The sequence below is a fragment of the Pezoporus wallicus genome, unplaced genomic scaffold, assembly GCF_028554395.1.
Source record: "Pezoporus wallicus isolate ANWC-B61680 ecotype Strahan unplaced genomic scaffold, APGP_CSIRO_Pwel_v1 contig_14259, whole genome shotgun sequence".
NCBI classification, from domain to species: Eukaryota; Metazoa; Chordata; class Aves; order Psittaciformes; family Psittacidae; genus Pezoporus; species Pezoporus wallicus.
In genome coordinates, this window is record NW_026642610.1 from 1 (window position 1) to 123,576 (window position 123,576).

The window sequence follows — 123,576 nt, forward strand, 5'->3', positions numbered from 1 at the left end:
CGCCAGTGACGTCAGACGCGGCCGTGACGTCGTGCGCAGCCGCGGAGCGCGGCCGCCGTCCGTGCCCGGGAGTCCTGGTCGCGCGCTCGCGGCCTCCCCCCGCCCGCCGCCGGTGAGTCACGTGGTGCCGCGACCCCCCGCGCCCGGTGCAGCCGCGCCCTCCCCACCTCGCGGGCCCCATCCCCGCCCCGGTCCCCGCGGCCCCGCCCCGCACCGGAGGGGCCGCAGCCCCGGCACCGGCCCGGGCCCGCCCGCGGGAGAGGGCTCAGACCCCGCTGCTCCCGGGCCGGAGCCTGCCCCTGCCCCCGCCGCGGCCGCCCCTCCCCGACCCCCGCCTCACGGCCCTTCCCGCTCCGCTCCCGCACTCCGGGCGAGGCCGCGGCCCCCTTGTGCTGGGGCGGCGGAAGCGCGGATCGACCCCCGGGAGCAGCCGGTAACCCCGCTCTGCGCGCCCCGGCGGCCGCGCTCCCGGCTTGGCCGAGCGGGGGGAGAGCGTTCGGCCGCGCCTCGCCTCGCCTCGGGAGTCCCTGATCCCACAGCGCGGGGCGCGGATCCAGGCTCCCTGCGCCTGGTTTCGGTCACAGCCCCCGCCTCTCCGCCCCCCGCCGCCCCCCGGTCCGTGAGGGTGGATCCTCTCCTGTCCGCGGTGCAGGAGCGGGCCGGGGCCGGGCGCTGCCGGTTCTTTGGGTGTCACAGGCGCTGGGCGCCTATGTCGGGGCCAGGCAGCGGCTCTGCTCCAGCTCAGTCCTTTGCCTTCCGGCCTCCTGAGGTGCGAGCTGGAGCTGGGGAGGGTGGAAACGGGGTCCTGCTTTAGAGACCCGCTGAGGCTGATCCCAGCATCGCCGTGGTTCCATCACCGCGGTGGCGGTCCCAGGGGCGCAGGGCTGGGCTTGTTCCTGGGGAACGGGACCTTGTTCTGCCCTGCTCGCTCTGCAGAACGGGGCTAATCCCGGGTAAGCAGCGGGAGGCGGGCGGGCAGCTGCTGCCGGGCTGGGGGTGTGCACCCAGGGGTGGCAGCGCTCCACTGTGCCTGCAGGACGATGCTGGGTCCCTGTGACCCGGTCCCACCCTCCCCGCAGAGCAGGAGCGTGGTGCCCGGTGCTGAGCACGCTCCTCCTGGCTTAAACACAGCAAAGTGCCACCAGATCACCCCTCTGGGGCAGGGTCTGCTTTGCCTCTGTCCAGAGGCAGAACCCCCCTCTGGCTCCTCACGTCTGGGTCCTATGGCCACAGGGATCCCCCTGCAGCAGAGCGGGGCTGAACGGAGCCGTTTTCATCCCTGGTATCAGACAGGCTTGGGGGCCAGTGGGGGCCAGAGGGTTTGAGAACATTGCTGTGCTCTCTGCTGGGTTTTAGTGTGCAACCTCGGTGTGGGTGGGAGCTCGTTGTGCCACGACAGTGGGAACAGAGGGAGAACAGGGGTCCCTGCTCATCGGCAGCCCTGTTCTGGGGCTCAGCCCCCCCTGCAACCGGCTCCTCCCCTCGTTCCAGAGGGGCAACAGGTAGAGCACATCCTGCCCAGGGGTGATCCAGCATCTGCCCTAGTGAAACCAGAGCAGGAGCAGGTAGAGCACATCCTGCCCCTGTGTGATCCTGGATCTGCCCCAGTGAAACCAGAGCAGGAGCAGGTAGAGCACATCCTGCCCCTGCGTGATCCTGGATCTGCCCCAGTGAAAGCAGAGTGGGAACAGGTAGAGCACATCCTGCCTCTGAGTGCTCCTGGATCTGCCCCAGTGAAACCAGAGCAGGAACAGGTAGAGCACATCCTGCCCCTGTGTGATCCTGGATCTGCCCTGTCTGGGAGGTGCCTCGCGGGGCAGGACCTGTTCGTGCTGGGCAGGGTTCCGGAGCTGCCTCCTCCCCGTGCCCTGCCCCGGGCGGTGGTGGCAGCGTGCTCCGGGGGAGGCCGGCGATGGGATGGGTGTGAAGCCTCTCTGGGGGCAGGAGCCTGGGGAGGAGGCCCCGGCAGCGGGTGCGGTGAGGACGGCAGTGCTGGGAGCTGGTTCCACGCGTTCGCCCAGCCCAGCCGGGCTCCGGGTCCTGGTGCCTGGGGCCGAGCCTCGCAGTGCTCGGGTGGGTGGGGAGGTGTTGAGGGGAGCGGGGCGGGAAGGACGGCAGGAGGGAGGGAGCATCAAGTGCTGGAAGGAGAGGGAGCTGGAGTGGGACCTCACAGGGCCTCAACCAGAGCAGAGGAGACGGGCGGGAAGAGGTGGGAGGCAGCAGCGTTCCTACCTGCAGCCATCCCCAGCGAAGGAATCCGTAATTTCCTCTCCAGAAATGGAGAGGGGAGATGGGAGCAGCCCTTGGTGCGAGTGCAGGGAAACCCTCGGGATGGGGCAGCGCTCTGGGGGTGGCTGAGAGGAGCTGGGAAGATGCTTTGAAAAGGGGGTGCTAGGATTGGAAAACCCGGTGGAATTCTCGAGGGAGAGCAAAGAGGGAGTCACCGGTGGCACAGGGCTTGCCTGGGGCAGGGAGGAGCGGGGCTGAGCCGAGGGCGGGTCTGGAGGGGCCGGGAAGGAGGAGTCGTGGGACTGGAAGCAGCAAAGCCAGAGGAGTTGGGGGCAGGAGCGGAGCCGCGTGTGCCCCAGGGATGTGGGATGAGCTGAGGGTGCCTCCAGCAGGGAGCCTGTGAGTGCCCTTGTGGATGGGGACAGTGACAGAGAGAGGAGGGGTTTGAGGCGGGCAGGGGGTTGGAGGGGCCGGTGGCTGCGGCTTGTCTGGGGCTGCAGGAGGGGACAGATCCGGGGGGCTCGGGGGGTTGTGTTGTTGCTCTTGCACACCGGGGTGGGCATGGGGCAGCCGTGGTGAGGAGCTCCATGTCCAAGGAGAAGAGACAAATGCTGAGCCCATGGCAGGGGTCTGGGCACACTGCCCCATCCCTGGCAGTGTTCAAGGCCAGGTTGGACACTGGCGCTTGGAGCAAGCTGGTCCAGTGGAAGGGGTCCCTGCCCGTGGACAGGGGTTGGAGCTGGATGGGCTTTAAGGTCTCCCCAGCACAAACCAGGCTGGGATTCTGTGATCTCTGGAGGAGGGATGTCCCAGGGAAACTCCTCCAGCTTGGCAGTACCTGTTTGAGTTCGAGGTGTGGCTGTTTCATGGTGAAGCCTGTCGGAGGGCAGGGTGCTCTCGCAGCAGAGCAGCACTTTGCTCCTGCTAAAGCCATTAGCAGTGATCTCATCCCCAAACTTCCGAGTAACCGGCCCCTGGAATCACGGCGCTGGCTCCGGCCTCCAGCACTTCCCTGCGGGTCGGCAGCACAGTTTTGTCCCCAGCTCCTGTGTGTTTGTGCTGGGCTCTGACCCCAGCCCAGTGCTGTGTGTGGGGCAGAGCTGCTGCTTCTGCCGGGGCCAGCACCGGCTCTCTCTGCTGTCACACGTGGGGGGTGCCGGAGCCTCCCCGGCCCATCGACACAGGGGCAGGGAGGCGTGGGGTGAGCTGAGGGCCGGGCTGAGCCGTCCCAGGAGAGAGCTCCCGGAGGCAGGGCCGCGGTGGGAGCGGCTTCGTTATTCAGCCTGTGTCAGGCGCCCTGTTCTGAGCCCGAACCGATCCCTGTAAGGTGTCCGTGTCGTTAAATGTGCCTTTAATCCGGGGCCGCAGCCCTCGGCCCTCACGAGCGTTTGGTCAGCAGGAGGTGTTCTCCTGTGCACCCCGAGAGAAGGGCTGAGAGGCAGAGGAGGAGAGGACTGGAAGGAGGAAGCACAGGGGTGTTCAGTGCGAGGGGAGGCAGCAGCGTGGGGAAGGGGTCCCAACTCTCCAAACCCCTCCTGTGCTGTGGGACCCGTGTCTGTCCCGTCCCCGGGCTGCGCTCGGCTCCCGGTGTCCGGTGCCTCCCGCTCCCATCTCCAGAGGGTTCGGTTTGCTGGAATTCTGGGGTGTTCCCTCCTGCATCCTCATGAGCAGCCGAGGGTGGCACCTTCCCACCGGCACCCTCAAACAGTTGGGGCTGTGCAGTGGGAGCCCAGCGCTGCCTCATCCGGAGCCACAAGGGCTTCCTCTGGCCCAGGGACCCGAGGTTTTTCCATGGGCCCCTCCCATGTCCTGCCCCCCGGGGAAGGAGACGGAGCTCCCGGCTGTCCCCCGCGCTCCTGAGCCCCTTGGCCCCAGGGGCTGGGCGTTCTCCAGCGTTGGACTCAGCTGTGGCTGCAGGAAGGTGTTGGGCAAGAGGCTGTGGTGTCCTGGGCTGGGCTGGGTGCTGGAGCTTTGGGGCTGGGAAGGGCTGGGCCAGGCTCGGGGCTGATCACAGCCGCTCTGGCTCTGCCCATGCAGGATGGGGCCGCGGTGCCGGGGCCAGGCTTGGGGCTGACGGGCGCCCGCCCACGGGCTTCGATCCTGCACCTTGCACTGTGCGCCTGCTTCGTGCCCAGGGCAGCTCCTGCTCTCCGGTGAGCAGTGTGACCTGCTCTGTCTCTGCTCTGGCTAACCGGGCTCTGTCTCTGTTCCAGGTGAGCTGTGCTGCCGGATGTCGAGGTTGAGTGATTTTATGTTGGGTTTTTAGAAGACGAATGGATTAATGAAGAATTTTAGTGAAGGAAGGGGAGGAAAACATGGAGCGGTTTGGAACAAACTGAGACCTACGCAGGCCATGGGTGAGACAGACCCATCCAACACCATTCTCCCCATCGGCTGTCTTCTGGGGCTGTGAAAGCTCTCTGCAGACCTCCTGCTGACCTGCCCCGTGCTGCTTGGAAATGGTGCCTGCAGAAAGGATTTCATGAGGTTCCTGTGGATCCCCGAGCACCAAGCGGCCGCTGAGCCCACAGAGAGGCCTGGGGGGTCCGGAGGCAGGAGCGAGTAGGAGGAGGACAGAGCGCGGGCTCCGTGGCACGGCCCCCCTCGCCAGGGCAGGATTTAGAGCTCAGCCTCGCGCCAGCTGCTCCTGGCTCTGCGGCCAAGGCACAAAGAAGGAAAATTAAACGTGCACGGCGGGGGGACCAGGGAGAGCCCCCGGGAGCGCTGCGGAGGGGGCAGCCGGGACCCCCCCGCACCGCCGCGGCTCAACGCGGATTAAAAAGGAGAAGTGGCTTCCTTGGGGCTCGGCTGCTCCGCACGGAGCTTCCCGGGACTTGCTCCTGCCCAGCGCCACTGCTGGGAGCTGCTCCTCGGCCCCGAGCACTGGAGGAGCCTCTTCCCCGTGGAGCCTGGCTGCTGCCCAGGGCACTGAGGACCTGCTCTTCCCAGGCTGCTGCTGGAGCGAGGGACGCTCCTGAGGACTCGGTTCCTGCCCCAGCGACTGCTCTAACCCCACATCCAGGGCTCCGGCCCCACATTTTGATGGTTTTACCCCCCCTGTGCTGTGCCCGTGAGCCCCCGCGGGGCAGAGCCTAGCACCGGCTCCTGCCCAGCCTCGTGCCCTGGGACCGCCGGGGGTGTCCGGGCTGCTCCGGCCGCGCTCCGCTGGGAGCACGCGGGGGCTGGGGGCCGGTCTGCCCCGTCCCCCTGCCCTTCTCGCTTGGCGCTGACCCGCGGGGCCTGGGCTATGCTGCGGGGCGGACCCCCCACCACAGCTCCACCATGCCAGCAGCTTCTGGAAAGAGATTCAAACCCAGCAAGTACGTCCCGGTCTCGGCTGCTGCCATCTTCCTAGTGGGAGCCACCACCCTCTTCTTTGCCTTCACGTGAGTCCCATGGCTCTGCCTGGGAGCGGGGAGGGCGAGGGCAGATCTGGGGCTGGAGCAGGTGCTGTGCTCCGGACGCTGGAGGGTGGGTGATGAAGCAGTCCTCCAGCCCGTGGAGCGGTTCAGCCATGGCTGGGCCCGTGTCCCTTGGCTTTCCGGTGGGGTGAGGCAGAGGAAGCGGCGCATGGTGGATCCAGCTCCTTTGGCTCCAGCTCCTGGCAGCTGCTCCCATGCAGTGCTGGGCTGTGCAGTGCTGGGCTGTGCAGGGCTGGGCTGTGCAGGGCTGGGCTGTTCTGTGCTGGGCTGTGCAGTGCAGTGCTGGGTGTTGCACAGCGCAGGGCTCAATGGTAGCTCTCGCGCATGAGCCAGGCTGGGGATTAGTCCATGACCTGCAGGTGGAAGTGGCAGCGATGCTTCTCCCTCTGGAGCCCAGGGCTCTGCGGGGCCGGGGCGAGCTCCCTGTTATTTATAGAGTTTCGTAACTGCTGTGTGAGCCACAAATGGAAGCTGAAGCAGAAGTTCTGTGACCCCTGCGTGGCCCTCGCTGCTGCCAGCCTGGCCCCAGGGAAGCGGGGGTCTGAGGGCCGTCACTGGGGCCTTGGGTCCAGGGTGTGAAATGGTTCCGGTTGCTGGAGTGGGCTGGACTGTGCCATAGGGATTTCCCTGGGCAGGGAATGGGCTCAGGCTGCTGCTCACGTTAACACTTTCCCTTCCTGGGTGACCAATGGCTTGGTGACACCAATAGGGACACTGGGAGCTGGGTCTGGGGTCGCGGCAGGGGGAGGTGGCAGAGCTGTGCTGGGGCTGAGCCGCAGTACTGGGCAGGAATGCCGGAGGACAGCAGAAGGGACTGGCTACTGACCCTGCAGCATGGTCCTGGGGTCGGGTCAGGTCTGAGGGGGTGTCGTGGGGGCCAGCACTTTGGTCTAGGGATCAGAGGTGTTTCTGTGCTCACACCTTGGAGGTGGCTGTGTGTGAAGGGGTTGTTGGGCACTCGGGAGGTCTGGGGTGCAGCAGCTCCAGCTCCAGGCTTGGGAGGAGGAGGCAGAGGAGCCTCTTGAGCTCCCTCCAGCAGGTCCCTGCCCTTGCCTCTGCTGTGCCTCTTGAGCATCCCTCATCTCCCCATGCCTCATCATCTCCCCATGCCTCTTATTATTATCTCCCCATGCCTCTTATTATTATCTCCCCATGCCTCATCATCTCGCCATGCCTCCCTCATCTCGCCATGCCTCCCTCATCTCGCCATGCCTCCCTCATCTCGCCATGCCTCCCTCATCTCGCCATGCCTCCCTCATCTCGCCATGCCTCCCTCATCTCGCCATGCCTCCATCATCTCCCCATGCCTCCAACATCTCCCCATGCCTCATCATCTCCCCATGCCTCATCTCCCCATGCCTCCCTCATCTCCCCATGCCTCCCTCATCTCCCCATCCCTCATCATCTCCCCATCCCTCATCATCTCCCCATGCCTCCATCATCTCCCCATGCCTCCATCATCTCCCCATCCCTCATCATCTCCCCATCCCTCATCATCTCCCCATCCCTCATCATCTCCCCATGCCTCCGTCGTCTCCTCATGCCTCCATCGTCTCCCCATGCCTCATCATCTCCCCATGCCTCATCATCTCCCCATGCCTCATCATCTCCCCATGCCTCCATCATCTCCCCATGCCTCCCTCATCTCCCCATGCCTCCCTCATCTCCCCATGCTCCATCATCTCCCCATGCCTCATCATCTCCCCATCCCCCATCTCCCAATGCCTCCATCTCTCCCCATGCCTCATCATCTCCCAATGCCTCCATCATCTCCCCATGCCTCATCATCTCCCCATCCCTCATCATCTCCCCATGCCTCCATCATCTCCCCATTCATCATCATCTCCCCATCCATCATCTCCACATGCCTCCATCATCTCCCCATGCCTCATCTCCCCATGCCTCCATCATTTCCCCACCCCTCATCTCCCCATGCCTCCATCATCTCCCCATGCCTCCGTCATCTCCCCATGCCTCCGTCATCTCCCCATGCCTCCGTCATCTCCCCATGCCTCTGTCATCTCCCCATGCCTCCATCATCTGCCGTCCTTCCTGTCCCAGCACTGCAGAGGGGTGGCCGCAGTCCCCATGGGTGCTGGGGGTGCCTGGGGCTGCCGGGCAGCAGGAAGGTCACCGGCTCCAGCGCCTGGCAACAACCAGGCAATAAAGGAGTAATCCGAGGCCTGAAGGACGGAGCGGAGTGGGGCCGAGTCCCCTGTGGGGCGGGGGCAGCTGCTGGTGTCGCTCAGAGCAGAGCCCCACGAGCCCCGGTGCTGCCAGCTCCAGCCTCGGCTTCCGCTGCCCCGGGAGCACAGGGGGGGCCTGGCTCTGTGCTGTGCTTGGGGGGCACAGCGGGGCGGCCCCTGCTGGGCTGGGGGCCGCAGCAGCTCAGCACGAGGTGCTGCTGGGATCAGGTGTGTTGGAGCAGCAGCAGTGGGCAGGGGCTCTGCAGTCACAGGTCAGTGGATGTGGTTTAACCTGCTTCAAGCCAGCGCGTCAGGGCCTCGAGCAGAGCAGCTGAGCGCCCGCACCCCGGTTACTCGGCCGGGAGGGAATTGTGCTGCTCCTGGGTTACAGTTCCCTTGGGCAGTTCCTGCTGGATGAAGGGCCGTGGGGAGTCAGTGAGGTGTTCCGGGGGTCACTGGGCCCCTTCCCTCTCAGGCAAGCAGCCTGTGCTGCCGTGCCCCTGCAGCGCTTGCCGTGTGCCGAGCGGGGGCTCGCTGCCAGCATCACACCCAGCTCCAGCTCTGGGAAGTGGGATGGGAGCTGTGCTCTGGGACACGTCCTGTGGGCCTCGTCATGAGCAGAGCAGCTGGGGCGCAGCGCAGTCCTCCACAGGCCCCACTTGTGTTACCTGCAGTGTGCCTGCCTTTGGCCCATCCCCATGGCCCAGGCTCCGTGCATCTGAGCCGGGAACTCCCTGGAATTGATGCGTTCATTTGGGATGGCTGCAGCGAGGTGAGGCTGAGGCACTGGAGGGAGTAGGCAATAGGAGCCAGGCTCAGAGAGCTGGGCTGGGTCAGCCTGGAGAAGAGAAGGCTCCTGAAGGGGAGACCTGAGAGCAGCTCCAGTGCCTGAAGGGGCTGCAGGAAAGCTGGAGAGGGGCTTGGGACAAGGGCCTGTAGGGACAGGACAAGGGGAATGGCTTTAACCTGCCCAAGGGGAGACTGAGCTGAGCTCTTAGGGAGAAGCTCTTCCCTGGGAGGGTGCTGAGGCGCTGGCACAGGGTACCCAGAGAAGCTGTGGCTGCCCCATCCCTGGCAGTGTTCAAGGCCAGGTTGGACACAGGGGCTTGGAGCAAGCTGCTCCAGTGGAAGGGGTTGGGATTGGAGCTGGAGGAGCTTTAAGGTCCCTTCCACCCAAACTGCTCCAGGACTCCATGCCCTGCCCTCCCTGGGGGTCTCTGACTCTCTGGGGTCTCAGACAGGGGCTGCTCTAGGACTGAAATTGTCCTTTGGGGTCAGTTTGTCCATTTCTCTATCTCCCCCCGGCCTGTCCTTGTCCCTGCTCCTTGTGCGCTAAGAGCTCAGCCTCTCCTTCCCTCTGGAAGCAGGGAACACCTCCAAGCAGCTCCCTCAGCCACCCTTTTCCTTCCGTCTGCCTCCAGTCTTGCTTGTGGCTACGCTCATGGCTTTGGGGCTGTGTCAGCGCCTGCACTCAGGTGAATCTGCCCATAAAGCAATGAGCCCGACTTTCCCTCCTGTCCCTGCCCTGGGCAGGCGGCAAGGGACCGTCTCCTGTCTGGGAGGGCAGCTCCAGCTCCACAGGAGGAGAGGACGGGGATGGAGCCAGGTCCTGGGGACAGGCGCAGGAGCCCCTGCAGTGGTGGTGCCTCTGGTATCTGGTGGCAGGAAGGGGTCCCGGGGGGCAGCAGGACCCTGGCACCCAGGGCCCGTCCAGGGTCCAGCCGTGACTCAGGGTGCCGGAGGCTCCCTGGGTTCTCTGATGTGGTGCCAGGGACGAGGCTGTTGGGCGCTGCTGCCATGGGCGTGAGGAGCGGCCGTGGAGCAGCCTCCCTCCTGCTCCTGCTCTGCGGAGCCCGAGCCCGTGCTCCTGATGCTGTAGCAGCGCCCGCAGCCTCTGCCCCTGTCTGGGAACGGGAAAGGCAGGAGTGCGTCGGTGCCGCTGCTGATGGGATCCCTCAGGAGCATCTGGGGGTGCCGGTACTGTTGGGTGCCAGTGGTGAGGTCTCAGTAACATTGGGTTGTTGGGGTCCTGCTTCCTTCCCGTGCGTGGTGGGGCCCCTGGCTCTGCTTGTGACAGGGGAGTGCTCCAGGTGAGGCCACCCTCATGAGCTGCACGTCCCGGGGGACAGTTGGGCTTGCAGCAGCCCATCGGGCCCTAGCTCAGCACGCAGCCGGCGTGTTCAGGGCCAGGCTGGCTCCATGCAGAGCAGCCGGTGAGACCTGATGGGCCAGGGGCTGTGAGGTGGCCCCGAGGCACCGGCTCCCCAGCAGGTCTCAGTTCTGAAGGGTGATGTTGAACCTCATCACCTCCGGTCTGGCAGGTTGGCTCAGGAGGAACCGGGGCCCTGCTTCAGGGCTTGGAGGCTGGGACTGGTGGATGTGCTGCAGAGAGCCCCCTGCTCCATCTGCAGCTGAACACAGCCCCGGAGCAGGGCTGAGCTGGCAGGTTCTGTGTCCCTTAACTGTGTCCTGTGTAAGGCTCTGGCACTGCCCCATGTGGGGAGCCTGGCACTGCCCCGTGCAGGGCTCTGGCACTGCCCCGTGCGGGGAGCCTGGCACTGCCTGCGCAGGGCTCTGGCACTGCCCCGTGCGGGGAGCCTGGCACTGCCCCGTGCAGGGCTCTGGCACTGCCCCGTGCGGGGAGCCTGGCACTGCCCCATGCACAGACGCTGGTATTCGGTCTCCCTGGCTCCCCTCCATCCTGTTCTGGCAAAGGTTTGGGCTGGAGTTTCCCCATCTCGAGACAGGAGCTCCTTGTGGGTTATTTCTGGAAGGACGCTTCCTGCCCCTGGGGCTCTCTGAGCCCCTGCCCCAGTTCTTGCCCCAGCGTCTCCCCTGGCACCGTCAGCTCATCTGCGGAGCAGGGAGTGGAGCAGGGAGGCTCCTCTGGAGCTGGGTGCTTGGCTCTGCCCTGCCTCGGGGCGCAGGGACGCTGTGAGTGGCCACCTCCCCTTTAGCACTGTGTGTGTTCCGTTCCCAGGGCATCAGAGCAGAGGTGCCCCTCCAAAAGGGCTGTGGTGCCATGAGGTTGGAGAGGAGCCCTGCTGGGTCAGGACAGCAGCAGTGATGGAGAGAGATGGGGCTATAGAGTCCCTGGATGTCCCTACAGGCCCTTGTCCCAAGCCCCTCTCCAGCTTTCCTGCAGCCCCTTCAGGCACTGGAGCTGCTCTCAGGTTTCCCCTTCAGGAGCCTTCTCTTCTCCAGGCTGCCCCAGCCCAGCTCTCTCAGCCTGGCTCCAGAGCAGAGCTGCTCCAGCCCTTGCAGCAGCTCCGTGGCCTCCTCTGGCCTCGCTCCACATCCCTCTGGTGCTGCTGCCCCAGGGCTGGACCAGGACTGCAGCGAGGGGATCCCCGAGCTCCTGCGCACGCTCTGGGGTGAGCCCCGCACACAAGGGTTCTGCCAGGGCTGAGGTGGGTGCCGGGGCAGCAGCTCGGTGCTGGCGGCTGGGACGAGCCCTGTTCCTGGGAAGGGATGGGGAAGCGGCTCCCATGGCAGTGCCGGGCCGGGTGGGCTTGCTGTGGTCAGTGCCTGCTTCCCTTGCTCAGCGCTTTGCAATGTCCTGTGCATCCTGTGCCGCTCCAGTGCAGCTCCCGAGGGGTTCGGGGCACAGGCTGGAAATGGCTCCCCCTTGCCAGCCCATCCCAGCTCACTGCGGGACCCGCGGTGGGAGATGCAGGGCAGGTTGTGATGGAGCCGCTCCAGCCCCAGGGCGAGCCCTCCCAGACCTGTCCCACACGGGCAGAGGTGCCCAGCGGGGCGCTGGGGGCTCCTCAGCACAGGGGCAGCGGGGATGGGTGCAGGAGAGGGCTGGGGGTGGCGGTTGGAGGCAGGGCAGGAGCAGCAGCAGCAGCAGCAGCCTTGTGCCGGGGCCGGCTGCGTTCTGCTGAGTCTAGAGGTTTCTCCTCCCTCCCCGCTCGGGCCCTGCCTTGGCCTTGGTGGGCAGGGCCCGGTGCTGGGTGCAGGGATGGGCCGGGGCATGGACCTGTGCCTGGGTGCACCTCGTGCTCCTCACCCTGCTCTGCTGCCAGGGCGGTGCCGGGGGGGGAGCCCTGCCCCTGCTGCTGGCCCTGGTGCAGGGGGTGAGCGCTGCTCCCCCTGCCCGGCCCTGTCTCACCTCCTGCTTGACCCCTGCCCAGAGGCAGCCCTTGGCCCAGCACCGTCCCCGTCCCCTCATGTGTGGGAGCGAACCCCTCTGCCCTCGGTCATTGCCCTGCCAGCCCTGGACTGGGCTGAACTGGGGCAGAGCCCTGGAACAAGGGTTCATTCCCAGCTCGAGCCTTACCGGGGCTGCTAGGGCAAGGGCCGGGGCTGTCCCAGTGGTGGGACCGGTCCCGTGATGGTGATGGGATCTGTCCCCAGCCTGGCCGCTGTTGCTGGAGGAGGGGCCGGGGCCAGCGCCTGCCCCTTCACCTCTGCGTGCCGGGGCTGGGGGATGGCAGCGCGGGCACCATCTGTCACCCCCGCGCCGCCGCGCTCGGCTCCCGCTGCCTGTGCCGGGACAGCTGCTGCCCCAGATCTGCGGGATTAGGCCCAAAGCAGCTTAGGGCATTACGGCAGCGATCCCCTCGCTGCTCGCGGGGCCGCGGCTGCGGTGCACGGGGTGAGCGGGGGCTTCGCTGCCTGGAGATTGAGCAGAGCCCTTCCCACAGCCCCAGTGCGCTCCCCAGGGCTGGGCTGAGCTGCGTCAGGGGGGCCTGGGTGCAGCTGTGGCTTAGGAGTGGAGGGCACCGGGTGAGAGCAGAGTTCACAGAATCCCAGCCTGGTTTGGGGTGGAAGGGACCTCTAAGCTCCTCCAGCTCCAGCCCCTCCCATGGGCAGGAACCCCTTCCACTGGAGCAGCTCGCTCCAAGCCCCTGTGTCCAACCTGGCCTTGAGCACTGCCAGGGATGGGGCAGCCACAGCTTCTCTGGGCACCCTGTGCCAGCGCCTCAGCACCCTCCCAGGGAAGAGCTTCTGCCTAAGAGCTCATCTCAGTCTCCCCTCTGGCAGGTTAAAGCCATTCCCCTTGGCCTGTCCCTGCAGGCCCTTGTCCCAAGCCCCTCTCCGGGTTTCCTGCACCCCCTTTAGGCACTGGAGCTGCTCTCAGGTCTCCCCTTAAGGAGCTTTCTCTCTCAAGTTGATGGCAGTTGATTGCAAGGAACCTCTACAGGTGCCTGCCTGGGTGGGAGCCTGGAAACATGGACCAGGAGAGGGGAACAGGGATTTCCTGGCCATGGTGGGAATGGCTCACATGGACGGCTGTGGGGCCTGGAGGGTGGTGATGTGGGGAGTGCTCCATGCGACAGGGCGTGGGTGTCTCACTGCTGCTGTGCCCGCAGGTGCCCAGGGCTCAGCCTCAACGTGTCCCCAGTCATTCCCATCTACAATGCTGTCGTCTTCCTCTTTGTGCTGGCCAACTTCAGCATGGCCACCTTCATGGACCCTGGCATATTCCCGCGAGGTGAGTCTGTCTCTGCTGGGGCAGTGCCTTGGGCAGAGCTGCCTCCTGCCCTCCCTCCGAGGGAAGGACATTCCCTGACCCCAAAGGGCTCGAGGGAAGGCCTCCGTGCCCTGCCACGTGGTGACGCTGGGGTCAGCACCAGCCTGTAGGACTTGGGTGGAAGCAGTGGAAACGCTGGCATCGGGTGCCTGGGGCTCAGGGGGTGTCATGGCTGCGGGAGCTGGGGAGCCACCACCTCTGGTTGTGTTTGGGGGTCCCTGTGCCCTGACGCGTGGCTGCGCTGCTGCTCCCCTCAGCTGAGGAGGACGAGGACAAGGAGGACGACTTCCGTGCCCCGCTCTACAAGACAGTGGAGATCAAGGGCATCCAGGTGCGCATGAAGTGGTGCGCGACCTGCCGCTTCTACCGCCCACCGCGCTGCTCCCACTGCAGCGTCTGCGACAACTGCGTGGAGGTGAGGAGCCGTCGGGCGCTGCCGCGGGCTCTGCCGGCACCTGGAGCTGAGCCCTCACCTCCTCCTCCTGCTCCCACCACAGGAGTTCGACCATCACTGCCCCTGGGTCAACAACTGCATCGGGCGGCGCAATTACCGCTACTTCTTCCTGTTCCTGCTGTCGCTCACCACGCACATCATGGGTGTGTTTGGCTTCGGGCTGCTCTACGTGCTCTACCAGGTGGAGGAGCTCTCCGGTGTGCGCATGGCTGTCACGTATCCTTTGTGCGCTGGGGGTGGGGTGGGGGGGGGGGGGGGGGGGGGGGCCGGGGGTGGGGTGCTGCGGCTCTTCCTTAGCTGCCCGCGCACAGGATGGTGGTGATGTGCGTGGCCGGACTCTTCTTCATTCCTGTCGCTGGCCTGACCGGCTTCCACGTGGTGCTCGTGGCAAGGGGCCGCACCACCAACGAGCAGGTACAGCTGTGGGGGGGCTGCAGGGGTTGGGATTAGGTTGTTCCTCGGTTCACTGCACTCTGCTCCTGGGTTACGCTGCGCTCTGCTCCTGGGTTACGCTGCGCTCTGCTCCCCGGTTACGCTGCGCTCTGCTCCCGGGTTACGCTGCGCTCTGCTCCCCGGTTACGCTGCGCTCTGCTCCCGGGTTACGCTGCGCTCTGCTCCCCGGTTACGCTGCGCTCTGCTCCCGGGTTACGCTGCGCTCTGCTCCTGGGTTACGCTGCGCTCTGCTCCCCGGTTACGCTGCGCTCTGCTCCCGGGTTACGCTGCGCTCTGCTCCCCGGTTACGCTGCGCTCTGCTCCCGGGTTACGCTGCGCTCTGCTCCCCGGTTACGCTGCGCTCTGCTCCCCGGTTACGCTGCGCTCTGCTCCTTGGTTACGCTGCAGTCTGTTCCTCGGTTACACTGCTCTCTTATCCTTGGTTACACTATGCTCTACTCCTCGGTTACACTAAACTCTGCTCCTCGGTTACACTGCTCTCTTATCCTTGGTTACACTGCACTCTGCTCCTCACCCTGTAGGTTACGGGCAAGTTCCGTGGTGGTGTCAACCCCTTCACCAACGGTTGCTGTAAGAACGTGAGCCGGGTCCTCTGCAGCTCCCCAGCCCCCAGGTGAGCCCGGCCCTGCCCCAGCCCTGCTCCATCCCTGCCTTAGCCCTGCCCTGACCTTCCTCCCGCCCCCTTCCCAGGTACCTTGGGCGGCTGAGGGCCGAGCAGACGGTGCTGGTGAGACCCCCCTTCCTGCGCCCCGGGGTGTCAGACGGTCAGATCACGGTCAAGATCATGGACAATGGTATCCAGTCAGAGCTGAAGAGGACGAAGGTGAGGAGGGTGGGGAACAGCACTCCCTGCGCTGGGGCCCTCTGCGGAGCCCAGGGGTGCGAGCCTGCATCCGTGAGTAAAGAACCGAGTGAGCCTTGTCACGTCCCCGTCCTCCTCCGTGTTGTCCTGGTCTGTGTCCCCACGGGACAGAAGCTGTGTTCCACCCATGCGGCAGCAGCCACATGAGGCTTTGCCCCCTCCGTTGCCCTTCCCCACCCTGTTCCCCCCAGCAGTGTTCTCTGGTGGTTCCGCTCAGCACTTGCAGCACTCGAGGCACCTCCAAGCACCAGTGGCAGCGGGAGCCCCCGTAGCGCTGCTGCCCACTCACTCCCTGTCTGCAAGGGGAGGGCTGAGGCCTCGGCCCCCCCCTGACCCCCTCTGCGCTTTGTCTCTGCAGTCCAAAGGAAGCCTGGAGGTGACCGAGAGCCAGTCTGCTGACGCCGAGCCGCCACCCCCCCCTAAGCCAGACCTCAGCCGCTACACGGGCCTGAGGACACACTTAACCCTGGCCACCACCGAGGGTAAGGAAGGTGTCAGAGTCCCGGGCAGCCCCTGAGAGAGAGCCCACGGCTGCACCAGGCAGAGCAGGAGCCAGGGCCGTAGGTGGACCAGGCTGCAGGGCAGCCCCGACGCGCCGCCGCACTGTGGGCAGGACGTGCCCGTGCCCCCGGGCTGCTGGATGTGGCCCCTCATGCCTGGAGAAGCCACGGGATGCGAGCGGCCGCAGCGGTGCCGTGCGGGAGCATCACTGGGATGGAGGAGGCACAGGAGGGTCAGGCCTGGCTTGGTGGCAGAGCGCGTGTGGCAGCCTGAGACTTGCTGTGACCACTGCTGCTGCTGCGAGGGCTTGGTGAGAGGTGGGATGTTGAGGGCAGAGCTCGGGAGCGGCTGCTTCCTGCAGCTCTCCCTGTCCCCATCTGGCCCTGCTGCCTGGAGAACGGCTGTAGCCAATGGGGCAACAGGCCCAGGCACCCATGGGGCCCAGAGGTCACCCGGCCCGGGAAGGTGCCAGCCCCAAACCCCTTGTTATGGGGACACGTTCTCCATCGCACTCCGTTCCTCTTGCCCCATTGCCCCTCTCCTCCTGCCCATCCCTTCTCTGCTTCCACCCCTGGTCTGTGTGCCCCAGGCTCAGAGCCGGTTCTTGGGGAGGGCTGGGAAGGCCCCGCACGTGTTCCCTGTGAGTCTGAGCATCCTCCTCTTGCTCTCCTGCAGACAGTAGCTTGCTAGGCAAGGACAGCCCCCCGACCCCCACCATGTACAAGTACCGACCCGGCTATAGCAGCAGCAGCAGCTCAGCAGCCTTGCCCCACTCCACCAGTGCCAAGGTAAGGGGAGACCCGGCCCCTGGGGCTGCCACCACGCTCCAGGCTGGGGGGCTCGGGGTGGGCACCAGCAGCTCCGCAGGGGCCCCTGTGTGGTGATGGCTGCGTCTGTGTCCTGCAGCTGAGCCGAGTGAACAGCCTGAAGGAGCCCAACTCCATCGGCGAGAGCGGCCACAAGCCCAGCTACCGCTCGGAACCCAGCCTGGAGCCCGAGAGCTTCCGCTCGCCTACCTTCAGCAAGAGCTTCCACTTCGACCCCCTCTCCAGCGGCTCCCGCTCCTCCAGCCTCAAGTCAGCGCAGGGCACGGGCTTCGAACTGGGCCACCTCCAGTCCATCCGCTCCGAGGGCACCACCTCCACCTCCTACAAGAGCCTGGTGAATCAGACGCGCAACGGCAGCCTCTCGTACGACAGCCTCCTCACGCCCTCCGACAGCCCTGACTTCGAGTCAGTGCAGGCGGGCCCGGAGCCGGAGGCACCGGTGGGATACACGTCGCCCTTCCTGTCAGCTCGCATCGCGCAGCAGCGAGAGACCGACCTGCACGGCCGCTTCGGCGGCACCGCGCCGCCCCGCGAGCCCTCGCCCGTGCGCTATGACAATCTGTCCCGCCACATCGTGGCCTCCATCCAGGAGCGGGAGAAGCTGCTGCAGCAGCCGCCGGCCACGGGCCGGGAGGACGACACGGGGCCAGTGGCCGCCGGGGTGCAGTCGCCGCTGCGCTCCAGCAGCTCCTTGGACGATTCCAAGCGCTCGCCCCTGGGCAAGAACCCGCTCCCGCGCCCGGCCCTGCCGCGCTTCGGCAAGCCCGAGCCCCCCGGCGCGCTGCGGGCGCGCTCCCTGGGCTCCCCCGAGCAGCCCCGAGCCCCCCACCTCGGCAAGTCCGTGTCCTACAGCAGCCAAAAACCAGCCCCTCAGGCCGGCGTCCCCGAGGCGGAGGAGGTGGCCTTGCAGCCCTTGCTGCCACCCAAGTGAGTACCGAGCCGTGCACACAGCGCTCAGCGGGACCTTTGCCCTGGGGGGAAGCTGGGGACCACCGCATCTTCCCCCTTTCCCCTGCCTGGGTTGTGTCCCCCTCCCTGCCTGGCGTGGCCCCTCCCACTGCATCAGCACCCGGGCAGTGACGAGCCCCTCATGGGGAGCGATGCTGCACGCAATGGAGGGAAATCTTCCTCCTCCTCCAGAACAGAGCTTGTGCCCACCTGGGACCTCCCCCCAGCCTCCTGGGGAGCTGGAGACATGCTGGGGGGCTGGAGGTGCTGGGGGAGGGCTGTGGCTGCGCTGGGTTCTGGGGCCCTCCCATTGGTGCACACGCTTGTCCTTACCCCCACCCCATCCCGTGGTGCCCGCTCCCTCCTCCTCCTCCTCACCCCGTGTCCTCCATCCTCCCCCACAGGGACGAGGTGCAGATGCGAGGAGCCCACAGCAAATCCAACGGGCAGCCAAAGAGCCTGGGCCCGGTGCCTGCGGGCGCGGGGCCGGTGCCGCTCAGCAGCCCCACGCGTGGAGGTGTCAAGAAGGTCTCTGGCGTGGGGGGCACCACCTATGAGATCTCGGTGTGAGCCGGCACTGCTCAGCCCGTCCTGCGGGCACTGGGGCTCGTCCCGCACCTGGACGCTGCAGGCACCGGGGGCACCGGCTCCACTGCTCTTCCCACCCCCGCCGGGGCTCGTGCAATGGCCTCATGCCGCGGGAACGGAGTTTTTAAAGCAGAACACTTTTTTTTATGATTATTGTTACGGATTCTATTTTTTTTCTCTTTCTGAGTTTCGGGGTGTGTGTACATAGAAATATCTATATCTATAAATATAAATATTCAAAAAAGAAGCAGAAATTATATTATCTTACCCAGAGAGAGGAAGAACAACTCGTTCCCTGTGCAGGGCCAGGGCTCCGGCCCCGGAGCAGGGATGTGGGGCTGCTGCCGCCTCCTGTGCCGATGCTGGAGCTGCGGGGCTGCAGACACTCGGACATGCTCCTCCCCGGCTCTTCGCCTGTGAAGCGCCAGCCCCGGGGCTGTGAGGAGGAGGAAGGGTCGAGGGGCAGTCCCGGCCCCAGTGCACGGACAGGGGCTGGTGCAGCTGCAGACCCCACTGCAGCTCCTGCTCTGTGTGCCCAGGTTTGTGTGGTCGGGGCGGTCTGTGCCGTGGGGCTGGCGGGACTCTCCTGTCACACGCGGGTTTGTGACCGCTAGGTGCATCCCTGAAGCAATATTTCCTCATCACATGCCAAAACCCACCCGCAGCCAAGGAGCCCGCGCTCCCCCCACGCCGAGCCCACGCACTTGAGGCACTACGGGACTCCTCGCCGCAATACCTGCCCCGTGGCCGCGCGGGGCCAGGCCATTGGTTTTTATCGATTACCCATTTTAAAAACGAGGAATAAAAGGCTATTTAATGATGCAGCCGAGTGTGTGATTTGTTCAGCGTTCCTCGAGGGGCCCGTCCCGTGGGATCTCAGCATCCCCCCCCCATCGCCGTGCAGGGCCCACGTGGAGCTGAGCCCTGCTCCTCCTCGGGCTTTTTATGGGCAGACCCCCCCCCCCCCCCCCCCCGAAGGTGAGTGTTCCCAGCGCGAGGGGGGCGGCTTTGGGGAAGGTGTCACAGGAGCAGGTGAGGTTCAGGGTCCTGCACAGGGCGTCGGGGAGAGGACAGGAGAACCTTGGCATCGCTGTGTGGCTGCTGCTGGAGCTCCCACTGCCCACGGCAGCAGCATCGGCTGCTCCACCAGTGGCTGCTTCCACACGGGGTCACTCCTGCCCTGGGCAGCAAGGGGCAGCGGGCACAGAGCCCCTTGGTGCAGAGCGGCCACCAAAGCCAACGTAGGAGCCCCCCTTGCCCCTGCTTCAGCAGGATACGGGCTCAGAGCTGGAGCAGGGGCTCAGCCAGGATCCTTGTGCTGGGGCAGTGCCGATCCCGTGTGGCCCCTGGGCTCCTCGGTCTCGGCTCCTCGCCCCGCACTGACAGCCGAGGGTTGCAGCAGCCACGGCCACCAGCCCCTCAGAGCAGACACTTTAATTAAAAGGTGACTAAAAAAGAGAGGCCCCGATGCCCTGGGTTCTTTGGGTATAAAAGGCCGAGGCCGCAGCCCCGGCACCAGCAGAGTCCGTGTCCCCTGGTCCCGCAGGCTGGGGCTGTCCTCTCTGCCAGGGGGGTCAGGCCGCCCCGAGCGCTGCGGGAGGGATGAGTCCTCCCAGCTCAGCTGGGGCCCTTCCTGGCGGCCAGGGCTCCGTGGCCTCACCGCAAGCTTCCGCTGGCCTGGGAGCTGCCCACGCTCGGGTGCTCCGGGCTATGCCGGTTCTGCAGAGGAAGGACAGACAGGGTCCGGTGAGGCCTCCCACTCCACAGCAGTGCCCCAGGGAACGGCCCCTGCGACGGCCACAGGGGGACCCTGCCCCAGCTTCCCCCCCCCACCTTCTTTTTCTTCTTCTCTTTCTTCTTCCTCTTCCGCTCAGGGTCCTCCTCTTTTTTCTTCTTCTTCTTCTTGTGGTCGGAGTCTGAGGGGGTTTCTGGAGAAACAAGATGGGGGTGAGCGGGCGCCCCCGGGCTGACGCAATGGGGAAGGGGTGGCTGTGCCCGCAGCCCCGTACCTGGGGGAACGGGATCCTGCGTGCGGCTTTGCTTGTGCTTGTGCTTGTTCTTCTTCTTGGGTGGCTGGATGTGCATGAGCCGGCACTGCTCGGGCAGCTGCGGGACAGACGGGGCGGGTTAGGCCAGGCCGGGCCCCTCCGGCCCCAGCGGCCGCCCCCGGCTCCGGGCCCCGTGCTCACCGGGCCGGCGTGGAGGCGGAACCCCGTGAGCATGGTGCTGGTGAGGGGGGTAAAGGAGCTGCCGCAGATCGGGGGCTTCTCGATGAGGGAGCGGAGGCTGCTGTTGTCGTGCGAGCCGGGCAGGTCGATCATGCCGGGCAGGTCGGGCAGGAAGTTGCTGAGCTTCTCTTTCACCTTCTTGCCGCAGAACTTGTTGTAGGCGTGCTCCAGGTTGTAGTGCGTGATCAGGTTCGTGCTGCCCGTCAGCTCCGTCGTGCCTGCGCCGGCGCCGCAGAAGGGGATGGGGAAGGTGCTGCCCCCGCCCCCCCCCGGCCCGGCCCGGCCCCGCTCCCCCCCCCCCGGCCCCGGGACCGCGGCCCCGCAAGGCCCCACTTCCCCACCCGGGCAGAACCGCTTGATCTGGCCCCATCGTCTGTTCCTCTCTCCCTTTCCCAGTCACGGTGGAGCAGCACATTGGGAACATTTTCATGTTCAGCAAGGTAGCAAATGCCATCCTCTTCTTCCGCCTCGACATCCGGATGGGTCTGCTCTACCTCACACTCTGCATCGGTGAGACCTGCTGGGGGGGGGGGGTGTCCATAGTATGGGGGCAGCAGTGGTGCCCCCAGGTCCTCAGCACCCACTGTTCCTGCTTGTCCTCCACACCACCCTGCTGGAAGGGCTGGAGCGAGCTCTTGCTGCGGGTCTGGCTTGTGCCTTTCAATGTAGGGGAAGGCTGCAGGTGTCAGGAGCCCCGTGGACAAGGGGGGCCTCAGGAAGCACCTTGATAGGGAAGGGAAGTACCTGACCCACAGCTTGCTCTGCCTTGGCTCCCCAGGCTGCTCTGGGGAGGGAGGAACCTCATCCCAAACCCTGCCTGGCCCTTCCAGGCACTGCGGGGGGCTCAGGGCTCTGTCGTTGCAGTGTTCCTGATGACCTGCAAGCCCCCGCTCTACATGGGCCCCGAGTACATCAAGTATTTCAGTGACAAGACCATAGATGTGAGTATCCCCTCCCCATGGTGCAGGGGGCTCTGCCTGCCCCTTCCACACTGAGTACTGTGTCCCTGTGGTAGGAGGAGCTGGACCGGGACAAGCGGGTGACCTGGATCGTCGAGTTCTTTGCCAACTGGTCCAGCGAGTGCCAGTCATTCGCCCCCATCTTTGCCGACCTCTCTCTTAAGTGCGTGGTGCCTGTGTGGCCCCAACGAGTGGTGGGGCCAGGGCTCTTGTGACACTCACAGGGCACTCACAGCCGCGTGTCCCAATCCTCCCTAGGTACAACTGCTCGGGGCTGCACTTTGGGAAGGTGGATGTCGGCCGGTACACGGACGTCAGCACCAGGTATGGGTGGCAGGGCAAGTGCTGGGGCAGAGTCCCTGGGAGCCCCCCACCTGCCTGAGGGTCACTGTTGGCCTCTCCCTGCCACAGGTACAAGGTCAGCACCTCGCCCCTCACCAAGCAGCTGCCCACCCTCATCCTCTTCCAGGGCGGGACAGAGACCATGCGCCGGCCTCAGATAGACAAGAAGGGCCGGGCCGTGTCCTGGACCTTCTCTGAGGTGGGTGGGATGTGCCTCAGGCTCTCACCTCTGGGACAGGATGGGGCTTGGCCACCCTTGAGGGGGGCAGGGAGGTCCTGGGGGTGCCAGCGCTGCCTCTCGGCCACAGGAGAATGTGATCCGGGAGTTCAACCTCAATGAGCTCTACCAGAAGGCCAAGAAGCAGGCGAAGCCGCGGGAGGAGGAGCCCCCCGGGGGGCAGGCACCCACCGGGCACCCCGATGGTGAGGCCAAAAAAGACAAGTAGAGGCTGCACTGTGCTGTCACCCATCGCCTCCTCATGTCACCCTGGTGGCACCAGCCCCGGCGTTGGGCCTGCAGGAAGCTCCCGGGTGGGCCCGGGGCGAGCAGGGCCCAGCGCGGACGGAACCACTGAGCCTGCGCGGGGGGTGGGAGGTTGGGCACCGAGGTTTCGGTAAGAGCGAGCGGCTCCTGCGGGACGTGAGCGGGGGGGGGGGGTGGTCCGAGGCCCGGTTCCCATTTCCCGATTCCCAGACCCGCGGGGCGCCGTTCGGCCCCGACCGCCCCTTCCCGCTACCCCCCCCCCCCCCCCCCCCCCGAGGGGGCTCGGCCGAGTGGCGCAGGCCGGCGTGGTGCCCGCGGTCCCGGCACGTGGTCAGCGCGGCGCGGCAGGTAGGAGGCGGCGGGGCCGCTGCGGGACCCGGGACCCCCCTTCTGCCCACGGGACTTTTTCCCGCTCCCCCCCGGTCCCGGGTCCTCTCCCGCCCACACCTACCCCGTTCTCGCGGCGGCAGCCCCGGGGCCCTCCTTCCCTCCCGCTCCCCCAAAGTGGGGTCCTTGGCCCCCCCCCCTTCTCACCCTCACACAGGGGCGGGTTACCGGGGATCCCCTCTCTGCGTCCCGTGTCAGGGTCCCGGTGGGGATCCCCCTCTACCCCAGTGGTAGGTCCCTGCTCCCCCCCACCTTCCGCACCTCCCGTGGAAGGCTCCTCGGGACCCCGGGTACCCCCGGTTGCCCGGCCACATGGCGCCGCGCTTTCCCTAGGATGGCTCCCCGCGGGAGGAAGCGCGGGGCCCAGCAGCCGGCGGTGGCCGAGGCACCGGAGCAAGCGGATGCCCCGCGAAAGCGGGGGCGCGGCCAGGGCGAGGGCAGCCCGGGGGGCACCGGTCCCCGCGTCGTCATCGAGCACTGGTGAGCCGGGCCGCGGGGGAGGGTACATGGGTGCCCTCCCGGGTTCTGACCCCCGTGTCCCCCCCCAGCAAGAGCTGACGTGTGTTCGGGCGCAACGCGGCGGCGGTAAGCGCGGCCCTGCGCGGGGCCGTGGCACACCTCGCCGTGGACATCAACCCCCGGCAGCCGCGGAGAAACAGCTTCGAGGTGTCCCTGGTGAAGGAGGACGGCAGCAGTGAGTGCCGGGAACAGGAGGGCTGCCGCGGGGCGGGGGGGGCGGTCCCGGCACCCCTGACCTGTCCCCTCGTTTCCCCAGCCGTGGAGCTGTGGAGTGGCATTGGGAAGGGGCCTCCCCGCAAGCTGAAGTTCCCCCAACCGGAGGACGTGGTGGAAGCCCTGAAAAGCAGCTTAGCATAAAGATGGCGGCTGGGTGAGTGACCACAGGGACAGGACAGCACAGGGATGGCAACGAGGATCACACGCAGCTCCCTCTCCCCGCAGCCAAGCTGGGACCAGTACCCGCGGCAGAGCGTCCATGAAGAGGCGAGACCAAGTGGGGGGCAACTGCCAGCCCCAGTCCTGTCTCCGATGCTGCAGCTCTGCCGTGAGCAGCCACTGCTGGACCCCCCGGCTTCCCCCGCATCCCCCTGCCTACCCCCTTTTCTCCCCTGCGTCCCTCTTTTTCCCCCTGTATCCCGCTTTGTCTTCCTGCATCCCTCTTTTCCCCTTCTCATTCCCCAATAAAGCCCCACAGCTGCTCTGCCAGCTCTGATGCTTTATTTCAGTACCACAAGGCCAGGGGTGAGGGCAGCAGCTGTCCTCCCTAGGTGAGAACATCCACCTCCTCATCAGACTCGGACGAGGGGCAGGGCCAGATGCAGACAGTGCCTGGGGGCAGGCACAGCTCCAGCGTCCCCACATCCACCTCTTCCTCCTCAGGGTCACCCATGGGGTCCTCCGGTGGCACTAGCCTGCAGCCCTGCTGGGGTGCAGCGCACCCCTGGCACTGCTTCTTCCAGGCTGCCTGTGTGCAGCGCCTGTCCACCTGCCCCACTGCACCCGCACCCAGGGTGGGCTGGGGGTCCATCACCCCCCCATCGCCCGTGGCCATGGTGCTGGGGGGCTGCCTCTCCTGCACCACCTCCCAGCACCCCCCACTCTTCACCTTCCGCAGCTTCACCCGCTGCACGGGGCTGCGGTGCATGGGCTCTGGAGAGTGCAGGGGGGGTGTACCAGCACTCTCTTGTGGGGAGACACAGGTGCTCCCATGGGGATTATCTGTACCACCGGGCGCAGCGCTACTGCCTGCCACCGGCAGGGAGCAGTGCCGGGTGGAGCGCAGGCAGGAGCGGTTGAGCTGCCGCTGGGGTCCCGGCCTCACCAGGCGTCCCCCCTGGAGCTGCAGCGACTCGAGCTCGGTGACCTGGAGGCGGCGTGCGGCCGCCAACACCTCTTGCACCTCCTCCCATGTGGCGTCCAGCTCGGCGGTGTAGAGGAAGCGCACCAGCTTGCGCAGCACCCTGATCTTCAGCCCCCCCAGCTCCAGCACCACCCTGCCGCCCCGGGGAGGCAGCTCCCGGCCCAGCTGCTCCATGAAGAAGGGGCTGCAGACGGAGAGGACGCAGCAATGGGCCACCACTGCCTCGCCTGTGAAGGAACAGCGGCTGTCACTGCCTTGCAGCCCACCCTGCTCTCCCTGATCCTCCTGGGGGGGTTCCCAGGACCCTGCCGGCAGTACCCCAATGACCACGGTGCCTCCATGGGCCGCGCTGTCCGCTCACCTTCAGCCTGCAGGACTACGTCACAGAAGACATCGGCGCGCTGCTGCTGCTGGTGGAGCTGCTGGAAGGCCGTGCGGAGCAGGCGGGTGCTGCGGTAGAGCAGCCTCGGGGCAGCTGACGGAGAGCCCATGGGTGCCCTGCGGGGATGGGCACAGGGATCAGCACCCACCTCCCCTGCTGGGACCTGCAGCGGGGTGCGGGAGCGGGGCGCGGGACCCGGTGCACCCCGCGCAGTGCCCCCCTCGGCCGCCAGAGGGCGCCGGACGCGCCCAGTTTGGGGTCAGGCCGGGAGGGTTTGGAGCCCGGAACCAGGCTCCGGCCTGAGGCGCCGCCGCAGGACCCAGGAAACCCCCAGCTCGCGCCGGGAGGGCGCCTCCCGCCGCGTACCTGCCCGCGGGGGTGGGAACTGCCGCTACGACCGGGGCCGGGCCGGACCGGGACCAAAACCGGGCGGACGCGGCCGCGACCCCTCCTCCGCCTCCTCACAGCACCCACGTGCCTCGCGCCCGCAGCCTCGCCCAGCAACAGCCGCCGCCATTGGCTCACCCCGCCCGCCCGTCGCGCCCTGCTGGCCAATGGCGGCGCGGAGGGGCTCAGGCGGGAAGGGCTGAGCAAGGCGGGGCCCCGCCATGGCGGTGCGGGCGTGGGGCCTGCCCGGTTCGGAGCCTGCGGCCGGGACCTCCCCCGGGGACTTCGCTAAAGGCAGCCGCGGGCCGGGTGCGCGGGGAGCACGGGGCGGCCGAGCCGTGGTGCGGGGCAGAGCTCCGCTGCTCCGGGCACCGTCAGCGCAGCGCGGGGCTCCCGGGCTCGGGGCCGTGCGGTGGTGTTTGACCGCGGGTGTGAAGCGGCGGCTCCGCGGCCCTGCCCGGCCCGCGTGCGGGCCGTGCTGCCCGCCTGGCTTGGGAGCGTTCTGTCGTGGTACAGCGCGTCCACTGTGGAACCCTCTGCATCAGTCACTGCATGCCCAGGGACAGCGATTCCAGCAGTCCCATTGCCTGCGGCTGTCGGCGGTTCCTGCAAACAACCAGCGCGAGCGGAGGCCTCGGGGGCTGCAGCAGGACAGGAGTGTGCAGTGGCACCGTGGATCATGACCCTACGAAGTGCTCAAACACGGTCTCAGCCCCTGAGGTTTCCGCGTGTCCCAGATGTGTTTTCTCCCATTTGACGTCTGAGGGTGCTTTTTTGGGTGCTTTTTTTTGTTTTCCTCTTGTTTTGTTGTGCGCAGAATGGATGCAAACTGAGAAAGAAGCGAGCCCGATGATGGGTCTGGGCCAGCAGCTGCTGAAGTTAGTGGCAGCCTTTCTGCTGACCTCTGGTGGCTTGGAGCCCAGCTGTAAATACCAAGGGGTACAGCAAAATCAGTAATTTGGTATCAAAGTGCTATCATATGCTCATAAAAATAGAAGAAAAGGAGCTGTTTCCTCCCCCAGCCCCTCCATGTTCTGGAATTACAAACTGCCACTTGGAGAGCTCGAGCTCCTCAGGAGCAGATGGATCAGACACTGAAAAAGCACCCTGCGGTCCCATCCCTGTGGTCCCATCCCTGGGAAGCTTCAGCTGCAGAGACCTCCTCAAGCCCACAGAAGAGTCACAACTGGCTCTAGGACATGGTGAGCATCCGGGCTCCCCCACTGCTGCGAAACACTTTGCGTGGTGCCTCAGCCACAGCAGGGGAGGGAACAGGGAGTTAATATCTTGAGCGGGGACCAGAAGTGAAGCTGGGAGGAACAGCCGTTCCCTCCAGCCCAGGCTGAGGTGCCCGGTGCCTGCCAGCCTGCTGCAAAGGGCTGAGCACCGGTTGGCAGGAGGCCTGGCAGCAGAGGCCAAGGTGCTCACCTCGCTCCAGCTGTGGAGGAAGGAGCCGCATTTGCTTGTCCACCCCACGGAGGATGCCAAAGCACGGCTGAACTCTTTCTCCCCTTTGTATCCTCTTTCCTCTCCCGTGGCCACCCCAGAGGCAGGGGTGATAAAATGGTGAGTGACCCAGGTCTGTCCCTGTCCTTGGACATGCTCAGGGCCAGCGGCAGTTCCTATCTGCAGGAGGAGCAGAGCGCCGGTTGCTGCCAGGCACCCCCTTGGATCACAGGGGTCTGGAGGCCCTGTGGGCTCTCGAGCAGGCAGATGACAGGAGGGGTGAGGCCTCTGCTCCAGAGGCACTGGTTACACTCACCCAGTGCAAAACAGGTCCCTGAAAGGGCAGAGGCACCCTCACCATGCCACCTCCCAGCCTATGGGAAGTGCTTGTCAGGTGGAACATGGCGGATACTCCTCTGCCTCATGGGTCCTCTGTGGATCCCAAAGTCCTCCAGAGGTGGCCCTGCAGCCTGAATTCACCCATGGCAGCCCAGTGTGTCCTGGGAGAGAGTCACCTTTTGTCCCACTGACCCTCTCTTTACACACCAGGGCCGGTGTTTGCAGCCAGGATTTGAGGGCTGAGGCTGAGGATTTGAGGTGCCTGTGGCTCTTGCTGCTGTGTAATGCTGATTCTTTCTGTCTACCCCCAGGTGCTCGGAGCTGGTGACCCGAGGCTCAGGCAGTCCTTTGTCCTTGGCTGGTGGCTGGGCAGAGCCATGGGTGACTCAGTGACCGGGAATGTCAGGCAGGGTTTATCCCCTGGTGGGATTCCCTGGGGAGGGGAAGAGATCTCAGGCTGGAGGTGTGCTGGTTTTCCAGGCTGCCTCTGCAGTTGGTAGCAAGAGGCCTCCCCACAGGACAAGTCACATCTTCCCTGTGCCTCCCGAGCCAAGTCCACGGATCCTGAGTTGATTTCTGTGAGAAAGGAAATTACCTTGGGTCTCGCAGCTGTGATGGTCTCCCAGCAATGTCCCCTTTTGCTTTTGTTGCTACATTGCAGGGCAGGAGCTGCCTCTCTTCCCATTCTTGGGAGGTACCTTGTGCTTTGCTGCCACAGAAGGGAAGGATGGAGGCAGGAGCCCATGGCTGGGAAAGGCTCTGAGGGCAGATGGAGGCAGGAGACGTGGAGCTGCTCCAGGAGGAGCTCAGGGCAGGCTGTGGACTTGCTTTACTGCCCTGTGCCTGCTCCAGGCTCCCCTCCTCCCTCCCCACTGCTGTCTGACATGAGTTGTTCCATCCCCCGGTGCCGCACTTCCACTCGTACAGGGGGAAGACAACAACCTGTTGGGATTCCCATAGGAAAGGGGCTGCGGAAGTGCCTCGTTATCCTGATTTAGAACAATGCAGCCACCCCTGTGATGGGCCTGAGGCTGCAGGCTCCCCTCCCTCCTCCCCTCTTCACCAGAGAGCACCGAGCTCTCCTGTAAACAGTCTTGCTGTGTCCCAGTGGCTCTGCCCCCGTGGCTCTGCTCTGGTGGCAGCCGTGTCCCATGGATGCCACAGCTGGGTACAGCAGCACTGCAGGGAGAAGGGGGATGTGCAAGCTGTTGTGACACATAATTCCTGTAAGAGAGGGCACATTTTTCCCATACCAGTCCCACATCTCCTCCTCTTCCCAGGACATCGTGGGACGGACGCTCCGCCACGGGACTCAGATCCAAACGAGCTGGACCCGCTGCTGGGGGAGTAGACACAGAGGGTCAGGGCTCAGCCTGTTTCGAAGGTATGCACAGGTAAGCATACCTTGCTGGGTGCTCTGGGGGCTACTGGGGCAGGGCTGAACCAGGAGCTGGAGCTGATGGACCCTGTCCAGCACCATCCTGCAGCTCTGGGTACAGGAGGCACATGCCCAGCTTCAAAGAGGCCTGGCCTCCAGCTCCAGCTTGGAGCCTGCAGAGGCGTATTCTCACACAGTGTTTAGCCTTTAAGTACGTTAAAGAAATTCTTTGTGAGCTGATGTGGGGCCGCTCCATGGTGGTTTCCCCACACCAGCACTGCTCTATGCTGGTTTCAGCTGCGTTGGCCCCAGGTTTGTGGGAGCTGATGTCCAACCACCCTGGCAGGGGTCGTGCCAGGGCAGCTAGTGGTGGGGTGCAGGGACAGGGAGGGACAGGGTATCACTGCTGCTGCTTCCCTGAGGGAGAGCTGTCCCTTTGGAGGGGTCACAAACCCCTGGGACTGCCAGGCCAGGACTCTTCTCCCTCCTTGTCCACAGGGCTCAGGGGATGCACCCACCTTCCTCCTCATGTGGGTGAAGAGCAGGGGAGGGAAGCTGAGGGTTGCGTGCTCCGGGAGCAGTTCTCAATAAAGGCACAGGGCCGAGAGGGGCCTAACTTTTGGGTGACCGTGAGAATGGGGGGCCACAGGGATGAATTGGTTCCCTGCAGTGGGATGGAGAAGTCCTCCCTTAAGGAGCAGAGGCTGGCTCTCTCTGTCCTCTGCAGCCTTCAGCCTGAACAAGCTGGTTTACAGATCAGGGAGGATTTTGGGGTCCCAGGCCCCCATCACCTCCTTGAGTGTGCCCTTCATGTGCATGGGTCCCACTTCTTGTGGGTTTTTGCCACGGGTAGCAGGCCCTGGATCACTTTCTTCAGCCATTCACAGGCTGCTGTCGCCTTTTCCTCACCTCCTCCTCACCTCACCAGCAATGTGTGTTTACCCTAAGCATCACCTGTCCCCACCCAGAACCTTCCTCACCTCTTATTCTCTTGTCTCACTGACAGCTTGGCCATCAGGAGCCCGCAGGATTACCCCAGTGCCTGAATCCCACCAGCCTGGGCTACAGCCACTGCTGGGGGACTGGGACCCGGACTTCTCCCAGGTGAGGGGCATGGACAGGAAGGGGCCGGCTCCTCAGCACTTCCTCCAGTCCCAGGGAAGGGAAAGTCCCTCCACTCTGAGACCCTGCAGCATGGAGCAGCAGCAGCCCTGGGACAGAGGCTGCAGCCACGCAGAGCGCTGCCGGTGCTGGAGCCACAGCTGCCTGCCTGGACCAGTGCATTTGTTAAAACTCACGTTTGAATTCCCTGCCCCGGGCTCGGTGCCGTGGCCGAATCCCTCCCCTGAGCAGCACTGGTGGCTCCTTCCCCATCTGCTGCGAGAGGCGCCGGGACCGCAGTGCCAAGCCCCGCGGCTGAGCAAGCCCTGCCCCGTGCTGCCGTCCTGGCGTCGACCACGAGGCTCGGCCCGTGCGAGGGGCCTCCCAGCACGGGCCGCGTTGCCCGCGGCGGGGCCTGCGGGTCAGAGCCCGCACCCCCGCTGCGCCTCGTCCCGCGCCCACGGCTCGGGTGAAAGAGCCCGAGGGACGCAGCGGTGGGGGCGCGGGGACGGAGCCCTCCGGGAACGAGCTCCAAGGGCCAAGCGCTGGTGCGGGGCTCGCGGTGATGCCCCAGAACGAGCTCCGGCCACAGCGGCTCCCTGAGCCTGCGGCGGGCGGTGACCCCCGGTGGGTCCGCAGCCCTGCGCGACGTCACGCGGCTGCGCTGCTACAGCGGCACGGGGCCGGGACCGCTCCCGAGGCAGGATCCCGCGGGTGGGCCCTGTGCCTGCAGGGGAGCCCCTGCTCGGGAGCGCGCACCGGGAGCGGACCCCGCGGGGCTCGGACCTCACCGGGCACAGACCCGCCCCCCCATCCCCGCTCGGGCGCTGCCCTCTCCCGCCCTCAGCGCGGCCGCCATTGGCGGGTCGGGGTCGCGGAGCGCGCTGACGTCAGGGGGCGGAGGCTCGGCCCCGCCCCGCCGGAGCAACTTCCATTTTAGGTGCGGGAGCGGCGCGGCCCGACCCGACCCCTCCGCCCGCACTGGTCCCGGCCCCGCGCGGCGCCGCCACCGCCCGCACCCGCCGCGAGCCCCGCCGAGCGCCGCGCTCCGCCACCGCCGCGGAGCCCCGCGGGCCGGGACCGCCCCCAACGCCGCCACCGGAGCCCGGCCACGGTGAGTCCCGCTGTCGTGGCCGCGCCGCTGCCCGGGGACAGGGGACGGGAGGGGAGCCGGGCCCGCAGCCGGCGCCGGTCGGGAGCCGCACCCCCCCGCGGCAGGAGAGGGGCCGGGCCTGCCCTCGCCCACCCCGCGCCTTCCCGTGGGGGCCGGGGCCCGGCTGCGCTTTCCCGCCGGGCCCGATCGGTGCCGGGACCCCGAGTCCCGTCGCCGCCCGGGAGCCTGGAGCGAGGCGAGGCCGCTCCCCAAGGGCCAGCCGGAGCGGAGCGGCGGTGCCCGGCCCTGGCGGGGGCGCTGGCGGGACCCAGCCCAAGGGGGGCGACACAAAGGCGGCTGGGCCGCGCTCCCCGCCCGGTGCCGGCCCGCCTCCGCCGCCCGCCCTGCCCGGAACAAAGGCAGCCCGTGTGCCAGCTTCCCGCGGCCAGCACCGGTGGCCGCCCCCCCCGCTCCCTTTGTGCGAGGGTCGGCGCTCGGCTCCGCCGCGGGTCTCTGCCCGGCACGGCACTGGGCTCCGGCTCTGCTTCCCGGGGTAGCCCCGTCTCGGCAGCCCGGGCTCGCCTCTGCCCGGCCCAGGACGGGCTCCTCTCCCGGTGTGTGCTCTCTCCGCGCCTTTGTTCTGGCAGGGAAGGGGCTGGAGTGCCCGAGGAGGGTCGAGTGTGCGCGGAGCAGGCGTCCCCGCTCCTCCGGGGTACGTCCCCTTAGAGAGCTGGACGCTCAGAACCGGCTCGGTGGAGCCGCGGGGAGCAGGTGATGCCGAGAGGCTTCCAGGCGAGGCACGACCCGGCTGGGCCGGGCCTGGGGTCCGGCTGCACTGTCAGCTCAGCGGCCTACCCCCGGCGCCCTTTGTGCGGAGTCGGTGCCCTTCTGCGGCTTCGCCTCCTGCAACGCGGGCGCTCCCCCGCCAGCGCCGCAGGGACTCGGCTGGGGGTGAATGGGTGAGAGCTTGGGGGGCTCTGAGGGATTCCGGAGTGTGCGAGGCACGGGCGGCTCCGCTGTGCCCGCGGCTCCGAGCCGGGGCAGCGGAGCTTCCCCTCCACAAAGGCCCGGGCTCTGCACGGCGCCGGCAGCACAGGAGCACCGGGTGTTACTTGGGCTGCCCTCCCCAGCCGGGAACCCGTGGTGGGGCTGAAGGTTGCTGTACCAGGGCTGCGGCACCCGGCCCTGTGCTGGCTTCTGCCCAGCTGCTGGTGAGTGGACGGGGAGGGGTCTAACTGCAGTCCTGCTGTCCCCTGTGCTGTGCGGGTGCTTCTGGATTCTGCTGCCCAGTTCTTGGAGTGGGATTGAGAACGGGCTTGTCCTGGGCGTTGCACGGAGCAGGGGAAGCTCCGCGCTGTGGGGACCAGGCCCTTGGTACTTGCAGCTCCTGCTTGATGCCTCCGTTCATGTTCCTGGACTCCCTGCTCTGGGAACCTCCTGCCGGTGGTAGGTGAGGTCAGGGCTGGCTGCACAGGCTGAGTGTGCGGCAGATCCGTGTAGGGCTGCGGGTACTGGGAAGAGCCAGAGCAGGGTGATCGCTGGTCCTGCCCAGGGTGACCTCCCTGCTCCGTGCTGCTCCAGCGCTTCCCGGGGGCAGGGTCCTGCCTGTCCTGGTTCCTCCTGTGCATTAGAGAAGAAAAGGCAGGTTTTAGGACTGCTGTGCTTCCACGGGACGGGCTGTGGCCGGACTCTGCTGCGGGAGGGACTGCAGTGTGCAGCCTTGGCTGGAGTCTGGCGTGGAGCCTTCATAGGAGGGGTGGGAGGATGAAAGCTGGTTCAGTGGAGTGTGCTGGGGCTGTCTGGGCTGAGTCTCCTCCCTTCTGACATGGAGGTCAGGCCCCAGTCCTTGTGGTTGAGGAGCCCTCGAGGCCATCTCTTCCCTAAGGATGGGCTGGGAGTCAGGCGATGCTCCAGCCCAGACCGCAGCTGGCGTCTCTGCGCCTGGGTTACCGCTCATCCCTTCCCTCCTCCACCCTCTGGCATGGAGATAAGACGTTGGTCCGTTGTATCTTCGCTGGGGGTGGTTTTAGGACACCTAGAAAATAATAGCCTGGCTTGGCCCATGCTTGGGAGGCTGTTGTCTTCTCAGAATAGCTTAGCAATGTGTGTGACCTCAGGGGAGAGGGCTAGCTCCATCTCTTGGTTTCTTTTCCCAACAACCCCTCAGAACTGTCTCTCATTTACTGCTGGCAACGACAGATCCTGTCCCAGGCTGAGTGGTGCTGTCTGCAGGGCAGTGCAGAGCTCTCCCCGGCTCTAAACCCCCCTTTGCAGAGTGGCTGTTGCCCCATCCCAGCCCCTCTGGCAGGGGAGCAGGACCCAGAGCTGGTTTGGTCCATAAAAGGCAGCAGGTGTTGCCTGGATGCGGTGACAAAGCCCAAACTTGTTGGTGATTCAGGCAGCTCCGCCTGTGACGTGGGCTCAGTGCAGGAGGCCGGAGTGCAGGAATGCTGCTGGAAAGGGGCTGGATTTACCGGCTCTTGACCAAAGTCCTCGACTTCCCCAAGGTGGCCACAACCTTCTCTCTGCTGTGTGTCATCGAGGAGGCTGCTGGGGGGGGAAGTGGTTCTTGGAGCCAGCTCTTGTCTGGAAACTCCCAGCAGTAGCAGGGCCATGAGTCCGTCTGGCTCCTGCCTGTCTTGTGCTTGTTGCTAATCCGCCTCCTTCCATCCGGGAGGGCCAGTGCTGTGCTGCTGGAGCTGCTTCTGCACAGGGGTGCCTGTCCCCCCAGCTCGCCCTGTCCCCTGCTCACTGCACACAGCGTCTGCACTGAGGAGTAGCTCCCGTTCTGTTCCCGTGTGAGCTCAGCCTGCTGTGGGCTCCTGGGTGGGAGCGGGACCTTGTCCTCCTGCAGTGCTGTTCCTGTCCCCAGTTCCCGTGGAGGAAGCGGGGGCTGCTGCTTCCTTGTGTGACCCACAGGAAAACCGCCCCTGTGGTGCGGAGGGGCAGAGGAGGTGGCTGCGGGGTGTGGGGCCATCCAGTGACTCAGGAGCATGAGCTGCCAGGCGTGGTGCTGGGATGGGTGAACCCTGAACCAGGCTGGCCGCCCTGCTGTTTCCAGCCCAGAGCAGCAGGTTGGAGGCGGCAGTGGGATGCCTGGTGTGTATGGGCCTTGGCCGAGGTGGGGGGGAGTCTTGGCTCCCCCCATCCCTCTGCCCAGGGACATGAACTGCCCTGCAGGAGGGCAGTGACAGAAGCAGTGTGTGCCCCAGAGCTTGTCCCCATCCTGCGGGTCCACAGTGACTTTGTGCTGCAGAGCTTGCACCCACTGCAGAGATGCTTGTGCCAGCGCAGGTGGGGGACCTGGCCCAGGCTGATGTCTCATTTTGGCAGCTCATTGCCCACATGTTGGTGTTGATGGAAGGACTGGTTTTGTGTCACCAGAGCTCTGGTGTCTCGGGGTAGCTCTGGGGCTGTGGAGGTGCTTTTGGGGTGCTCATAAGGGCATGGGTGCATGGGCTGGCTGCACCACACAGCAGAGCAGGCTCGGTGAGGTGATGGTCCAGGCCAGGGGCCACTGGCTTTCCAGCACAGATACGGAAGGGTCTGGGCAAGCTGGGGAAGGGACGTGAGCCCGGGGAGTAAATCCCCTTGTACTCCTAGGTTAAGAACATTGGGGCTGCTCAGCCTGGAGAAGAGAAGCTGTGTAGAGACCTCAGAGCATCTTCCAGTGTCTGAAGGGAGCTACAAGGATGTTGGAGAGGGAGGGACTCTTCATCAGGGGCTGGAGCGATAGGACAAAGGGGAATGGGTTCAAACTGAAACAGGAGATTCAGGTATAAGGCAGAAGCTCTTCACTATGGGGGTGCTGAGGTGCTGCCACAGGGTGCCCAGAGAAGCTGTGGCTGCCCCATCCCTGGCAGTGTTCAAGGCCAGGTTGGACACAGGGACTTGGAGCGAGCTGCTCCAGTGGAAGGGGTCCCTGCCCGTGGCAGGGGTTGGAGCTGGAGGAGCTTCAAGTTCCCTTCCAATCCAAGCCATTCCATGATTCTCTGGCCTGGCCAAGGTGTTGCTGTCCTGGGAGGGCCTGTCAGACATGTGCAGCTCCAGGGGTGCTGGGGGATGTCCCCTCTGCACCAGGCTGGGCTGGGTCGCTCTGGTGGCAGCAGGGGCAGGACCTGCCCCTGCTCCTTCATCCCAGCCCCAGCTCCATGGGGCGTTGGCCCCAATTCCAGCTAATGCAGCTCAAAGTTCACGGGCTTCCTTCTGCTGGCTGTGGGCACGGGGAACCTGGGGGCATCGGGAGCCCTGCATGGGCCACGTTCCACAAGGACCAAGAGGAGCTGCTCTCCCCTCGCCACGCTGGGTAGGACAGCGAGTACCTGGGGCTGGGGGTTCCTCCCGGCAGCGAGGTGGGAGCTGGAGCACCCCAGGAGGCTCTGGGGAGCTGGGTCCACATGGACCGGAGGGAGGAAGGGGCCTGCTGGCCCCAGCCCTGTGTGTTCCCATCGCCCCGCTCTCGCCTGGTGCCTGGGATGGGCTTTCCCAAGGAGAGCTCCCACATCCCGGTGTTGCCCCTCCTCGTGCTCTGTGCTGGAGTGGGGCCGCGGGCACACGGGTAGCAGCGGTGGGAGGGAGCTCGCGGAACTGCAAAGACGAGTTTTTCCGAGTGGGAAGGGCAGGGTGGGCCGTGCCGTGCTTGCGCCGCTGGCAGGGCCCTTGCCCGGTGCCGGAGCACATTCCTGGGGCGTGTTGGAGCTCGCCGAGCTGCCGGCGCTGCCTGGCTCCAGTGCGGGCACCGGGATGTGTCATCCCAGCGCTGCGCACCAGGCTCTGCTGGGGAGCAGGGGCAGCTGGACGGCTGCAGCAGGGATCCTGCGGGGTTGTGGGGAGCCTGCTCCAGCCCTGCCACTCTGCTGCTCCTTTTCCCTGGTTTCCGTGCAGGAGGGAGCTCCCGGGGCCCTGCAGCTCCCCTCTAGAGTACACTGGGGTGGCACACATGAAACCTGCTCCCCCTTCATCTCTGCCTGTCGCCAGCAGCTGCCTTGGGTGGAAAAGCACTTCCATTCTCCATTCCCCTTCGATAGTGAGGGCAGCTGCCCTGGGCAGGGAGGGGTGGATGGGCCTGAGGAGCAAAGCTGTGGCAGCAGCCTTGGTCCAGGAGGGGTTTGTGGCTGTGCTTCCCAGGAATGCCTCCATCCTGCCTCTGGGAGCCTTGGGAACACTGCAGTGGTTCAGGTGTGTGACTGTGTGCTTCTTGGCTGGGGGGAGTTGTGCAGGTGAGCAACTGAGGGGTGTGAGGGGATGCTGGTTGGGCAGCGCATGCTCACTTCCAGCCTTGGTGAGCAGATGTGCTGGGCATAGGCTGTTGGTGCCCCTACAGGTAGCTGGGGCATGGTGAGCACAGCTGTGTCCTCCTGGGGCTGGAAAACAGCATCTTTCAGCCTCTGCTCCTAGGATACTCCCAGCCCTGGGCAAGAATGTGGTAGCAGCACAGACGAGGAGCCCTCCTGTGTGTTCCCCAGGGGCAGGGCGCTTCCAGCAAGCAGGCTGGGTGTCTGGTCTCCTGGGTGCAATGTGCTGACCTGGCTGGGGCCAGGCTAGTGGTGCCTGTGCCCGGTGATCCCAGCCTGGTTCCAGGGTGTCTGCGTGTGGGCTGGGGGTGGGGGGGAGAGGCCCTTGGCAGGACGTCGTGTTTAGAGGCTTACAGGAAAGGGAAGTCACGATGTCACCTCCCGTCTGACCAGGAAACGCAGGTTTCCTTCCCTTCAGCTCGGGCAGGAGCCTGGGAAGCCACTTCTCAGGGAGCAGCAGCCAGATGTGGCACCAGCTAGCAGTTTGGGCAGGGCTCTGGGGTAGGGTGAAGTCCTGCTGGCCCCTGAGCAACTGCTTGGCCTGCTTGTCCCTTGCTGCTGTTCAGGAGCCCTGGCTCGTGCCAGCCTGTGTGTGTGCACCATGCGTGGCCATGGGCACTGCAGGGTCTTGGAGCACCGTGCTGGGACCTGGCTGTTACGCTGCGGGGCAGCAGCCCCTGCACCACCCCAGCTGTGATTCAGTCCCTGGCTCTTGCCTTATGCTTCTCCAGTGGCTTTTCCTTCCGTGCTAGGGCTCTGGCCTGTCCGCTGTTAGGGAGCAGGCACCTGAGGAGGTCACCTCAGTGGGTGCTGTGCCAGGGGGGTCCAGCTGCTGCTGCCTCTGCCTGGCTGGCTGCACCCCAGCAATGTCCCGCGGGCTGCTCCTGCACCCAGTGCTTTGTGGCTCCTTGGTGGCTTGAGTGTCCTTGCAGGGCAGGCAGATGGATGGTGCCGGGTGCTCTCTGGATGAGCCCAGGGGTGCAGTTCCCACTGTGCTTCCAGTCCTGTGACGCTGTGCACTGGTCGGGACTGGGTGCTGGGGCCTAGCATGGCTGCAGGTGTTGGGAGAGGAAATGAGCTCAAGTGCCTTTCCTGGGAAGAAGGATATAGAGACTGCAGTGAGGGCTGTGCCAGGGAAAGGGACCCAAATCTAAGTGCTTATTTGGGCTGGCACCGGGTCCTGCAGCTCTGCATCCCAGGTTCTGCTGGCAGGGGCTGTGCAGGGTGGATGCCTGCTGTGAATGCTTGTGCGCGTGGCCCAGGGGAGGATGGCTTCCCTTAATCCTGCTGGGAATGTGGGCCACCGGGCTGTGGCCTCACTGCCTGGGGACAGACATGAACTCTTGAGGAGCTAAATCTGCCCTGGGACAGCATCGGAGGGTATCAGAGCGGCTTCACCGCATCTGCCCTGCCCTTGTCCCCACACTGCTGCAGTCTCCTCTTTCATGGAAGGGACTTTGCTCCCTGGGCCTTGCCGGCACAGCCCTTATCTGTGCAGAGCCCAGCTCATGTTTGCTTTTGCCGCGGGAGTGAAGCAGCTGAGTGGGAAAGTTAGCCTGGGGTGGGTTTGGGGAGAGCTGGGTGCGGGGCAGGGTGCTGGTGTGGCTGAGCCCGAGGGCTGCATCACCACCCGCACACCCCGGGTGCCAGCAGAGCCCTGTGGCCGTGGGGACACCTCACGTCCCCATCGCGGTGGCTGCTGCCCTGGATCACCCCCGCTCACCTGGGGCCCCGCGGGGCCGCCGGGGCGAAGCCGGACCCGCTGCCTGCCGGAGCGTGGCCTGCCCCGGGAATGCTCTGGCCCCGTTCCCGGAATCCGACGCTGGGTGTTTGTTTGCTGCTGCGCCCCCGAGGTCTGGTGCTACTGTGACAGGAAACGGGAACGCCGGGGGGAGGGAGGCAGGCGGCCGGCTGGGGATGTGCCTCTGAAATCCCTTTGTCCCTGCCGAGCGCTCAGCTGCGAATTCCCACCGAGCACAGAGAGCCGCCTTTGTGCTGCCGAGCGCTCGGCATGGGAATGCGTTGGGCCCGGGGGTGCGAGCTGCGGGGCTGGGTGCCGGGGACCCGGCCTCGCTGCTGGCCCGGGGTGGGGGCACCCACGCAGCGGTTCCCAGCGGGAGTGGGGGTTTTGGGGCGACCTGGGGCAGCGGGATGCTGCTGGCAGAAAAGTTCTGGCCCTGTGGCCAACCTGTTTGGAGTTGCGGGTGCATAGCCTCTGCCTGGAGCCCTGCGGCTCGGCTGCCTTCCTACCGGGGGGGGGGCCCAGCCTCTTTGCCCCACAAGCGCTGCTGCGAGCTCTGTGTCCCGCTTGCCGTGGGGCCGGCGCAGGGGATGGCAGCAGTTCTGCCCAGCCCGGGGGGAAGGATCTGATCCGGTGCCGTGTCCCGGCTGCTCTCAGGGGTGCCCCGAGTCCACCGGGCCGCTGGCGTGCAGGTGGAGCAGGCCTGGCGCTGGGGCTGACCCCACGCTGCTGCTGTCTCCCGCCGCCTCCTCCTTCATCCCGGTGACCTCGGGCCGGGCCGGGCCGGGATCAGCGCACTGTTTCACAACCCTCGGCTGTGTCCGGACCCATCCCGCGGACCCGAACGGTCTTGTTCATTCCTCGGCCCCCCGTGCTAGGGGGACGATGCGCACGCTGCTTCCCCCAGCCCAGCCGCCGCGCCCTGCCCTTATCTCTGCCTCCTTATCGCCGCGCTGGCCGCGGGCCCGCTCCCTCACAAGGCGCGGTGCCGTGTCGCTGCTTGCACCTCCGCGGCTCCCTGCTCTCTGCAGGGCGGTGTTCCCAGCGCGCCCGGGCGCTGGGGGCGGCAGGCGAGGCCGCCATCCGCTGCCGGTCCAACCAGTCGGGCGCGCTGGGCGGGGGCGAGCGGCTGCCGGCTCCGTGCCCGCTGCCGCTCCCGGCGCTGGGATGGGGCAGGCCGGAGCCCGGGGCGGTGTCTGACCCGCCCGCGGGAGCTGCCGTTGTCCGAAGTCCGGTGCTCCCCAACCCGCCTGCGGGGAGAGGCGCAGCTGAGGGCCTCGGCAGGACACGGGGGAGCACCGGGGCCTGGCAGGGCTTGGGCAGAGCTGGCCGTGAGCTGGAGCAAGCTGCCCTGCACAGTGGAAGGAGGGTCCCTGCCTGGGGTGCTGCTCTGTGGTGGGCATGGTCCTGCCTCTGGGTGCTGGCTGAGAAACAGCCATGGCCAAAGCTCTCCATGGCCCACGTAGGGATGTGGGAGCTCCTGCCCACCATCAGGGGTCCCCTTCCCGTGACTGAGGCCTGTAGCGCTCCCCTGAGCTGAGCACTGGGGCAGGCAAGGTGGGAGGAGCTGGGGCTCGTGGGCTCTCTGCCCAGCACCCGCTGTGCTTGGCTAGTGCTGGTGCTTGCCACCTCGGGCAGGCTGAGGGCTGATAGGTGAGCCTGGACCCTGTGCTTAGGGGGGTGGAACGGTGCCAGAGATGCTGCCTCATTTATTTTTTAGCTAATTGAGACTGACCAGAAGTCTGTGGTGAATTAGCAGGGCTGTGAACCTGTGCAGAGCAAGCAAGTGTAATGCACTGCAAGCGCTCGGGCAATTGCAGGCTTGAATTATTGATGGGGTTTCTGGTTTTTTTAAGTGCATCATGATGGCAACTGGAACCAGGAGCAGAATTTGTTGCTTCCTGTCTCTCTGGAGGCCGGGGTCTGGTGCTGAGAGCTGTCGATGGCTTTCGAGGGGCAGGCAGCTCCTGGCTCCCCTCTAAGCCCCACAGTGTGGCAGGATGAGGCCAGCTGCTTGAGCAGCGCTGTCATTTTTCTTGTGTAGCGGATGTGCTGGAGCAGGAATAGGTTTTCAGGGCAGAGCAGGGCTGGAGCCGGTCCTCGGGCAGCCCCAGGCAGGGGGCTGTGTGCTGGGGGTGCCCCATGCTGCAGTGGGTGCTGTCTGCCGGACCTCCTGCCTGTGTCTTACCTGCCAGACCCTGGCCTTCTCCTTGGCCTGTGGTGTCCCATTTCCCACCCACCGGCTCGTCCTGGGCCCTGGGTTGAGCTCTGTGGCTGACAGGGAAGCGCTTCTGGTGAGGAGCCCTCACAAGGCTCGAACCCATCCGCTGGCAGCCGTGGGTGCAGGTGGGCTCCAGCTGGGCAGGGCTGTGCCTGTGCCCTCGGGGTTGTTTCTCGAGACCCAGGGTTTGCTCTGGGATCCCACTGGGAAGCAGACTGGGAGTTCTGGAAGGACAGTGCCATGTTAGGGCTGCTCTCAGGGGAGAGCTCTGGAGGGCTTGGTTAGGTTTAGGGTGTTGTTCTGGTGGCTACCAAGCCTTTACTGCAAGCAGGAAGCTGTGAGATGAGGCAAGGCAGAGGGATTTGGGTGTGAAGCTTTCTGGGTAGCTGTGCAGGTCCCTGGGTCCCCTCGTCCCGATGGCCACCCGGGGCAGGAGCTGCTGGGGTGTGTTTTGTCTCCAGGCTTTGGCTTTGCCCTGGCCGGAGCCAGCTCAGCTATTCTTGGCTGCTGGGTTTTTAAGTGCCGGGTGTGTCAGCGAGTGCCTCTCTTGATGAGAAGGCAGCGACTGTCAGGGTCTGGCTTTGGAGAATGCTCTGTAGTTGTCTCTTCAGAGGCTGGGCAGGAGGGGGGGGAATGGGCGCAAAGCGATCCCTGGAATGTCACCCTTGTGGGATCCGGAGTGCTTGGCTGCAGGCTCTCACTAGGGGGCTGCCTGGCCGGGGCTCTCCTGTTGCCCCCCTCCCTGCCTTGCTTTGCAGATGAGCTCCGGGAGGCAGCGAAGCCCCTGCCCGAGGGGTTCTGTGTGCCAGTCCGCTGGGGTGCTGCTGGCGGGCGGCTGCGGGCAGCGCCGGCTCCAGCTCTGGACCTGGCACTGCCTCTCAGTAATTATGTCTTTAATCCCGGATCGATGGAGACTCGATGGCTGGGACGAGTGCGGAGGGAGGAGGCGGTGCTGGTGGTGGCGGCCCCAGGAGCGGAGCTGGGGGAGCCCCCCTGGCCGCGGGTACCCCCGTTCTGCTGGTCCGTGTTGGAGCTGTGCCCCTGCTCAGGTATGCAGGGACAGCTCCAGCCCTGATCCCGGGGTGACCCTGCGGTGGCTGCTCCTGAGCTGCTCCGTGTCCATGGCTTTGCAGAGCGATGCCCCCCCCAGCCCCTCCTGTGCCTGCCCTGATGCGAAGGGCTCTCAAAAGCCCCTTGGCTGCCTCCTCTCCTTGAGGCTTCCTGCTCTGGTCTGGGGGCCCAAAGGGGAAGGGGGGCCCTCTGTGTGTCCCCACACATCCTCTTGCCTGGGCTGGAGGAGCCTTGGTGAGTGCAGGGGACAGGGAGAGCTGGTGGGCGAGGGACCTGTCCTGTTCCTTCCCCCTGCTGTTGTGTTTACTCCCAGTGGAAGGAACGGGAAGGAAACAGCCTTGGCTGCTCTGGCCCCTTATCTGGGGCCCATGAGGGCCCTGCAAGCTTCATTGTTAGTTCCACATTCTCCGGGCTGTGTTCCCAGGGGGATGTGAGAGCTGGGGACGTGGTGCTGGGGCAGCGTTGCTGACTGTGGGGCAGCAGGGATCTGCTGGGGTTGCTGGCTCTCTTGTGCCTTCCCACAGATACCAACCCCGCTGCTCTGCACTTGCTGCTCACTGCTGAGGCTGCTTGCCAGCAAGTGAAGCCTGTTCCCGAGAGCAGGGGCTCAGCTATATCTGCCCTTGAGGCCAGCGCGTTGGCTCCATCCTCACACACCCCCAAATCTGCCTCTTCTGCATTGAGATGGTCAAGGGCTGGCTGGGAAGGTGTTAGGAGCACAGCTGCTCCGGCAAGGTCGTGTTGAGGAGGATCTCCTCTGCAGTGGCTGTTCCTGTCTTTAAAAGGGCTCAGTGAAACACCACACTGGAGGTGAATCACCACGAGCTGGGGGGGCTCTGGCAGGATTCTGGGTGTTTGCAGTGTGTGGGGGGGAAGGACCACCCCTGACCTGATGGATAAGTCTGGGACATTGCAAGATGTTCCCTTGTCCTGTGGTTGAGGGCCGGTGCCGGTGGGTCCAGGCTGCCTCTCCCCCGTGCCTCCCTGCAGAGCTGGGCCCTGCAGCCCTGCCCCATGTCCATATGGGTGACAGTGACCTCCAGTGGGTCCCGGAGGCCCCAGGTCTGTGCCCCTGCTTGGGGTGCTTTGGGTGGATGCCCACCAAAACTGAGCGTGTGACTCAAGGGTGAGAGTCGGATGCGTCAGCGCAGCTGTGGGAGGCACCAGGCCTCTCCTGAGCAGGATCCCTTGCAAAGCCACGGGGCAGGTGGGACCTCCAGCAGCAGGGTCAGAGCTGCCCCTGCATCTCCATACAAGGCTTGGGGAGTCGGTGCGCTGGAAAAAGCCTCGGGGCGGACCTGTCGCAAGGTGGGAGGGGTGGAAAACCCGCGCAAGAGCCAGGAGTCGCGTCTGGGAACCTTCAGGAGCCTGCTTGGGCACCTGGACCCGGAGTCGTGCCTGCTCCTCCGGGGTGCGGGCTGGGCAGCGAGGATCCCAGCCCGGCTGGGGTCCACGTGCCGCGGCTCCATGGGCACACATGGGCATGGGTGGAAGCGCTGGGCTTTTGGTGAGGGCAGATAGCAGGGTGCTGGTGAGCGGACGTTTGGGTGCGCTGAGGCTCTTGCAAACCAACCCGGCTTCATGGATGGTGCTGTGCGGCGCGGTGGTCAGGGCCAGGGCTGCCTGCGTGCGAGGGGGGGTCACTTCCAGAGGGGTTCCGTGTGGACACCTCCAGGGAGTTAATTCTGACCCCCAGAAGCGCCGCTGCCGCGCACCGTGGGAAAGCAGCCGCGGGCGAGTCCCCGCACGCCTGCGCGGGCCCGGGCAGGGCTGCGGGCCCCGAGGGCCGGGCTGAGCCCGCCCGCCTGTGCCGCTGCCCCGGCGGAGGGAGCGGCCGGGGGCTGCTGTGGGAACCCCCCGGCCCCGGCTCCAGCTCCGTCCCTGTCCCCCAGCGCAGAGGGGTGGGAGGGAAGAGCCCGGTCCCGGCCGTTTCCTCCCCACCTTCGCGTTGCGTTCGCGTGTGTGACTTTGACCTCCTCCTGCTGTCCCTGCAGCTCTCTTCCCTCCTGCTTCCTCACTGTGGTGGCTGGGCTATTCCTCCCATGACTCTCTGCGTCTAGACCTGGCTGTCCCGTGCCTTTGCAATCAAACCTGAACTTCCTCCTCTGACAGGTCTGTATGGAACGATATTGCCTTTGTCAATGTGTTGATTGGGGTGTGCTGCTTCACTGCCCTTCCTGGGGAGGGGATGTTAGAGGAGTGCTGGCCAGTGACCATCCCTAGATCTGTGGGCTGAGCACCTCCTGGGGAAGCTGCAGCCTTAAGAACCCTTGTGAGAAGCTGGAGGGTGGGGAGTATTGGCAGCAGAGGGACTCATGGGGCCCTCTTTAGGGGGCTTCTCTCCCACTTTGTCCCCTTTCCTGGGCAGGTAAAAGCTGTGTTGTGGGGGCTGTGCCCCCACCTTGTATCACACTGGGGAAGAGGGAGCATATAAGTGACAGCGTCTCCCTACCTCCCTGGTGAGATAATAGGACGCGGGTCACTTCTCATTCTCCAGGAGTATCCCCTGTTCTGCCCCAGGACCTGCCCTCCCCTCCCTGAGAGCAGCGGTTCTGTGAGGCCTGAGGAGGCCCCTTGTGGGAAGAGGGAACCTCCCCAGCACAGAGCAGCTCTTCTGACCCTGGCTGCTTGCTGTGATGGGGGAGCACTTTCTGACCCAAAGTGCCACTTCTTCAAGCTTAAATCCTGGGGCAAGGAACATCCAAGTTATGCCTGGGCTGTGCTGCCCCAGAACCCTCTTGCCAGCTTGCTGGTGGGTGGGAATGGGTGGGAATGCCACGAGATCATTTTTTCCCTGTTCCGAGGATCTGTCTCCTTGAAATCAGTCTCTTCTGACCGTTCTTCTCCCTCCTTCCTTCCCAAATCACATGCAGTGCAGAGAGGGGCTCCTGCCCTTCTGGCTCACTTTTCTTCCCCTCGCCTGACGCCAAGCCGCCTCTGCTTGTGCCTCCCTGTGCCCTCCATCCCACCCTGGGCGCCCGGCACCCATGGACGACTCGGAGGTGGAGTCGACCGCCAGCATCCTTGCCTCTGTCAAGGAGCAGGAGGCGCAGTTCGAGAAGCTGACGCGGGCGCTCGAGGAGGAGCGGCGCCACGTCTCAGCCCAGCTGGAGCGGGTCCGGGTCTCCCCGCAGGACGCCGGCCCGGGCTTGGCCAACGGCACGCTGCCCCGGCGGCACCAGGTAAAGCCCTGGCAGTGGGGGCTGCGGAGGCTCCCAGAGCCCCCGTCCACGTCAGCCCTCCTCGGTGCGGGCAGCCCTGGGCGCTTCCGTTGGCCCTGCTTGGATGTGAGGTGGAGGAGGGCTTAGGTTGCTCTTGAACACTGATGGTGCTGAAGGTGACCGGGGGTGTGCAAAGCCAGAGCCTTGTGGGAAGGAAGAGGGTCTGGAGACCTGGAGTGTCTTGCTGCCAGGCCAGCTCTGGTTTGGTTTCAAGGAGGTCAGAGGCTGGCTGTATTCAGTACTGGGGCATCTTTGCTCCCCATCCCACTCAGCTTCTTGGAAGGTGGTCGAACTGCAGGGACTGGTGTATAGCTGTGGGGAAGCGCATGTCTGTCTCCCTCTCATGTGACAATGGGCGAGTCCCTGGAGTTTCTGTTTATCCCCCAAACAGCCAGACCAGGGCTGGGAGAGATCTCTCTTCTGCAGGGCTGGAAGTGTGGTTTCATCTGCCTTGGCTTGAGGTCTCCCTCCTCCTGTCCTTCCTTTCCTGGGCTTTGTTGTGGAGAGGGGTGCTCGGAGGGCTGGTGCGTGGCGGTGTGCAGGAGGCGGGTCCCTTGCTGGCTGTGGAAGGTGGTTGTAGGGGATGTGTGGGCTGGGCAGGGGAGGGGTCCAACAGAAGCACCCTGCAACAGCCACCAAGCAGCTGTGCTTTTCCCTTGCGGTCCTGCCTGGCCCGGAGGATGTGGAAGGTCTCCAGGGCTGTGCCGGGAGCAAGAAGGGGTCTGGGCCATTCCATCAGGAGTGCTGGGGCTGAATGATGTGTTCTCCAACTCATGTCAGGCTGGAATGGGGTGGTTTGCTGCATGTCACACAGGCCCCAAGGAACGTGAGCCTGTCCTGGGGGTGGCACATGGGGTGTGCGCTGGGTGGCTGTCACATCCAGGAGGTGGCCTGCTCAGGGCCTGGCAGGGAAGGGGGGAGCAGGTACATGGCATCCCAGCAGTGGGAGATCAGTGCAGTTAACAGGCCTGCTGTGGTGCTCTTTGTTTCAGAACGGCCGTTTCTTGGGCGATGCTGACCTGGAAAGGCAGAAATACCAAGATCTAAAGCTCAACGGGCCACAGGTAAGGGGAGCTGAGCCCTCTGGCTGCAGCAGCCTGCCGGCTGGCTTGGGGATGCAGGGCAGAACTCCAGTGTCTCCACCCTACCTGGGAGAGGGGGACTTGTGTTTCTGATGTGGCCACCCTGGCTTGAAGGGGCTTTGGTGTGGGATTGTTGGTACCTGTTCTCATGCAGGAGGATACCGGGGCTCCCCAAGAGGTGAGATCTTTTACCAGGCTGATCCCAGGGAGGCCCATGTTGACAGTGGGGGCCTGACTGCCTGCCCCTTGCTCCCCTTAGGACCACAGCCACCTCTTGTACAGCACAATCCCCAGGATGCAGGACCCCGGCCAGATTGTGGAGGAGACATACACCATGGAGGAGGACCCAGAAGGGGCCATGTCGGTCGTGTCTGTGGAGACATCAGATGATGGGACAACCCGGCGTACAGAGACTACGGTACAGGCCTGGGCGCAGCATGGAGGGGCAGGGCTTTGGCCAGGGACCCGATGGCTGGGATGCTACACCGTGATATCAGCCAGCTTGCTACATGAGCTGAAACAGGGATGTGAAATCTGCCTGAAAGGGGAGTCCAGGGATGCGGGGCTGTGGTGGGTTTCCTGACAGGAATGTGTCCTGCGTCCATCCCTCTAGGTGAAGAAAGTGGTGAAGACGGTGACCACCCGGACGGTGCAGCAGGTGCCGGTGGGGCCGGACGGGTTGCCTTTGGAGACTTCCCCCGTCACCAGCAACTACGTCCAGACCATGGACAGGAACTTCCGCAAGAACGGGAGCGGGGGCCCGGGTGGGTTCCTGAGCCAGGCGGGCACAGCCACGCTCCCTCGGAACTACCACTACCCTGATGGCTATGGCCGCCCCTACGAGGATGGGTACCCGGGCAGCGACCACAGCTACGGCAGCCTGTCCCGCATCACCCGCATTGACGAGCGCTACCGCCCTTCCATGGACACCTACCGGGCCCCCAGCCGCCAGGACATCTATGGCCCCCAGCCTCAAGTGCGCGTCGGGGGCAGCAACATGGACCTCAACCACTTCCACCCCGAGCCGTATGGCCTGGAGGATGACCAGCGCAGCGTGGGCTTCGACGATGCGGACTACGGGCTCATGTCCGACTACGGCACAGCCCGACGGGCAGGGACCCCATCCGATCCCCGCCGGCGGCTCAGGTACAGGGAGGGGGGATGCTGTGGGGTCCCTCTCACTTCACCCTCTTTGGAGGAAGGAGGATTGCAGAGACAAAGGCACGAGCTGAGTCAGGCGCAGCACGTGTAGGAGAAAGTGCATCCAGGAGGAAGCTCAGCTCATGCAGGAGAAAGCTTTCTTCCTCTTCTAATTGCCTGCTTAATTGGTGGTTAAAAGTTGGTTGCCAATTGAGCTGCTCTTCCTGCAGCAAGGAGTTCCACTGGGCAGTTGGATGTAGCTCCAGGCCCTTCCCTTTCTGTGCCACCCGTTCTGGTGGGAGGGCAAGTTCACTGGCGCCCCAGCTGGCATTATCCTGCGGGAGCCATGCTTGATGCGTGGCGCAGCCCCACAGCAGCCCTGGGAGTGGTGCTGAGCCCCGCAGTGCCCTGGGGAGACAGCATTGCTGCAGCACGGCCAGGACCTCACCAGCCCTCACCTGCAGGCTGCGAGAAGTGGCTCAACCTGTTCAGCACCAGCAGCTTCTCCCCCTCCCTTGTCTGTGCGTGATCGGTGGCTCCCCCAGCCGGGCTCTGAGCAAGTGCCCCACGAGGCTGGGGCTGCCCTTGGGCTCGGGTGGTCCTTGCACTGTCCTGCCAGCATGTGGCCCCATCCTGGAATGTTGCATCCCTGAGGCAACAGCTCTATAGGCTGATGTATTGTGCCCACTCTGTCTCTTGCACAGGCACTGCTGCTGCCTGCTTAAGCCTCGGCTCAGGTGGGGTTTGGGGAGGTGCTGGAGGACGGTTGGGAGGGTGGTGAGGTACAAATGGAGAGAGAGGCTGAGCATGGGTCCCAGACAGGGATGGATGTACATCTAGCACCCTGGGCAGGGGGAGACAGGTAAGGCCGAGCACAAGCTGCTTAAGCTAGAACATAGGCAGGAGAGAGACCCAGGGGAAGGAGGCTCTTGCCACCCACTGCCGGAGATCCGCCCAGGTTGAAGCATGCACTGCAAATCCAGGGCAGCTCCCTAGGGGCTGAAGGAGGAGCTTTGTCCTTTGGGCAGTGCCAGCACAGGCGTGTGCTGCTGTGCTGAACCAGTCGGGGCGGTTGCTCTCACGAGGGGTTCCCCCCCTTGCATCTGAGGCCTGTGCCCACGGAGCTGCCTGTGCCCAACGGGCAGCCTGGAGAAGCCAACGGCGGCTGCTCTGAGCCCGTGGCCATGGGTCCTGCAGCGAGCAGCTGGGCAGGGGGGGTTAAGCAAGTGTCTGACCTGTGGCTGCTCTGCTCCAGCTGGGGCTGCAAGGGAAGGGGATGCCAGCATATACAAAAGGCACCCTGGGTTGCAAACCCTCCCTGGGTTCATGTCCCACCCGAAACACAGGAGCAGGAGCCCTCCCTGAGGCGCCTGATCTGTGTGGTCTTTTGAGACCATAAGCCCTCTATGCTGAGCTGGGTGGTGTCCATTCTCCTCCCACCTTTCCAGATCCTGGAGGACGGGAACAGGAGACAGGTACAGGAGCTACGGCCAGGCAGGACACTGGGGGGCTTGGGTCACAGCAGAGGGAGAATGTCCCACAGCCAAGAAGCAGCTCTGGTGGAGCTGTCACCTTGTCCTGCAAGGATGGGCAATGGGTAGGGTATGGAAGAAAGGTTGATGTGGCCCATGAGCAGGCTCTCCCTCCCCCTGTGATAACCATCACAGCAATCTGTGGAATCCAGGCGCTGTTGAGCTTGGCTTGTCCCCTGCTTCTCAGTTACCATTGCAGGAATGAAACAGCACGATCAGCATCCCCCTGCCCCAGAGCTGTTTGTCTTGAGCAGGGGACTGGCTGTTAATGGCCTCCTTCAAGGCAGCAGCTATCCAGGCACGGGGTCACGCCGTGGCCACACAGCACACGGGTCTCCCTTGTGGCTCCTTTTGTAGCTCCCTCTCTGCAGGGGCAGAGAGAAGGGGGTTCAGTGGCAGCACAGGGTGTGCTTCCCCCTCCCGGACAGCCCCATCCCTGGAGGGATCTGGCACTGAGGGGCCCTTGGGGCTGGGCAGGAGCTCCCTTTTGGGGTGTGGGAGCAAGGCCAGCTGGGCTGTGTTGGTGAGTATTGGGTGGCTTCTTTGCAGTGCTGGCACCTGCCTGCATCTTAGAATCATGGAATCCCAGCCTGGTTTGAGTGGGAAGGGACCTTAAAGCTCCTCCAGCTCCAACTCCTCCCACAGGCAGGGACCCCTTCCACTGGAGCAGCTTGCTCCAAGCCCCTGTGTCCAACCTGTCCTTGAACACTGCCAGGGATGGGGCAGCCACAGCTTCTCTGGGCACCCTGTGCCATGGTCTTGCTGCTGCCCTGTCCTGCTGTGGGATGGAGGGGGGTGGGGGAGGCACCGTGCACTCGCTCCATGCCCCACAGGCACGGGAGTGACTCCCTGGCATGGCCGGGCTGCTCAGCACCTCGGAGCAGCCGTTCCTTGCAGGGATTTGCTGACAGCCAACCTCAGAGCCTGCTGCCACCACCCGCGGCAGCACCGGGGTGGCTGCCACACGGGGCCAGTGCCTTTGGGAAGTGCAATGACAGAGGCCGCAGGAAGCAGAGGTGCAGGGAGCAGAACCTGTTGTCATCCTTGGTGGAGCTTTCCCTGCTGCCGGAGCCTCATCTGGGAGCTCAGGAGGTTGCCGAGCAGTGCCCAGGGCAGATGTGAGCTGGGAATGGTGCCTCACCCTGGACCTTGGTCGTGTGTTGTTGGTGCCCTGGCACAGCCCGGTGACAGCAGGGGTCAGGCCCCTCGTTTAAGTGTCAAATCCCCTCCCATCCCCTTCTGCTGAAAATCCCTGGATCCCTTGGCCGGGCTGGGGAAGGGTTAGGTTGTCAGTGACAACAGAATTAGGGTGAGAACCCAGGATTTTGGGGGTGCATGTTTGGGGTGTCCAGTGTCACCTTGGGGCAGCAGTTGTGCGTTCAGCTTCCATGTGCTTGTTGGGGTTCATTCCCGATGCTGCTGGGAACTTCCAGCAGGGCAAGGGGCTGTGGGAGCACCGCTGTTCCCTGTGCCCGAGTTGGGAGCAGCGAGGTTGATGCCTGCAGTACCTTGATGCGCGGCTGAGCCTGTCCCTGGGCAGCCAGTGCCACTTGTGTGCATCGCCGGGCGTCGCCATGGTTCGTGGAGCTGGGCGGCCCCGGGAGCCCGCTGTGCCCGTGCGGTGCCGGGCGCTGGCTGCGGAGCTCCTGGGCGAGGGATGTGTCTCAGCACCGCGCTGGGATGAACCTGCCCTCTAGTGGTCACAGCCCCGCATGGCTTCTGTGCCTCGGGGCTGGTTCCTGCCTCCCTGGAGGTCATGCGGAGAGCCGGGTCCAGCCTCTGCCCTAAGCCCGGTGCGTGGGGAGGGGCCGGAATAGCTCCTGGGGCTGCCTTCTCCTGTGGAACAATCGCCTGCTCCCTGAGCAGGCCTGGGCATGCCCGAGGGTGGCCTCCTGCAGCTGCATCCTGTGTGGGGAGGAGGAGGGTGCCCAGCACTGCTGTGCTGCCTGGCTGCCAGCCTTGATGGGGCTGGAGGTGCCTAGGTGCCGTGTGCTCTTCCGCCCATCCTGGAGGGGGCTCAGCACCCCCCCCCGGTCCGAGGCTCGCGCTGACGCCGCTGTGTTCTCTGGCAGGAGTTACGAGGACATGCTGGTGGATGAGGTGGCTCCTGACCGGTACTACTGGGCGCCCCTGGCCCAGCACGAGCGCGGCAGCTTGGCCAGCCTGGACAGCCTGCGGAAGGGAGGCCCCGGCGCGGGGAGCTGGCGCCAGCCGGAGCTGCCGGAGGTGATCGCCATGCTCAGCTTCCGCCTGGACACCGTCAAGTCCAACGCGGCCGCCTACCTGCAGCACCTCTGCTACCGCAACGACAAGGTGAAGACGGAGGTGCGCAAGCTGAAGGGCATTCCTGTGCTCGTGGGGTTGCTGGACCACCCCAAGAAAGAGGTGCACTACGGTGCCTGCGGAGCCCTCAAGAATATCTCCTTCGGCAAGGACCAAGACAACAAGATTGCCATCAAGAACTGCGATGGGGTGCCTGCTCTGGTTCGCCTGTTGCGGAAGGCCCATGACATGGACCTCACGGAGGTCATCACAGGTAATGGCTGAGGGAGGAGAGCAGGGGCTCATCTGTTGGGTGAGGGATCCACAGTGTGAGGTTTTTTTAAGCCCTTGTGGTCTGATCACCTCCTGCCTGTGGCATTGCAGGAACACTGTGGAACCTGTCCTCGCATGACTCCATCAAGATGGCCATCGTGGATCATGCACTACATGCTCTGACCGATGAGGTGGTGATTCCCCGCTCAGGCTGGGAGAGGGAACCCAACGAGGACTCTAAACCCCGCCACATCGAGTGGGAGTCGGTGCTCACCAACACCGCTGGCTGCCTTAGGTACGGGAGGGGGCTACCAACTGCTGCTGGAGCACTGGTGTGGGCTGGGGCTGTGGTAACACTCCTTCTTGGCTGGTCCTGGTGGCTTTCTTGGGCTGCCAAGGGGCAGCTGCTCTCCCAGGGCAGCTCCTGGTGATGCAGTCCTTGGATTTGGAGGAGTTCTCCCAGTGAAGGAGCGCTTCAGGAGCTTTCCTCTGTCTGAGTTCTGCTGGGTGCTGGCAGCTCTGCGCCTGCCCTCAGCTCTCTCTCCCATGCTGCTTCTCTCTTGCCTGCCAGGAATGTGAGCTCGGAGCGGAGCGAGGCCCGTCGGAAGCTGCGGGAGTGTGACGGGCTGGTGGATGCCCTCATCTACATCGTCCAGTCTGAGATTGGTCAGAAGGACTCAGACAGCAAGGTACCAGCATGGGGCACGTGTAGAGCTCTGCCCTTGGCAGCCAGCTCCAGTAGCGTTCTGTGTTCATGGTGGCTGGAGCTGGGTTCATCCCAGGACAGATGAAGAATGGGTGGGTGGAATCTTCACCAGGGAGGGACTTGGACTGACAGGACCAGCTTGGGAAAGCCCAGTCCAGGCTCCTCATGCCTTTCTCCAGTCTCCACTTGAGAAGAGAGGGCCTGTGTGGGGTGTGACCTGGGCACGTTGACCAGGAGGTGGCTGGCACTCCGCTCACAGGAGTCTGCTGGTGTCACTCACCCCATAGTGCTATCCCTTGGTTCAGGGCTCCCTGATCTGCCTTGACAAGGCCTTGGCTTGAGTTTTTCTTCAGCCTTTCCCTGGAGCTTCCATGCTCATGGCAGAAAGATTCTGGCCTGGCAGAGCATGAGCTCATGCACACAGACCTGGCCATGCCTAGTGTGGGATGGGAACGTGCTGCAGTGGAGGTGGAGCTGAATCTCCCTCTGGGGCGAGATCAGACTCCCTTGGCCTGGCTGTAGGTTGCAGGCTGTGATGGGGACCTCACTCAGGCATGGCGTGGGCATGACTTGAGCATGGGTGCTCCAAGCCAAATCTGGTTTTGTCTGTAGCTGGTGGAGAACTGTGTGTGCCTGCTGAGAAACTTGTCCTACCAAGTCCACCGGGAGATCCCCCATGCTGAGCGCTACCAGGAGACACCCCTGGCCCCTGCCAACAGCGCCGGGCCCCATGCTGCGAGCTGCTTTGGTGCCAAGAAGGGCAAAGGTTTGTGTGGTGGCAGCAGCGTGGAGGGAGGTGGAATAAAGACATCTCGACAGTGGAGCTTGGGGGTGGTCTGGGGTCTCTGTGCTCCTTCTCTGGCATCTCTTGTGTGAGGGTTAAAGTGCAGTTCTCTGGAGGTGCAGTGGCCCATGCCTCCCCTGGCTTTGGGACCTACTGTTTGCCTTACCCAAAGCATTTGACACAAGCTACTGGTGGGTTTCTGTGGTGGCGGGATGGTGACGCAGAGATGGCCACTAACTCCACACCTTCCCTTCTCTCCTGTTTGCCCCTTCCCCGTCCTTTGCTTTCTTGCCAAATGATCTGCCCCATGATGCTGTCGGCACTTCTCTCCTCCTGCCTTCCCTCTCTCCTGTCCTTCTCTCCGCTTCACCAATAGACGAGTGGTTCTCCAGAGGTGAGTGTGCTCCTGGTTCTACTTCTCCCATGGTTGGATCGATGGGTGCTCGCTCTGGCCTGCTTTGGTTCTGCCCCAGCTACATGCTGGTAGCTTGGCTTCAGCTCACCTCTGGACTTGTCCTTGGAGCAAGTGGCAAAGAGCTGTTGGGCTGAGGTGGGTGGGGAGAAGAGGTGTCTGACTCCTCTGTTTTCCCTTTGAAGGTAAAAAGCTCCCAGAAGACCCTGGTGCCGAAACAGTGGATTTTCCCAAAAGAGCAACTCCAGCCAAAGGTATGTTCCTGGGGGGTCTGTGGAAGGCTGGGCTCTGCAGGGCTGCTCTTGCACAAGCAGTCTGGGAGGGGAGTGAGTAGAACTCTCCATTAAAGTGAGCCTCTCAACTGGGCAGGGGTTTGGGTTGGAGGAGGTGTGTTTCTGGTTGCCCAAGTGCCTGTTAAAACATCAGCTCTGGCACAGACGTTGTGAGAATGCTGCTTGTGCTTGGAGGTTAGTGCTGCCTCGAGACAGGCTTTCTGGAAAGGGAGCTATTGCCCTAGGGACAGAGGGTCAGCTTGGTGACAGAGCCCCGGGAGGGGGAGCCCTCTGTGGTGGTGGTCTCAGACTTCGCAGCACATTTGCCCTCTTTCCTGCTCTTCTCCTTTGGGCATGAAGAGCAGGCAGGATTTATAGCCTAAACCCTGCCCAAAAGTGTTCTCCAGCATGAGTGTGAGGAAGGGTCATGCCAAGAAGCCCTTAGGGACAAGCTTCTCAATGTCTTGAGGGCTGTGAATCACAGCCCTTGCTGGCTGCCCAAGCAGTGGGCATTAGTCCAGGGCTTGAATTCAGCTCCTTCTGCCCCAGAGCACCCTGTAGTTCCTGGGAGGACCCTGCTGCTCCCAGGGGTATGAAGAGTTAAGCTGGAAGACTCGCAAGAAAGCGATGATGTGAGCAGCTCCAGTGGGCAGTGGTGGCTCCTCAGGCTGACCCAGGCTGTGGGAAGAGTCAGCACCATCTCTGGTGGAAGCCTGAGGAGCCCCCTGCTCTGTCTTTGGGGGCTGGAGACGTCCCTCACCTCAGCTGAGAATAGAGAACAAGGTGGAAAACTCCAGCTTGCAGCTGTAAAGTGCAGTCTCGCTGCTGCCTTACAAGTCACCTGTGGGTGTGTGTTTCCATGGAAAAGAGTTCGTACTTGAAGGCCTGATCCCTGCCCGCGTGCTGGGGCAGCGGGAGCTGGAGAGCAGTGCCTTCAGTCTTAGGGTGAGCTCAACCCAAGCTGCTTCAGCGTGGGGTTGGTGGCCGCTTGTTCGAGGTGTCCCCCCTTTCCTCCTGCTGCACAGCGCCTGGCTGCCAGGCTTGCCCCAGCCCATGCCCTTGTCTGGGCACTTCAGCCAGGCCTTTTGTGAGCCTGAGGTCTCTGAACTGAACTGCAGCAGTGCACTGGGGACTCCGGGCAGCAGCAGTCAGGGGTGAGGCTGGGGGGGCAGACTGGTTCCCACCATACCCAGGATCCAGCCTGCAGGGAGCTTGGGTCAATGCTCCCAGCCTCAGCTGCCCAGCAGTGCCCCTTTGGAATTAGTCAGATGTGAGCAGAGCCCTTGGTAAGTCCTTCCTGTTCTCTGGCAGGCTACGAGCTCCTCTTCCAGCCAGAAGTGGTTCGGATATACATCTCCCTGCTGAAGGAAAGCAAGACCCCAGCCATCCTGGAGGCTTCGGCAGGAGCCATTCAGAACCTGTGTGCTGGCAGCTGGACGGTGAGTGCCTTCAGAGCTGGCCCTGTCCATGTTCACCTGTGCTGTAGGGAAGGAGCTTTGGGGAGCGGGAGCATCGCCTATGGGGTACCAGCAGAGCTGTGGATGGCCTCGGCTCTGCTGTTTCAGGCTTTTCACTTTGTAGAGGGCTCCCTGCTCAGGAAGGCTGTTTAACAGCACAGTTCATGTGTGGATCAGGCCTCTCCTGTGCTGTTAAGGGCTCTGTGCTCCCTGCCATTTGTGGGTTCCCAAAGGCTGCCTGTCTGTGTCCCTACCTGCAGCGGGCTAACTGCCATTCCTTCTCTTCCATATGCTGGGGACAGGGAATGACGGTCTGGGCTGCTGCACAGATCCCGGACATGCATTCTGGTGGTGTGGATGGAAAGACCATCTGGGAAACTGCTTGCCTGGCCTGTTGAGGGGGGTTTTTGGACAGGAGTGGGACCTTTGCAGTCTCACTGTGGGTGAAGCCAGGACCCTCAGTTCCCAAGATGAGGGTGGTGGGAAGGCTCCCTGGGTGTCCCCAGGAGCAGGGGGGCTGTGCCTGCCCGGGTGACCCCATGTGCTGTGCCTCTGCCCTGCAGTACGGGCGCTGCATCCGTGCAGCACTGCGCCAGGAGAAGGGGCTCTCTGCCATCGCCGACCTCCTGAGCCACGATAGCGAGCGCGTGGTGAAAGCTGCAGCCGGAGCCCTGCGCAACCTGGCTGTGGACCTGCGCAACAAGGAGCTGATAGGTGAGGGCTGCACGGGGTGGGACATGGGCTCCATCCATCCGGGTCATGCAGGGGCGTCCTGAGCTGAGCAGGTGTGTGGGCATGGCATCAGTCCAGTGTCTGTCTGCTGCTGCTCTCCCAGAGCAGCATGTGCTGAGAGGGACATCAGAACTGGTCGCTGGTCCTTCTGCAGTGATTTTTCTCTTGCAGACCTCTTCCTCACTTGCTCATGCCCAGCTCTTTTCCCTCCCCAGGTAAACATGCCATCCCCAACCTAGTGAAGAACCTGCCTGGAGGCCAGCAGACCCCAGCCAAAAACCTCTCTGAGGATGCAGTGGTGTCAATCCTCAACACCATCAATGAAGTAATTGTAGACAACCTTGAGGCTGCCAAGAAGCTGCGGGAAACTCAGGGGATAGAAAAGTTGGTGCTGATCAACAAATCTGGGTAGGCTCTGCTCAAAGGACAGTGCAAGGGGCAGAGAAGGGCTTCTCCAGCAGCTTTCTCCCAGCCATGGGTATCTCCAAACATCTCTTCCTTCGCCCCTTTCTAGGAACCGCTCCGAGCGAGAGGTCCGAGCGGCCGCCCTCGTCTTGCAGACAGTGTGGGGATACAAAGAGCTGCGGAAGCCCCTCGAGAAGGAAGGCTGGAAGAAGTCAGATTTCCAGGTACGGAGATGCCCTGCTGTGGCTAGGGTAGGAGGTGGGGTCCTGCAGCAGGGAGGAGAGTGTTCCGGGAGCTCAGTAATAGTGGATTTCAGCTCTTACCTTGCTGATGGGACTGACACCCTTGGAGGTGACCAGCCAAGGAAGAACCACTCTGTAGAGCTTTAAGCCGTGTGTCGCACCTAAGCTGCAGATCTGCAGGCAGGGGAGCTTGCAGGACTGCAGGCCAGTGGCAGTGCTGAAGAGCAAGGTTCTTCAGGGCTCAGTTTCTTTCCCAAAGGCTGGGGCTGTCCTTGTTTGCTGAGGGCTGGGTCCTGCCCCAGCCCAGCCAGCCACCTCCACTCAGGCGTGGGTGCAGCCCTGGGCTCTGCAGCACCCTCTGGTTGCTTCACCCCTTGCTCAAGGGCTGTGGTAGGGTTCCTGGGCCCGTCCTGGTGCTGGGGGCTGGAGGGGTGGGATGTGTGGATCAGGAAGGAATGTCTGGGCCAAGGTGTGAGTGGTCACTGTCTGATGCTCCAGGTGAACCTGAGCAACGCCTCTCGGACCCAGGGAGGCAACTCCTTTGATGACAGCACCTTGCCTCTCATTGACAGGAACCAAAAATCAGGTATGTGCCTTCCCTGCAGTGCCTGTCCCCGCTGTCACCATTCCACTTGGGGTTCACAGAAGAGTGGGCCTTCATCCCCTCCCTGCTCTTCAGCCCTGACTTTCTTGGCAGCCACAGCTGCTCACACAAGGCCATCAATTTGGGCTTTAGATGGCTTCTCAGGGCTAGAAAGGACCTATGTTCATGTGGATCCTGTAGCGTCCTTAGGTCAACAGTGCTGCAGTTGCAGCTGGGTCTGGGGTCTTGTAGCTGGGGTAGGCAGCGGTTCCTCTGCTGCTTGTGGCTGTGTCTGATCTGCTCTCCCATGCTTGTAGACAAGAAATCTTCCCGGGAGGAGATCCAGATGAGCAACATGGGACCAGGTAGGACTGGGACTGGAATGGTGGGAGCATCTTGCTTCCTTGGTATGCTGGGAGGGGGCAGAGATCACGTCTCTTGTGGGGATGATGCTGCCTCCCGTGGAGGTGACATGACTGACTGTCCCCTTTCCTGCTCCAGACAGCTATTCCACACTCAATGAGCGGGACCACAGCAGGACACTGGAAAGATCTGGTGAACTTGGAGATATGGAGCCGGTGAAGGCAGCGCCCTTGATGGTGAGCAGCTCCTCCTGACTGGGGATGTGAGTGGGGCTGGGGGCAGGAGATGACCAATCACTGTCCTGGCTGGCAGGAGGAGGTTAGAAGTGGGCTCCCCCAACTAACACCCCCCCGCTCCATCGGCCCCACTAACCCGGTGTGTCTGCAGCAGGAGGAGGGGCAGGAACTGCAGCCTGAGGGAGAGGAGGTGCAGGAGGATGCTCCCGTGCTCTCCCCCGTGTCGGTATGTCCCATGGTGTCCTGCCCAATCTGAGCAGGAGTGACACATCCCTCTGCTGTGCTCTTGGGGTGCTTTGGCCAGCCCAGTCCTGCTCTGATCGCTGATCTCTGCAATCACCATCGGGCCATGATCACACCTTGGCTGCTCCCCTGCTCCTCAGGCATGCTGACATCTTTCCCTTTCTCTCCACAGCAGAAGATCTAGCTGTGACCTCCCCGCCTCCACTCAGTTTGGGTTGATAATATATTATATATATAAATATATATATATATATATATATAACTTTGTGGTGGAATGGACCGACTTTGACCTTGTCTTATTCCTGGAGTTTCTGCTGGACTGTTGGTGCCAATTCGCCAGCCAAACGCCTGGGCCCAGGGGCAGCCTGGACTCTGCCTCCCCTGGGCCACTGCACCTCCCGTTCCGGGACGCCTCGACCCATAACTCTTCCTCCCCATCCTCCACCACCTCCTTCCTCCAGCCCGACTCTGCCGGATCAACCGGCGTGGATGCTGCAAACGAACTCCGGATCTCTGCCTTGACCAGGAACTGCCTTCTCTCCCACACCTTCCCTCTGCTCAGATGTCTGCAGGGATGGAGACTGGGACCTCACATGCCACCACCTTTTTGTTTTGGTTTTGTTGCCTATAGGATATATTTTTGTGCAGGTTCACTCTTCAGCCGGGGCTGTGGGGACAACGGGAGCATCCCTCCCTGGTGGCGGTGGGACCAGGGTGAAGGGAGGCTGTGAGGGGAAGGAAAAACAGCAATAACTTCTCTTGCTTTGCTCTAAATAAGGCTTTGGGGGCATGGGAATGAGGACCTGGCTCTGGTTCCTGTGGAGGGGTCTGCATGGGGCTGCTGGCCCCCATTGTGTGAGGAGGGATCCTTACATGGGGAAGATGGTCAGTGCGAGGGGCTTGGGATGAGCCTCCCTGCACGGGAGGTGGTGGGTCCCTGTGGAAGGAGATGTGGTGGGCTCCTGCGGGGAGGCAGCTTCTTGGGTGTCCTTTGTGCCCGGGGTGAGGAGCAGGCGCTGGCAGGGCTGCCACTGCCCTGCCTCCTCGTGACATGTGCCTTTCTTTTGCCACTGTGAAATAGCTCTTGGAATCGTACTGTTGGCTTCGCTGGGGACGGGTGGCCGGGCTCCTGGCAGAGCTGAGCTCTTCCCCGCTAGGAGCCTCCACTGGCTGCTGTGGGGCTGGAAGCCCATTTGGGGGGATCCCAGCCCCACTGTCCTCACTGAGGGGATGCAGGTCTCTTGTCTCCATCCTCTTTCAGGAGGCTGGGCTGCCACAGGGACTGGGGCGAACGCATCCTCCTCTCTCTGTGGTGGTGGTGGCTCATTCAGTGCTGCGATCCTCGGGGAGCCCTCGGGCTCCCTGCACAACTGGAAGCCGCTGCAGGAGGCTGCAACTGGAGCAGGAGCCCCCGGAGGAGCCCCTGGGGCCCTGCTCCTGCCTGCGCCTCCAGCCCCGCCAGCTCCCGCCCTGGTGCCCGGCTCCAGCCCTCCTTCAGCTCATTCGGTTCGTTCTGGGGTTTAACTCTTCCTTTAACGATGTAAAACACTAATTCCTTTTTTTAATGTTTAATTCCAAATGAACCAAAAAGCAGCTCCCCCCGCGCGGGGGGTGGCGGGGCCAGGGCTGCCCCTCCCCCCTGCGCACACTCTTGTAACGCTTTTCCAACGAGATGATTTTTTATATAAATAAAGTTTTTAAAGTGTGTCGGTGCCGCCCTCGGCCGGTCCAGCCCCGGGGGTCCCTGGGTGATGCTGCTTGGACAAACCCTTCCCAGGACTGGAGCGGCCCCTGCTCTTCCGGGCAGGAGATGGGAGTTAAACCTCTGCTGTGTTCGCGGTGGTAGTTGCCCCCACCCAGTGCTGGGGACAGCCTCCAGTAGCCGGGCTCAGGGCACCTGCAGAGCAGGGCTTGGCTGTGGATGTGCTCATCCCTCCCCAGGGAGCCTGGAGCCAGGCTCAACCACCACGTTCCCACTCGGGTTTCTCCCCTGTGCGTGCACGTGGGAACAAACACAAATCCTGTACCTCTCTGGGTTTGTGTTTTTGGAGCAGTTTTGTGGCTCCTGCTTCCAGCCAGGTTTGCTCTGAAGCTGTGTTGCTGTTGGGCAGGTTTTTGGTGGGGCACAGGGCAGCTCTTTAGAGCAGGACTGGGCCCCGTGTGGTGCCACTTCCCTGTGCTGTGCAGTGCAGCCGGAGCTGGAGCTGCGCCCCAGGCAGGCTGGGGCTACGTGCCGCCTGGGTGCAGGGACCCCAGTGCACCTGCAGGCAGGGGAGTGTTGATGGGTGCATGTGACTGGGGCGGCTCCAGCCCTCCCACCTTGCTCTGTGCCCTTGTCCCTAAAGCCACCAGTGAGCAGAGCAAAGGCAAAGCCAAGTGTTTTATTGTTTCAGGTCAAGGGGGCAGAGCCTACGACGTGTGGCTGGGCAGGGACAATGTCAGGAATGTCTTGGAGGAGGGGATGACAAGAAATGATGCTTGGGATGTCTGGCTTGGCAAAGATGAGGCCAGGGACTTTGGCTCAGCAGGACCCAAGCAGGGGGGCTGATGGCTGGAACAAGCAAATCACATTTGTGGCAGCAGGGACCATGCGAGGGACACCCAGGAGGAGCGGCTGTGTGCCGGGGCTCAGAGGAAGAGCTGCTTGTGGCAGGCCTGGCAGTACATCTTGCTGCCGCGCTCGCGGACGGTGCCCTTGTGCAGTGGGCACAGGCAATAGGTGCAGGTGAAGTGCTCGGGGTGGTACTTGCACCCCACGGCTGTGATGCAGCGGGTGGTGACAGGGCGGCCGCAGCCATGGCAGATGCTGCCCTGGCGCTGGTGGAAGTGCTGCTCGCAGTAGGGCCGACCCTCCAGCTCGAAGAAGGAGCCGCTGCTGAAGCCGCTCAGGCAGTCCTGTGGGAACGGGATGGGGGCAGCTGGCATGGCTGTGGGGACACGCGTGCCCTGGTGGCCTCCCCCGGCCCTCTCCACACTCACCGTGCACACGAAGCACTTGGGGTGCCAGACCCCGCTCAGGGCTGACAGGTAACTGCCTGTCACTGGGCTCTCGCAACCCTGGCACTTGGGGGCAAACAGGGCCAGGAAGTCCTGGTGGCAGTATGGCCTCCCATCCCGCACCTGGAAACCTGCCAGGGGTACAGGGGGTCACGGCCATGGGGGTGCTCAGGGTAGGAGGCAAGGGAAAGGCTGGGGAGGAGGTCGGATGGGGCCGGGGTTACCCAGAGCGGGGCAGAATCCCCCAGCCTGTCTCCTGGGATGTACCGTCATTGCCAAACACCTTCCCGCAGTTGGTGCAGAAGTGCTCGGGGTGCCAGGTCTGGTCCAGCGCCGTGAGGACCTTCTGCAGGAGGAGGCAGGGTGAGGCAGGGGGCTGGGCGCTTGGGGGAGGGGGGCTGGAGGAGTCTCACCTCGTGGATGGGGCCAGCACAGTAGGCGCAGCAGGGCGCGAAGGCCTGGTGATAGTCATCCTCGCAATAGGGCTGCCCATCCCGCTCGAAGAAGGGCCGGGAACTGAGTTCCTGTCCGCAGAGGACACAAGTGAAGTGCTCGGGGTGCCAGGTCCTGCCCAGCGCTGTCAGCACCTGTGGGGAGGTGGGAGGCACTGAAAGTAGCTCCAGGGACCCCATGAGCTGTGGGGAGATGGATGGAGATGCAGCAGGGATGGTGGCACAGGATGACTGGAGGCAATGGATGGATGGAAGCACAGAGTAGACAGAGGCAATGGATGGATGGAAGCAGAGAGTAGACAGAGGCAATGGATGGATGGAGGCGCAAGATGGACGGAGGTAATGGATAGATAGAGGCAATGGATAGCTGGAGGCACAAAGTGGTGGAGGCGACGGATGGAGGCAATGGATGGAGGCAATGGATGGATGGAGGCACAGGGTGGGTGGAGGCAATGGATGGAGAAGGCACAGGATGAATGGAGGCGATGGATGGAGGTGGAGGGTGGATGAAGGTGATGGATGGATGGAGGCAATGGATGGAGAAGGCAAGGGATGCATGGAGGTGCTGGATGGAGGTGGAAGGTGAATGGAGGTCAGGGTCTCACCTTGCCAGCGATGGGCTTGTGACAGGTGGTGCAGACACTGGTGGGGGTGGCCGTGATGCCCAGCTCCTGCAGGTCCTGGGTGAGGCTGCGCAGCATGCTGTCCAGAGAGGGCTTGGGCTTGGTCTCCTCTGGCTCCTGGGCTCCCTGCCCCTCTGCTGCAAACTGCTAGGCAGGAGGATGGCGAGAGCTGCTTAAAGGTCAGTAACCAGCCCCTTTACCCCAGGGCTGGGACTCATCTTGCTCTGCATGTGGCCCAGGTCAGCCAGGAGCTTGTCCAGCTGCTGAGCGGCTGCCGTGGGTGGGAACAGCGGCTGCGGGACTGGAACAGGGCTTCTGGGCACAGAGTGAGTGATGCTGCAGCTTCCACCCCACAGATGGAGGCGGCAGGGGCTGAGAACCGTGCTCAGGGGATCTCTCTGGGGACATGCGGCAGGGAGGAGGAGGCTGCTGGAAGCCCAGCCCTTGCCCCAGCAGTGCTGCAGGAGTGCGGGATGCATCCCCCGCCCCAGCTCGTGGAAGGAATTGTTTTGGGGGCACACGCAGGTGCCCCTGTGGGAGGCATCCAAGTGATGGAAAGGGAAACCGCAGAGGCTTTGCCTTTCCAAGGCCTGTTTTACCTGTACACCGTGTCCACAGCCTCGGCGGGAGGCTGAGCCCGAGGCGACTGCACCTGGAAGGACAAACCCTTGGAGCCTGCAGGATGCTCCCGGCAGCACCACCCGTGTCACGAGCTGAGCGGGGCCTCAGCCACCAGCCCCAGCTCGAAGCGTTACCTCCAGGTGTGCCGGTGCCTGCCGCCCATGGGCCTCGCGAGAGCTTTGCTCCAGCTCCTCCAGCAGCGTATCTGCATGGGGAGAGCGGGGTCAGCACCGGCTGCTGCTGCCCCCTGCATGCTCTGATACCTCAGAGCAAAAGCAGCATCGCAGCAGCTTCTGCCAGCGCTGGGGCTCGAGGGGCTGTGGGGACCCTGAGCACCCTTAACCGGGCCCCCCTTTCCAATGGGAGCCGTTGGCAGCAGGGTCTCGCTTCCCCACGCCCCCCGCGCACCATCTCTGTCTTACAACGAAACATCCCCAGCCCTTAGCTTCACCCCCGCACAAGCCCCACATGGGAGAGCCCAACCTCAGCGCTTCCTGCGTGCCGCAGCGCTGCTTCCCGTGGGGAGGGCGAAGCACTTGCTCTGTCTGCTTTTACCTCGCTGCTGTCCCTCAGCATCCCACTGCCCTCACACAAGGACACGGGGGTGATGCCCCCACTGTGGGGCTGCTTCCCTGCCCGCATCTCCCCAGGGATGGTTCCCAGCACCCCAGACACTGTGCTGCGCCCTGGTGCTGCCCCGCTGCGGTGCAGCCAGGCTCGCAGTGCTGCCACAGCCAATTTCCCGCCTTCAAGTGCTCTCCATTGCTGGCCAAGCACTTGCTTGGTCGCTTGGGCCCTGTCTATCCGCTGGGAAGGGGGGCAGAGTGGGAAGGGCAGCTCCGTTGCTGCCCCTTTGGCAGTATCCCCACTTCACCCTGAGGCAGCGGAAGGACAAATCTGCCTCCAAGCTGCCGAAAGCACAGCCCCTCACCACGTGCTGCTCTGGCTCCGGTGGGACCTGGCTTACCCAAATCCTCCATCCTGTCCCAGTGGGGGGTCAGTGCCAGGAGCTGGCTCCAGGGCTGCGTGGGGCTTCAGTTTCACTCACCGTCTCCCCACCTGCTGGGCTGGAGTTTGCCGTCAGGGTTCTTCTGCTGTGGGTTGCGTGCTCTGCACCACGTGTGACCACGGCAGAGGCTGGGGCAGGGGGAGCTGAGGGCACTGGAAAGAGGAAACCAGGCAGCAGGCTGTCCAGGGGGCTCCTGACCCATACAAGCACCCAAGCGTCTTGGACTTCTCAGCTGGAAGCCAGAGTGTGTGTTCCACAGAGCCGGGCCCTTCCTAGAAGCCTCCAGCCACGCGTGATTAGGGACATCCCTGCACCAGGTAAAAATGCCTTTGTGAGGGTGTGATGGAGGCAGACACGGGACCTGCAGTGCCAGTGTCTCCAACACAGCCTTGTCTTTTGGGAGGATTTGTTTGGAGCTTCATCTTGGATTCAGCATGAGATGCTGTTAAGGTCCTTCCCAACCCAACACATTGCATGGCTCTGCAGTTTCCTGGTCATTGCAGATCTCTGTGTGTCACCTGGATCCAGCGAGGCCTCGGCTCCCTGCAGCGCTGTGGGCAGAGGGGCACTGCGAGAGCAGCTCCTATGCTCCCTGCGTTCATGCTTTGGGCCATGCATGTTCCCTGGTGGCACCACACTGTGGGCACAGCCCTGCCCAGCGCTGCGGGCACCAGGACACGCTGCTCAGCACGTCCCCACAGCCAGAAGCAGCTGGAGCCACCATCTTTGCTGGCGCATTGAGGCATTCACCCACCACTGGGACTCCTCTCTCCTCCCAGGCCAGAGGCTGCAGGCGCGGGGCTCTGCCAAGGAGCAAAGGGACACGGCACTGCACCAGCTACTAAGAAGGAGAAGAATGACTGCTACAGCTGAACCCAGAACACCCACGCAGCCGTTCCAGGCAATGAACCCATGAGCACCTCCCATATGAGGCCAAGCTGAGAACACTGGGTCTGTCCAGCCTGGAGGGGAGAAGCTTCGTGGAGATCTCAGAGCAGCTTCCAGTGTCTGAAGGGGGCCACAAGGATGCTGGAGAGGGACTCTTCATCAGGGACTGGAGCGACAGGACAAGGGGTGGTGGCTTCAAAGTGAAACAGGGGAAGTTCAGGTTAGATCTAAGGCAGAAGCTCTTCCCTGTGAAGGTGCTGAGGCGCTGGCACAGGGTGCCCAGAGAAGCTGTGGCTGCCCCATCCCTGGCAGTGTTCAAGGGCAGGTTGGACACAGGGGCTTGCAGCAAGCTGCTCCAGTGGAAGGGGTCCCTGCCCGTGGCAGGGGCTAGAGCTGGAGGAGCTTTAAGGTCCCTTCCAGCCCAAACCAGGATGGGATTCTGAATGTGTGTCTTGAGGCAGGAGTAACGCCGGTACATCTCTGCTGGTTTTGAACAGAATGCAGGTTCAGATGCAGTCTGCCTGCCTCCAAGATGCAGGCAGAGGTCCCCACAGGTCTGTTGATATTCAGGACCATTTGAGAAGGCAGCCTCACAGGTCCTGTCCCATTGTCCCTGGTGCCCCCAGCAACGCCCAGCAACGCCCAGCAACGCTGAGGATGAGCCAATGATATTTAGGGTTTGCGTTTTCAGCTCACCACTAACCTGTGTGCATGGCTAAGGAATGAACACGTGCTGCACAGGCCAAGCTGGCATGGCTATAGGATGAACACGTGCTGCACAGGTCAAGTTGCCATGGGCTTGGCTGCCCCTTCTCACACTCTGCTGACCCCCCTTTCCCCATCAGGGTGTAACAAGGTTGAATTAAGCCCCTTTGTACAGAGTTGGACACCGAGGTTCACTCCGTTACTGACACTCCATGAATGGTGACAGCTCTTTTGTGATCTGCTTGCAGGGGGGACACCCAGCAGGGACTGCCTCAGGAAGACCACACGGGATGCTGAGCTGAGCCCCACAATGTGTTTCAAGACAAGCCCCAGAGACCTACCCCAAAGCCACGCTGAGGCACTGCTCAGGTCACTCCTTATGGCTGCTGCTGGGACAGGGTCACTGCGTCAGGCACTCCCCTTTCTGCAAACAGCAGAACCTCCCTGTGGAAAGCTTTAGGCTGGTTTTAGACTTGTCAGTGATTTCCGATCCCCGCCGGTGATGGGTGAGCCCCAGGTGGGCCCCGGTGGAAACAACCGTCTGGAACCATAACTTCGTATTCTAAGATTTCCCATTGTAAGGCACAAGCCGCTGAGCCTGCTCAGGGCTGTGCTTCTGTGCACTGCTTTAGCTGGTGCACTTCAACAAGCGACTGCTTGCCTTGCCTACAAAGGTGAAATCAACCACGGCAGAGACTTAACAGCAACTGCCCCAGCAAGACTAGTTTGAAACAAAATTGATTTTATTTCAGAATAAACGCAAAAGCCATTTCATAGCAGAAAGTATGGCTGAACTGTAGCAGAAGTTAGCTGGGAAAGTGATGCGAGTCTGTCTTCCAGCTAGACAAGTCCTCAGGGAGAGAAAGAATGTTTTCCGCCACTTCCAATAGAAGCAGCAGATGTTACTTAAATTTGTGCTGAGATTTTCTTCTTGAGAAGAGAGAGGAACGGTTCAATTGAAAGAAAACAGAGAGATTGACACTGGACTGACACAAAGAGCCAGCCCAAGAGTCTGTGGGCTGAACAGGAGCCTCAAACCACTCAGGTAACCAACTCAGGAGGTGCACACACGGCCTTTGAGACCCGCTGCTGCTGCAGAAGCACACTGCAGCTCCTGCCGGAGGCTGGGCCAGGAAGGGACAGAAGGAATGGATCCCTGTGTCAGTGTCTCAGACTTTTCTGTTTCTGTGGCTTTCCTGTTCAGATGTGCTCCCACTGCCCCCAGCCCTGCATCGCTGCCAAGAGAAATTGGACTGTCTGTGGTCCTGCACAGTGAGGAGTTTATCGGAGCACTCTTGGGAGCTGAGGAGCGGTGATTTGGACATGCTTTTGTTTTCTAGTCAGGCATCAACAATACAGCTGAGGACTCGAGACTCAAAAGCAGGAGGAAATGAAAGGCAGAGCGAGTCACCGCAGCATGGGTATCAGTTTACAAAACAGGATTTACCAGCTTTCAGGCTCTTTGAATTCCCCTGTTTTTGCTGTCTGTGGAGAGGGGATGAAGACACCTCGTTGTGCTGCACTGGTGGGGCACCTTCCCAAAAGGGCACTGCACAACTTTGGAACAAGCAGTGGAGGTGGGAGCAGGCTGAGGCTGTGCTTCCCCCTCCTGGCCCTGCTGTGGGGAGCTGAGGGGCACTACTCCCACCTCGAGAAGCCCAGCAGGGCCTTTGGTGGCTCTTTGCCACTGTCACCCCTGCGTCAATGACTGCTCGCACCTCAGGCTTTGCCAGGTTCCTCTCCTTGAGGACAACGGCCTGAGGCCTGGCACTATCCAGCCAAACAGGCTTTACCAGCACAGGAACTTCCCTCTGGAGTTCCACTTACCCTCGGACCATACAGCCCTGACAGTCCACGGCACGCAGGGCTGCGGCCGCTCACCAGTGAGCCCTCTGGCCGGAAGAACGCAGGCGCTGCAGTGCTGGGTTCTGGGGTGCAGGGCCACTTCCTCCCTCGCCACTGCTGCGTCTGCTGGAGGCTGTGTGCAGGCTGAGACAGGACAGAACGGGTCCTCGGGGAGCAGGTATTTTCTCTTAATGTCCTTTGATGCAGTGGGCGTCCTGTCATGCCTTCTTGAACAGCTCATCCAGGATAGGATGCAAGGGCAAGGAGAGCTCTCCTGTTGCAGGAGAGCTTTTGATCCAGATACCAATCAATGGCACTCCCTACTGACTCCTGGAATGGAATTCCAAGAAATCCAACTAGTTTAGCCAATCTTTTCAAGAAAGAAAAGATGGGGAAAGATGGATTTTCTGATGTGGAAGTTTCACCCTCTTGTTCTGCTCTAAACTGGTAAGTAAGATCAGCCAAATCGTCCTCTCCAGGGGAATCACAGCTCCCAGAGAGCAGCGCCCAGGTGAGTCACGCCCCGCTGTTGGTGAGGGGACACTCGCAGGGTGACAGTGGTTGTTCTGAGACCAGTGGCAGAGGCCTCATTCCACTGGAGGTAACTGCTTCATCTGCTGGCAGGGACAGCCACATCCCAACCATGTCCAGGCTGTGCCAGAGCTCACCAGAGGCTCTGCAGTCCTGGGGGGCTCTCTGGGCCCAAGGCAGCCTCAGCACCCAGGTGGGCTGGTGGACCTGTGCACTGTGCAGTGACCCGATTCCACAGACTTGTTTTCTCAGGCCTGGAACCCCCGTGAGCACTCCACACCCCAGGCACACGGAGCAGCCTCCTCCTCACCTTACCCACAGAAGGTGCAGGAGGTCCACTCCCACCTTCAAGGACCGGTTGTAATGTACGTATAATTGTAATGTCTGCTGTGTCATCCCTCCTATCACTACACATAGTGAGGGGAAAGGTCTTCACCTGGGCCAGGTCTTTTCGACCCATGGATGTGATTTTTAGCGTTACAATGAGGACAGTTCACTTCAGAACACCTTAAATATTCGTTCCTTTGCCAAGGTAGAACCCAGCAGTCACTTTGCCAAGTGTCCAGTAACTCCTCCTTTAGCACAACCAACCCTGTCTGTTCTGTTGCTCCCTCAAACATAACTAAGCTCCAGTTATGCCCTTGAGTTCCTGACTGCTTCAGGAGGGTCACTTCATCCCAAGCCACAGGGCAGGCCCCGTGTGGCTGTGACTCCCGCTGCTGCGCACAGCGCGGCACTGGAGGGGTCAGGAGGACAGGGTCCAGCTTTACAGAAGCAGCTGCTGGGCCCCGGTCAGGGCTGCGCTGCGGCGGGTACCGCGGCTCCAGAGGTGCTGACACCGGGTCCCGGGGCGGGCCCGCTGCCGGGTACCCGCAGGCTCCGCTCCGAACGGGCCGAGCAGCAGCTCCCGGCGCGCCCTGCGGCCGCTTCCGGCCACCAGCGAGAACTACAGCTCCCGGCAGGCACAACGCATGCGCCGAGGGCCGAACGGAAGTGGGCCGGGCAAGCCCCGAAAGCACCACCCCTTCTGCGCGGCCGCCATTTTGTCACCGACTTTCACCCGCCGCCCGACGGGGCGGTTTTTTTTCTTAAAGGAGAAGCGACAGCACAAAGCCGGCCCGCACAGGGCGCGCCCCAACCGGCACCGGCGGCGGCCCCGTGGGTGGGGCACCGCGGAGCAGCCGCCGCCGCGGTCCCGCCGGTCACCGTCCCGATGCCGGCGGGCGCCGAGCAGCCGCGGGGCGCCGAGCAGCGCCCGTCCGCACAGGGCCCGCCCGCGCAGGGCCCGCCGCCCGCCGCCGAGAAGCCGCCGTCCTCAGGCCGCCGCCGTGCGCCGGCGCCCGCCGCCGAGCAGGGGGAGGAGTCCGGCGGCAGCCGGGTGCTGAGGGGCGGCCGGGAGCGGGGCCGGGCAGCCGCCGCCGCCGCTTCGGCCCCTGGGGGAGCCGCCGCTGCTTCCCGCCGCCGTAAGGCCGAGTATCCCCGGCGCCGGCGGAGCAGCCCCGGGGCCCGACCCGCCTCCGAGCAGCCCGCCGCTGAGACGCCGTCCGCGGCCAAGAAGTCCTCCCGGACTGGGTGAGTGCCCTACGGCAGGGGGGCCGGGGGATGGGGTAGGGGCTGGCGGGCGGTCTGTACCCTGTCCCGCTCGAGTGGCGCCCGCGGCCCGCCCTTAGCCGCGGGCCGCCCCGCTCCTCCGCCTCTTTGTTCTGGACTGGCCCCGCCGGTCCCGAGCGCTGCGGGCCGTGCCCGTCCTCCCTGTTGCCGCAGACGGGTCCTTGGTTGTGAGCGGGGCCGTGAGTGCCGTCTGCGCGAGCGCCCGGGTGCTCCCCGGCCCCGGCTCTTCGGCTCCGCGGCCAGGTGAAGGCGCGGTGAAGGAGGCGGTGGGATGTGTTTCCCGAGAGGCGATGCCGGCACTTCTCTGTCGCCTTACATCGGGAATGGGAAAACGGCCATGTGTGCGCTTGGAGCGCTCGGAGCTGATGTTCCTTGTTCTCACGAAAGAGTCCATGTGCTTTAGAAACAGCGGTTATGGGCAAGACTGGGCTTCTGCTGATATGTTATTATAGTTCACCCAGCCTTCCTCTGTGTGAAATAATCCCTGTTGGTGTGAGGGGCTCAAACCAGCAGTGCAAGAACAAGGTGGTGGGTCTGTCCACAGCTGGGAATTAGAGTCATTGTGTTCATTTGGTTTCTGCTGCCGTGCTGTGGGAGCTGTCTCTTATTCTTGTTTTTGCGCTTTTTCAGGTGCACGGATAAAGCAGCTGGTAAAGGTAAGAGCTGAATTACTGCAGCTGTTGTATTCCACTCAGAAGGTCAGGGACCTTCCCATGAGGATAGCCAAACATCTGTTGGATCTTCCTTTTAAAGCATGGTTTGTTGCTTGATGGCATGCAGCTTCTTTCCAAGGTCTCCCTCAAGACTGTGGATCTGGGATAAGCTGCTGATGCTCTTTGCACGTGCCCAACGTGCAAAAACTTAGTGTTCCAGATAAGCACTGGGGCATTGCTCCACCAGCAGAAGGTGGAACCATGCTGCACACAGTGTGACTGCTCTGGTTCCACAGTGGCCTTGCATTGCTGGCAGACCCTGGGCTTGCATGTGTTCTGCTGCTGTCGCAAACACAGCTGTAGGGCCTCGAGAGATGTGGGAATAGGAATGTTCAAGTATTTACAGTTGTACTTTTCCTGCTTTAGTGGATGGTGAATTTTTTAGGCTTGTGTCTTCATGGGATGAAAGAAAAGTTTTGAAGGGGGCAGGACAGCTTAATGGATCTAATCAAGAAGGTTGCAGCTCTGGGGAGCTGCAATCAGGAGCAGAACTTCTGTTCTTCCAGAGTGAGCTATGAACTCTGTATTGATTGAACAGCTTCTTGTACAAAAAGAAAAAAGGAGGGTTTTGCTCTTCACCCAGTGATGGCTTCTGGAACAGTTCCAAGTAAAAGGCTCTGTGTGGTGTTGGTTTTGACCTGGCACTAGAGAATGGTCACAGAAATGGTGAGGAGTGAAGGCTGTACACCTATGAAAATGAATCCACCTTTCTGCTGGAGCTGTTTGGTTCTTCTTTGCAGGCGTTTGTGTCTTGAAGGCTGCCTTTATTCTTGTAATCCTGTAACTCTTTATCTTTATTCCTACAAATCTATAGCTTGCTTCCATTTGGGTGTCAAATGTATCACAGTTGTAGCTGGCAAAGTGTATTTTTGCAGACCACAGCAGAATTAACCAGTGTAGTTTTAGCAGGCACCCATTTGTGTGCATTTACCTCTTGCTGCATGAAAGGTGGGGAGAGTATTATAAGAGCTTCAGCCTTCTAGCTCAAAGCAAAGTTGCTGAAACGTGTGAAAAAGTGTGGGGTTGTCACCTAATACTTGCCTACTGTTAACATTGTGTTTTAATGGGAATTCTCAGTTGCTTTGGATATCCTTAAGCTAAAATGTTTATGTGGTGGTGGTGACAGGAAACAGGCAGAACAGTCCCATATTTAGCCTAGTTCCTTGGGATGTGCTTGGAAGTGGCACATGTCAGTCTGAAATTTCCCAGGTTTGGTGCTGCTCTGTGCTCGAGCCATTACAGACTTCAACTTTGGGCTCTGAAAGATTCGGCTGCCTCTGAATGTGAGAGTGGAGAAAGTGTTGGTTAAATTTCTTGTGCTCTTTTTTTGTGATGTGACTTACAGCCAGGATGGATGGCACGAATGTTTGTGAGGAAGTTGGCATGGAGAAGCGGTGGTTACTTGTATCATAGAGTCACAGAGTGCTTTGGGTACCTTAAAGCTCATTCAGTCCTGACCCCCTGCCACGTGCAGGGACCCCTTCCACTAGAGCAGCTTGCTCCAAGCCCCTGTGTCCAACCTGGCCTTGAACACTGCCAGGGATGGGGCATTTACCACCTCTCCAGGCTACCTGATTTCACCACTCATTATAAAAAATTTCTTCTTTTTATCTAGTTTGAATCTCCCTTCGGGCAGGTTAAAGCTATTCCCCTTGGCCTGTCCCTACAGGCCCTTTCCTGCAGCCCCTTCAGGCACTGGAGCTGCACTCAGGTCTCCCCTTCAGGAGCCTTCTCTTGTCCAGGCTGTCCCAGCCCAGCTCTCTCAGCCTGGCTCCAGAGCAGAGCTGCTCCAGCCCTTGCAGCAGCTCCGTGGCCTCCTCTGGACTTGCTCCAGCAGCTCCCTCTTGTGCTGTTGCCCCAGAGCTGGGTCAGAACTGCAGGGGGGGATCCCCAGAGCACAGGAGAGGGGTAAGATCCCTTCCCTGACTTGCTGTAGTCCAAAGGAAATCTGCCTTGGTGCTTTTTTTTGTTGTTTTTCAGTCTGTGAAAGGGCAGGAGTGAGAACGCTGCGGGTCTGTGCCCAGCTCTGCACGGGGTGAAGTTCTTGCTGCACCTCGTGCTTATTGGGGAAGACCTGGAAAGCGGCTGAATAAAGAGTCATCCTTGGGCAGGTCATGAGGCAGGAGAGGAGCTCCCCTCCCGCTCCCTCCTTTTTGGCCTTCAGCATAAAATGTTTGAAGAAGCCTAATCAGGTGTAAGCAAACTGCAGTTTCCTCGCGTGGCAGGGCTTTGTGGCTGGGAGCCCTCTCATTCTGGAGGGTAAAATACCCTTGGACGTTTCACCCCTGACTGGAGCTGCCTTGGAAGAAATCCATTAAATCTGTTGAGTGGTTCTGCTGAAGGCTTTGAATTTAGTGCTGGTGTTTGCTGGCACGAGTACTGTTGTTCTCTGCTATAAAATACTACAGTTAGAACATGAAATTGGCATGAGCTCAGCCATAGCGGTTAGCCTCTGTATGTAAGGCACATGGCCTGTGGAACAAGGTGACATATCCTGTGGATCTGTCCAACGAATGACAAAGTTGCTGCATCAGAGTTTGTTCACTAAGTTTTGTTGCCTTATGCTTGCAGTTATATTTTGAACTAGTTGTTGGGAAAGAAAGCTTAGAGGTGTTGGGTGCCTTCGATCATAACTGAGATGCTGCAACAATGGAAGTGTCTTGCTAAGTTTTATGTTCTTCTGTGTAGTGCCATGGGTTTTTCTGCCCATTGACTTGGGAGCCCAGGCACAAAGGTATGGCTGTGCAGGTCTGATAGGAAGACTACAGGAAGGTTAAAGTCGAAGGTATGCGTCGTGTCAGAGTTGGTGCGTGCTTGTGACCGTGCTGGTGTTCATGAAAGCAGTTGCAAAGTCAGCTCTACCAGCTGCATTTCCCATCTCATCTGCTTAGTCACGCAATTGCTGTATCTCCTGGTGTGTTTCTGTAGCAATATTAGTTACATAAGTAGAACATTTAATCTCAGTTTATAAATGAATTCATGCAGTTGGAGCCAGACTGTGCAGTGTCATTCACGTTCGACTTCCCACAATGCTGTATGTTCTTGTGGAAATAATTTTAATTTTAGTTAGGCCTGACTAATTTTAATTATTGGAATACAGATTTAATAAACACAGATCATGTCCTTCCATCACTCCATTGAAAATTCAGTGCTTACTGTGGCTCTTCAAATCATGTTGGCAACCAAACAAAACCTGCTTCTCTGATTCAGTTTGACACCCAGACCAGTTTCTGACTATCCACCTTTCTGTAAGATTTTTATCTGCTGTTTAGGAACCACTTTGAAGAGTCTGATTGAAATCTTTCAGTTGGTCACAACTCAAACCAGGTTGTGTGGTGGTTCTGCAGAAAGTGCTGGAGTAGCGGCTGGATACATGAAGCCTTGATTTACTTACAGCTGTTACCGAGAGGTGTAGTGCCATGTGCCTGGAGTCACCTCCTTGGGAATCCGTTCCCAAATCAAGGGGTTCTGCCCAGCAGTGTGGGCTGGAGGGTGATGCCAGCAGTGCTGACATGCTCCTGCAGTGTATGGTTGTAGAAAGCATGTGTTGGAAATGCAGTTGGGTGGAGAACTTGTGTTGGATGCTCACATGTGGAGAACTGTCTTGGGGATTTGTTCTGTGATTTCCTCCCCAGTCTTTTCCATATGAGGCCACTGTAATACACTATGGGTGGCTGGCATATCAACCACCCTCCCATCACAGTGAATTTCCAGCTGTGGTTTGGAGGCCCAGAGAAGGTCAGAGACATTTCTTCAAGGGCTGTGCAGGGATATGAGTGGGGAATACAAGTTTGCTCTGTAGAAGTCCACTTTTAACTTTTTAAGTTTCTCTCTTTAAGAGAAACAGTAAGATTCCCCAGGCTAAAAGAAGACTGGTTGTGTAGCACAGGTAACTCATGTTACACCTCGTTGTTCGTGTTCTTAAAGCTTTCTCCTGCTTTGGTGATGACTGCTTTGCCTTAAGACTTTGTCAGTGTTTCGAGAGAAATGTCATTACTTAAAACCAAACCTCATAAAGACAGGTGAATTTAAATAACTGAGTGCCCAAACCTCCTTTGACTTCTACAAGGATTTTCCTGGCTCCCGTGTGTACAATTTCAAAGCTCTTTGGTCGGGGGGGGAGCTGTTTGGATAGAGGTTTTCACTAAGATTTTTCTTCCTGAGTTTTATTCTCATCTGTGCTGTTACGGAAGTATGTGTTTAGTGCCTGATCTGTTGTGTAGTTACTATGTTAAAATTCGCAGTCAGAGATGTCTATATGTTGTCGTGATTTCTGGTTTTCACAGTAGTTGTTTTGTAGCTTAATAATTCACAGTTGATTTTCCTTTTACTTAACTGTACATAGGTATTTTCTGAAGGTGTCTACCAAGGACAGCAGTGACTCCCAGCAGCTGCTGGCTTTGAACAGTGGCATCTGCATCAGTGTTCCTTCTGCACACCCTTGCTGCAGGGAATCCTGCTTACATTTCCCAAAGTCCAGGGCAACACTGCCACTGCACCTGCAGGGGATGAGGGGAGCAGGGCTAGGAGAGTGGTGGCAGACACAGCAGGATCCTGTAATGAAGGAAGTCCTGCTGCTTCTTCAGGAAGTAAACGCAGTTGGTTTGGACTTTCCTTTTCTGCTCCTTGCAGTGAGTAATTGATAATGGGCCTGTGACTTGTGCTCTTTCAGTGCTTGGGAAGAAGGTTGGGGAGGTGCTGGCTGTGGAATATGTGTATTTACTGCTCAGGTCCATGTCAGCTCGCTGTCAGTTACTCGGATGCACTCAGCACTTCCTGCAACCAGTGGTGTAAAGAAGCAGCAGTATGCACCCTGTCCTTGGACCAGTCTCCTATAGAGAGGATGCTGTGGGGCTAGGGAGTGACGTGAAGCAACAAAGCGTGATCAAGTGCAAGTGCCACTTGCTGTGGCTTCCTGGAAAGTGGAGTTACGATATAGGGAGGAACTGAAACTTGTAAGGGTGGGTTTATCCTGTGGGCTTGGAGACAGTGAACAAGCTTTGGTATATATCGCTTCTGTTTCAGTTTGTGGCAGCACTGGTGCATGTAGAAAAATATGACAGGGGTTCTGAGAGAGATGCTTTTGCTGGTGTGGTGACCCTGCTTGCAGTGCTCTGGGGCAGGATTAGAGTGTGCATGAGAACACGTTTCTGTTGTGTGTCTGAAATGGAAATTTGTGCTGACTACATGTTAAGATGGGATGTTACTGGGGTCAGCTTTTAAGAAGCAGAGCAGTGCCCAGAGTCTTGTCTTTTGGCTGTCTAAACGATCACCAGAGCTTCAACTTTAGTTATTTTCCTCTCAGGTTTCCTTTTCTTGTCCCTTTTCCCAGTAATGTGTTTCCTTCACAAATGTTAAGATTAAACCTCAGACTGAAATGGGAGATTTAGGTTAGGTGTAAGGCAGGAGCTCTTCCCTGTGAGGGTGCTGAGGCGCTGGCACAGGGTGCCCAGAGAAGCTGTGGCTGCCCCATCCCTGGCAGTGTTCAAGGCCAGGTTGGACACAGGGACTTGGAGCAAACTGCTCTAGTGGAAGGGGTCCCTGCCTGTGGCGGGGATTGGAACTGAATGAGCTTTCAGGTACCTTCAACCCAAGCCAGTCTGATTCTATGAAGATTAAAGGATGTTTGATGCCTCTTATGTGCCATCATTCAAATCTGCAAGTGTGTTCTGCCCTGGATGCTGTTAGGTTTAAAGGCTGTTTGGAGGATTTGGCAAAATGGTGAAAGTACCTCCCAGTGGAAGCAGTTTATCATCTGCTGACTGACTTAAGGGGCAGATCAAGGTAGGAAGAGGCCCAGGACCAGAAGATTAAGAGGATTGGTAGGGCTTGGAACTGGATGATCCATCAGGCCCTTTCCAACCTGAACCGTTCTATGATTCTGTGACTTTAAAAGGTGATTTTGCCCATCTCTCTTGAATTACTCTGCTAAGTGCAGGTGCCCACACTGTTCCCAAAATTTGTGTGGAGGTTCTGGGATGAGGTGGATAATAGTGTCAGTGCTGGAGGGTTACAGAGGGGTGCACATGGGGGCATTTCTCCACAGATTCATTTACAGAGTCATAGCTTCCATTGCCCTTCTCTGTGCGACATGACTCGGGCAGAGGGAAGGCAGCTCAGCTGTTCAGCAGCAGCTTGGTGCTGCTTCTTGCTTTGCACTGCTGCTTTGACACCAATTGTCTCATTCTTTTGTCCTGGAGTCTGAGTTCTTATGATCTGGTGTCCATCGCCACTGTTGACACTGGCAACGGAATAACAGGATGCTGGCATATAACCCATTTTCTGTGCAACTTCTGGGATGACAGGAGCCCTCCAAAGAAACTGCAGCTAGCCAGAGCTGGGGTGTCAAGTTTATACAGTTTGAAATGCAGAATTGACGGCAGCCTTTCCCATTTAAAACCTTCCTGTGTTTCAGCTTCAAGACATCACAGCAGCTGCTTTTTTTGTTGGAAGAGCGGAGCCTGATGATCTTTTAGTCACCTCTGTGTTGTTTCTCTATCTGCTTTATGCCATTAGGTAAATCCTAACTGAGGAGCATGGCTTTCTGTGTAGAGATGTTTGTGAGAGGAGATGGATAACGCTGTGTTCATCCACAGGGCTGGGATTTGACCAGGCTAAATGTGGTACCCAGGAGAAGACTGAAAATAACTGTGAGGTCCTTGGGTAGTCAATTGAAAGAGGTTGGCACCTCCCAGCTCCTTCCACTGATGTTATAGAGAAGGACAGCTGTGTTCCTAACTTTGACACAGGCATGAGTCCTGACATTAAGCAGGAAGTATCAGAACCTGGGGGAGGAATCCTCAAACACAATTAGAACTGCAGCACCTCCAGTGGCAGCTTGTGATCACCTCTAATGCCAGGTCAGTTGTGTTGGACAAGAAAGCAGCAGGAGGAGGAGGTGCTGCTTTCCTCTGAACAGCCAGTTGCTGTCTCTGTGTTTAGTGTTTTGAGTGTTGGTTTGTATTTTGTTGGTGGTTTGTTTTTTGAGGCTTGGGCTGCATTAATCAGAAAGGTGTTTGTGTGAAGGAGAAAGAAACTGGAAAGAGGCATAAAATATATTGAAAATCCCCAACTTTCTTTCACAATGTTTGATTTGAGGCAGAACCTTGGTGAGGGCTGATTCCTGTTGCTTGTGTAGCTGAAAACTTTGCAGGTACAAGTTTCCTGGTGCAGCTCTGGCCTTTGCACGAGGGACCTGTGTCCCCTCTTAGGAGGCCCTAGAATTGTAAGGATTTTCAATCAATAGCTCTACACTGTTTTAGGAGTTCTACAAAGTAAGCTATTTGATTTTTTGGAGGTACATAGGCATTCGCAGCATGTAAAAGTGCAGTGATTATGTTAGACAAGCATGCTGAAGTGAAAAGGAAAAATCATGGGGAAAGGCTTATTAAGCACTTTCACTTCAGAGAAAAGAAAGCAAGATTGGAAGGTGAGTGGGGTACTCTGTAGAAAAGTATCCTGAGGGAGGTCTGTTTCAAATCCATAAGGCTAATCTTTAAAATACCAGCTTTTGCTAAGAAATTAGCTGAATGCCTGATCTTCCAAGGGAATAAACCTCTTTCAAGAGCAGCAGTGTGTGCTAACACTGGCAGCATGGTAATGTTGGAGGGGGGAATTGCCAGAGTGTGGTTCTAAGTGGTTTTGGATTTGATTTAACATTTGAAAGAGCCTGAGGATGTCCACAATTAGGATTAAAGACATAAAGCAGTTGTAGTTCACCATGAGGTCTGCTAAAACAGAATTCCAAAAAGGCGGTGTACTTCAAGCTCTGATGATGAAGTGGCTTTTATACATGCAAGACCTGAGTCTTGGTTGCTGTTTTACAGCAAAACTCTGATGCCTCACATCCTGTGTTCCAGTCAGATTTTTTTCAGTCAAATGCTGATTATTCCCACCCTGTTAATCAGGGACTGGGAGTGAGTCACACAAAGGTCCATGGTAGAAGTAAAAGGATCATTTGTTTTGAAAGGCTTGATGCAATTTGATGCAAAATCAGTGATTTCAGGTTGGGAGGGACCTCAGGATATCGCTGATCCCAATTGCTGTTTAATGTGGGTTCAGCATAGGGTTCACATCTTGCTGCTCATGTCCTTCTCCAATCAGGTCTGGATATGCTCAAGACATGGGCCCATGCAAACCTCATGAGGTTCAACAAGGCCAAGTGCAAGGTCATGCCCCCTGGGTTGGGGCAATCCCTGGTATCAACACAGGCTGGGAGGGTGAATGGGTTGGGAGCAGCCCTGAGGAGAAGGACTTGGGGATGTTGGGTGAGGAGCAGCTCCCCATGCCCTGGCTTCAGTGAGTACTTGAGCCCAGACCCCTCCTGTGTGCTGGGCTGCACCCCCAGAGTGTGAGCAGCAGCTCAGGGAGGGGATCCTGCCTCTTTGCTGCATGAAGGGGAGACCTGAGAGCAGCTCCAGTGCCTAAAGGGGCTGCAGGAAACCTGGAGAGGGGCTTGGGACAAGGGCCTGTAGGGGACGGGCCAAGGGGAATGGCTTTAACCTGCCTGAGGGGAGACTCAAACTAGATACAAAGAAGAAATTTTTTATAATGAGAGTGGTGAAACCAGGTAGCCTGGAGAGGTGGTAAATGCCCCATCCCTGGCAGTGTTCAAGGCCAGGTTGGACAGAGCCTTGGGTGACATAGTCTAAAGTGAAGCATCCCTGCCCATGGCATGGGGATTGGAATTAGGTGATCTTAAGGTCCTTTCCAGTTCTAACTGTTCTGTGATTCTAATGAGTGCTAAGTAAGGGGGATTATCAGTGTTCCTCTGCTCCTGACTGTGCACCTGTTAGTGGGACTCAGGATGCTGTGGGTTTCCTCTCGATGTGCAGTTTGCTCTTCACTGGGACTCCAGCATGGCAGGGCTGCTCCCCAGCCAGTCCTTAGGGGACTGCCCATGGGGTTTGCCAGCAGATGCTTGATAAACTCTGCGGCATCTCAGGGTACTGCTGGCTGGTGCTGAGGCAGCAGAAACCTTTCTGAATGGGGCAGCAACATAAATGCATTTGGGTAAAAAAGAGCAGGTCAGAGCTCAACCTAGAGCCCAGGCCCTGCGGAGCACTGCAGGTGCCTGTGTCTGCCAGACCAGTGGCAGATGTGGTCGCTGAGCACAGCCATCTACTTGGCATTAATTTCTTCAGCTCATCAGGTTTGAAATGTCCCAAGGCATTTGAATTCACTGGGGCCCAGTGTCACAGCGAGCACCAGAACGCAAGAGCAGGTGAACTGTACTTGGGTATTTTTAAGGGATGAACTTGCTCACATAGGCATTTCAGCCAGTTCTGTTATGCCAGAACGTATCTGGAGATCAGCCATCAGCTGAAAAGAAACCACCTGTAGAAGCTATAAATGAGTGCAGAGACCTTAGGCTAACAGCACTGGTGATGCCTTTTGCTCTGGTGTAAGATCAGAGACCTCCAGCTTGGATTCCTCAGGGTTAGTACCAGGTGATAGCTTGGACTTCGTGAACGAAGATTTGGGAAGGGCTTTACCCACCCTTACTACAAGTGTGCTGATGACTAAAAAGGCCAGTGTGGGATAGGCAAATCCGATTGCAAAAAGCACAGCGAAAGGTCTCCTTGGGTGGTGTAGGTGAGGCATGATTCTTTCTACGTTGTCTTTTCTCCTTGAGACTAATTCTGCTTGTGTTCTCAAAGGAGACAACAGTGTTATGTATGGTGTGCCTCCAAGTCTCCCGATTGGAGGCCGAGGTGGACCACTGACGGTAGTCAGTATGGCCAAGGCTGAGGTATTGTTTCAGGTAGTCCTTGTATCTCCTCTTTGGGGCACTTCTCTTGCGGCAGCCGGTGGCGAGTTCACCATCAAACACGATCTTAGGGAGGCGGTGATCCTCCATCCTGGAGCCGTGCCCTGCCCAGCACAGCTGCAATTTCAGCAATAAGGCCTCGATACTGGTGACCCCTGCCTGCTCTAGGACTAACATTTGACACACAGTCAAACATCCAGGGGATGTTTAGAATTGTACGGAGGCAGAGCTGATGAAAGCGTTTGAGGAGTTGCAGGTGATGGCAGTAAATAACCCATGATTCAGACCCATATAAAAGAGCAGACAGTACAATGGCTCTATAGACACTAATTTTTGTACTTTTCTTCAGGTGTTTATTGCACCAGACTCTTACGGAGTTTTCCAAAGGCTCTATATGCCTGTACAATACCTATATGCCTATATTACCAGGTATACAATGCTGATTAAATGTGTTTGGGGGATTCTCCAAACATGACTTTTAATGTGTTCCAGTTCTGAAGCTAGTCTTTCAAAAAGTAGTTGCTGAGGTTTATGAGTGTCTATCTTGTAGTGCTTAGGGGAGATGGGAGCCAGCAAATAATCATCTTATAAGCCTTTATCAGAAGGAAATGTAAGCTGCTTTTAAACATTTGTGTCTTTACTCAGAGGCAGTGGGAAATGTGATCAGATTTTCAAGTGCAGCCTGGCTGAGGCAAGGCCCCAGGATGTATCGTATCTGGCTTAGTAGAGCTGTGCTCCACATCTGAGAGAGCTAGTGAGTGGTTTCCCCATCAGAGTACATGGAGGCAGTTACACTGTTCACGATGGTGCCCCAGAGTGTGAATTTATGATGGGCTTGATGTTTTCATTATTCTTAAAGAGATTGCAATGGTGTTTCAGATCCCAAAGAAGAGAAGGAGGAGGAGGAGGTCTCCAGTGTCCTCCGCCATGGCTCCCCTGTCAGCACAGCCAGGCCCAGCAGGAGCTGGCGCAGCAGCAGGGCAGCCACCGTGGCCCGCCAGCGGGACACCGAGAACTCGCGTGCCTCCAGATCCAAGACGGGCTCCCTGCAGCTCATTTGCAAGTCGGAGCCAAACACAGACCAGCTCGAGTACGGTACGTGAGGAGCCCTGGCATGAGAGTGCCTGGAGAGAGTCAGGTCTTGGGAAGCTTTGAAGGGAGCTGAGTGTGGGTGTAACGTTGTGAGCTGTATGCAGACTGTGGCTGGTACAGGTGTGGTGCTGCTTGGTCATGAGTACCTTCTGCCACCAGCACTCCTGGCACTGAATGTCGACGGAGGTATCTTGAGACAGATGAGCTCACTGCAGCGAACACAGATTGAAACCTAATGGTGACTTTTCCTTTCAGAGGTCACAGAAGAGCATCAGTCTCCAGCTGGAATCAGGTAGGAAATTCTTATTTTGTGACATTTCTTCCTCTTTATTGTCTCAAGAAGTTAAAATAAGGGCCTGAGTTTTTTTCAGAATAAATGCTTCTGTGAGAGGAGCTGTGGATGGAGAGTAGCTCTCTTTTCATTCAGTCCTGGACCTTTGCATTTTCAGTCTGGGTTGCAGATGGACTGCAGATGTCAGGAGATACTGTGGAGAAATGGATTTTAAGATTTAATCTGAGCACTTCACCTGGTAGCTTTATTCCCTCAGGAGCAGAAGCTCTAGTTAGGTGGGTTCAGAAGAGGAGGCTGCTCTGCCTAGCTTTGTCTGTTTTGGCTGTCATGTTCTTAGTCAGTGCAGTCTGTTGGCTTTCCCCAGTCATGCTGGATGAGAAAGTGCTGTGTAATAGAGTCTTTCCCATCCCGAGGGATGGTGCATGAATATTATTGCAGTAGTGCTTAAGCTGTTGCTGCTAAAGTCCTTCTCTTTTTTTTGCCAGCAGTGATGACGAGGAGGAGATGCTCATCAGTGAGGAAGAAGTTCCCTTCAAAGATGATCCGAGAGATGAAACCTACAAGCCCCATCTAGAGAAGTAAATTATTTGATTACATGCTTACTGTGGGTTTAGACAAAGAAAAAGTACATTTTAGTTGAATGAGCTCAGTACTCCCCAAAGAACCTGAGGAGCTGCTAAGGTGGAATGGCTCCCACTGGGCACAGTGTTTTCTAGATACTGTCTACAGGTACGGGTCTGTTCTTCTCCAGTGGACTGCAGTCTTCAGAGCCATTCTATCTGCCAGGTTCTTCCTTATTTCTCCTCAGAAGTGGGACTTGATAAATAGACCTGAACTTTTATCCACTTTTTGCTTTAATCTTTGTGCAAAACAGACAATGGGAGGAGTATTGGAGTAATGCATTGTATTTGTATCTTTGTAGGGAAACACCAAAGCAAAGGAGAAAAGCTAGCAAAGGGAAGGAGGAAAAAGAGAAACAGAAAGAAATTAAAGTAGAAGTAAAAGAAGAAAGTGAGTTTCGGGAAGATGAAGAACCACCAAGGAAGTGAGTAAAACTCTGCAGTTACATGTAGCAGTATGTTGTGTATATTTTGTACTCTTGCTAGTGTACGACAGTGTTGTGGTGGTTTTCCTCCCTCCTGGCCGGGGCAGAATCTGTTGTTCTGATAGAAGTCCTGCTTCCTTGTATCTTGGCATGTTCAACAAGGAAAAATAGAGTTGATATTTCCATATAGTTTAAGATGAGGGTTTTCTCCATACTGTGGTTTTTGTCACCTTCCTGAATATGGCCACACAGTATGAAATACTTCAGATCATTCTTAAAATTGGTTTCTGCTGTGATGAGGTGGATTAGACTATATTAGAAAGCCAGTTGGAGAAGACAGCGTCTCCTCTGTTCTGGGCCTAGAGGGAGACACGGGAATATTCTGTAAACATCCTCTTTGTACGTTTGGGACCATCGTGCCAGGGTTCAGAAGGAGCAGCGGTGTTCCCCTGGCTTTGGAGAACAAACTCTTGCTGCCTGGTCGGTCAGTAGTACTTTGAGTGGAGACTTGAAACCTTTAGGAATGCTGTCTCTGGAACTTTCATCTGGCAACTGAGGTAGATTGGATTTGTGTGTCAAAGCCACTCCTTGGTATGGGGGTAAGCAGGTTTTGTACTTGTAGCTCTTGTGCGAGCAGTTGGAACAAATGGGGCTCCCTCTGCTGGTATGTGTTGTGGCCTCTGCTGCTGCAGAGCTGATCCCACTGGGGAGGGGTCAGGTGCTGATGGCATTTTGAGAACTGGTTTGGTTTGGTTTTTATTTTCCTGTTAGAAATGGCTTTCTGAGCCTCATGCTCATGGTGTTTGGCTCAGATGCTACTTTTGTGCATAATAAAACCTGTGCCTCTTCTGAAGGCTTGACTTGAATGCTGAGTGTCAGTTCAGCATGTTACTGGCATGGTCTTGCTATTAATAAAGATGTCTGAGTACAAGGTAGGAAAGACTTCTATCAACCCACTGTTAGTGTCTGTGCAGCAATATGATCCAGCAGGTGTGATGTTCTGAGCAGGATGCATCTTACATAGGTCTGCTCAGATGAGATGGATTTTTTTTGTCTTGATAGATGTATAAGCTTCTATGGTTAATTCAGAGCACTGTAAAATTCTATAGTTAATTCAGAGCACTATGAAAGAGCTGCTAGATCATTCACCCCATTTTTCCCAGTCATGCAGATTGATGTTTTTCATGTGGTATGAAACCCAACAGAACAGAGAAAATGAAGAGCACCATTAATTTTGGACTGTGCTGGTAAAATTACATGTTTATAAAAACTGCATTAGGAAGTGATAAAGGGTTGTGAGAGCAAAGCACATGAAGCATCTCTTTCTCAAGAAGGCTGTCTTCATCTGAATCTGCCTCCAAATTGCACTTGATGGATCTTGCAGGAGCTCACAGCTCATGAGGCAACAGCTTGCTACCTGTTTACAGCAGAAACTGAGCAGAGCAGAATCTTGTGTGCTGATGCACAGCCTAGAGAGGAAATTTAATGACAAGGGTGCAAGTTGTTCACACAGTTGAGGTTTAAAAGAGAAAATGTGAAGTGTGTGATGCCCGATAGAGGCTTTTTTACAATAGCCCTTCCTCTCTCCGTGGTGGCACAAGGGTTGGTGGCTTCTGACCACAGCCTCTTGGGTTGTGGCTGTCCCACAGCCACGCGGATTCCAGTGGACAGGTATCAGTGGTCAGCTGAGACACATCTGAGCCAAGCCAACCACATTCAGCAGCATAGTATGCCAGACCATGTAGCTGCAGCCTCACTGTTGGCATAGGCAGTGGGATTTGAGGTCAAAATCCAGGTATCAGACACATGGGGACTGCAGCCCCATAGGAGGGTGCTCTGTGTGGTGTGGCAGTTCTGCGAGGTGCAGGGAAGGTTTGCATGGAGGCCTGGTTACCCCACTTCTTTAGGGAACCTGCCCAACTATTGTAGGAGTGTTTTGTTAGCAGCTCTGGAGTGTTGGGAGCTGGTGCAGGTGCTGACTTGCCAGATGCAGTGTTACTTTTCAGCCTGGAAGAGTTCTGTAGTATTTCCTGCAGCATGCTCCTGCTTTGTAGCGTGCACTTCAAAAACTCTGCCTGCCACCAGTGTAGAGTCTTTCAGTTCTGTTTCTGTAACCCTGTTGCAGGAGAGGAAGGAGGAGAAAGGATGACAAGAGCCCAAGGCTTCCCAAGAGAAGGTGAGTGATCCTCTCTCAGTTCTGTTCTGAAGACTTGCATCTCTTGTGTCCTGCATAGAGATGTTGATTGTCTCAAAGCCATCTCTCCTGCACAGTATAGAAGTCTGCTTTGAAGGTGGAGAAGCAGTGTGCTTTGTCTTCCCTTCTTCAATTACCCCTTCTCCCTGTAGTTGTGGGGTTTTGATTTCTTCCAACTGAACCGGCACCTCCCACCTTCTCCTGACCCCACTTCTGAGTTCATCCCTTGCTGGGCATTGCCCAGTGAAAGGTTTGGGAATTCTGTGTCTCCTGGCGTTTTCTCAGCTCTGGGGAGAGTCCTCAAGGAGGGGAAGGAACTCTTGGACAGAGTCTGTAACAGCACAGCCCAAACAGGAATATTGGAGCAGTAATCCCTTGCTTTCATGTCATGGAGCTGCACTTGTGCTTGTTTCTCTTGCTGCTGCCCTGGCTTCAGACCCCAGAGTTAACCGGGGCCCATTTCCTCACTGCCGCCTTAGGAAGAAGCCCCCGATACAGTATGTGCGCTGTGAGATGGAAGGCTGCGGCACCGTCCTGGCTCACCCACGGTATCTGCAGGTTTGTTGACATTCCTCAGCTCCCAAATGGTGTGAGGGCAGGGATGGGCCGCTGGAAACTGGCAGCTAATTCTTACCCAGCACTGAAGCGCTCGTTTCTGATGCTGTCTTTTTGGTAGACTTACTCAGTTGTGGCCACATGTGTCTCTCTCTGTCCTGTTGCTAGATGTCCACATTAGTTTGGCTTTCTTCTCTCAATGGAGATCAAAGCCTCTGTGTTCATGGTATAAGGGTGTCTTGTCATTGACTGGAGTCTGGTAGCCTGCTGAGGGGTTCCAGCTGTCCTCTCAGCCATGTAGAGAGAGTGTACAACCTTCCACTCTTTCTTTATAGCATCACATAAAGTACCAGCACTTGCTGAAGAAAAAATATGTGTGTCCTCATCCCTCCTGTGGTCGGCTCTTCCGACTCCAGAAGCAGCTGCTGCGGCATGCCAAACACCACACAGGTACAGGGAGGTGGGAAATGGATACAAACTGCTCCTTGGGACAGTGAACAAAGAGGGGAGGAAATGGAAAAGCCCAGAGGCTAGAGGATTTCTGGGGAGTGTGAAGCCAAGGCAGATGGCATAGATGTGCATCGGCAGCAGGGTATTATTTCCTTCTGCATTATGATCTTTATAGCCTGTTTGTTTTGTATTCTTAAGAGTTTTTAATCACCCCCTGGCAAGTATCACTTGGGAGTTCTCTAGAACTCCAAGCTTTATCCTAACTTGCCAGTCCTGCAGTATCGGTCAAGATGGATGATTGGCTTTTAGGAGAGTCTTAATCATGTGTCAACTATCGAGATGAGCTGCTGTGGTATATTGTGGGACTCCTGCTCTGCTATGCCTGCTGGCTTCCCAGCACTTCTGGTTCTGCTGCTGCTTCAGCAGCTTCACCTGCAACATGTGAGAGCTCAAAGGGGAGCAGGTCTGCAGGAAAGTAATGCTCCAACTGGTATTGCTTTCTAGATCAAAGGGATTACATCTGTGAGTACTGTGCCCGGGCGTTTAAGAGTTCTCATAACTTGGCGGTGCACCGAATGATCCATACGGGCGAGAAGCCTTTGCAGTGAGTACTTCTGCCTGTCTCTTGCTCCCCTACTTTGAGGGACCCTTGGATGCACCCGTTCATGGACTCCACTGAGAGAAAGGTTGGCTCTGAAGTCAGGGCTGGAACTTGTTCCTGGTGTCCAAGCTCTCCTTAAACACACACCTAAAGGAGTGTTTGAGCTGCCCCTTCTCTTACATACTCCTTGAGTTAGTGTCTCAGGAGAGATCTGAGGAATATAAACCCTCTACAAATTAAAACTGGAAGAGCTGGAGCTACCGTGACATCCTATTTTAGTGAGCCCTGGCTGTTTTCCTGAGCTGCCTCCCTGCTCTCCTGTTCCCACAAGTGTGTGGGCACATCCCTTTGTTATGACCTCCCCTTCTCCCCTCCCAGGTGTGAGATCTGTGGATTCACGTGCCGGCAGAAGGCTTCCCTCAACTGGCACATGAAGAAGCACGATGCGGACTCCTTCTACCAGTTCTCCTGCAACATTTGTGGCAAGAAATTTGAGAAGAAGGACAGCGTCGTGGCCCACAAAGCCAAGAGCCACCCTGAAGTGCTTATTGCTGAAGCACTGGCTGCCAACGCGGGTGCCCTCATCACCAGCACTGACATCCTGGGCACTAATCCTGAGGCCATTGCGCCACCCACCGATGGCCAGGGCCTGCCCCTGCTTCCCGACCCCCTGGGAAGCGCTGCCCCTGCGGATTGCCTGCTGCTCAATCCCGACGGGATGCCCAAGACGTTCTGCGGTGCGGCTGAGCGCGTGAGCCTGGTGGCTGACGGGAAGCTCTTTGTGGGCAGCGGCAGCAGTGCAAACCCCGAGGGGCTGGTCATGAACACCGAGATCCTGGGAGCCACCGCTGAGGTGCTCATCGAAGATTCAGACTCCACTGGACCCTAGTGGGCGGGAGCAGGCGGGTGCTGGGACAGTTTGGATTCTGTATTTAAAAGGAGGAGAAAAGAGAAAGAAAGAAAAAAAAAAAGACACAGAAACAGAGGAAATTTAAACAAATCTCACAATTCTAGTAAAGAACTGAAGGGTCTGCTCCCCTCCAGCTTGGATCACAGCACATCCTCTTTCTCCCAACCACTTCTCTCTCCCACTACCCCTTTGCAGAAAGGGGCACATGCTGCCATTACCAGAGCAAGTTGGATTGAGTGACATATTTCTCCAAGGGAGGCGGGGGGAGAAACTGCTGAAGCCCTTCCTCTAGCCCAAAGTAGATGCCTTTCTGGCTCCTTGATGTGGCCCCATTTGCAAATTAGAAAGCATCTGATGTGCTCTGTACAGGTTTCTTAAGACTCCCTCTTGCCCCTGGTCCCAACTTCTATGCATCGCTGCACTCTGGTCCTTGCAGTCTCTTTCTTCCTCCTGGGGCTGGGAGTTTGGTTTGGCACTTTAGGCCCCTCACGTAGCAGGGTGAGCTCCGGAACAGGCACATCCCTCTCCCCACTGCGCTTCTCTGCTCCAGCTCTGGCAGGAAATGGAGGGAACGCCCTGGCTCATAGATCATGTTTGCTTGGAGAGGCCCGGGGGCTACGGGAGCCCTGCGTGGGAGAGGCGAGGAGGAGCATCCCAGTTTGACGACAGTAATTTGCACTTTGAACATGCTTCGTTTTTGTGTTGTGGTAACAAGATTCGTTATTTATTGATTAAAAAAGGGTCGGTATTCTTTAGTTATGTTCGTAGGGGGTGGGGGTGGAAGGGGTTCAGGCTGTTTCCCAGGCTGCTTCGCACCACTGAGCTGCGGGGAGCACGTCGTGCCATTGGAACAGCAGCTGGGAGAGCCGAGGTGAAGGCAGCCTCTGGAGTCAGATGTGTCTCACAGCTTTTCCAGAGTAGAGGGAGAGCCCTTGGAGAAGAGCCTATTTGCAGTGGGAGCCTCTGCAGCAGTGTTTTAGCAGGAGGATGAGGTGAGTGATGGAACAGCTGGCTCTTGCCTCCCTTCCTCCCTCCCTCCCAGGTCGGGGGGAGCTCCTTGCATTAAATGCTCTCTTTGCCCTCCCTTGGTCCCTAGCTTGTCAGGGAAAAATGTCATTAGCCAGGAACTTGTTCTTGAGACTTAGGACAGTTGTGAGCTGCTTGCTGCTGAGGGATGTTGTGCTCCTCATCCAACTCTGCCTCTCCTTTCCAGGTCTAGGCAAAGACACAGAAGGAGGGGCTGGAGAGGGTGGTTTGTCCATGGCAATAGACTGACGTGGGGCTTGGGGGCTGTCAGCTTCTCTCCCTGACCCTGTTTTGCGGGGAGGGTGTTGTGCAGTGTGTTCCCAGAGCTGCTCTTTCCCACCCAAACGGCTCTGCTTTCCATGAAACACGGCGGTTCGTGTGTTGCCATACAGTTAGGATAGCACTAAGCCTTTGGAAAAGTTTGCGTAGGATACCATGTGTCTGCTATGGAGACTTGGATCTTTTTGCCCTTATCTGACACTTTGTGTGGTGATTCAGTGGCCTTGAATTCTTAGTGCTTTTGGAAGAGGTGAAGGAAAACCTGGGCTTTTTGGTTGGTTGGTTTTTTGGTTGGATTTATGCAGTTGGGAGCAGAGCCGAAGTATCTTGCAGTATTATGAGCACATAATCAGCTGTATTGGCTTGTAGCACACAGCAGCTAGGCAAAAGTGGGTGCCTGGGGACTGGAGAACAGCAGTAAAACAATGGAATTTAATTGGGAACTACTTACAGGAAACTGACTCTGAACACCCACACTGTCCCCTGTGCTGCCTCGAAATCCAGCTGTGGCCCAAGCCTGACAGCTTCTACTGGGCCGTTTGTCCTGATTTGCCCCCTCCCTTTCCCCCTTACACTAGTATCTTTGGCAGAGCAAGTTCAAACACTTCTGGTGTTTGTGGCTGAGCAGCTTGCACAGTGTCTGTGCCCTGGGTGTGGGCATCCCCTGTTCTTGCACTGTGGCAGAGGTTCAAGCCTCTCCTGGAGATAAGGATGACGGCCCAGTGTGCTGAATGCCCATCTCCCAGGACAGTGCACATCAGGTCTGCTGCCATATAGTGTTAAATTAAGCCAGTTTCTTCAGTTGGGATGATCCAGTTTCTTGCTTGGATCATGTTACCGTGATTTCCAGAAGGAAGCTTTTGGGTGCCCAGCCAGTGCCCTCCCCTTTGCAGACTACAGAGAAGCAGCAAGATGCGATGTGTTCAAACCCAAACTAGCAGTGTGGGTCTCATGTCGGGTTAGTGTGGGGCTTGCCGAGCCGTGTTGTGCACGGGCGTGTCTGCTGGCTCCTCGCCGCGGTGCCTGGTCCTGTGCCCTGCCCCATGCCCATGGCACAGCCTTGCTAAGGGCACTGCAATGAGACTCGTGGGTTGCTGGCACTAAACTGCTGTCGGGTCAAGATCTTGCTCCCCTCTGGTTACCGACATGTGGCACCAGGCTGGGAGGCAACAGGGGCTGCCTCCTTCTGCGACTTCCCCAAGCAGGGCCAAGAGCTTGCCATGGGGTGCGGAATGGAGCAGCCCCTTTGCTTCCCAGCCCGGACACATCTGCTCCCTGCCACTCCCTGCCACTCCCTGCCCTACCCTTCACGCACACCTCTTGTAGCAATCCTTTTTCTTTTCCTGGTCTCAGCCTCTAACCAGAGCCTGCTGTCCCTGGCGCAGGAAAGGTGGTGCAGCTCCTCTCCCACTCCCATTTGAAACCCTAAAACTGACAGAGCCCCCTGCAGCTCCTCCTCCCCTCGGTGTCTCCGTCACTCGCATGCAGTTCGCTTCAATAAATTATTGTAGTAGTTTGCAATAAACTTTTTTTGTATTCCCCCCCTCCCCCCGTATTTATTTTTTCTCTCCTCCCGGGGAGGGAGTGGAGGGAGCCCAGGGCACTGCGCCCGCGCTCTGCTGCGGGCAGGGGTGCCCTCGGGGGCCCTGGGGTGCGGGGTTGAGGTTGGAGTCCCGCAGCGCTCTCTGCAGTAGCCACCAGGTGGCAACGACGCTGCTGGGTTTGGCCACCGGCCCCGGGGCTCGGCAGGGGGCTCGCTGTGCTCCGGTGCCGCAGGGACATCGCTCTGCAGCTCCTCTTGTTTCTCTTAATCTAGGTAATGCGTAACCAAAATAAATGTACTGAGGAAAAACCAAACCAACCAGCAGGGCTGTTTTTGTCTTGGTGCATGCAGCTCACCTGCGGAGGGTGTCTGGGACCGTCTCCTCCTCTGTCTGCAGGACCCCTCTGGGAAAGGGGGTTTAGACCTGGGTGACCCAGTCGCACACAGCCATAGGGTGAATAAGAGGGCTGGATGTGGCCGGGACAGGCCTCTGCAGCCTTCTGCTGGGGTCTGGGTTGCAGCGCAGACTGCAGCTGGTGCTGGAGCTCCAGCCTGGGGGTTCCCCTCACCCCCTTGCTGGTGAGCCCACAGTGCTCTGCCCTGCTCAGGCCCCAGCCCTGCCGCCCAGGCCGAGGTGCTGAGCAGTGTCCGGGCTCTGCTCCCCTCTTCCCAGCAGTGTTTTCCCATGCTCTGGCTCTGCCATGAGCCGTGGGGATTATCGTGCTGCTCATGGCACTGTGCGGCTGGTAGGGAGGGATGGGTCGGAGCTGGGGTTGGGAGCCTGCTGCTGCCAGGCAAGCCTGTTCTGGGCAAGGCGCTTGGAGTGGCGACGCATGGGGGAATTAGGGAAATAATCTGTTGCCGTTGATCCCAGAGGCGGGAATTTGCACCGTCGTGCCAGGCCCCAGGCGCAGAAGAGGGGGAGAGCCAGGCCAGCAGACGTGTGAGTGGAGCTCCCGGCTGGAATGCACCAGCTCAGCAGGGGATTGTCCTCCCCGGGCCGGGCAGGCGCCGTGCCCTGAGCTGGGTGCCCCGGCTGCCCGCGCCATGGCTGCAGCAGACAGCGCCTCAGCCACGCTCCGGCGCCGCGACCTGTGCAGCCGAGGCATCCGCCTGGCCGGGAAGATGCGCTCGGACGTCGTTGACCTCCTGGACACCTATGTGAGTTTGCGCTGTTGCTATGGCCCTGCGCGGTGGCCGCTGCCACCAGAGTCCAGAGGGCTTTCAGCAGCTGGTCCATGGTAGGGACGAGGGATGAAGTGCAGCTGGTAACGGGGCCTTGGCGCTGCTGGGCGGTGCGTGGGCAAACCTTAAGCACCAGCTCCTGCCCTTGCACTGCCTGAATGTCCCCTGGCCAGCCCTGAAGCTGAACCGGGGCACCCTGGAGCTGGGGTTCAGGCAGAATGGGGGTCCCCTGTTTCTCCTGCCGCTGGCGATTCCTGGCTGCTGTCGTCCCTGCAGGTGGAGCAGCAGGGCCTGGATGCATCGGCCAGCGTGGCGGCAGTGGAGGGGGTGCCGGTGGCAGCGGTGGAGCGCTGGGATGAGCAGACGGGGACCCAGCGGCTGCTGGAGAACCTGGCGGCGTACCGGGTGTTCCGGGCCCTCCTGGCGCAGATGCTGGAGGAGCAGCAGGAGCAGCTGGGGGAGGCCGATGCCACGCTGGGCCGGGCACTGGCGGCCGTCCTGCTCCAGGTCTCAGCCTTCACCTACCACCTCGAGGAGCTGCTGCGGCTGGAGAACCGTGGCCCCCCCGCCGAGGAGGCGGCTGTGCTGCCCGTGCTCCCCCAGCTCAGCCTCTTCGAGAGGAAGCTGCGGGGCCTGGGCGTGCTGCGGGAGCTGGCCCAGTGGGCAGTGAGGTCCGTGCGGGACCTGCGGCAGCTCGCCAAGCCCGGCCCGGGCAGTGGCGCGGGCCCCAGCCCAGCCGAGAGCCCTTGAGGGCAGGCAGGGGGCAGGGGTTGGATCCCGCAGAGTGGGGGGCTCCTTGCCCACCTCTGCAGAGAGCTGCTGACAGCGGAGGAGGTTGTTCCGGGAGGGGGGTGGACGGGAGGGACCATGTCACTGAACCCTGGCACCCCCACGCTCTTGGTGCTGTTCCCTGTGGGAAGCTGGGCATGGGCCGCACTCCGTGCTGGAGGGAGCGAGGAAGCCAATGTGGGGCGAGCCTCGGGGGGTGCAGATGTTCCCTGGGAAGCAGCTTTGCCGCTCGCCCCAGGGCCATGGCCCCCAGGGGGCTGTGGCAGTGTTGGCCTTTTCTGTGAAGCCTGGTCACTGCCCCAGGGCTGTGTGGAGGCAAGGCAGGAGTGAAGGGACAGAAATGTCACCTGGTGAAGGAGCCTCAGGACATGCCCCCAGCTGCAGGATGCAAGGCTTGACCTCCTTCACGCATGCTCTCGCCTGGCTCACGATTACTGTGTTGGAATTTCTGCTCTAACTGCTTGGGGGCTTTTTTTTTTGGGGGGGGAGTGGGGTATGATCAAGAGGGGATTTCTTAGTTGCTTGGACAAGGTAACGGAGAGGATCTTTTAGCTGAAGGCTGTGATTCAGAAGACCCTCCACAAGGAGGTTTGTGCTTCCAGGGGTTACTTTGGGACTGGGATCAGCATGGAAGATGAAACAGCTGAACCACATCGCTCACCCTGTGAACGGGAATGCCCACAACCATGTTTTACTTGCTGAATGGCCGCGATGACTTCAAAGCAAATAAAAGGGATGGGTTATCTACTGTGACGACTGGGACTTCTTGGGGAAGCCTGGGCTGCCCCCTTCCTACCCCACCCCAAGGGAAGGTCGGTTCCAGTGGGGTGGGAGGTTTGGGGGGAACGGGACCTGCTGGGAGGCCATGGGGAAGATGAGGGAGATGGAGGTGGCAGGAGGAGGATGGGGGGGTTGTCACTGAGACTCTGCCCCATCCTGATGTGGTCCTGCTTCCTGACCTGCATGAGGGAGGCAACGCAAGGGGACAGTGGAAGCATGGGGTGGGGAAGTGGCGGCTGGGGACGTGCCCAGCGGGCTCCATACAAAGAGGCTTTGTTGTGGGTGGTGGCAGCACTGGGACCAGTGCCTGCCCCAGAGCCAGGAGTGTCTGTGTGGGCGCTGGGTGCTGTGGGAGGACAAAGGCTGACACTGAGCTGGGGCCCTCAACTCCCATGCTGCCCACTTGGGGAAGGTGGGGCCCCAGGGATGGGGCTGCACTGGGGGTGGTTTGGTAGCACCCAGTTGTTTTGTTGGTGATGCCCAAGAGGTAAAACATGCACCTTCTTCATCACCACTTTCTGCCTGACCTCAGTTTTGCAGCTCGGACTGGATTATTTGCAATGTTTCTGCTTCTGGGAACAACAATTTATGGCATTTTTTTTTCGTGATTAGTCAAAGTGAGCCCCTTTCTCGGCAAATGTTTCCCAGTTTCAGCTGCTTTGTGTTCTTGAAACCATCTTGCTCTTCCCTTGCAGCCCCGTGCTCTGCAGCGGCTGGGTGCTCGCATCCTTGCCCACCCGCTGCCCATCACCTTCCCGAAGGCAAGCACAGACATCTTGAACACCGCACATCCAGCACCAAGTCTTGCCACCCGCACAGGCAGGAGCATAGAATCATAGAACCGATCAGGTTGGAAAAGACCTTTTAAGATAATCAAGGCCTAGCAGTGCCAAGGCCACCCCTAACCCATGGCACTGAGGCCTCGTCTCCACGGTGTGTGAACACTTGCAGGGCCGGAGCCTGCAGCCCTGCCCTGGGCAGCCTGTTCCAATGCCTGAGCACCCTCTGGGGCAGGAATTGTTCCTCAGCTCCATCTAAACCTGCCCTGGTGCAGCTTGAGGCCGTTTCCTCCTGTCCCATCCCTTGTTCCTTGGGAGCAGAGCCCAGCCCCTCCTGGCTCCATCCTCCTCTCAGGCACTTGTAGGCAGCCATCAGGTCCCCCCTGAGCCTTCTCTTCTCCAGACTGAGCCCCCCAGGTCACTCAGCCCTTCCCCATCACACTTGGCCTCCAGGCCCTGCACCAGCTCCGTAGCACTTCTCTGGCCCTGATCCAGCACCTCAATGTCTCTCCTGTAGTGAGGGGAGACCCCTTTTATCCCTTTGCAGTTGCCCGGGTACGAGGTGACCTTCACATTCCCTGGAAGCAGGTTCCAGCAACTTGATCCTCCTGACCTGGGGCTGGCGGTGCCATGAGCTCAGCTTGGGCACTGCTGCCACGCTCTGGGAGTCGGAATAGCACTGGGGGTTGGAGGTGGATGGGGATTGAAAGTCGATGGGGATTGAAAGTGGATGATGCTGCTCCAGGGGCTTCCCGGGGCTGTGCCCAGCGGCACCACTGCCACCTTTGCAGCCTCACTCATTCCTTCCTTGCTGGCAACACTAGGTGTGTCTGTTTGCAGAGCACCCACAATGCTTTGAAACGGCCACGATACAAAGGAACAGCATAAGAACACAAGCCATAGGCCAGACCTGCACCTCTGGCTGAGTGAGAGGTTCTGGAGCTCTCCCTTCCAGCAAGCCCCCACCACGGAGCAAATACATGGTGATGTCCAAAGGGAACTGCGGGTGAACTCACTGGTGAGAATGGGGGCACCTGATGGCCAAGCTCTCTTACTGCTGGGAGGCCCTTTGGGCTTCTGTTGCTGTAGGCTGAAGTTAAGTTGATCTGGGTGAAGTGACTGAAGCTGTTGATCTTGGAAACAGATACGAAGAGCTTAAGGGGAGCACAGTCATACCCACATGGCTAAAGCTACTGAGGACCCTGAATGGCCTCCTGTAAACTAAATACCCACCAAAAAGCCATCTGAGATTGTGCTTTGGGAAGAGATAAAGGATTCACAGTGCTGGTGGGAATGGGGAAGGGGGGTGTGTGTGCTCCCTAATTGCAGGGGGAAGGAGCCACCAAACCACCAAAATAAACCCACAGATGTGTTTAATTAAAAAAAAAAAAAAAGATCTTTGGGCTTAACATGTGGTTGTGTTGGGCACCCTTTGTGGGATTGGAAAGGTTTCAAGGTGACTGAGGCAGTTCCCTGGCCTTGGGCATGCCCATACTTGGGTGCTGGCATTGGTGCTAGGTGTTGGGAGAGGATAAATTCACCATGCACCATCAGCCCCAGCAGCTCTCCCAGCCCCTTCCACCATCCTGCACCAGCATTATTGTGCTGGCTCCTGACACTGTGATCCTGAGCCAGGGGTGCTGGGATGTTCACCAACACTTTCATTTTTAATAGCAGGAAAACCTTTTCCTCCATCCTGAGTCAGCAGAAAGGATTTCCCTGGGTTTCCCTGTTGTGGCTTTGGCTGCACTCTCTGCCCCACAGGAGTAGGTGAAAACCGCCAATGCCACACTGCCTTCCAGGGAAGAGCTGGCATCTCCCTTCTCGCAGGAAAGCACACTTCCAGCACAGCCCTGCATGTCTCTGGGAACAAGCTGGAAGGAAAGATGTGCTTGAACTTCTGTGGTTTGCCTCCTCTTTCATCATGGTGCCCACCAGCTGGCAGCACCGCAGTTACTCTCCACCTTTTTCTTTCCCACTTTTTAGCTTCCCTTTTTTTTCCTCTATTTAGAGCTTGCCTAATGGTTTCTCACCACAAACACCGCTGGCAGTGCCTGGGAAACTGGTTTGCCAGGAGAGGAGCTGCACTGAGAGCTCAGGAACATCGAGCAGCAGCACTGTGGGCCCCATGGCCGGGCCTCTAAGATGACATTGACAATGAATGGGGGATATGCCAGTGCTGGAGAACCTGTGCGCAGATTGCTCAGCTCTCCCCGAGCCAGGTAATGGCTGTTTCGTTTAATAGCCAAGAAATGGTTTTGTGTCTGAGCAAGATGATCACCAGATGAAGTGCCAGCCAGCACTTACTGTTGCCAACACCCTGCTGCTCAGGGGTGCTCTGGGAAGCTGCTCGTGGGGCTCAGTGGAAGAACAAGCTCAGAGTTGACTTTTCTGGGGCTGCAGGAATGGGGCAGTGCTGATTGCTCCACTCCCAGGGAGTCCCGTTAAAGCAGAGGTGCCCACGCACACCTCCGGGGGAGTTGGGGTTTGTCTGCACCCGTTCCAGTTTGCACAGCAAAGCCCCGAGGCAACACGGAAGCCACAGAAGCATCCCGAAGGATTTGCAGCCTCGTACTAGGCTGGAGCTGCGTGTGAACTTCCCAGAACCCTCCCGGGGAACACAAGCGGTGTCCGGCAGCCCGGTCGCAGGCGGGTGCCCGGCGAGGCACGTGTCGATCCTGGGCTCTGAGCTCAGCTCCGTTCACGGCGGGCCGTGCCCGGGCAGCTACCGGGGCAGGTCCCTGCCGGCCAAGGCGCTCGGACCCGCGGCTCTGTCGCGGCGCTGGACGAGGGTCCAGCCCCGACGTTCCGCCGCGTCGGGCACGTGACGGGCTGTCGCACAGCGGCGGGTGCGCACCGGGACCCCCGGCCCGGGCGACGCCGGGGGCCCGGGGACTGCAGAGTCGGGGCACCGGGACACGGGAAGTGCGGCACGCGAGAGAGGGGCTCCCGGGTCCGCGGGGTGCGTGGAGCCGAGCCGCGCCCAGCTCCGCCCTCCCGCCGCGGGAATGGTTCCTCCCGGCCCCGCTCTCCCACTCCGGCGGATGCTCGGCGCCGCCGGGCCGGGCCGGGCCGGGCGTGGTTACGTCAGGTCTGGCTCCGCCCCCCGCTGCAGCGCCGAGGGGCGGCCCCCGTGTTCCGCGCCCGCAGGAGCCGGCCCCGGGGTGGGGGCGGGCAGCGTCCTGCGCCGCGCCGAGCATGCGAGAGCCGGCGAGCCGGGCTGCAGCGGCCGCGGTGGCGGAGCCATGCTGCTGGCCTCGGCCGTGGTGGTGTGGGAATGGCTGAACGAGCACGGGCGGTGGCGGCCCTACAGCCCGGCCGTCAGCCACCACATCGAGGCTGTGGCCCGCGCCGGGCCGCGGGCAGGCGGCAGCGTGGTGCTGGGCCAGGCCGACAGCCGCCTGGCGCCCTACATCATCGACCTGCAGTCCATGCACCAGTTCCGCCAGGACACCGGTGAGTCGGCCGGGCCGGGCCTCCCGCGCTACCCTCGCGTTGATTTGCGCCGCTCGACCTGGCTGCACGTTGCACCGGGCCCCCGGTCTGGCCTTGCTGTTGGACGGCGGCCGGGGCGCAGCACTACCCGCGGCTCTCGGCTGCAGGGTGCTCTTGGCTTCGGATTTGAGTTGCGCCGCTCGGTGCCGGCCAGCGGGGCCGGACCTTGCACTGCATCGTGCTGACCGCTCTGCAGTTTCACCGCACCGCGCCACCGGGCCCAGCCAGCGCTGCCCGCCCTGGGCCCTCGGGCAGCCCCGCGCTGCCCTGCTCGGTCAGGTGCTTTCCTGCCTGCCACCATTGGTCCGGAGTCGTTCTGCATCCCAGGGCCCTTGTTGCATTGCACTGGTTGGTGTGGATTTGCTTCGCTGCCAGGTCCGGTGTTGCGTGGCGCTGCCAGACCTGGGATTGCCTTGCACTGTGTTGCACAATGCTGTGCTGCCGGGCCCCATACTGCATTGCCTAAGCCGGAGCTGGGCTGTACTGCGCTGCCTTTCCCAGTCCTGAATCACATTGTGGTGCCTTGCCCTGCCTTACATCCCTTCCATCCCATCACCCACTCTGCCATCATGTTGCTGGCTTTACTGTGCTGCTGGGTGCTGCACTACATTACACTGCTTGATCCGGGATTGCACTGCCCGGTCCCACACGGCACCTGGATTTGCCTTGCACTGCCCTGTGCAGCTTGCCCTGGAATAGCACAGCTCTGCTTCTCTGTACCCAGCACCATGCTGCTGCCGAGCCCTGCCTGATGCTGCCTGAGCCCATGCTGCCTGGCATCACCTGCTGCCAGCTTGTGTTACGCCATCCCGCCTCGTCCCCCCCAGGTGCTTGTCATATCGTGTGCTGCCCAGCCTTGCCTGTGCATTCCTGGTCCCATATGGGGTCATGCTGCCTGGCCTCCTCCCTGCTGCACCTCCCTGAGCCCTGTTGCACGCTGTGGCCTTTTCCTTTCCTGCTCCACAGCCCCTTTGTGTGTGGAGCCTGTCCTCTGCAGACCCTGCCCAGGCCGTGTTCCACCATGCCTAGCTGCCTCTGCTACCCTAGGGCTGCCGCCAACCCCAAAGACCCTGTGCTATGCAATTCTTGTGGGCTAAATTAAGGCATAGGCAGGTGGGAGGTCCCCAGGGTGATGGTTTGGACAGGTGAAGCGGTATTCGGTGTGTGGGGGAAATGAGAAGGCACTGGGGGGGTCCACAGGGTAGGGTGCCTGGAAGGGCTTCCAAAGTGGTGGGGCATGTATGGTCTTGGATGTGGGTCACAGGCATCCATGGGGGAGAGATTGGCGCAGGGGATTTGTGTCCCCCAGCATATGATGGCCACAGGGAGGGGGACCAGCCAGTTTCCTCGTCCCTGGGGCAGGGGGTGTTGGGTGCTCTGGGGTGCTGGGCACTCTCCTTTGTCCTGCTTCCCCTAGCAGCCCCGGGGGCTGGTGGGGACCCTCCCCTGCCCGGGGGTGTGGGGATGAGGGAACTCTGCGGCAGGGCTGGGGGCCAGCCTCTGAGGGCTATTGTCGCCAGGAAGGAGGCCTGAATGGGGGATTGTTCTGTGTCTCCCTGGGTTGCTGGGGATGTTGGTATTTTGGGTCATTAAACAGCTCTGATTTGGGGGGGGGTCGCGACCCTGGCAGGGCCTGAATAGCTATTGTCCCTTTTCTTCCCCTGCTGAATGGGAGGCCGGCTGGCCACGCCGGTCTGGGGGAGCGCCTGGCATTCCCACACCACCGCGCGGGGACCGACAGATGCCACATGCCGCTGCTGCCGCCCTTCCCGCCTCATGCTGGATTAGGATAAATTATCGTCCCACTCCCCTCTGGCCCTGCTTTGTGCCACCAGTGCCAGCAGCTCTTCTCCCCTGGTTGTCCCTTGGCAGGACAGGAACAGTGGTCTGGCTTCCCCGGGGTGCAGCTGCACCCCATTCTTCATAGCAGGGTGCTAATGTAATTAGTGCTAATAAACAGCTTTTTTTTTTTTTTCCTTCCTTTTTAGCCCACTTTCTCGTGGAATGTGTTCTTGTATTGGGTCAGGTGGTGGTGACTGCTCCCAGTGGAGAGGTGGGGGTAAAAAAGACTGAAATTCTTGCAGGCTGTGCAAGACACGTGGTGAAAAGCTGAAGCAGGCGACTTAGTATTTCTTCTCTTTGAGCCTTCTTGTTCCTGCTGCTGGCAGTGGGGCTGAGCCATGGGGGTTTGCATGAGTGTGGAGGCAATGATGCTCATGAGCTCATCCCACCCACTAACAAACAATTCTGGGCACCAGAGGCATGCTCAGGATGGGACCCCAGGGCTGAGCCTGGCCACGTTCTCCATTGCAAGGCTCAGAGCTGCTCCTTAAATCTTTTGTTACCCATCCTGCTCTGGACCTGAGAGGGAGATGGGGCCATGGCAGGCACTGCAGGTGTCTGGTGTCTACATGCCTGGTTTCATCAGGCTCCCATGGAGGGCCCTGGGAACAGGTTGGATTGGCCAAGCTTGTGGTTCTGTTTCCCCATCAGGGCTTGGGCTAGGAGGGCAGCTGCCACAGTAGACCAATCTGGCCTTCCCTCACTGGGTGCACCCCAGTGCTATGTGTTATAGAGCCATGGGGCTCCCTGGCCTTTCAAGTGTGGCTATGGCAGGGCAGTTTGCAGGCAGCAGTGTGGGAGCACCAAGGCACATCAGTCCCCTGGCAGGGCAGAGACAGTGGCTGAGCCAGGAAGCCAGAAAACTGTCCCGTCCCCCTGTGGAACAACTCTGGCAGGGCAGGTTGGGGTGGTTTTGCTCCCTGCCTGCAGGTGGATGCTGGCGCCAGGGCCTGACAACCTCTCTCACCCTCCCTCAGGCACTATCCGACCTGTCCGGCGCAGCTACTATGACCCATCTTCAGCGCCAGGCAAGGGAGTTGTCTGGGAGTGGGAGAACGACAGTGGGACGTGGACGCCCTACGACATGGATGTGGGTATCACCATCCAGCGTGCCTACGAGAAACAGCACCCTTGGGTGGACCTGAGTGCCATTGGCTTCTGCTATGTCATCGACTTTGCCACCATGGGCCAGATCAACCGTCAGACCCAGCGCAAGCGCCGTGTTCGCCGCCGCCTTGACATGGTCTATCCTCTGGTCTCAGGCACCCTGCCCAAGTCACAGTCCTGGCCGGCCAGCCCTGGTGCGGCAGCAGCCCCCCCAGTTCCAGCCTGTGCCTGTCCCCAGTGTCTCCTGGTCATGAGTGTCAAAGCCACTGTGTCAGCTGCTGGCCCTGGCACTGCCACCCTGCAGACCCGCAAAGTTCCCCCTGCGCCACCCGCCACCTCCAAAGCAGCAGTGCCAGCCCTGGGGGCCAAGGCACCGGACAGCGTGGCTGCGGTGCGTGGCTCACTGAAGCCGCTGGCAGCCCAAAGCAGCCGGCGCCAGGCAGGCAGCACACCGGCCTTGAGCTCAGCCAGCACCACCTCCAGTCCCCCTGGCGCGGGCAGCAGCAAAGCTTCCCGCCCTGGCCTTGGCACCCTGAACCGCAGCCACCTCCAGCGCCTGGCCATCGCCCAGTCCCGTGTCCTCATTGCCTCTGGGTGAGTCCTGTCACGTGCGAGCCAGAGGGTAGCTGGGGGAAGAACAGGGTCAGTGTGGGTTTTGGGTTGGTTTTTCCCTGGGGCACAGAGGGGCAGCAGCCCCTGGGGGCTCCCTGCTGCAAGGGTGTGATTGCCCCCGAGCCTGGTGGGAGATCTCATGGTCTCCAGCCTCCCGTGGACAGAGAGCTCTGCTGGGCCCCTCGCCTTCCACACTGGTGCCTGGGGACTGAAGCAGGGATGGGGTGGCTTCTGCATCTCAATGAGTAGGTTGAGGCTGCTCTTTCTCTCGGTGGCAGGGGATGAGTGGGGGACTGCAAAAGGCCCAAAGAAAAGCCATTCAGAACCTATGAGAAGGGGTCCCTCCAGACCCCCACCCTCTGAAGACATTTTTTTCGAGGGAGTGGGCATTTAATGAGCCTGTTTCTCTCCTTTGTCTGGCTCTGCCATGAGCCTTCTGTTGCAGCCTGCCCCCTTTTCTCTCCCTCTCCATCCTCCCCCTTCCCTCCACTCCTGACCTGGGAAACTTTCCCATGGAAGAGAGCCCTAAGGGGAGGGGAGAAAGAGCTGTGGCAGCAATGTGGCCATAGGAGAAAAGAGTTAAAAACCAACAGACCGGCCCAGGGAGCAGTGACAAAAAGGGGCTGTGAATGGAGGCGCAGGCAGGGTTTCTAAAGAGTGAGAGAAAAGGCGGCAGTGGGGCAGGGGGGCATGTCGCCCCATTGGGGGATTTTCTATTTCCAGCCTGTTCAGTTGCTCAGGCAACTATTGTCTGGCCCTGGGGCCTGTGGGGCTGTGGGTGCCTGCTGCCAGCCCTGATGTGCTCTCTGCTGGCTCTTTGTAGGGTCCCCACTGTCCCTGTGAAGAACCTCACAGGCTCTAGCCCCGTCAACCCAGCACTGGCAGGTGAGGGTGGGGTGACTGATCCCTGTCCCCAGGGGGAAGTCAGCCCCAGCTGGCTGTTTTTGGGGGGAGCATCTGGGGTTCTGGGTGCTGCTGGGTGATCAGTGCCGTTTCGCCCAGGGATCACAGGGATCCTAATGAGTGCAGCCGGGCTACCTGTCTGCCTGACGCGGCCCCCCAAGCTGGTGCTGCACCCCCCTCCTGTCAGCAAGAGTGAGATCCAGTCCATCCCTGGCATCTCCCACTCCTGCCGCAAGACCACCAAGAAACAAGCCAAGAAGGGTAAGAGGAGCTTTTCCACTTGGCTTCCCTACCTGGTTCCCCTATCCCCTCCTGCTGCTCCCAGCAGTGGGTTTCCCCCATGCTGCCATCTAGTTCCTCTGACTCTTGCTCTCCCGCAGGTAAAACTCCAGAGGAAGTACTGAAAAAATACCTGCAGAAGGTGCGGCATCCGCCGGATGAGGTGCGAGCAGCAGGGGCTGTGCTGGGGTGTCCTGGGGTTCTCTGACCCGGGAGTAGTGACTGGAGACATGGGTGATGGAGACATGCCATGCAGTGGTCTCCCACTGCCACCTGTGGCTGTGCCCTCTCCCCATCCAGAGAGGGTCTCTGTGCCACATGCAGATGTTGGCCAGCCCTTGCAGCCACCCAGGGGTGGGTGCTAGTCCCTGCGCAAGAGCTGGGCAGCTCATCGGCCCCGTGTCCTTGGTGAGGCTCTGGCTACATCCATCCTTCTGACCCTTCTCTTCCACGCAGGACTGCACCATCTGCATGGAGCGCCTCTCTGCACCCTCTGGCTACAAGGGACCCCAGATGGCCATCAAGCCTGACCTGGTGGGCAAGCTGGTGAAATGTGGCCATGTCTTCCACCTCCACTGCCTGGTCGCCATGTACAACAATGGCAACAAGGTGTGAGACTGTGGCCCTGCTTGGTGGCTGTGCTGAGGTCCACCTGCCCTCAGCAGGGCAGTGCACAAGTCCTGGCGTGCTGGAGGGCTCAGACCTCCCTGCTCTGGTAGGGAGTTTAGTTTTTAGCAGCAGCAGGACTTCAGAACCGTTCGGTCACAAACCAGGGTCGTGCAGGTGTTTTTCCCCCACTGTGCCCAGTTTTGCATCCCTGCTTTCCTCCTCCTTAGTGAACTTTGACCCCTGTGTGTTTGAGCAGAGCTACCTGGTGTCTGGTGCCAGGCAGTGCTTTTCCAGCAAGTGCTGGGTTTTCCTGAGCCCCCTTGTGCTCGAAGTCCTGAGGAAAATGAGCCGTTGTGCTCAAAGTCCTGAGGAAAATGTGTTAATGCGTTTCACGTGGCTTGAGGAAATTGAAATATTTCCTACCTTTTCCTCTTTGAAATAAAAATGTAAAAAAAACAAGGCAGAGGTAGGGAAAGTAGCAAGGGCTGTGAAACTGGTGAGGAAGAGAAACACAGACCTTGGGGGTTTGGTTGCAGTTGGGTCAGTGTAGCAAATTTCTCCAAGCCCTACCCCTGCATCCCAAGTGCTTTTGAAATTACTGATTTCATGAGAAAACCATCAGCCTGCGCTGCTCAGGGATGACGTGTCCAGTCTGGCTCATTGTTGGGAGATACCGGTTTCATTATGTTCCCCTCTTCTCTCAGGATGGAAGCCTGCAGTGTCCCACCTGCAAAACCATCTATGGGGTGAAGACGGGGACACAGCCCCCAGGGAAGATGGAATATCACATTATCCCTCATGCGCTGCCTGGCCACTCTGACTGCAAAACCATCCGCATCATCTACAACATTCCCCCAGGGGTGCAGGTACGTCCCAGCCCCATGCCCAGTGGGGTATGTGTATGGTGCCCTGTGGGAACTGGTGGCCCTTGTCATGCCTTGGCTTGGGGCTCTGGGTTCAATGATGTCTCAGGAGCTGCATGTCCATAAGGATGTGGGAAGTCTGGGGTACATCTGCATGGAAGCGTTGGCCCTGTCTGCTTAAATGGCACGGTAGCAGGCCGTAGAATTTAGGGTCGCTGTGCTGGATCATGTCCACCTAGCACAGAAGCAAGCAGCTCTGCATCCACCGAGGTTGTGGGTTACCTTATGCCCAGAGCATCCCTCTGAGATTCAAAAGGATTTTGTTCTTCCAATCCACACGCTGCAGGGACCGGAGCACCCAAACCCTGGGAAGAGCTTCACCGCCCGTGGCTTCCCGCGGCACTGCTACCTGCCAGACAGCGAGAAGGGCAGGAAGGTAAAGGGCAACTGGGGTGGCCCGAGCCAGCCAGGGCACACTCAAGGGTGTATTGAGGCAGAGAGGGAGCAAGCAGCTACTTGGAGCATGGGGAAAAGCAGATACGGCTTATGTAGGCAAATCTGGGTGGAGGTTTTCCCCACAGCCCACCCATCATGCTCTGCAGGGGCCCAGTGATGTTCCTATGCACTGGGGGAGCTCTGCAGCCTGGTCCACTATTCCGGTTGGGGTAGGACCCTGTGCTGGGATCCCAAGCTCCCTGGAGGGCTTGGCTGTGGGTTGCTCATGTTGCCGGGGTGTACCAGGATGATCAGGCATGCCCTGCGCAGAAGTGGGTGCTCCCTCCAGTGTTTGCCTTGCTGCCTGCTCCAGCTCTCCCCTCCACAGGTACTGAAGTTGCTGCTGGTAGCCTGGGACCGGCGCTTGATCTTTGCCATTGGGACCTCCAGCACCACAGGCGAGTCAGACACGGTGATCTGGAATGAGATCCACCACAAGACAGAGTTTGGCTCCAACCTCACTGGCCACGGCTACCCCGACATCAACTACCTGGACAATGTCCTGGCTGAGCTTGCGGCCCAGGGCATCACAGAGGAGAGCCTGGCACAGGAGAAGGACTGAGACCACAGCAGTGAGGCCAGGGAAGGGGCACCTGTGCCACTCCCGAGGATAAACCTGCTGAAGAAACCCACCTGGGTGCTTTGCAGGGAGCACCTGGGACCCCTGCTCCTGGTGGCACCCACCCAGTGAGAGCATCTGTAGACTGGCTGGGAATCTGAGAGAAGGTCCTTTTGGACATCCCCTTTGCTCCTGTGGGAAAGCCTTGCCCCACAGAGCTGCAGGGCTTTACGCTGGCCCTGCCATCCCCTCTGGCTGGTGTCCTGTCCCCCCTGCTGCTGTGCCAAGGGCTTGGGGGGTGCCAGATTCCCCTCTCTTCTCGTCCATGGATGGTCCGAGCTTGGCTTGATGCCGCTGGCATCCATCTGGGGTTGGGACCTGGCCTGGGGTGGGAGCGGGTCCATGGGAGTCCCCTTTGCTCTGCCTTTTCCCTCAGCCATCTGTTTGTTCATTTGTCCTGTCTGGTACCTCCCCACTGGTCTCCTGTGTCCATGGAGGTTGGGGGCCCCGGTCTGCTCTGGCTGGCCCCTAGCCCTGTGCCCTCTTCTCCTCTTGGCTGTGTCTGAGCTGTGCCCTGCAGGGTTCCCTTGTCTGGGCTGCCCCCATCCTGTGCCAGGGAGGGAAGGGCAGGGTGGGGGGAGAGGGGGAGCATGTTTCCTGGCCCATCTCCTGCCCTCTGTTTAGTGGGTTCCTTGAACTGTTCGTATGGGGGAATCCCCGCGGTGAATTTTTATATACCTCGTGTTTGGGGGTTTTCGTATATATGTACATATAGGTGGTGGCATTCTGTGAGGTTGCCTGGGGGGGAGAATGCAGTGCTGTGGCCAGGCTTGGTGGCACTTGGGGTGCTGAGGGGACAGGGGCAGCACTGCTCCCCTACTGTGGAGACCCCCCACCCCAAAGAGGGTCTGTGCCCCATGGTGGGGCTGTCATCTGTGGGTCACAGTATCACAGTATGCTAGAGATTGGAAGGGACCTCGAAAGATCATCTAGTCCAATCCCCCTGCCGGAGCAGGAACACCTAGATAGTGTTACACAGGAATGTGTCCAGGCGGGTTTTGAATGTCTCCAGGGAAGGAGACTCCACAACCTCCCTGGGCAGCCTGTTCCAGTGTTCTGTCACCCTCACTGAGAAAAAGTTTCTTCTCAAGTTTAAGTGGAACCTCTTGTGTTCCAGTTTGTACCCATTAGCCCTTGTCCTATCATTGTTTGCCACTGAGTAGAGCCTGGCTCCATCCTCGTGACACTCCCCCTTTATATATTTATAGACATGGGGCCAGGTGCAGGTGGGAATCATTCCCCTTCCTGCTAGGTCCCAGCACCATCCCCAGAGACCATCCCCCTGAGAGGGGGAGGCAGCCGGCAGTTAATTGTCACTGATTTTGGGCTGGGGCCAGGGAGGGTGGCATGGGAGGACATTATGGGTGATGGGGGGTTGCATGGGCATCTTGGGGTTCCTGCCAGGCCTTGGACACTTAATAGGGCCTCTCAGAGCCACCTGTGAGAGGGTGCTGAGGAGGTGCCGGCAGTTCTGGGGGTCCTGTGGGGCACTCCCTGTCGGTGGGGTTGACTGTGTTCATGTCCCTGTCCCGCAAGACCCTGGGATTTGAAAAGTGGGACCCTGGGGGAGGCGGTGCCCACCACTGCCCATGCTGACCCCAGTCCTGCACTGCTGCTCCCAGGGCTTTGGGGCTTCCTTGCCCGTTTTGTTGCATTCCCCTCCTGGTGTTCCTGAGGGGTCACCTCACCCCCCCCCGTCCCTGGGGACAAAGCTGCGGCGGGGAGGGGGGGCGTCCCGCTGTGCATCGTTCTGTTGTCGTGGCTGTTTTAACTCTCCCCTCGTGGGGGTGTGTTGGTCCCCGCCGGCCGCCCCACGGAGCGAGGGCTGGGGGTCAATAAAGCAGATGGTGGGGATGCTCGCTGTCCCTGCACGGCCTGGCCTCTCTGTTGTCTTCTGTCCGTCGTCTGTGTGGCCAGGTGAGCGAGGGGGCACGGCAGGGAGGGCCCGGCACCCTTCGTCCCCTGATGCCCCTTTGCATGGGGCTGACCCCAGCCTTCATTAGCATGGGATGGTATTTTCTACCTCAAGGGAGAAAACCTCTTTCCGCAGGAAAACCCCGTTTTGGGCGGCTCTGCAGCTGGGGGAGCTGCTGCAGTGCCATTTCTCTTCCACCGCAGCCCTGGACTTCCCCCTGCAGAGAACTCGTGGCTGGAGCTATGCAAAACCCTCCCATGGCCGGGGGGAGCCCCCTCGCCCGCGCTGTCACCATCACACAGACTCTTCACAACGTGACTTTTTTTTTTCCTTTTTTTAATGCTGTGTTCCCTCCACAGTTTCTGGCTGAAATAAAACTGATCCGTGCCTCTGCGCGTGTGTGTATATCTATCCCGATAGATATACATGGAGACAGGGGTGCCCTCCCGCTGCAGCAGGCAGAGGTCAGTGGCTAATGCTGCGCGTGTCTCCATGAGGTCGCCCTGCTCCCTCCTGTCCCGCAGGGAAGTGCTGCTCCTGCCGTCTGTGCTGGCCCTGGGGGCTGCAGGTCCCGGGGGCTCTCTGCAGGGCTGGGGCTCTTCTCCCCAGGAGTCAGGCTCCTGCACGCATCCTGACCCGGTTTTTACAAGGAGCAAGTCTCCACTGTGGATGTGCCCATGCACTGCTGGTGTTGTGTGTGTGGGAGAAGGGAAGGTTGCACAGCTTTCACTGGCTTTTTGGGGCCAGCCTGGGGGGAAGAAGATGTCTGTGCTGAGGGTTTCTTTTTCCCTGGGCGCCCCAGCGTCCTGAGCAGCTTGTTGAAGGGTACACTGGGTCCCCTTTTTCTGGTTTTGAGATGGGGGCACAGCTGGGGCATGGCTGCAGTGGAGGGGAAGCTCATTTCAGCTCTGAAGCGGCAGAAACCCCAGGACTGGTTGGAAGGGGAAGATGCAGTCGTGGAGGTGCAGGGCCTGGTGGAGGGATGTCGTGGTGTGTGCTGGTGACGGGTTGACCCTGGGACTTGGCCTCTGAGGCCAGCTGGGGACAGGTCTGAAGGGCCATGGAACCTCTCAGGAGCTTGATGCTGGAGCTTGGGGATCTGGAGGGCAGGAGCATGTGTTACCCCATGGACAGGTGAGCCTTGGTTCTCTGTGGGGACAGGGACCCTCAGCTCCAGGGGGCTGCTGGTGCTGCACAGCTTTGCTTGTGGCAGGGGTGCTGGGTAAAGGGCTTGGCCTGGGTTTGGGGGACAGTTGGGATGGGAGGGGACATGGGACGGGGACATGGCAGTCATGCCAACAGTCCCTCCAGCTGTTGCTGGTACCCCTTACCCACAGAGAGCACAGTCCTGTCTTCCAGGCTTGCAGCAGGGCTGTCCCCTTCGCCCACTGCACGGTATCCCTTTGCCTTGTACCTCCAGCGGCTGTAGCAGACTGTCGCCAGGATGGTGGCCAGCCCCGCCAGCACTGCTGCAGTGATGCCGGCCACCTCGCCCCCTGACAGCCCCCGGCCCCTCACCATCTCTGTTGCATGCTGGATTTCTTCTGGCTGGACTGGCCGCCACGTGTGGCTCTGCCCATCCCTGACCCAGGCGCTGCCTCCATCCACGCTGCTCACCAGCACGGTGTCGATGGCCGGCGGGCTGGTGGGGGGCCGGGTGAAGGGGGGCAGTCGGGCAGGTGGCAATGAGCCCCCTGTGAGGATTCCAGCCTGGACGCAGTATTCCACCTGGCAGCTATTGCTGATGAGTGCCAAGTGCTGGCTGAAGCCTGGGGGGCATTTCTTGTCATGGAGGTCCTTGGCAGTGCCCTGGTGCTGCCTTGCCCAGGGGTTCCCTGCCTGGCAGCTAAAGAAACCCCCAAAGGGCACTGCATACTGGCTACCCCCCTCGTAATCCTGGCTCACGCACACCATAAGCTCATCAAAGAGCTTCAGTGGGAAGTACCCCAAGGGGCAGGATTGGGCACCGGTGATGGGGTTGACACTCTGGCTGCTGAACAGCCCTCCAAAGAGGTATCCCAAGCCTGGGGCCACTGTCCTGCTCGCAGCACACCAGTAGGCTCTGAATTGCACCCGGGAGAGCCAGAAGACATCCTGGCACTTGCGGTGACAGAAGATGCCCAGGGTGCACTTTTTGTGGCACTCCAGATGGCTGTGACCTTCCTCCTGCTCCTGCATGCCCAGCAGCACTGCAGTGTAGGTGCTGGGGCAGGAGAATGCTCCAGTGAGGGGGTTCCTCTGCTCCAGCCCCTGGCAGAGCATGCTGGTGTCGGGGCCGGCCAGCCCAGTGCACTCCTGGAAAGCTCCCCCAAAGGTGAAGTTGGTCATGGCACCCTCGCAGGAGCCATCATCGGTGTTGGCATGGAAGTTGAAGTTGGGTGAGGTGGCATCAGTGCAGCCCGGGTAGGTGTTGAAGGTGTAGTAGCGGCGGATGGCCATCTCCACATGCCTGGCCAGCTTCTTTACTGTGGGGGACGGCAGCTCTGGCAGCGTGCTGGGCTTGATGAAGAAGTACAGGGGCAGCCCTGAGCGGTCGAGAGCCACCAGCTGGTTTCTGATTCCCTCCTGCCAGGTCTTGAGGGTGATGCCTGGGTAAAACGGGGGCCCGCCAATGCTCTCTACCCTGGAGCTGGTGCGGTTCTCCAGATACTGCTTGGTGAAGCCAGAGCTGATGTTCAGGGACTCCTCGCTTTTCACACTGATGATGCTGTGGAAAGCCACACCGGCTGAGGCTGTGACTGCACTCCGTTTGGCCGAGCTGTCTTTCAGGAAAATTGCCTTGATCTGATCCTCCTGCACCAAGCTTGCTCCAGCGTCCACAGACGTGATGGTGTGGGTGCCGTAGTTAAGCACCAGCACCTCAGCCAGAAAGTCAGCCATGCGTGTTTGGTTGTTCTCCAGGTGGCTGGCGATGGTCAGCAGCTGCTTCTTGAAGCCCTTGTCTAGGACTGCCCCTGGGTCGACCTTGGCTGTGTAAACCAGGTTCCTGACTTGCACGCGGGTGGTGACGGCGCGGTCTTTCACTTGGTGGGTCTTGGTCCTCTGAAAGTCATACGAGAACTTGCCATTGATGGAGGAGAAGAGGAACGGCTCCAGGTTGATGGAGGCAGAGGTGATGCTTTGGTAATCTTTCCAGGACTCGATGATCTCAGAGTTGATGTCCAGGTTGCTCTGCTTGCGAGGGATAGTGAAGACCTCATCTGGAATGATGTAAGATCCATCTTCTGTGGTCTTACACAGTGAGTAGCCCAGATTGATGACTTTGCCCATATCCAAATTCCTGAGGTTATCCCAGCCGCCCCCTGGCAGCACTTCCAGACCTGGGAGCTTCAGGGTCTTCTTGCACTCCGGAAGCCTGGTGGAGGGGGACAGCTCCTGGCTCTGCTCAGCCCCTGTCACCAAAGCCACTAACATGGAGGCCAGCAGGACCCCCACCAGCAGCCAGCCCATGGCCGAGCCGGCACGGGGCCTTTGCCAGACGCCTGGGTGCTGGGGCTGCAAAGGGGAAATGAGCTGCTGGGGCTGTAGCTGTGGGTGTTTCCTCCTTTGGGGGTTGAACAAATGTGAAAGGGAAAGGAGAAATGAGAACTGAGGACTGTGAAGAATGGCCAAGTGGAGCTGATCAAGTGGGTGGGGAGTAGCATGTAGAGGTGCCCAGAGCCCAGAGCCTCCCTGCTGTGAAAGCTCCCTGTCTCTAGGAAAGCTGCTTTGCAAGGGATGGAACAGGGAGAAACCTCTCATCTTGTCACTGTGGCCAGGGAATTTCAAGGTGTCCCTCGGCAATGCCCGTGTGACTCCCTCAAGTTAATCCTCCCTTGCTCCTGAGTGACCCTTCTTGCCACGCGAGGGACCTGTCCCCAGACTCTTGGCCAGGGGGGTCCCACTCACACAATGGGGTGAGACCTGTCCCTTGGTCACATGGACCTTGCTGCTGCCTCCAAGGCTTTCCCTCGCAGCAGAAGCTAGGAGAGGAAGCAGGAAGCTGGTGCAGCGGGGTTTTGGTGTTGGGGACTGCAATATTTGTCTCTTCTCTCCTGGGGAAGAGGCTGCCCCACACCCTGGGACAGGGTCTGGTAGGTTTGGAGGTCTGCCCATGGGGGCTGGCCTGTAGCACAGGTGTCCTCCCATGCCAACATCTGCAGTAGGGTCCTCTGCAGCCTCTTCTACCCCATCCCAGACCTTTCCCAGGTCAGCAGTGCTCAGGGTTGCTGTGCTGCTGGAAGCTGGCTCCAGTGGTACTGGGCTGGCTCAGCCCAGGGATGCTGGCACATGGCTGGGACCCAGTTCCAGCAGCACAGGGCAGCTGCTGGGTGTTTTGGGGAACAAACAGTTAAAGCAGCTTCTGCTGTGAAAGCTGTGGCTCTTTCCATGTGGACAGGCTCATTTCCCCTATTTTTGCTGATTAGTTCCTCTGCCCAGGAAAGTCCTGGTAAGGACAAGGCTGAAGTGAGAGCTGTGGTGAAGCAGGGTGGGGATGGGACATCACAGATGCGTGTGTGCCTTTGCCAGGGTAATGCTGGCTATCTGCGTGTGGAATAGACAAGATGAAAACTGTTAGGGATGGCCATGCTGGGACCAGTGTGAGGCTCCCACACCAACCTGGAGCCATCTGCTTTTCAGACCAAGTTGTGAGGTCATCTTACCTAAAATCCAGCTGCGTGTTTCACTGCCACCCAGCTCTGAAGCCTGAGCAGTGGCCCCTGGCAGGGAGCTGCAGCGGGTGATGGCTGTGGCCCCTGGGACCAGAGGAGGGGGAGAAGTCCCGTGGGGCAGAGAGGAGCTGCCTTATCTTTCCACGAAGCTGGAACAGAACAGGGCACTTCTCTGTGCTGCATCAGCTGCTGCAAGCCATCCTGTTCCGTGGGGACCAAGATGCGGTAGAGTAAGGCACAACCTGTCCGCCGCATCCAGCGGGGGGATTTAAATCAGTGAATTTCATTCCTGACTGCCAAGGGGAATGAGCGAATGCCAGAGTGGGAGAGCAAGCCCTGCTCACCAGCTGGGGGGCTCTGGGAGGGTGGACGAGGACTTAGACAGGGCTGCTGCTGCTGCCTACTGGAGTGTGAGGAAGGGGCACTGAGGAGGATGGCAGCAGTGGAGCTGCAGGTGCTGCAGCAGGAGGCAGAAATGTGGTTTAGTCTCCGCTCCGCATCCTGGGTTCAGTGTAACTGTTAAGTGTTCTCCTTCCCAGGATCTGGTGCAGTGCTTAGTTTCGCCTTTACTCTGAGAATAACGCTGGTAACTCACCGATGTTTCAGTGATTGCTCGGTCCCGCTTACTGCGATCAAGGACTTTTCTGTTGCTTGTGTTCTGCCGCTGAGGAGGGGCACAAGAGCCAGGACGGAGCAGAGACAGGACACCAGACCTGAGCTAGCCAAAGGCGTATTCCATACATACCACAGCACGTCATGCCTGGTGTAGAAACTGGGGGAGTCACCTGGAAGGCTGAGATCGTTGCTTGGGTTGGCCCGGTCATCGGTTGGTGCATGCTGAGCAATTGTAGTGGGCATCACTTGTGTTTATTGCTTTTTTTCACTACCCTTTTTGGTTTTATATTCTCTCCCCTTGTTATTTCCCTTATCATTATTACCATTGGTGGTAGCACTAGTGTGTTTGTGTTATACCTTAGTTACTGGGCTGTTCTTATCTCAGTATGTGGGGTTTACATTCTTTCAATTCTCCTCCCCATCCCTCAGGAAGCAGGGGTGATAAAAGTGGGAGAATGAGTGAGTGGCTACGTGGTTCTGAGTTACTGGCTGGGCTTAAACCATGACACCCCCAAAACCAGCAGAGCCATTAGATGCTCACAGCTGGGGTGAGGGGTGGCACGTACTGCTCACAGCAAGCCACAGAGTTTGTGCAACCCAAATCCACAGAGCCTGGCACGGATGGAGAGATGGAGGCAATGGAAAACATTTTTGGTGCTTCTGGGTGCTAGGTCTGACTTCTGACCAGGTCCGTCAGTGACCCTTGGCCAGGTTTGTGCATCCTCATCCTGCTGGTGCTTCCTGTGGGCTGCGCTTCCCTGCAGCGGTGTGTCCTTTAGCTTTGTCCTGCTGCTCGTCCCCACACTGGGAAGTCAAGAATGAATTAGGCTGGGAGGGCAGCACAGTTTAGTACTTGGGCTGTAAAAAGCAGATGGCCTCAGAGAAGTGCCTGAAGGCTAATAATAGATATATCCTGGAGGGAGGAATTAGAGTTTGCTATAGAACAGAAAACCCACAGGTCATAACCACTGAGAAGTATAAGCCTAAGTGCTTCCAGGGATCACCTGAGACTGATGTTACACTGGAAAAGCATGAAGTATCCTACAGCCACCAGGTCGGCTGCTGGCTTGGATTGATGCTCAGCACCAGAACGTGGAAATTGCTTAGAGCTGATGAAAAACTGTATATGTACCATGTCAATAAATAAACAGGCAGACAGAGAGGGTCCATATATCTACACCCACACAAATAGGTATTTAAGCTTTTCTTGGCTATGCGGAAACCTGAACGGCGAGGGGATACTTTTACAAGAAACATGCCTTTTGTCCTCATTGATGTTTTATTTTTAGACAAAGCTTGGGAATCTTGTTACAAGGAGAAGCAGAGAAATGTAAGCTCAAAATCCGTCAAAATGAAGCACGTGGGTTTTCCAGTTTTGTTCCCTTTTCTGCCTTTGTCTATTACAGTCGGTAAAGGAGTGTCCTGATTTGTGGGTTTCTGTGGAGAAAAAGGGACTGAGCAATTTTGGGAGCTCTGTGCCAGGCATGTGTGCTGGTAAATGAAGGATACAATGTGGGAACTCAGGCCATGCAGATGCAGGTACGACTTGAGTGGCTGTAAGTATGATCCTGGCTGTTTGTCTTAATTAACATCTCTGCATTAAGATGCTGATTTGACTGGTGTCAAGGCCTGTCTCCCAGAGAGACCCAAACTCAAAGCACATTCAGGCAGAAGGGCCCTTTCTCCTGAAAGTCGGCCACAGCCTGGTTTTCTGTGAGTGAACTCCTGAGATGTTCAGGCTCTGTCAACATCTTGACAAGGTCATTCCCAGCAGAGCCGCAAAAACTGCAAGGAGCCCCAGAGGTCCCTGGGGACACTTTCACTTCACCCCTGGGAAAGGTGACAGCCACCACACACCAGGGGAGGGCAAGACCAGACACAGGAGGAGGAAGTATGACCTGACCTCGATGCATCCAAAGCCAGCTTTGGCTGTTTCTGTTCCCTGCCCCACCTGGTGCAGACCAGTGCTTTAAGTCGCTTTTAAACTAACATCATTTAAAGCCGCTGTTCTTTTCTCTTTCTGTCCCATGTGCTTGTGCAACCTCTGACACCAAACACATAACAGTTAGTTTTGTAAGCACTTAAAGACTTCTTCTTGGGTAGAGTAAAGCGAAATCTTTTAGCAATACCCTTACAGCACCCGAGGGAGTGGGGGCAATTGGGGCACGCTGGTTATTGCCTTTGTGATATGGCAGGTGATTGCTGCCATTTAATGGGCCCTGTAACATCCCCATCCCATAGCAACCTCTGTGTGGCAGTTCTGTGGGGTGATGTGGCTGCTGGAGGCACTGTGGCAGCTGAGAAGAAGAGATACCTCCAGCATGTTCTTCTGGATAATATTTCTCAGAGAGATATTAACTGTGACTTTTACTGAAGATTGCTGACTTGGCTCTACAGGGGCTTTCCCAGCTTTGGAGTACAAGAACAGAGAAACCAGGCAAGAATCACTGGATGACTCTGCTACTTACAAGGTCAGGCTTGCTCAGAGCCTGAACCCTGTTATTATGGGTATGTAACCAATTTTGAATAATTCTGCCCAGGGCATTTCACTTTTCTTCATGTTGATCAAAACCTAAATTTTTCTCAGTGGTCACCAGCATTATTTCTGGTTACAAATAGAATCATGAAATGGATTGGATGGGACATTAAAGCTCATCCAGTTCCAACCCTCTGCCACAGGCAGGGACACCTTCCACTAGACCAGGTTGCTCCAAGCCCCATCCAACCTGGCCTATATAAAGATCGGATTTTTCTCTTTGAGTATTTTTTTTGGCATGGGAAAATAGCTCTGTAGTCATGAACATCTCAGGAGGGATAACTTCAAATTGTCTTTCCTTGTGTAATCATAGAATCATAGAATTGTTAGGGTTGGAAAGGACCTTAAGATCATCCAGTTCCAACCCCCCGGCCATGGGCAGGGACACCTAACGCTAAATCATATCACCCAAGGCCTCGTCCAACCTGGCCTTGAACACCGCCAGGGATGGAGCATTCACAACCTCCCTGGGCAACCCATTCCAGTGCCTCACCACCCTAACAGGAAAGAATTTCCTTCTTATATCCAACCTAAACTTCCCCTGTTTAAGTTTTAACCCGTTACTCCTTGTCCTGTCACTACAGTCTCTAATGAAGAGTCCCTCTCCAGCATCCCTGGATAGTCATCTAGCTCCAGAGTGGATGGAATGGCACTATTTTCTTGTAAGCTCACTTGCTTTACTGAAAGGGAGCAATAAATGAGCTTATTTGGTGTAAACCGACTTTTAGACTTCTTTTAAAGTTGTTGGGGCCTGAAGGGCATTAATAGGCTTTAATTTCCCTGGGCAGCCTCAGCTGGCCTCACACCCATGGCTGCAGGAGGCACAGCTGTGCTCAAAACTGAGCCCTCTGTGCTCTGTTGCAGCTGTGCTGGTCTGCAGCCGTGTCTGAGGATGGATGCCCTGTAAGCAGCTCTCTCCTGCATGGACCCATCTGGTGCACGTTGTAGCTCAGCCCCATGCTCCCGGAGGACGCTGGACCTTGGTCATCACTTGCTGTGGCTTTCGATGGAACTGGTCACGAGCGCTGGCTTTGCTCGCTGTGCCCATGCGACTGTATCTGCCCACGAGGGTCCTGCCGATGCTGAGCTCCCTCCTGCCTATTCCCATGTGTGGGGGGCAGGCAGTCCTTGCTGCTCCCTGACAGAGGCCACCAAACCAGTCTGCATCATGCATTAATGGTGCTACACTATCAGCAGAGCTGGAGCTGAGCCTCAGCCCGCCCGGAGAGCCCGAGTGACGCCTGTGACCGTGGGCAAGGGGCAGGCAGGGAGCCCTATCCCAAACGTTGCGGCGGGCACAGGCCGGGGAGCCGGCGGCGCTCGCTGAACGCCAGGAAACCTTTCACTGCGCCGCCGTGTGGCCAACTCCCGGTACCGGAGATAGCGTGTAGCCGGGGAGGGCTTCATGTGTCGCCCGGCGCACTCGCTGCTGCCATCCTGTGCCCAGAGCTCGGTACTGCAGCCCGGGCTCCGCGCATGAGCCGTGCTGCTCCCTTTGTCCCCGCAGCTCTCCCCGGAAGTGGGCGGTGTCACGTGGTGGCTGCTGGCTTCCGGTGAGCAATGGCCGGCGCGGTCCCACGCTGGGGTGTGGGCGGCCCCGCGCGGTGCTCGTGGCCGCAGCCCGGTGTTCGCGCGGCGGCTCCGGTCCCCCCGGCGCCGTGTCGGTGCCGCATGCGCAGCGCCCGGGAGCAGCATGGCGGCGGGCAGGGTCCGGGTCCCGGCAGCGGCGGCGGCAGCAGGTGAGATCCGAGCCCACCGGGGGGGCCTTGGGCGGGCGCAGAGGGGCGTCTCCTGCCCGCCCGGTGCGGCAGGGCTGCGGTCTGCCGGGGACGAGTCGGGTCAGGAGCCCCCGGTGCGCTTGATTCTGCCTTCATCTCCCTCGATGAATCTCAGGCACCTCGAAGGCTCCTGGCCCGGCATCCTGCGCCCTGCCACTGTGCTTGTCTCGGCCTTTGCCCTGGTTTCAGCTGCAGCAGAGTTAATTCTCTTCCTAGGATCTGGTGCAGCGCTGAGTTTCGCCTTTACTCTGAGAATAACGCTGGTAACTCACCGATGTTTCAGTGATTGCTTGGTCCTGCTTATCGCGATCAAGGACTTTTCTGTTGCTCGTGTTCTGCCGCTGAGGAGGGGCACAAGAAGCCAGGACGGAGCAGAGACAGGACAACGGACCTGAGCTAGCCAAAGGCGTATTCCATACATACCACAGCATGTCGTGCTCGGTACTGGGGGGGGAGTAAAAAAACTGGGGGGAAATAAGGAGCTGCTGTTTATTTTTTCATGCTTTAAAATAGAGATGGTGTAAACCAGGCACAGGCTGTCAAAAAGAGAAAACAGTGGATTAAATGATAAAAAATTAAAAATCTGTATGAAAAATGATGTACTCACCCAAAAGAGAGAAGATCATTTGCAAAGAAGCTAATACTGTTTCTTTGCAAGCAGGGATTTTAAATGGAGGACATAAACCAGCAACCTCCCTGTACACAGGTATTTCTCCCATTTAACTTTCTGTGCTAGAGATTAGGCCATGGTGTGAATAAGGCAGTGAATTGGTCAGCCAGTGTAAATGACCAAACCAGACCTGCACTGGTCTTGTTCAGATGCCCTGAGAACTTAGTGTGCGCAAACATTTCTGGCTGTGTCTTGTGAGACCATCATATATAATCTGTTTCTAACAGCAGAGAGCCATGAGGAAATATTTCATAAGGAAGATTTTGAAATACATTTTTGCAAACCGTTCTCCTACACGAGATGAAGTGACCCTCATTTGGAGTAAGAGGCATGCAAGAAAGATTCTCAGACTTGTTCTCCCTGTGTTTCTGTTTGTTGTCTTTCTAGTGGGTTGTTCATTGCAGTGATTGTGAGTCTGCTCTTCCTTGTGTTATTGAGCTTCACAGCTGGGGTTCTCTTCTGGATTTTCATCTTGGGCATGACTGGAATTATAGGTTATGGTAGGTGTAATCCTCCAGCCTCTGAGGCTGTTTTTTCTTATTGCTTAATTTTGGGCAAGGAAAGTAAGTGATTACATCAGTTAAATGCTGTAGTTGGGAGAACTAGTGCCTAGGTTTAGACACAGTTAAGTGAGAAGGGCTTAAGTGGCAGCGAAATTTAGTAAGAATCCAGCTGTGCTGATACTTAGCACCAGATGTAGTAACCTGAATTTGCTGCCCACAGCATGCTTAGTCCGCATTCACTTGTACTGGTCTTGCTTTTCTATAGATGTGATGTTATAGCTGACTAGTCTGGCAGTAATGCGTGTTTGGGTTTCGCTTACCTGACGTGCTGAGGGCAAAACGCTTCACTTGTCAAGGTTTCAAACAACCCCAGCATGGTCTTTGCACTCTTCAGAAGCACTCATTTGATCTTGACTGTTTCTTAACAGGCGTGTGGCATTGTTACGAGTATCTCGAAGGAATACCTTGGGTCTGACCTCACTGTTTCTGATACTGGATTCCAGAGAGACTTCAGAGCGTACCTGCAGCTAAGGCAGATGTGGGTAGCATTTAGTAAGTGCCCTTTAAACTTGGTATCTGTTAATAGATATTCAGGAGGTTCAGTTGCTGTCTTGCTACAGTTTCTGCCTTGGTAAATCTCCTCCTCTACATGTGGTGCTCATAGAAGGAAGCAGAATTCTCTTTCTTTGTATAGTACAAAAGTCTACTTTTTATGCAAGGCTACTAATGTATTTGTAAGGGGACATGATGCAGTCGCACTAGTGATGAGAGTGAAAAATGCTGGTGTTACTAGCATTCTACTTCCTGTGTGCTCAGTTTTCACAATGAGGAATCAGAAGGCAATAACTAAGTCCTGATGAAGATAAGGAGGAGCATTTTTCTCTCTCAGTCTGTGTAATCCCCCTCCTTGGGGGCCCCAGAACTGAGAATAAAAACTGTGCATCTTTTGTAGACCTGTTTACATTCAGGTCACTGCATTTTCTTGGAGGCTGACCTGCGTGTGTGGAATGAACCATCACAAATGTCATCACTTCTGGTTTTCAAAAGTGCTTTGCTGCTTTCTCTTACAAGGGCAGTGTATTTAAAACAATCCTACTGCAACAAGACAGCCTGCAGCATATGCGTCCCTCCCAAGGGAAGGAGGGGCACAAGAGAGAGCAAATATCTGTCAAATACTACTTGCACTGCTGTTACTGCTCTATTAGCAGGCACACAGACACTAACTGATGATGAATGGCACATAACCTGAAACACTGCCTCTCTGAATTGGTAGCTAAATTAACAGAGCAGTAGTTTGCTGCTTAAATCTCCTTTCTGTGTTTTGTGTCTTTGTGTAACTGTGTTGGATCGTTGAGCTGCCAAGCATCTTCTACATATTGTTGAGGCAGAGCTTTTTAGCATGCTGGCCCTAGAGAATATTAGGATTTTGTTCCATCTTTCCGTGTAACTCCCCTGCCTGATTCTTAGCAGCCACTGTACAGTTTATCCAGAGGTCAGTGTCACTTTCAGATGAGTAAATTGAGGTACTCAGGAATTAAATTACTTTTCCAAAGTCACCCAGCGAATGAGTTAAATGTCCTTGAAGAAAACATAGGTCCTCTTAGTCCTAGTCTAGAACTCATCACAGACTGACATTGCTTTCCTTTTTCACAATGCTTGGGACAAGCTACATTAACTTGACAGAGCTGAACTGGATTGAGACCAGCTTCAAAGGAACCTGCCTATGTATTCCTTCATGGAGAACCATATCAAAAATAGGTGCTGAAATGTGTGTAACAAAAACTTTGTTCTGAAGAAAGTCTGTGGCTCTGAGCACCACAGGGGTCACTTGCCATGTGCAGTTCTGATGGCTAGGGGTGCTGATAGTATTTGGGATCGCAATTGAACATCATCTCTGACTATCTGGGTCTGGATTCTGAGACTGTGTCAGATCTGTGGGACCTGAAGACAACTACCCTGTCCCTGTGCAAACCTCCAGACACCCCACGGCTGAGGGATAGCATCCCTTTATCTTCCTCTGCCTCTGCAAAACTTCTTGGTTTCAGCTGGAGGAGACAGGGCCTGCTGTATGTCCACCACTGCTGGGCTGGTTTAAATGTTGTCTAAACCTCTGAGGCACCCGGAATTAACGGATGTGTCTCAGGGTCAGAGGAGGTGTGCTTCAGGAATTTGACTCTGCCTTCTGGAGGTGGTGTCCAGAGAAATCTTCTCCTTCCTATTGCAGCAGTAGGATTTGAACTGACACAAGTAGAAATGAGACAGAAGCTGGCTCCTTAAACAAGATCTGGTTTATGAATCAAACACTGCTCACAACTAAGGGAGGAAATGTTCCGGGGCATGGTGCTTTCAGCTCTCTAACCTTAGAGCAAGTTTGTGTGATAACAGCAGCACAAGTGGAAGGTGAAAATCATTTGTCCAAAACTGTACTGTCTTAGCCTCTTTGTTTTTTTTTGACTCAAATGAGGGGAAAGGAGCTCACGCCAAGCTAAGTCTAAGAAAAGCCTATTGATTTAAGTACATCTACATGTTATCGGAGAGTGCGTCTCAGAAAACTGCACTCTTCAGGAAAAGTTGAATCTTTATCTCCTTTTTATTTGTTGTATCTAAATACTACAGATGAGCAGCATTAGAGTATAAACATGCAAAATGTGTGTTACATAAAGCAGCATTTGTTAAGGGTGAACTGTCAGGGTCCTGCCCATTCTGACAAACTCTGGGCGTGTAGAATTTCCCCCCACAAAGCTATGAAATGGGATTGAAGATTGGCAGCTGCCCTGAGATAAGGAAGGAGCTGCTCTAGCAGGGAGTTCTGTCAAGTTCATGTACAATAGTCCAAAACACAAGCGGGGTGCGAGGGGGGCGTGAACTACAGAGACAGCCTATTGGTTCAGGTCTTGATAAATCTAACTTTTGTTTGTTTCCAGTGATAATACTTTGTGGTGTTGAGGTCATAATCATACTGACGCTGATCTTCCTAAGGAATCAGATCCAGATCGCCATTGCACTTTTGAAGGAAGGCAGTAGGTACGTTTGCCTGAGTTTTGGGAATATATTTTGAATTTTGTTAAACAATCTCTGGAGTCTACTTTTCTTGAGCTTTGTCTTGCACTACAAAGGGCAGGAAGTTGGGGTTGAAGTACAGCACTGGATTTGTCCAGCCATACAGATAGTATAAAGAACACCAGTTCTCTGTTACTGAGATTGTGCTTATAAGAGCTTTCTCTTTTGCAGTAAGACATTTCTTATCTCCCAGCTCCCTGCCTTAAGAGTACAGACGCTGTTAGCGGCACCATGTATCCTCGGTGCAAGGAGGTGTGTGCCAAGTGTGGGGTACTGTTAATAGGAGCCTAAGACCTACAGCTGCCAGCTTTGCTCTGTCATTGGATTGTCTCCAGAGAGACAAGCTAGTGGTAGAGGAGTGGTGGTGTTCTGGCTGGGGCTTTTAATTTAGGAAAGACTGGATCCTTATGGCTCCAGTCAACCTTTTGTATGGACATGCATAAATCTGCAGAGAGAAAAGGAGAATTCCATGACCAGACATCGTAATATGGTGAAGTCCAAGGCTCTTTTCAGCTCTGAGTACAGAGAAAAGTAGAGCAGAATGTGAGAGTTAGGAGGCCTCTTCATTTTGTGTTTTCCAAAATCTGTATAGGCTTTATTCACAGTGGTTACCGGTTTATCCAGTGCTAACTCTTAGTTCTGATTTGGGTTTGTTTTAATGAGAATATAAGAAAGGAGAAATGGACTTACCACACCCTTGGATTTCATTGCAAATAGGCTAAGGTCTCATAGGCCTTGGAAGTAGGGCTCTGTTAGAGCATGTGGAGTTAGCTCTAAGTTTATCTGTGTGCACTTGCTTGTAGTTTTCTGCCCTCTCTGTTGATGTTGTGGTTCTCAGGAGTCAGGGTTTAGGATTTTTGTAATGGGATTAGGAAATGCTGAGGTTCTGCATTCAGCCAGGTACCTGTTTCCTGTCTTATGCTACTGTGCAGTTAAAGCATTGCAATTAATTTTGGCAGGGCTGAATTATCCTCTTTAGTTCCTGTTCATGACAAAGCAGGAACACTGTTAACGCTCTGCAGCACTTTTGTTCACAACCTTGACAGGTAGAAGGATTTCAGGAAGTTCATAAACTTCCTGCTGGGAAGTGATAACATTCTGTAGTTTTTCAGCAGCACGGAAAGGTCACTTGAGGGTGATGGTTTTACTCTCATGCATAGGGCATGAGGTGCAGCACTGTGTGCAATTGCTGTAAACCTAACAGCCCATGCCCTGTATTTGGGAAGCTGCAAACCAAGCTGCTAACAACTGGAAATCAAATTGCATTTTTCAATACCTTTTAACTACTCTTTCAAAAATATTACAATTTTCTTGAAATCCATAGGGGCAAACAGTTAACAGTTGTTACTCCGTCCATGGTGTCAGTGGAAACCAAGAGGCCTACCACCATGAGCTGCTGCACACTGCTATTATGTAGTGACTGTTTCTGCTGTGTGACTGTTTCTGCTGTGTGCCTCTTACTGGACTTCTGCATCTCTAGACTCAGACAGAAATCGATGTGCTGCTCTTCAGCTCCTGATAGCACACGAGGGTTCCCTTGCGCTCTCCCAGCATTTGCTAGTTTAGTAGCAGGAATTGGATAGCTTTGTCTGCTTTTGCATTTTGGAAACTGCCTCCTGACAAACACACAGCATCAGAAATGCCACAAATCAATCCTGTAGGAAATACTTAGAGACAGAAAGGCTTGTGATAAGCTTACACGGTCACTGGAAAGACAATTTAGAGTGACAGGAAGAGGTAGGTGGCCAGAATGCAAAGAGAACCAACCTGTAAGCTTGAGTGAACAAACCCCTGCTCTCTGCAGTCCCATCCCATGAGATAACCCAGCTGGAGGCACTCAGCTCTGAGGATGCTGTGGTCGATTTACCCAGCAGGGCTCTATCCACTCACTCGCTTGCAGAGAGGAGTCCCTGCAGGAGTAGGGGCTGGCATGCTCCAGTTCCTGCTGAGTAGCTGCATTCTAACAAGAGCTATTAGCAGAATGTCAGCCTCTAGAACATCAGCCTTGATGTTAAAAGGAGCTCTCCAAGCTGCCGACAGTGAAAGGCCGTTCTTCTTTCTGCCTGCCATCAGCCAAAGGCAGGCACCATTCATTTAGGGCACGTGCAAGGAAAGTCACATAGTCACAGGAAGATGTTAGCATGTCCTGGCATTACAAAGACAAACTGAATGTCCCTGCCCCAAAATAGTCAGTACTTAAGGCAGGAAAGGGGCTGGGAACAGAGTCCTCAAATGCAAGGTAGCAAGAGGTAATTTCAGGTGTGTAGGAACTGAGGGAAGAGCATATGAACTGAGCAGGGTGGTACAAGGAAATAAAGGGTCATTACTGAAGGAAAAAGATGTGATTGAAATGGGTTTTGTGGCCTGGGAAGAGCTGGATCTGTGAAGTAGTAATGGAGAAGGAGGAAGGAGAAGACAGGCTGGAACATGGCAAATTGATAATGTTGATTGTAGTGCTGGTGATCAGAGTGGAATTGTAGATATGACAAAGTGAAGATGTAAAGACATCTGAAGAAAGAACCTGCAGTATTCTGAGATCCCAGCTCTAGATTATGCTACCACTATTAATGAGTAGCTCAGAGTAAGAAGGAAGATGCTAGAAGAGGCCTGATAAAAAGCTTGTTTCTTAAATTGCTGCAGCTTACTGACATGTTTCTTTCACAGGCCTGCTGGCGATATAATTTCAACATTGTTCTACCCAGTTGTCACCTTCATACTCATTGCAGTTTGTATTTCCTACGGGGCTGTGACAGCTGTGTATCTGTCTGTCTGTGTACCTCTCTGAAGGAACAGTCTTCTGGTCTACAAGTCCAGATAATTCTCTGTTTCACCTTGGCCAAACCAGCATTAAAAGTGCTGTTTGGTCACTTGGCACTTGCTGCACCTGTGCACTCTTCATCACTGGGCATTTGCATGTGATAAAATGGAAATAAAGCAATTTTACATGTTGTGTATGATGTACAAAAGCATACAGGTATTACTTACTGTCAGATGATCGAGTTTCTGGTATGCAGGGAGAAGATAGAAGGCATCCCAGCAGTCTTCCCTGGATTTCCCCTAGTCTTGCTCTGGACGATCGCACACAGACAAGAGCAGCAACAAGGCTGAGGAAAAACAAACAAGAATTGACAACATTTGCTCAGCAAAAGCATTACTGGAGTGCTCTAAGCCTATTTGCTAATACAGTGCAGGAGCATCAAAGCTTTTTGAAACATAAGGGAGTGCCAAAAAGATGCAACCACTTTGGAGAATGTGCTGGAACCCTGAAAAATGACTTTAGACTTTTCTGTTTCCCCCTATTTTCCTTTGAACCCTTTGCTTACTGCCCGTGCAGGACTGGTGTCGCCAGCACACTCTTTTCGCTGCAGCACAGGATGGCTGATGCCTGTGTAGCTGACTCAGACCTGAGGCCAAGAAGGACCATTTGGTGCTTACTGGTGGTAGCTGCCTTCCAGAGAAACACAGAGAGGGATTAAATAAAAACAGGAAATTGGAAAGCGCAGAGAAGCAGGGGAAAATTGCTGTTCTTCCTGGTCTACTGGTAGGGAAACTGAGGCACGGAAGGCTGAAATCTGGCCACAGAAGCTCTAAGGGGAGAAGTGGAGAGCTTGAAAAAGACCCGGAGCAGGGCTTCACCAGGACACAACCTGAATCTGTCTTCGCCCTAAAGACCTTGCTTTGCCACCTCAAACTCTATCTGCGCACCACCTCTCCGGTGCCTGCTCTGAGGCTTCCCGCAACGCGGCGCACAGAGTGTGAGCGTCCGGCCTCTGCTCCCACAGCCAAGGAGCCAGGACAGAAAGCTGCCACTGGCTATCCCCTACACAGGTCTGCTCAGCATATTGGTGGCACCATTCCAGGTGCCTCTGTGGGTAGGTGATGCCCAGCACCAGCTTTCCGTAGAGGCTCCTCAACTGTGGGAGCAGGGGCTGGATGCTTGTGCTCCATGTGCTATGATTGAGGATACTCAAGAGCACTCAACAAAAGGGCAGTTAAAAAAACAAAGAGGGCAAAGCGTGGCCAGACTGCTGTGTTGGTGGAACTGATCATGAGATCCCCAGCTGGAGGTGACGGGCAACAACCACCAGGCATGCCGCTCCCTTCACCAAACTACTGACATTTATAACACGACTCTTGCTTCCACCTCCTTGTCACTGCTCTGCTTTGGGTCTCCTAGCAGTAATGGTTTCAGCTAACAATCCAATACAGAACACAAGTGATAAAAAGCATTCTCAAAACTCTCCTTCCAGTAAAGAAAACATTCAGAGCGCAAAAACAAAAATAGCAAAATAGACCAATAAGCAACCCTAGAAAATCTAAACTCCTATAAATATAACACCTCCGAAAAGAAAACCTTACAGAGATACTTGTTAATGCACACGCTGGGAAACCTTGACACATCCTGAAGCTCTTCACTCACCTGATTCCATTACAGCAAACATCAAAACGCAACAGCACAAAACTCCACAAGACTCCAAAGCCACAAAAGACAAAGCAAACCCACCTTGCTGAAGCCCAAGAGCTGAATGAGCTCCCTCTGCAACACTGTGCCTTTATACCCCAGGCAGTACCCACAACCCCTCCCTCAATGCCCTGGGGCAGGGGTGGGGCAAAGCAAAGGGCTTTGCTTTTGGGCTGATGTCTGTAGCCCAGAAGGGGGCCCAGAGAGAAAAGGGCTCTTCCATAGAGCAGACCCCAGTGTGCTTTCTCCAGGAGTACATCCCCAGCCCTGGGTGCCGAAGAGCAGGCACCAGAGAGGCCGTGCGTAGACGGAGTTTTAGGGGGCCAAGCGAGGGCAGGAGCTCCGTGTGTGCAGGTGATGCCTGCGGGAGAAACGCTGTTGGGTTCGCAGAACCAGGAAACCGCTCCGAGGAGCGCTCCCCGGAGGATGGAAACCGGGAGGGGAGCAGCGGTTTCGGAGCCCGCTGTTTCTGCGGCACCGAAAAGGTGAGCGTGTGCTGCCACCGTGTGTCCAAACGGCGGTACTGCACGTGGGGAAGCGGAGGAACGGCGCCGGGAGACGCTCGGTGCTGCGATCACGTGGCCAGTATTCGGTACGGCACGGGGTGTAGAAAACAGGCTGCGCTTGTGGCGATGAACCAATCAGAGCGGC

General features: G+C 58.9%; 12 protein-coding genes across 20 annotated transcripts; 7 read left to right on the forward strand and 5 right to left on the reverse strand.

Moving 5' to 3' along the window:
* Positions 1-39: 39 nt before the first annotated feature.
* On the forward strand, positions 40-18,773 carry ZDHHC5 (zinc finger DHHC-type palmitoyltransferase 5). The gene is made up of 12 exons (XM_057430942.1): positions 40-112; positions 4,443-5,615; positions 13,156-13,277; positions 13,574-13,731; positions 13,814-13,986; positions 14,082-14,184; positions 14,745-14,836; positions 14,914-15,046; positions 15,444-15,567; positions 16,262-16,374; positions 16,493-17,340; positions 17,766-18,773. The coding sequence occupies exons 2-12, from the start codon at positions 5,512-5,514 to the stop codon at positions 17,929-17,931; spliced, it is 2,136 nt and encodes a 711-aa protein (XP_057286925.1). The 5' UTR covers positions 40-112; positions 4,443-5,511; the 3' UTR covers positions 17,932-18,773.
* Positions 18,774-19,368: 595 nt separating this feature from the next.
* MED19 (mediator complex subunit 19) lies at positions 19,369-20,547 on the reverse strand. Its single transcript, XM_057430947.1, has 5 exons — positions 20,511-20,547; positions 20,139-20,449; positions 19,959-20,055; positions 19,783-19,877; positions 19,369-19,668 (listed from the first exon to the last, which is right to left on the reverse strand). Exons 1-5 carry the CDS (start codon positions 20,545-20,547, stop codon positions 19,606-19,608), a joined length of 603 nt encoding a protein of 200 aa, XP_057286930.1. The 3' UTR covers positions 19,369-19,605.
* On the forward strand, positions 20,541-21,990 carry TMX2 (thioredoxin related transmembrane protein 2). Its single transcript, XM_057430941.1, has 6 exons — positions 20,541-20,687; positions 21,042-21,118; positions 21,193-21,299; positions 21,395-21,460; positions 21,548-21,677; positions 21,787-21,990. Exons 1-6 carry the CDS (start codon positions 20,606-20,608, stop codon positions 21,922-21,924), a joined length of 600 nt encoding a protein of 199 aa, XP_057286924.1. The 5' UTR covers positions 20,541-20,605; the 3' UTR covers positions 21,925-21,990.
* A 240-nt stretch (positions 21,991-22,230) lies between these two features.
* Positions 22,231-23,573, forward strand: SELENOH (selenoprotein H). The gene is made up of 5 exons (XM_057430944.1): positions 22,231-22,310; positions 22,683-22,829; positions 22,898-23,043; positions 23,125-23,238; positions 23,310-23,573. The coding sequence occupies exons 2-4, from the start codon at positions 22,684-22,686 to the stop codon at positions 23,223-23,225; spliced, it is 393 nt and encodes a 130-aa protein (XP_057286927.1). The 5' UTR covers positions 22,231-22,310; position 22,683; the 3' UTR covers positions 23,226-23,238; positions 23,310-23,573.
* Positions 23,574-23,631: 58 nt separating this feature from the next.
* BTBD18 (BTB domain containing 18) lies at positions 23,632-24,758 on the reverse strand. Its single transcript, XM_057430928.1, has 2 exons — positions 24,590-24,758; positions 23,632-24,455 (listed from the first exon to the last, which is right to left on the reverse strand). Exons 1-2 carry the CDS (start codon positions 24,717-24,719, stop codon positions 23,632-23,634), a joined length of 954 nt encoding a protein of 317 aa, XP_057286911.1. The 5' UTR covers positions 24,720-24,758.
* Positions 24,759-29,683: 4,925 nt separating this feature from the next.
* Positions 29,684-39,713, reverse strand: LOC130610829 (collagen alpha-1(I) chain-like). Its single transcript, XM_057430929.1, has 8 exons — positions 39,578-39,713; positions 38,367-38,639; positions 37,620-37,786; positions 37,372-37,509; positions 31,733-31,865; positions 31,210-31,646; positions 30,244-31,162; positions 29,684-29,988 (listed from the first exon to the last, which is right to left on the reverse strand). Exons 1-8 carry the CDS (start codon positions 39,711-39,713, stop codon positions 29,684-29,686), a joined length of 2,508 nt encoding a protein of 835 aa, XP_057286912.1.
* Positions 31,048-57,093, forward strand: CTNND1 (catenin delta 1). Of its 9 annotated transcripts, none has more exons than XM_057430931.1 (21): positions 31,048-31,066; positions 42,676-42,793; positions 43,555-43,863; positions 44,895-44,966; positions 45,244-45,402; positions 45,598-46,130; positions 49,729-50,192; positions 50,303-50,486; positions 50,763-50,880; positions 51,510-51,663; positions 52,058-52,075; positions 52,279-52,347; positions 53,677-53,804; positions 54,386-54,536; positions 54,770-54,962; positions 55,069-55,183; positions 55,700-55,787; positions 56,102-56,149; positions 56,286-56,383; positions 56,460-56,609; positions 56,799-57,093. In XM_057430931.1, the coding sequence occupies exons 3-21, from the start codon at positions 43,669-43,671 to the stop codon at positions 56,808-56,810; spliced, it is 2,949 nt and encodes a 982-aa protein (XP_057286914.1). In that variant the 5' UTR covers positions 31,048-31,066; positions 42,676-42,793; positions 43,555-43,668; the 3' UTR covers positions 56,811-57,093. The 9 variants fall into 9 exon arrangements, with proteins under 9 accessions (XP_057286914.1, XP_057286915.1, XP_057286917.1 ...); XM_057430932.1 differs by lacking the exon at positions 31,048-31,066 and adding an exon at positions 34,643-34,660; XM_057430934.1 differs by lacking the exon at positions 31,048-31,066 and having other exon boundaries at positions 42,638-42,793; positions 56,802-57,093.
* A 2,028-nt stretch (positions 57,094-59,121) lies between these two features.
* On the reverse strand, positions 59,122-62,946 carry LPXN (leupaxin). The gene is made up of 11 exons (XM_057430930.1): positions 62,847-62,946; positions 62,368-62,480; positions 61,910-62,126; positions 61,454-61,524; positions 61,298-61,383; positions 60,899-61,010; positions 60,681-60,845; positions 60,037-60,210; positions 59,891-59,969; positions 59,606-59,754; positions 59,122-59,521 (listed from the first exon to the last, which is right to left on the reverse strand). Exons 1-11 carry the CDS (start codon positions 62,944-62,946, stop codon positions 59,255-59,257), a joined length of 1,533 nt encoding a protein of 510 aa, XP_057286913.1. The 3' UTR covers positions 59,122-59,254.
* Positions 62,947-67,510: 4,564 nt separating this feature from the next.
* On the forward strand, positions 67,511-86,277 carry ZFP91 (ZFP91 zinc finger protein, atypical E3 ubiquitin ligase). Its single transcript, XM_057430926.1, has 11 exons — positions 67,511-67,869; positions 68,539-68,564; positions 79,270-79,485; positions 79,738-79,774; positions 80,260-80,352; positions 80,697-80,819; positions 82,945-82,995; positions 83,493-83,571; positions 83,904-84,018; positions 84,523-84,622; positions 84,998-86,277. The coding sequence occupies exons 1-11, from the start codon at positions 67,511-67,513 to the stop codon at positions 85,506-85,508; spliced, it is 1,710 nt and encodes a 569-aa protein (XP_057286909.1). The 3' UTR covers positions 85,509-86,277.
* CNTF (ciliary neurotrophic factor) lies at positions 80,698-90,441 on the forward strand. The gene is made up of 3 exons (XM_057430927.1): positions 80,698-80,819; positions 89,252-89,538; positions 89,839-90,441. The coding sequence occupies exons 1-3, from the start codon at positions 80,801-80,803 to the stop codon at positions 90,310-90,312; spliced, it is 780 nt and encodes a 259-aa protein (XP_057286910.1). The 5' UTR covers positions 80,698-80,800; the 3' UTR covers positions 90,313-90,441.
* Positions 90,442-95,028: 4,587 nt separating this feature from the next.
* DTX4 (deltex E3 ubiquitin ligase 4) lies at positions 95,029-103,300 on the forward strand. Its single transcript, XM_057430945.1, has 9 exons — positions 95,029-95,366; positions 98,225-98,948; positions 99,790-99,851; positions 99,969-100,130; positions 100,250-100,311; positions 100,605-100,757; positions 101,462-101,623; positions 101,967-102,056; positions 102,444-103,300. Exons 1-9 carry the CDS (start codon positions 95,156-95,158, stop codon positions 102,675-102,677), a joined length of 1,860 nt encoding a protein of 619 aa, XP_057286928.1. The 5' UTR covers positions 95,029-95,155; the 3' UTR covers positions 102,678-103,300.
* Positions 103,301-105,140: 1,840 nt separating this feature from the next.
* MPEG1 (macrophage expressed 1) lies at positions 105,141-108,196 on the reverse strand. Its single transcript, XM_057430946.1, has one exon. It carries the CDS (start codon positions 108,097-108,099, stop codon positions 105,940-105,942), a length of 2,160 nt encoding a protein of 719 aa, XP_057286929.1. The 5' UTR covers positions 108,100-108,196; the 3' UTR covers positions 105,141-105,939.
* Positions 108,197-123,576: the final 15,380 nt, after the last annotated feature.

Excerpts from the sequence above, each read along its gene's own strand:
- ZDHHC5 (XM_057430942.1), top strand. The coding sequence starts at position 5,512 with ATGCCAGCAGCTTCTGGAAAGAGATTCAAACCCAGCAAGTACGTCCCG. Across the intron at positions 15,047-15,443 it reads CAGAGCTGAAGAGGACGAAG|TCCAAAGGAAGCCTGGAGGT; the intron begins GTGAGGAGGGTG and ends TTGTCTCTGCAG. Across the intron at positions 15,568-16,261 it reads AACCCTGGCCACCACCGAGG|ACAGTAGCTTGCTAGGCAAG; the intron begins GTAAGGAAGGTG and ends GCTCTCCTGCAG.
- MED19 (XM_057430947.1), bottom strand. The coding sequence starts at position 20,547 with ATGGGGCCAGATCAAGCGGTTCTGCCCGGGTGGGGAA. Across the intron at positions 20,450-20,510 it reads GGTTCTGCCCGGGTGGGGAA|CGGGGGGGGGCGGGGGCAGC; the intron begins GTGGGGCCTTGC and ends GCCGGGCCGGGC. Across the intron at positions 20,056-20,138 it reads TCCGCCTCCACGCCGGCCCG|CTGCCCGAGCAGTGCCGGCT; the intron begins GTGAGCACGGGG and ends TCTGTCCCGCAG.
- TMX2 (XM_057430941.1), top strand. The coding sequence starts at position 20,606 with ATGTTCAGCAAGGTAGCAAATGCCATCCTCTTCTTCCGCCTCGACATC. Across the intron at positions 21,119-21,192 it reads TCAGTGACAAGACCATAGAT|GAGGAGCTGGACCGGGACAA; the intron begins GTGAGTATCCCC and ends TCCCTGTGGTAG. Across the intron at positions 21,300-21,394 it reads TTTGCCGACCTCTCTCTTAA|GTACAACTGCTCGGGGCTGC; the intron begins GTGCGTGGTGCC and ends AATCCTCCCTAG.
- BTBD18 (XM_057430928.1), bottom strand. The coding sequence starts at position 24,719 with ATGGGCTCTCCGTCAGCTGCCCCGAGGCTGCTCTACCGCAGCACCCGC. Across the intron at positions 24,456-24,589 it reads CGTAGTCCTGCAGGCTGAAG|GCGAGGCAGTGGTGGCCCAT; the intron begins GTGAGCGGACAG and ends GTTCCTTCACAG.
- LOC130610829 (XM_057430929.1), bottom strand. The coding sequence starts at position 39,713 with ATGGGTTCGAGCCTTGTGAGGGCTCCTCACCAGAAGCGCTTCCCTGTC. Across the intron at positions 38,640-39,577 it reads AGAAGGCCAGGGTCTGGCAG|GCGGGTTGGGGAGCACCGGA; the intron begins GTAAGACACAGG and ends CTCTCCCCGCAG. Across the intron at positions 31,647-31,732 it reads GCATCAAGCAGGAGCTGCAA|AACTGGGCAGCAGAATCCAG; the intron begins GTACCAAGGGCC and ends TCCCACTCCAAG.
- CTNND1 (XM_057430931.1), top strand. The coding sequence starts at position 43,669 with ATGGACGACTCGGAGGTGGAGTCGACCGCCAGCATCCTTGCCTCTGTC. Across the intron at positions 52,348-53,676 it reads AAGAGCAACTCCAGCCAAAG|GCTACGAGCTCCTCTTCCAG; the intron begins GTATGTTCCTGG and ends GTTCTCTGGCAG. Across the intron at positions 55,788-56,101 it reads TGACAGGAACCAAAAATCAG|ACAAGAAATCTTCCCGGGAG; the intron begins GTATGTGCCTTC and ends CCATGCTTGTAG.
- LPXN (XM_057430930.1), bottom strand. The coding sequence starts at position 62,946 with ATGCATGGCCCAAAGCATGAACGCAGGGAGCATAGGAGCTGCTCTCGC. Across the intron at positions 62,481-62,846 it reads CGAGGCCTCGCTGGATCCAG|TGCCCTCAGCTCCCCCTGCC; the intron begins GTGACACACAGA and ends TCCTCTTTCCAG. Across the intron at positions 59,970-60,036 it reads GTGCTGGCCCCATCCACGAG|AAGGTCCTCACGGCGCTGGA; the intron begins GTGAGACTCCTC and ends CTCCTCCTGCAG.
- ZFP91 (XM_057430926.1), top strand. The coding sequence starts at position 67,511 with ATGCCGGCGGGCGCCGAGCAGCCGCGGGGCGCCGAGCAGCGCCCGTCC. Across the intron at positions 79,775-80,259 it reads CAGTCTCCAGCTGGAATCAG|CAGTGATGACGAGGAGGAGA; the intron begins GTAGGAAATTCT and ends TTTTTTTGCCAG. Across the intron at positions 82,996-83,492 it reads CCAAGGCTTCCCAAGAGAAG|GAAGAAGCCCCCGATACAGT; the intron begins GTGAGTGATCCT and ends CTGCCGCCTTAG.
- CNTF (XM_057430927.1), top strand. Across the intron at positions 89,539-89,838 it reads TTGACCTCCTGGACACCTAT|GTGGAGCAGCAGGGCCTGGA; the intron begins GTGAGTTTGCGC and ends TCGTCCCTGCAG.
- DTX4 (XM_057430945.1), top strand. The coding sequence starts at position 95,156 with ATGCTGCTGGCCTCGGCCGTGGTGGTGTGGGAATGGCTGAACGAGCAC. Across the intron at positions 100,312-100,604 it reads TGCGGCATCCGCCGGATGAG|GACTGCACCATCTGCATGGA; the intron begins GTGCGAGCAGCA and ends TCTTCCACGCAG. Across the intron at positions 100,758-101,461 it reads TGTACAACAATGGCAACAAG|GATGGAAGCCTGCAGTGTCC; the intron begins GTGTGAGACTGT and ends CTCTTCTCTCAG.
- MPEG1 (XM_057430946.1), bottom strand. The coding sequence starts at position 108,099 with ATGGGCTGGCTGCTGGTGGGGGTCCTGCTGGCCTCCATGTTAGTGGCT.